Source organism: Hemitrygon akajei, chromosome 2 (assembly GCF_048418815.1).
Source record: "Hemitrygon akajei chromosome 2, sHemAka1.3, whole genome shotgun sequence".
NCBI lineage: Eukaryota > Metazoa > Chordata > Chondrichthyes > Myliobatiformes > Dasyatidae > Hemitrygon > Hemitrygon akajei.
This window is the reverse complement of record NC_133125.1, coordinates 32,928,238-33,037,068: the sequence shown is the minus strand read 5'-3', so window position 1 is coordinate 33,037,068 and position 108,831 is coordinate 32,928,238. Positions and strand designations below refer to the sequence as shown.

Sequence of the window (108,831 nt, the reverse complement as noted above, 5' to 3'; positions counted from 1 at the left end):
ACTAAATAGGCTGAAAGGCCTAATTCTGCTCTCATGTGATAATGTCTACTATCCGCTCCTTCTTCAGCCCTTTACCCCTTCCACATCATCTCCCAGCTTCTCACATCATTCCCTTTCATCCCCCCCTTCCCCCGCCCACCTACCTTCTACCTCACCTGGACTCATCAAGCACCTACCAGTTTGTATTCCTCCTTCCCCACCCCACCCCTCCCCCCCACCATCTTCTGCCCAATTCTTGGCCAGTCCTGAGGAAGACCGAAACATCAATTGCTTATTTCCCTTCATAGATACATCCTATAGATAGATACATGCTGAGTTCCTCCAGCATTTTGTGTGTGCTGCTCAATATTTCTATCTGCAGAATCTTGTGCATCTCTGTATGACAAAATGTAACATCTAATTTAGGCAATAATCAGTTGTCAGTTTCCCAATTTGAGATAAGTAATATCGTATATAATTGAATCTTGGTTATCTAAACAGCACACTTAAATCTTAAAAGCATTCAGTCAACATTTTACAGTTTCAGGATTAAGTACTTCTAAACCTATAGCATACTTGATGTAAATACTAGATCACAATAATTTAAAGACCACAAGTTCACACCCAGTTCTCAATATAGCAAATTCTGAGACTCAGGGCATTTGGGAAAAAAAATCAAGGACTGCATTTGTCTGGTTGATTTCGTGGTTAAGGTGGCACAGTAGCAGGGTGATTAGCACAATACTTTACAGTACAGAAGAATGGGGTCAATTCTCACCGGTCCCTGTTTGTACACAGAGTTTGTACGTTCTCCCCATGACCAGGTGGGTTTCCTCTGGGTGCTCCAGTTTCCTCCCACAGTCCAAAGATATACCAGTTGGTGGATTAATTGGTCATTGTAAATTGTCCCGTGATTAGGCTAGTATTAAATCAGGGCATTGCTGGGCAGCATAGCTCGAAGAGCCAGAAGGACCTATTTTGTCCCGTATCTCAATTTTTAAAAAAGGATAATTCTCTTTAACATAGTTAGCATATGGTTTAGGAACAATTGGGATCTGACAACTGATTTTAGCCTTTCCTCCTTTGGAAGAGGGAATTAAGGGAACTTATTGGAAATGGTAATGAGAGCAAGATAGTAAACAAATTGCAAACCAGAAATATCTTTCCTATGAAAGAGGGAGGAGAATCAGGAAATATCAATTACTTAACCAGGACAGTATGTACTGAATGGTTCCTTAAAGTTATCATAGCCCATAGCTTGGAGGAGTGGGGTAGTGAGGAAAAGCTCCCACTACCTATTAATTGCTCCCAATAGCATGCATCTCAAATAACCTCTGACAACTAAGTCCAGCTCCTGGCCTTAATGTGTGGCTTAGCTATTAAGCCCAACGGAAACATTTCTATTGACAGGAGAAGGGGCAAAGCAGGATGCCTTAAAATCATTTGCTTCCGGCAGATGGGACTCATGAGCTGCAGCTGACAGCTCATCTATGAGAACAAAAAATCTGCTCTCAAACCTCTGCTACCTTGCAACTATACCCACTCGTGCAGAATGCTTTGGGAGTAAACATCGAGAAAAAAAAACCACATCTGGGGTCTCTAAGACGTCCTACGTTGAGTTCAATGTTGACTGGCAACTCTTGTGACACGGCTGGTACCAAATTGTATCGGTCTTGCTGTGTGGCGAGGGGGAGACTGCTGCATGGGCAACAGCTGGCTCATCATTTCATACTGCCCTGGCTTGCATATTGACTTCGGCAGCAAGGACGCAACATCCATGGTTGGACCAACCAACAGGGTGGTGAGTATCTTCTACTACTTGCTTACCACAATGTGCATACTTCAATTATAATAACTGTCGAATGAACAGATCAAAATAGACTAAATTCAAAGTTTGTTATATGTAAATATGCAACAAAAACCTACCAGCAGCACTACAGGCACATATGAAGTCTTTTCATTACCAATGTGGTTATGATAAACAAACCTCTCGATCTGTTATGTTAGTTGACAAAGTGTTGACAAATTGAATTACTGTAGCTTATAACAAATGATTTAGAATAAAAAATTTTAACTGGCAATGTATGCATTAGAACAAAGATTCAAGTACAATTATTAGCTAAGCATTAGTTTGGAGATCATGTCTAATTATATGCAACACTAATGCTACCTGTGTGGTACGTGGCCAAGTGGTTAAGGCGTTGGACTAGCAATCTGAAGATCATGAGTTCAAGCCCCAGCCAAGGCAGCGTGTTGCCTTGAGGAAAGCACTTAACCACTCATTGCTCCACCCAGCTGAAAATGGGTACCAGCGAGATGCTGGCGTCCTCTCTCCAGGGGAGAGTCTCGTTGCTTTGCACCACAGAAACCAGCCTGATGAGCCTATAAGGCTTGGGACAGACTTTCACTTTCTGATGCTGGAATTTGTTTATTGAGATTAAAGTGTGAACAGTTAGAGATTTGCAGGGTATGATGTTGTGGGTATCTCTGAATCGTGACTGAAAGAAAGTCATAGTTGGGAGCTTAACATCTAGCGATACACGTTGTATTGAACCTGTATCAGGTGGGTTGGTGTGGTTGTATTGGTAAAAAATGAAATCAAATCCTTAGAAGAAGGTGACATAGGATAAGAAGATGTAGAATCCTTGTGGGTAGGGTTAAGAAACTTTAAGGGTAAAAAGACCCTGTTATATACAGGACTCCGAACAGTCGACAGAATGTTGGCCACAAATTACAATGGGAGATAGAAAAGGCATATAAAAAGGGCAATATTGCAATAAATATGTGGGATTTCAATTGGGAAAATTGGGTTGGTGCTGGATCCCAAAAACAGGAATCTGCGGAATGGCTATGAGATGGTTTTTTAGGGCAGCTTGTGGTTGAACCAACTAAGGGAGTGACAATTCTGGGTTGGGTGTTATGTAATGTCTCAGATTTTATGAGGGAGCTTATAGTAAAGGAATCCTTAGGAGGCAGTGATCATAATATGATAGCCCATGTCATTTGAATGAGTTCAGATAAGACTCTCAAACTAAAAGCTAAATGGATGTTTTTATTTAAATAGAGGACTGGGACTTTATGGATGTACAAAACTAACAACTTGGCTGGTATCTAAAATTACAGGCAGATCTTGATCAGTCTGGTAAGTAATCATGCAATGGTAAATAGAGCTCAATTCCAGGGTTGCATTTTCATGGTGAACAGTAAGAGCGTGCACAGTGTCTTAGAGCAGAGGGACTAAGGAAGACCTGAAACTTGTATAACAGGTCAACAGAGTGGTGAAAAAGGTGTGTTATTCACAGGTTTTCGTCAGTCGGGTCAATAAGTATGGGGGTTGGGAGGTTATGATGCAGATCAGGGGCTGCTTTCTCCCAGTAGGGATTAGTTTTTAGTTCCAAGTGCTCCTGTCACTTTTTGTCACCCTGTAACCTTATCCTTCAATCTCTCTGAATTATGGAGGACAGCATGTGTATAAATGTCTCTCTCCAGCAGACTTCATCATGACTCCAGTATTTCTACTATTTTTTAATGTTTCTTAATTTAACATGTGATTTTTTTAATGTTCTATCGCTGAGTAGCAGTGAACCGTCTGATTGGCCTATCAGAGTTCTCCTTGGGAACTAGTTGACTTGATCAGCATTTCTGATCTGGCTGTTGTTCACGATTGCACCTGATAAAAAAAAATGTCAAGACATTGGTGAGGCTGAATCTGGGGTAGTAGGTACAGTTTTGGTTATCCTGTTATAAGAAAAATGCCACTGTTGGAAGGAGTGCAAGGAAGATGTATGAAGATGTTGCCAGGACTTGAGGGTCTCAGTTGAAGGGAAGAACTTTATTTTCCTGAAGTATGAAAACTGAGTAGTGACCTTGTAGAAGGTCATAAGGGGCACAGTTAGAGTGAATAGGGAAAGTGAATCAACAACAAGGTTGAGGTGAGAGAGAAAACATTTAAAAGGGACTTGAGGGACAACGTCATGGTGTGCATATGGAATGAGCTGCTAGATAAAAAGCTTAAAATTTTAAAATTTGCATAGAGACATGGATGGGAAAGGTTCAGAGATGGGGTTCCCAACCTTATCTTATTGCCTGGACCCCTACCACTTACCAAGGGGTCCATGGACCCATTTGTGGGGAACACCTGGTTTAGAGGGATGTACTGAATGAAAACACATAGACCTAGTTTTGATGGGCATCTTTGTGGGTATGGCCAAATTGAGCCAAAAGGCCTCAATTAACTCCCAACAAAGACAAGATTGGAGAAACTTTGCTGTGGAGCAGCAAACCATAAACAGAAGAGCTTCTGCAGATGCTGGAAATCTTAAACAAGACACACAGGAGGCTGGAGGAACTCAGGATGTGTTTTGCCAAAGGGTCCACTGTGCTGTACTACTCTGACTCTAAAGTGTTAAATTGCCTTATTACTGTCACGTGTTGAGGTACAGTAGGAAAATCTTGTCTTGCATACCATCTTCACCAACAGCACTAATTCCTCAAGAGGATAAAGGAAGTTGGTGCGGCCCCATCGACCCTTACCAATTTTCATCATGCATCCGATCTGGATGGGAAAGGGCTCGGTAGATCAATTGCTCGTGGCGTGACATGGTACAGCCCAGCACACCATGGAAAACAGCATCCCCTATGTAGACTCGATACTTCTCGCTGTCTCCCTAAAGCAACCAGCTTCGGCCCGAAACGTCGTCACTCCCTCCTCCCATAGATGCTGTCTGGCCTGCTGAGTTCTGCCAGCATTTTGTGTTTTTATTTATTTCCAGCATCTGCAGATTCACTCGTGTTGCCAGCTAATGAAAGTCGCCACTCTCCCAGGACATTCTCTCTTCTCCCGGGCTTCCTCTGGTTCACTTCAACCTTACTCGGATATATCTAAAAACCTCTCCATTCTCAGCCAATTTCCCTTCTATCTCTATTTGTTTCTCAGAGAGAATTCATTAAAATACACGTTGAAAATACACGAAGTAAATTCTGCTGCGCATTTTTTGCTGCTTTAAGATCCACCCTAACTTGTTTATCGATCTCGGGCAGCTTATATCGCCACGTTAGTTCTAAATTTGTGTTTAATACACGTTTTTCTCCATCGTGAGTGTTGAACCCTCTAAGATCATGGGCAGAAAATAACAATTAAAGAAATATTTTACAAGCTGGGACATCTTGGCACACAATCCGCACGTTTCGATTGCAGAATTGAAATGTAACTCCAGATTTAAAACATAATGACGCAACTAAAGTGGAGAGAACAGGGTTTTAACCATTTTATTTTTAATGCCAAGTTTTGTTTAAGATGTAATTTTAGATAGGAGACAATTACTAAGTGAAGTGAAAATTTGAAGATCGGTCAATCTAGAGTGAAAAATCAAAGGATTTTAAACGTAGCAGTATGGCATTAACATTGAAAATATGTAGTAGCTCAAACACGAAAAATAATCTGCAGATGCTGGAAATCCAAGCAACGCACGAAAATTGCTGGCGGGATTTTGTGTGTGCGTTTTTAAAATATGTATGACAGACAACACTCGTATAAATTCGATTAAATTCAAACCCTCTAATTCTAATAATCAGAAAGCTGTTGAGATACTATCATCGTCGTCTATTTATTACAATGCAAGCCAAGAAGCAGGAAATAGCGTTTACATGAAATATAGTTAAGAAGATAGGAGGTGCATTTTCCTTGTACGTTTAAAGACAGCCAAAATTTGATACATTTAGCAGGAGATTTTCAGCAAGGCATATAATATCTACGCATGTTCATGTGACAGAAATATTAAGGTACCCCTGGGCTGGTAATAATTGTCCATAAAGCAATCATTACCTTCGCTCGCTTCTTTGGAACACTGACACTGGGAGGCGCGGTCTGCTTTGTGTCTGAGGTGTTTCAGTGCGAGGTTGCCTTCAATAGGAGCGTGTAGTCGGGCGTCGCTGCCGCGAGTGGCTGAGCCGGCGGTCAGTCACACCGAGGGGCGGGGGTTGCGGACCTTTCGGCTACCGGAGGGTTGGTTCAGGGAGCGGCGTTGGGCACGTTGGTTTCGCGGGCGGAACCGTTGATTTTATTTCTTTCTGAACTCCGCCAATGCAAGCTATTTGTTATCAGCTTGTTATTGCGAGCATTTCCTCTCTCAACCTTACAACTGGAAACGACGGATAGAGAAATCTGCTGGTGCAACCGAAGTAAAAAAAAAGTGCGAGTGTCTCGGTGAGTTTCATTTTCTTATGACGTTTGCGGTTTTGAGTGATTAACCCGAGTCCAGCTGCAGCATTTATTGAGGGCTGTGTGACAGGAACACTGAAAGTTGGGATTAGGAAATCCTGGTGGATGGAAACTTGGTTGTCATGGTTCAAATATAGAATTCGGCGTGTGTCACCGTGAAGGGGTAATGATGGTAGTGATCTTGAACTTCTTCCTGTGTCTGTCGGGCCGTGAACTTTACGAACTGTGCGTTTACGGAGAGGGATTCTCCCCGTCCTTCAGAAGGGCACAATGAAAAGAACCCATATCTTGTGTGTTGTCTCTTTGCTCACGCATTCTAGTGCAGTTTCCATCTAACCGTGCTCCAGCCAGCTGCGTTAGGGTTAATCGCGAGTAATTCGGGCGGAATTTCTGCAGATGGCAACAGTTTGGTGGATTTTTAAATATCACTTTACAAACAATTTCTAACAAATGTTTAATTTACAATCTCGGTGGGGGTGTCGGTAAATGCACGCACACTGCATTTTCAAAATTGCTGTTTTGTGTCTCTTTACAAACATTCTTAAATGCTTTAATATATCTAAATGGTTAAGTGCACGCACACTACATGTTTATGTTACTCTACAAACATTTCTTGACAAACATTTCTTGACAAACATTTCTTGACAAATTAGGGAACTGGAGCTGCAGCTCGATGACCTTCGCCTGGTCAGGGAGAGTGAGGAGGTGATAGAGAGGAGTTACAGGCAGGTGGTCACTCCGGGGCCACGGGAGGCAGATAGGTGGGTCACGATCAGGAAGGGGAAGGGGCAGGTACTAGAGAGTACCCCAGTGGCTGTACCCCTTGACAATAAGTACTCATGTTTGAGTACTGTTGGGGGGGACAGCCTACCTGGAGGAAGTGACAGTGGCCGGGCCTCCGGCACAGAGGACGGCCCTGTAGCTCAGAAGGGTAGGGATAGAAGAAAGAGGACCATAGTAATAGGGGACTCGATAGTCAGGGGTTCAGACAGGCGGTTCTGTGGAGGTGATCGGGAGTCCCGGATGGTAGTTTGCCTCCCTGGTGCCAGGGTCCGGGACGTTTCTGATCGCGTCCAAGATATCCTGAAGTGGGAGGGTGAGGAGCCAGAGGTCGTGGTACATGTAGGTACCAATGACATAGGTAGGAAAGGGGAAGAGGTCCTGAAACGAGAGTATAGGGAGTTAGGAAGGCAGTTAAGAAGAAGGACCGCAAAGGTAGTAATCTCGGGATTACTGCCTGTACCACGCGACAGTGAGAGTAGGAATGGAATTAGGTGGAGGATGAATGCGTGGTTGAGGGATTGGAGCAGGGGGCAGGGATTCAGGTTTCTGGATCATTGGGACCTCTTCTGGGGCAGGCGTGACCTGTTCAAGAAGGACGGGTTACACTTGAATCCTGGGGGGACCAATATCCTAGCGGGGAGGTTTGCTAGGGCTACGGGGCAGACTTTAAACTAGTAAGATGGGGGGGGGGCGGAAATCAATTTGAGGAAACTATGGGAGAGGAGGTTAGTTCACCAGTAGAGCAAGTAAGTAGACCGTGTGTGAGGGAGGACAGGCAGGTGATGGAGGAGGGATGCGCTCAGCCCGAAGTTGTAGGGGAGAAGAAAGAAAAGGATAATAAATTTGAATGCATTGCTAGGGATGAAAAGAGAGGAGGAGGTGGAGAGTATCTTAAATGTATCTATTTTAATGCTAGGAGCATTGTAAGAAAGGTGGATGAGCTTAAAGTGTGGATTGATACATGGAATTATGATGTTGTAGCTATTAGTGAAACATGGTTGCAGGAAGGGTGTGATTGGCAACTAAATATTCCTGGATTTAGTTGCTTCAGGTGTGATAGAGTAGGAGGGGCCAGAGGAGGAGGTGTTGCATTGCTTGTCCGAGAAAATCTTATGGCGGTGCTTTGGAAGGATAGATTACAGAGCTCCTCTAGGGAGGCTATTTGGGTGGAATTGAGGAATGGGAAAGGTGTAGTAACACTGATAGGAGTGTATTATAGGCCACCTAATGGGGAGCGTGAGTTGGAAGAGCAAATGTGTAAGGAGATAGCAGATATTTGTAGTAAACACAAGGTGGTGATTGTGGGAGATTTTAATTTTCCACACATAGATTGGGAAGCTCATTCTGTAAAAGGGCTGGATGGTTTAGAGTTTGTGAAATGTGTGCAGGATAGCTTTTTGCAACAATACATAGAAGTACCGACTAGAGATGGGGCAGTGTTGGATCTCCTGTTAGGGAATGCGATAGGTCAGCTGACAGATGTATGTGTTGGGGAGCACTTCGGGTCCAGTGATCACAATAGCATTAGCTTCAATATAATTATGGAGAAGGACAGGACTGGACCTAGAGTTGAGATTTTTGATTGGAGAAAGGCTAACTTTGAGGAGATGCGCAGGGATTTAGAGAGAGTGGAATGGGTCAAGTTGTTTTATGGGAAGGATGTAATAGAGAAATGGAGGTCATTTAAGGGTGAAATTATGAGGGTACAGAATCTTTATGTTCCTGTTCGGTTGAAAGGAAAGATTAAAGGTTTGAAAGCGCCATGGTTTTCAAGGGATATTAGAAACTTGGTTCGAAAAAAGAGGGATGTCTACAATAGATATAGGCAGCATGGAGTAAAGGAATTGCTCGAGGAATATAAAGAATGTAAAAGGAAACTTAAGAAAGAGATTAGAAAAGCTAAAAGAAGTTACGAGTTTGGTTTGGCAAATAAGGTGGAAGTAAATCCGAAAGGCTTCTACAGTTATATTAAAAGCAAGAGGATAGTGAGGGATAAAATTGGTCCCTTAGAGAATCAGGGTGGTCAGCTATGTGTGGAGCCGAGGGAGATGGGAGAGATTTTGAACGATTTCTTCTCTTCGGTATTCACTAAGGAGAAGGATATCGAATGGTGTAAGGTGTGGGAAACAAGTAAGGAAGTTATGGAACCTATGACAATTAAAGAGGTGGAAGTACTGGCGCTTTTAAGAAATTTAAAAGTGGATAAATCTCCGGGTCCTGACCGGATATTCCCCAGGACCTTGAGGGAAGTTTGTGTAGAGATAGCAGGAGCTCTGACGGAGATCTTTCAGATGTCATTAGAAACAGGGATTGTGCCGGAGGATTGGCGTATTGCTCATGTGGTTCCATTGTTTAAAAAGGGTTCTAGAAGTAAGCCTGGCAATTATAGACCTGTCAGTTTGACATCAGTGGTGGGTAAATTAATGGAAAGTATTCTTAGAGATAGTATTTATAATTATCTGGATAGACAGGATCTGATTAGGAGTAGCCAGCATGGATTTGTGCGTGGAAGGTCATGTTTGACAAACCTTATTGAATTTTTTGAAGTAGTTACGAGGAATGTTGACGAGGGTAAGGCAGTGGATGTAGTCTATATGGACTTCAGCAAGGCCTTTGACAAGGTTCCACATGGAAGGTTAGTTAAGAAGGTTCAGTCGTTAGGTATTAGTGCTGGAGTAATAAAATGGATTCAACAGTGGCTAGATGGGAGATGCCAGAGAGTAGTGGTGGATAATTGTTTATCGGGATGGAGGCCGGTGACTAGCGGGGTGCCTCAGGGATCTGTTTTGGGCCCAATGTTGTTTGTAATATACATAAATGATCTGGATGATGGGGTGGTAAATTGGATTAGTAAGTATGCTGATGATACTAAGGTAGGAGGTGTTGTGGATAATGAGGTGGGTTTTCAAAGCTTGCAGGGAGATTTATGCCGGTTAGAAGAATGGGCTGAACGTTGGCAGATGGAGTTTAATGCTGAGAAGTGTGAGGTTCTACATTTTGGCAGGAATAATCCAAATAGAACATACAGGGTAAATGGTAGGGCATTGAGGAATGCAGTGGAACAGAGAGATCTAGGAATAACAGTGCATAGTTCCCTGAAGGTGGAGTCTCATGTAGATAGGGTGGTGAAGAAGGCTTTTGGAACGCTGGCCTTTATAAATCAGAGCATTGAGTACAGAAGTTGGGATGTAATGTTAAAATTGTACAAGGCATTGGTAAGGCCAAATTTGGAATATTGTGTACAGTTCTGGTCACCGAATTATAGGAAAGATATCAATAAATTAGAGAGAGTGCAGAGACGATTTACTAGGATGTTACCAGGGTTTCAGCACTTAAGTTACAGAGAAAGGTTGAACAAGTTAGGTCTCTATTCATTGGAGCGTAGAAGGTTGAGGGGGGATTTGATCGAGGTATTTAAAATGTTGAGAGGGATAGATAGAGTTGACGTGAATAGGCTGTTTCCATTGAGAGTAGGGGAGATTCAAACGAGAGGACATGATTTGAGAGTTAGGGGGCAAAAGTTTAAGGGAAACACGAGGGGGTATTTCTTTACTCAGAGAGTGATAGCTGTGTGGAATGAGCTTCCTGTAGAAGTAGTAGAGGCCAGATCAGTTGTGTCATTTAAGGTAAAATTGGATAGGTATATGGATAGGAAAGGAGTGGAGGGTTATGGGCTGAGTGCGGGTAGGTGGGACTAGGTGAGATTAAGAGTTCGGCACGGACTAGGAGGGCCGGAATGGCCTGTTTCCGTGCTGTGATTGTTATATGTTATATGTTATATGTTATATTAATTTATAATCTCGAAGGTTTGATAGCACGCAAGCTGCATTTTGACAATTGATAATAGAAACGAAAAATGATATTCTTAAAATCCTCGGTTGTACTGGTCAATAACTCGAGAGTTCAGAAACATTTGCAGGATGAAACTACCGTGAATATTCAATTTTTAAAAAATGAATAAAACCAGAACGCTGTCTCAGCAGGTCAGAGAGCATCTGTGAAGAGGGGTAGAGTTAACCTTTCCAATCCATGACTTTTCATCACAACACTAATTCTGTTTCTTTTTCTACTCTCTCTCTCTATCAATGCTGCCTTACCTTCTGATTATTTTCTTTCTGTATTTTGTCTGCTGTATTTTGCTGTTCAATGGGAACCTCGTTTGGAGTGTTGAGAAATAAGTTTTATGAAGACTGACATTTAACATGGAGAATTAGCAGTGGGCAGAAAAGTATAAATATTTTAGTACTGACATTTTGCAGAATTTATCCGTGCCAGGATTTTTTTTTTCCCATTTAGCAGTTTCAAAGGTGGGAATTGTTTCTATCATGCTGACAACCTTCAGGTACTTTGGTAGTATATGCAGTCCTCTGTGCTGTTAATCATTTTGGCTGTTGATATGGCAGCCTTCCTGATGCTATTTTCTCCTGAACTCTATGTTTCAACCCCCTCCCCTCTTCCCCCAATACTCATTCCAGCCTAAAAGAGTTGAGAACCTGGCTGAGACAAGCTCAGTCTTATCGATAATGGTTTGTTAATGCTTTATTTAAGCCATAATTATAACACCTGAGAGCAAATTTTGACTTTACAGTAACTAAGGATCATAGTTGTTCAACACTTGAATGATGTGGGACTTGGAAAGGAACTTGTAGGATGGCATTCTCTCAGCAGGCTGCTGTCCTTGGCATTTGAGATGGTAGCAGTTACACATTAATGTATAATGTCAGAAAGAAGATATGCATGTGGTTTACTTTGTATATGGTACCCACTTAAACCATTACAAATGGGTGGTGGAGGGGGTGATTGTTCAGAGCAATGAATTGGACGCCTGTCAAGTGGCCGTCTTTGGCCTGGATACTGTAATGCAAAGCTTCTATATAGCGGTTCTGCACTTTGCAGGCAAATGGACAGCTTCTTGATGTGCTTCTGATCTGACTGTTGTAGAATGTGGCAAGGTTTTGACAAGTCAGAAAGTGAAAATGCTTCTGCCACCATAGTCAAGTTTCTGGCTGATGTTGGGGTCTCAGTGATGTTAACAGACAGACAGACATACTTTATTGATCCCAAGGGAAATTGGGTTTCTGTTGACTATCAATGGCAGGTTGGTAGGTTCTTGATTTGTAAGGATTACAGGGAAAAGGCAGGAGAATGTGGTTGAGAGGGAAAATAAATCAGCCATGGTCGAATGGCAGAGCAAAATGGATGGGCTAAATTGGCTGAATTCTGATCCTATGCCTTATGGGAGGAGGTAAATTTCTGTTTTTTTTCAAAAAAAGATGATAATTTTCATAATATGCTGGCTGGGCTCTGCTGTTCACATCAGTGCATACCTAAGTGTTGTGAATGGCTTGCACCATGTAAACGTGAACTCATTGTTTGTAGTATGTCAGACAATCAGAGCTGAACACTCTCATCTATAACTAATCCTATTCAGATGTTATGATGAAGGGAAAGGCTTTTATGACATGGCTAAGAATGTTTGCTTCTAGGACATTGCCTGCGCTATGTTTCTGTAATGAATGTCATTCGGTTTTGCTGTTGAAAATACTACTTTTGTTCTGCCCCCACAGCTTAAATTAATGTAAAAATATTTTCACATTTCAAATGTGATCCAAAAGTAACTCGTCTATTATACTGAAAAAGCTGATGTGGGGATTAGTATCAATTACTGAAAATCCAGTAATTTGAGCTATTTATCACATGCTTTATTGTATCATTTATTGCTTTTTTTAAAAATTGCAGTTGTGAAACTTGCCATTAATCTTAAAGTGAAGGAAATTGTGTTCATTGTTTATCAAGTGAAAATATTGCAGACTGTGCTCAGTTTTTAAAAATATCAAGAAACACTCAAACAGATTAAAAATAAAATACTTAATAGAAAAATTAAAATAGATTACTTAAAAGAGTCATGAACACTCAAATTTTAAATGATCATATTTGCACAGTGGCATAGTGGTTAGCACGATGTTTTTACAGTACAGGCGACTTGAGTTAAATTCCTGCCACTGTCTACAAGGAGTTTGTACGTTCTCTCCGTGACCACGTGGGTTTCCTCTGGGAGCTCCTGTTTCCTCCCATAGTCCAAAGACGCGTTAGTTAGATCATTTGGTCATTGTAAATTGTCCTATGAATAGGACAGAATTAAATTTGGGGATTGCTGGGTGGCATGGCTCAAAGAGCTGGAATGGCCTATTCTGCACTGAATGTCCATAAATAAATAAGTTAATAAAATAACTTAAGGAAGAACTTGGACTATATGCTACTTATGGAATATGGCTCTAAGTTGTAGGAATTTGCCCTTATCATTTTTCAAATGACTTGTCTTTCTGCCTTGACCAAATGATAAATTAGTGTTAACATACAAAGCAAGAAGCAGTTGAACTTGTGATTATATTTAGATACCACTTCCAGAAATGAGATGTCTATAATCTGCATCTGATTCAACATGCTTGGATTAATTAGCGTATCTTGACAGGAAAAGCACATTGTACTGAAAGTTTTGGCACTGAGGGCCTAGGCTTCAAGCAGATACACCATTGTATATTGTTCTTCTTCATTCCCATAATTCAGTGCCACTCGAGATCTGTAAGTGATATGGTGGAGACTTAAAAAATATTTGTGTTGCGCGATGAAATCGTTGGGTAGAATTTTTAACATTACAACAATGAAGAGACATTTTCTCTATATGTCCTGCAATATCTGTCATGTAAAAGTAATTATTGAAATTAGTAATTGACATAAATGAGTTAACATGGAACCAAAAATGTGAATTTGTTCCTCCTTCAGGCTGTTAAAAAAACAAATACTTTTCCCATGATTCAGCGGAGAGAACCTAAAGCTAATCAGATATCAGGCCCCAAGAAAATTTGTTTCTGGCATTATCCATTGGAATTTGAGCTTCACAGCACCACGTTGGAAAGGAAAGCATTACAATTTCTCAGTCCTCTTGAGTCACATTTTGTAAGTTATTTACCTGGCCCTTCAAATAGCAAGACTTTGATTTCTGTTCTTTCTTGCTGAAGAAAGCACAGGGAGAACGAAAACTACATGAAGTAACACATAAACACAAGACATTCGGCAGATGCTGAAAATCCAAACCAGCACGCACAAAATGTTGCAGGAACTCAACAGGTCAGGCAGCATCTATGGAAAGGATTAAACAGTCGACATTTCAGACTGAGACACTTCAGGACTGGAAAGGAAGGAGAAAGATGTCAGAGTAAGAAGGTGGAGGATGGGGATGGAGGACTTGCTAGAAGGTGATAGGTGAAACCTAGTGGGAGGGAGAGGTAATGGGCTGGAGAAGAAGGAATCTGATAGGAGAGGAGGGTGGACCATAGGAGAAAGGAAAGGAGGAGGGGCACAGGGGGAGTTGATGCGCAGGTGAGGAGAAGAGATAAGAGGCCAGAGAGGGTAATAGAATAGTAGGGAAAGGGGAGAGAACCAAAAAATTACTGGAAGGTGAAATTGGTGTTGATGCCATCAGGTTGAAGGGTACCTAGATAGAGTATGAGGTGTTGCTCCTCCACCCTGAGAGCAGCCTCATTGTGGCATAAGGGAGGACATGAGTTAACATGTTGGAATGGGATAGGAATTAAAATGGTTGGCCACTGGGAATTCCAGTTTAGGCAGATGGAGCAGAGATGCTCAATGAAGTAGCCCACCAACATGTGTCAGGTCTCACCAATTTAGAAGAGGCCGCATCGAAAACACTGGATACAAAAAATGACACCGAGAGATTTGCAGGTGAAGTATTGCCTCCCTTAAAAGGACTGTTTTGGGCCCTGAGTGGGAGGAGATGAATGGGCAGGTGTAGAATGTCTATTGCTTGCAGAGATTAGTGCCAGATGGGAGATTAATGGGAAGGGATGAATGGACGAGGGAATCATGGAGGGAATGATCCTTGCAGAAAGCCGGGAATAGTGGATGGTAAAGATGTGTTTGATGGTACAATCCCATTGATGATGGCAGAAGTTGTGGAGAATAATTTGATGGATGCAGAGGCTTGTGGGATGGTAGGTGTGGACAAGTGGAAGTCTATTCCTGTTTAGATGACAGGAAGACGGGGTGAGAAGAAATGTCCAGGAAATGGAGGAGATGCAGTTGAGGGCAATATCAACAGTGGAGGAAGGGAAACCCCGTTCTTTAAAGGAGCAGTACATCGCCAATATCCTGGAAAGAAAGCCCTCATCCTGGGAACAGATGCAGCAGAGACAAAGGAACTGAGAAAAGAGAATAGCATTTTTACAGGAGACGAGGTGGGAAGAGATATAGTCAAGATAGCCATGGGAATCAGTTGGTTTATAAAATATGTAGGTAGACAGTTTATCTCCAGAAATGGTGACAGAGAGTTTGACAAAGGGAAGAGAGGTGTCAGAAATGGACCAAGTGAATTTAAAGTCAGGGTGGAAGTAGAAGTCAAAGTTGATTAAATTGACAAGCTCAGCTGGAGTGCATGAAGCTGCAGATGCAGACATCAGTGAAGTCCAGGAAGAGTTGGGGAGCATTACAAGGGAAGGATTGGAACAAGGATGTTCTACGTAGCCCGTAAAAAGGCAGGCATAGCTGATTCCCATGCTGGTGCTCATTGCTATCCCTTGAGTTTGGAGAAAGTGGGAGAAGCCAAAACAGATATTGTTGAGGGTGAAAAACAGTTCAGCCAGACGGAAAAGAGGTGGTGGTAGAGGTGAACAGATTATAGACACTAACCATCCGTGGTGAAGATAAGACGATCAGGTCCAGGGAATTGAAAGTTGTTGAGGAGATCGAGAGCACCTGAAGTGCCACGGATGTAGTTGGGAAGGGGGATAGAATGGAGTTGAGGTGTGCGGACTCAAGTTTAGTGGGGCAGGAACAGGCAAAGACAATGAGTTCGGTGACAGTTGATGGGAGTTCTCCAGAGTTGATGAGGTTAGTGTTGTGTTGGAGACAATTTTCTGATGTTCTTAAAAGGTTTCCTTTTGAGACCATATGATATTGGAGCAGAATTAGGCCATTTGGCCCATCGAGTCTGCTCTGCTATTTCATCATGGCTGATCCAATTTTCCTCTCAGCTCCAACCTCCTGTCTTCTCCCTGTATCCCTTCATGCACTGACCAATCAAGAATCTATATATATATAATGTCTTGGCCTCCAAAGCTTCTGTAACAAAGAATTCCACAGAATCACCACTACCTGGCTAAAGAAATTCCTCCTCATCTCCATTCTAAAATGAAGCCTCTCTATTCTGATGCTGTGTCCTCTAGGTTTTGACTTTCTATCATAGGAAACATCCTCTCCACATTCTCTAGCATGCCTCTCTATCAAGGCAATTCACCATTCATTGGGTTTCAATGAGGTCATTCCTCATTTTTCTGCATTCTAGTAAATACGAGCTTGGAGCCATCAAACGTTCTTCATATGACAAGCCATTCAATTCTGGAATCATTTTCATGAACCTCCTTTGAACTCTCTCCAGTTTTAGCACAACCTTTCTAAGATAAGAGGCCCAAAACTGCTCAGTACTCCAAGTGAAGCCTCAATGGTGCTTTATAAAGTCTCAACATTACATTCTTGCTTTTATATTCTAGTTCATTTGAAATGAATGTTAACATTGCATTTGCCTTCCTCACCACAGACTCAACCTGCAAATTAACCTTCAGGAAATCCAGCACAAGGATGCCCAAAACCCTTCTGTAGCTCAGTTTTTTTTTGTATTCTCTCTCCATTTAGAAAATAGTCAACCCTTTCATTTCTTCTAGGAAAGTACATGACCATACTCTTCTAGCCACTCCATTCCATCTGCCAATTCTTTACCCATTCTCTTAATCTGTCTAAGTCCTTTTGTGGCCTCTCTACTTCCTCAAAGCTACCTGCCCCTCCACCTATCTTCACATTGTCTGCAAACTTTGTAACAAATTCATCAATTACATCAAACAAGTAATCGAACTATAACACAAAAAGAACGGTCCCAACACAGACCCCGTGGAACACCACTAGTCACCAACAGCCAACCAGAAAAGTCTCCCTTTATTCCCATTCTTTGCCTCCTGCCAATCAGCCACTGCGTTCTCAGTGCTAGAATCTTTCCTGTAATACTATAAGCACATTGCTTGTTAAGCAGCGTCATTTGTGGCACCTTGTCAAAGGCTTTCTGACAATCCAAGTACACAACAAGAACCAATTCTCCTTTGTCTATTCTGCCTGTTACTACTTCAAAGAATTCCGTCAGGCAATATTTTCCCTTGAGGAAACCCTGCTGAATATGATAATATATCTCATCCTTAATAATCAACTCCAACATCTTCCCACCACTGAAGTCAGACTGACAAGCCTATAGTTTCCTTTCTTCTGCCTCTCTCCCTTCTTGAAGAGTGGAGTGACATTTGCAATTTTCCAGTCTTCTAGAACCATTCCAGAATTTAGTGATTCTTGAGAGATCATTATAAATGCCTCCACAATCTTTTTAGCCATCTCTTTCAGAATTCTGAGGTGTACATAATCTAGTCCAGATAACTTGTATATCTTCAGGCCTTTCAGTTTCCCAAGAATCATCTCTCCAATAATGGTAACTTCACAGACTTCATTCACCATACTGCTCAATGAAGACTGATGACTGATGCAGTGAAGACTAATTCAAAATAGTTATTCAGTTTGTCTGCCATTTCCTTGTCCCCACCACCCCGCCCCCCGCCATTATTACCTCCACAGCATCGTTTTCCAGCAGTCCTACATTTACTTGCACCTCTCTTTTACACTTGCGAATTTGAAGTAACTTTTGGTATCCTCTTTTATATTACTGGCTAGCTTTTGTGTTCCATCTTTACTGTAATGACGTTTCAAGTTGCCTTCTGTTGGTCTTTAAATCTTGCCAATCCTCTAACTTCCCACAAATCTTTGCTCTGTTATATGCCGTCGTTTTTGGCGTTTGTGTTGGTTTTGACTTCTCTTATTACTAACAGTTGTGTCATATTGCTTTTAGAATACTTTTTTCTCTTTGGGATATATACTGTGACTTCTGAATTACTTCCAGAAATTCCAGCCATCACTGCTCATCGCTGCCAGTGGGTTTTTTTTCCCAATCAATTCTGGCTAGCTCCTCTCTGATGCCTCTAATTCCCTTTATTCCACTGTAATACTGATACATCTGACTTTAGCTTCTCAAATTTCAGGGTGAATTCTATCATATTATGATCACTCGCCACTCAGGGTTCTTTTACCGTCAGCTTTCTAAATCAATTCTGGTTCACTATATAACACCCAATCAAGAATAGCTGATACTCTAGTGGACTCAGCCGCAAGCTGCTCCAAAAGACATCTCGTAGGCACACTAGAAACTTCTCCTCCTGGAATCCAGCACCATCCTGATCTTCCCTATCTACCTGAATATTGAACCCCCCCCCCCCCCCATGACTATTGTAACATTGCCCTTTTGGCATGCATTTCCTATCTCCAGTTGTAAATTGTAGATCACATCCTTACTATTGTTTGGGGACCTGTATACAACTCCCTTCAGGGTCTTTTTACCCTTGCAGTTCCTGTCTTTCCCCTTGCCTTTCAAGGGGTAAGCAGAAGGTATCTTAAGAGTTGTAGCCTGGCCTCAGGAAGGTAGAAGTCACTCCACCACACTACAACAGCATCCCCTTTGCCTGCTGGTTTGATGGTAAGGTGCCTAGCCACATTGTCATGAGTGTAGAAAGAGTAGTGCAGTGGGCTTAGCGCGCCTTCTTGACAGTGTTACTACTGATCTGCATTGACTGGTGTGACACCTTCACATTTCAACTTGGAGGGACTTAATGCTAGATACACTATGATCTGTTACATTGGTTTTGAGATCACTTAACCCTGTATATAGCTTGTTCTATTTTAGTTTTACCTTGTTGTTACTTGGTTCTTGGATATGCTTGGTGCTCCAACTAGCATACCCTTGCTCACTTAGCATTTTATAAGGGACGAGCAACTGACTTGAACATAATGGCTGAGTACGGGCCAGGAGGTTCCAGAATCCAACAGTGACAGTCTACATTTGTGTGGCTGGCCTCCTGTACATTACAGATCCCCAGGTTTGAGCTGCCAGATCTGTTCAGAGTCTATCCAGTTTTAGATCAGCACAGTACAAGGTAAGGGTAGTCTTGGTTTGAAGATGGTCTACGCAATGACTGTATAGCTATTAGGGACAAATGGTTCTGCCGGAGGTGAACTAGTGAGAACATCAAGTGGTTTTATTCCTCCCGTTGCTTCACACAGACTCAAGAACCTCAATCAGTGGCCTTGCCACCATATTAAAGACCAGTGTGCATTCTGTGCCCTTGCTGCATTTAGTACATCTTCCATGCATTAACATGAGGAGGAAAACACCAATTCATCAGCTGAGGGATTGTACAGATGGTAAGAGGATGTTTTCCTGCCCAGGTCTGACATGATTTAATGAGACTTCATAGGATTTGGAATCAATGTTTAAGATTCCCCAGCTGTATCCTTCTGCCTATATATCACCGCAACAACTGTCCCAATGGGTGTGTACAATGAGAGAGATGAACGAGCCTGGCACTAGGGAATCGTTAGGGGATGGTTCTGTAAGAATTACTGTATCATGCTTTTGCTGGAGAAATCTTCATTCTCTTAATGTAGACATTAGTTCCTGGATGCTCTTGAGGAGGATGAGTCAACCAAAGTATAATTCGATGTTTCAATTCAGTGACCAGTTTGATGCCAGGAGGTCTATATTGCTTAATACTTTCATTATTTCAACATGCACTCAGTGGCCACTTAATTGGGTACACCTTGTTAATGCAAATATTTAATTAACCAGTCATGGTGCAGCCACTAAATGCATAAAAGCATGCAGGCATGGTCAAGCGGTTCAGTTGTTGTTAAGACCAAACGTCAAAATGGGGGAGAAATGTGATCCAAGTGATTTTGACAATAGAATGAGTGGAGCTGGGGTGAATTACGGTAAGTATCTCAGAGAAGGGATTTTCACACACAGCAGTCTCTAGTGTTTACAGAGAATGGCGCAAAAACCAAAAAGAAAGAAAATCCAGTGAGCGGCAGTTCTGTGGGTGGAAATGCCCTGTTAGTGAAAGAGCTTAGAGGAGAATGGCCACATTGGTCAATGTGACAGGAAGACAAAAGTAAATCAAATAACTACGCGTTGCAATAGTAGTGTACAGAACATGCAGTACGTCAAACCTTGAAGTGGATGGGCTACAGCAGCAGCAGACAACAAACAGTCACTCAGTGGTCACTTTAATAGCTAATAAAGTGGCCACTGGGTGTAGTTGTTATGGTTGAATTGAGTTTGTTGGGTCTATCCAGGGCACCTAATAATCAACCACCTGAATGAGACAGGAGAGTCATGCTACCATGGCTGTCTAAGGATAGCAGATTGCCTGCTTTCTAAAGGATATTAATAAACGCGGTTTTCACAACATTCCATGGCTTTGTGATCAACATTATTAATGACCAAATTTCTGTTGTAAACTTCAGATTTTTACTGAGTTTAAATTCCACACTTAACCATGTCTCTGGACTGTAAGTCCAGAACTCTGGATCATTGGCTCAATACAGCCACTACACTAGCACTTTATCCTGACGCATTTCTTCTAAAAAAAAAATCCTCCTACAAGGCTGCCAGCAAAGCAATTCATGAATGGAAGAACTGATTTTTTTTTTAAACAACAAAAGTTTCTGTATTGCAAGCGGCAAACTGTATTTGACACACTGATTAAACCATAGTATTAGTCATGACAGAGGGCAACAGTTTTGTGAGATGCTATGACAAGGGAACAGCTAGCTACCACTGGGATCTTTTCACTTGTGCTCTATAATACAAAAATAGCCCCCTTTATACTGCAGCTCGAAACTAATTTTGCAGACACAGCAATAACAACTGTACACATTTCATCCAACATAGCTCTATTGTATTCTTTCTCCTGCCAACATGTTATCTGGCTTTAAATTCTGAGGACAAGGAACTTGAAAATGCATGAAAAAAGGAACTAGTCATGTTGACCATTCCATGGAAAAAACTGTAATTTGCAAATGTTAATTGTTTCCAATTGTGTAACAAGATGTATAAATTGTATTTTACCAGAACTAGTCCTATTAAAAGGAAATAATGCAGGCATATGTGTTTCCTCAATCACACAATTAGTGGAATAAAATAGAGTACAATTTGAAACAGTTGGCAATCATTTCTATAGTGTACAAATCTAAGAAAAATTACAACTAAAACAGATGGAGTTGACTTTGTGATTAATGCAACACATCCTGTAGAACAAATTTAAAATATGTTTTATTATTCCAAAAGCAGCTGTCTTTAAACTACTAAAGCAGCTTTCATTACACTCTGAACTGTTGAGAAAACACATACCATATCTGCACTGACGAGTTGTGATTTGCTCACATTACTCAAGAAGTATTCCAGCTATGTAACTGTCTCTGATAGCTTCACATCTTATAAGTCTTTGACTCAATGGCATTTTATGTAGTCTTTCTTTCTAACAGCTGAAGAAAACAGCTTCATGATCATAAATCAATTCTGCAATGGATCTTAAAGAACATTTATTGTTTAAAGTCACCCATTTTAATTGGCTCTACTTCATATTCCTGTTTAACTAAGAAATTTTATTTCTTTCTGCAAAAATACAGAATAATTGAATACAAAAAAACAGACTCTATAAGAACTGAAGAATGGAAATCCATCGGGGATATAGAGCTGCACCAGAAAATGTGATAGATTACTCTATCATGAATATTCACTAAGTCTATAGTATGGTCAAGAAGTCCCATGTTGAATGAATGGCTTAGTTCATGACATGATTTAGCCATTAGAATTAATAGTGAATCCACTACCGTATATGGAAGAGATGGCTGTTGAGTGTTTCTTGAAGTTTGGTTGCCTTTCAGGAAATAATCTATAAAATCTTAAATCTGTTCTGAACCAATTAAATTGGTAGTCAAGTTGCCAACTAAACTAATCCCCTCTGCCTACACAGTATCCATAAATTTCCATTGTCCTTACATTCATGTGCCTACCTAGACTTCCCTTAAAAGTCTCTGGTGTATCTGCCTCTCCTGCCCACGTCACTGGAAAAGAATGGCGCTTGTAAGAGAGGCTACTGTGTCGCCAACAGTCACTCTGAGTAAGCTGTAGAAGTCGGCGGCTGTAACTGGAGATGAAGTTCACAGCTCCACAATCTTTAAGGCCTTGCACAAAAAGGGTATTTATGGAAGTGTGGCAAGGAGGAAGCCCTGTCTAAACAAAAGCATATTCTTGCCCATAAATACTTTGCAAAAAGTGTCACTTGGAGACACTGTAAAGATGTGGAAGAAGGTCTTGAGGTCAGATGAGACTAAAGTGGAACTTTTTGGCCTGAAAACTAAGTGGTACATGTGGCATACATCTAATACTTCGCATCGGCCAGTGAGCACCATCACTACCATAATGTGTGCTGGACTTAGCATCATGATGTGGAAGTGCTTTTCAGCAGTAGGAACTGGAAATCCGGTCAGGATTGATAGGAAAATGAATGCTGCTAAATGCAGTGAGATCCTGGATAAAAACCTGCTGACCTCTGCTAGGAAACTTAAACTGGGGAGGAAGTTTGTCTTTCAACAGGACAGCAATCTAAAGTACCCTGCCAGAGTAACCATGGAGTGGCTTTAAACATGAAGAAAATTGATGTCATTGAGTGGCCCAGTCAGAGTCCTAACCTTAATCTGGTCGAACATCTCTGGCAAGTCCTCAAGACTGCAGTCCACCACTGCTCCCCAATCAACCTGAACAAGTTTGCAAGGAGGAATAGGCAAATGTTACTCCATCATGTTGTGCAAAGCCATTAGAAATTTACTCAAAGCCTACTGGCTGTGATAGCTGCAAAAGCTGGGGGGTGGGGAGTGCGGTTTAATACTTTTGAACTGCTGGCATTGCAGTTTTTGAATTTTTAGTTTGTCGTGCTTTACAATTTCCTCTGTTGGGCTTTGCTGTGGGGGCTGGGGAGGAACATGCAATTCACAAATAAAAATTCTCAGTTAAATCCATCAGAATCCTTGGTTGTAATAGTCATATGTGTAAACAAAGGGCTAAGGGCTGAATACTTTTACAAGGAAGGCACAGTAACTCAGAAGTGAGAGAGTATGGAGAAGGGTATACAAGTGAATTATAGACCACAGGGACTACAAAAACACTATGATTTAATAGATTGCAGATAGATTAAAACTGAAGTTTAAGATATTGCAAAAAGAAAATACAGAATGCTAACCATGCCAGGAGCAAGAGTTAAAAATGTAATGGCAAGATTGTGTAATACAGCAGAATGGCCTCAAAGACAAAGAACAATGTTTTTATAAGTAAGGATAAATTATATTAATAATCTAACATCTGCTTTAGGCATAGGTGCAAAATTTAATTCACTTTACAATTCTTGCTGTTCGCCAGGCAGCATTTCAGCAGCTGCAGTATGTGGGTTAGTTCATTTCCCTTTTGCAGCATGGAAAACCAGATACTAGGAGCTAAATCCCAGCCTGGTGCTTGATTGTGCATTGACACTGTGTGAGCTGAAGGGCCTGATACACATTCTACCTGAACTTCAACTTAATGCCAACCATGCAGGGTCACATTGTTCAAGACCATTCATCAGAAAAGGATGGCCAATCTTGACGGAAAATGTAAGTGAACTTTAACCTTAATATTTTAAAATTATTTTCTATATCAATCCATTTCATGTGTATGTTTTGAAATCATTTTAATGCCTAAAGTTTTAAAGTCAGTCGCAGTTCTAAAATGTCTGATCATTCAGGACTGTCCAAAAGATGGAGCCTCAGAATCTGCTCGTGGTACAGCCACACAGTGAGGCTTGGTGCTCAGCTGGACCTCTGAGGCTGCGAAAGAATAAATATCTCTGCGGTAACAGCAGGAGTGGGGTTTGTGAGGAGCAGGCCAAAATCGAGCAGAATCCAATGCATTAAGTTTTCCTTTTTATTTTTGGAACTACATTTACCAAGTAGAAGTGAGCTCTGCATTTCATTGACTCGGATTGTCAGAAGTTTTCTGGAAAACAATTTTATGCATAAAAATAAGATTCTAAATCACAATGAAAAGCATTTAAGTGGATAAACCTTGTCAAATATAGCAGTTAATTTGAGGACGTGAGATGTCAATCTTTTAGCTGGTGTTTGTCGAGTGCGTTGTTGCATGAATGAAGTCACTGGAGGAAAGTACTGGTAGGTATGAAGGAGTTTCTTTATTTGACAAAACAAGATACAGCAGGCATCATGTGGAGATGCTTTCAGTCGAAAAGTCTGGCTGGCCCAAAGTGAGGCTTGGTAGTTTGTGCTAAACACCAAAGGACAGTACCATATTTACAATGCTTTCTTCGAAACTACACACAAACTTCACACCTCCCAATTTGTACCAACACCACAGACGTCCAGATGAATTTTAATCAGCATTGTCTGGTGTGGGATTCGTGGCTTTTAGGAATCCGTTGTTCAGAGCTGCACTCCAAATTAAATCCACAGTTTGTACTCAGATCCAAAGACTGGTGCCCAAAGTCATTTGCTAAATATATATGTGCAAAACTCAAATATTGCTCTAACAAGTGTAAATGTTGGCAAGAGTTCTCAGTTTTTTTGTTGAGTAGTCCCATCAGATTTTATTATCTAAAACACAATAATTTCACAATAGGATATTCATAACACTGGACAAAAGTGCCAGACTTAAACTATGTCTTGGGTACGTACTCTGAAGTGTTGTATGAATCTGCATTTTATTGACTGTGCACAAAGCAGTGAACTGAGCCAAAATAAGACGGTTGCATAATGCCCTCGTTTTTAAAAAAAATGAGATCACCTTCAGTAAGGAGTCATTATCAACAGGATTGGTTGTATGAGCTTCCTTACAATAAATATTTATGCTTATATTGACATAACCATCAGTGTAAATAGCTACAGTTGAATCACCAATGGCACACAGCTCCTTGGCCAAACTTCCTCCTTATGTGTTCTATATTATAATGATTCCTATCACCCAAAGTGAAATAAAGGATATTTAAAATTTCAGATTTCACAATAACTGGCCTCTGCTGCACTGGGTCAGATCTTTCAATCTACTTCAGCTTGCTCGCATTCTAATTGCCTATATCTACTGTTATACCTATTGGTTGTCCAAGATTAAACTTGCATGCATCTGCAACCGATGCATCTTTAATCTCTCATTGCAGCAGATGGAGGCTCCCGCCTGCTTCTAAAGTGTGACAATCATATCAGTGTTCAAGAACAGGGTGAGCTGTCTCAACAACTATCGCCCAGTTGCACTCAGATATACTATGATGAAATGCTTTGACAGTTTGGTCACGGCTAAAATCAATTCCTGCCTAGGCAAGGATTTGGACCCACTTTAATTTGCCTACCTGCACAATAGATCTAGAGTGGATGTCACCTCACTGGCACTCCACTTGGCCTCGGTTCACCCAGACAAAAGTAATATCTATGTCAGGCTATTGTTTATTGACTACAGCTCAGTGTTCAACCCAATCATACTCTCAGTTCTAATCAACAAGCTCCAAAACTCAGGCCTCTACAAGTGGATCCTTGACTTGCTCATCAGGAGCCCAAAGTCTGTGCGAATTGGAAATAACATCTCCTCACCAACAAACACTGGCTCACCTTAAGAATGTGTGCTTAGCCCACTGCAGTATTCTCTCCACCCACAACTGTGTGGCTAAGGACAGCTGAAATGCCATCTATAAATTTGCTGGTGACACAACTATTGTTGGCAAAATTTCATGGGAGAGGACATACAGGAGCGAGATAGATCGGCTGGTTGAGTGGGGTTGCAACAACAACCATGCACACGATGTCGGTAAGACCAAGGAATTGATGGCAGATTTCAGAAAGTGGACGTCAAGAGAACACATGCCGGTCCTCATCAAGGGATCAAGTGGAAAGGGTGAGCAGTTTTAAGCTCCTGGGTGTCAACATCTCTGAAGGTCCATCCTGGGCCAAATATATTGATGCAATTACAAAGAAGGCACAGTAGTGCATATGTTTCATTTGGTGTTTGAAGAGACTTGATATGTTACCAAGGGCACGCAGATTTCTACAGATGTACCATGGGGAGCATTCTAACTGGTTGCATCACCGTCTGATAGAGCGGGGCCATCACACAGGATTGGAAAAAGCTGCGGAAAGTTGCAAACTCAGCCAGCTTCATCTTGGGCATTGGCTTCCCAAGCATTGAGAACACCTTCAAAAGGCAATTCCTCAAAAAGGCAGCATCCATCATTGAGGCTCCATCACCCCGTAGATGCTACCTTCTTATTGCTACCATCTGGGAAGAGGTAGAGGATTCTGAAGATACTCGCACAATATTTCAGGAACTGCTTCTATCCCTCCAGCAGATTTCTGACTGGACAGTGAATACATGAACACTATCTCACTTTTTTTTTTGCTCCTTTTTGCACTACTTATTTAAATTCCATTTTTTTTACATTAATGGGGTTATATTACAGACCACCCAACATTCCTAGGGATTTGGAGGAACAAATTTGTAAAGAGATTGCAGACTGTTGCAAGAAACATAGGGTTGCTATAGTAGGTGATTTTAACTCTCCACATTGTTGGGTTATCCCATACTGTAAAAGGACCAAATGGGATAGAGTTTGTCATGTGTGTTCAGGAAAGTTTCCTTCATCAGTACGTAGAAGTCCAAATGAGAGAGCATGCAATATCATATCTGATATTAGGGAATGAAACAAGCCAGGTGACAGAAGTTTGTGTATGGAACACTTTGCATCCAGTGACCATAATGCCATTAGTTTCAAAGTAAATATGCAAAAAGATAGGTCTAGTCTGCGGGTTGAGATTGTAAATTGGAGAAAGGCCAATTTTGATGGTATTAGAAATGACCTGGTGAGTGTGGATTAGGACAGTCTGTTTTCTGGCAAAGGTGTGCTTGCAAAGTGGGAGGCTTTCGATAACGAAACTTTGAGAATACAAAGCTTGTACGTGCCTGTAAGAATAAAAGGTAAAGATAACAAGTGTAGGGAACCTTGGTCTCAATGAGATAATGAGGCCCTGATTAAGAGGAAAAAGGAGGTGCGTAGCTGGTATAGGCAAGTGGGAACAAATGAGGTGCTTGTGGATTGCTCCATTAAGAAATGCAAGAAATCAGGAAGGCTTAAAAAAGGGATAAAGTTGCCCTAGCAGACAAGGTGAAGGAGAATTCAGAGGGAATTCAAAGAGCAAAATGATTGCAAGGGACAACATTGCTCCTCTAAAAGACCAGAATGGTAATCAATTTATGGGGCCAAAACAGATGGGGGAAGTCAAAGCGCATTCTTTGCATCAGTACCTTCTCAGGAGATGGATACAGAGTCTATAGAACTGAGGCAAAGTGGCATCAACTTCATGAACCTGATACAGGTTACAGAAGAGGTGTTTGCAACCCTGAAGCAAATCAGGGTGGATAAATCCCCAGGGCCTGACAAGGAGTTCCCTCTGACCCTACAGGATGCTGGGGTCCTAGCAGAGATATTTAAACCATTCTTAGTGACAGGAGAGGTACCACAGGAATGGAGGATAGTGAAGAAGGTTCAGTTGCTCAACGTTCAGGATGAGGTAGTAAATTGGATTAGTCATTGGCCTTGTGGGAGAAGCCAGAGAGTGGGTTGCCTCTCTGATTGGAGGCCTGTGACTAGTGGAGTGCTACAGGGATCAGTGCTGGGTCCTTTGTTGTTTGTCATCTATATCAGTCCTCTGGATGGTAATGTGGATGGTAATGGTAATTTGTAGATGACACCAAGATTAGGAGTGCACGTGAGCTCGATTTCAACTTTTAAGAGAAGTTTGGATAGGTACATGGATTGCAGGGATATGGGGGCGCTATGGTCCCAGTGCAGGTCGATGGGAGTAGGCAGTTTAAGTGATTTGGGCATGGACCAGATGAGTGAAGGGCCTGTTTCTGTGCTGTATTTCTATATAACTACATATACTTATTGAAATTTAGTTTTTCATTTTTATGTATTGCACTGCAGCTGTAAAACAGTAAATTTCATGACGCATGCCAGCAATATTATCCTGATTCTGATTTGGACCCCAGTCGCCATTCTCTCTGATCAGACAAGTGAACTACAATATGTAGAAGAACTTAGGAGAAAACTGTCTTACCAAGTAAACAATTCCAGAAACATGATCTAATGGCATAAATAGGTTTTTTTTTTTAAGTACAGAATGCTTATGTAACATAGCTGTGTCATCTCACTCCAAAACAATATACAAAGTGAATCTTGCAAAATTACTGCTGAAAGTAAATGTTACACTTTTCCCCCTGCAGTTTTGCCTATATTGTCCTCTTTTTTTTCCAATATAGGCAGGTTTCACTAGTTCAGTAGTGGACCCTCTCACCTGAAGGTTATCTGTGACTCTATATGGATATAGGTATAGATAGAGATATCTAATAACAAATGAAAAGTCATTCTGTAAGCTTTTAAGCAAAAAAAAATGAGTTGAGCTGGTCCCAGGACTAAAAGAGTATGAACATGTTTAAATTTTTGCACATTAATTCTTAAATTAATTGCCTGTACATGCCTTATAATTTATTGTTATCAGCTTGTAGCTTAGTTTAATAAACATATTTTTGTGATGAATAGAAGGAAGTATGTTAATAGTGAAGAGCTTCTCCAGCTGCTTTTCCAGAATTGTCCAGGGCCTCCTATTTATCAGGGGGGTTAAGTTGTTGAATGAACTTGTAAGCTAATGGAAACTCTAGCTTCACAACACTACAATACTCTTTCCTTTCACAGAGGCCCACTAAATGATCTACTTATTTCACAAGGGATCAATTAATGCTCAGCATGCAGAATATTAACAGGAAGCATGAGTGGGAAATGGATTTATGATTTGCTCTAGTTTACTTCACTGCCACCAGATTAAACTAATCTATTGTCAAAAAAAGGCAACATCAACATTTTTACAATAGCATTTATTACTCATTCTAATGCATACTTTCATGTAAAGTAGAATCGTAACTATTATGCAAATCCAAGCCATTTTAAAATCTGATGCTTTTCCTGATAATATACCACAAGTGGTATGTTACACCACAAACTTAAAATACATTTTATTTTACGTAAATGAAGTTTCCAAAGAAAAACAAATCACTAGAAATTCTACCGTGCTTGAAAACACATGTCAAAAGAGTCAAGATTTTTAAATGTCATTTCCAGCACACACATAAAGGAGAATGAAATAATTGTTACTACAGATCTAATGCAGCACAAAAAAACATAAGTTAAACAACACAATAATAACAAAAGTACAACAAAGTAAAAGCATAATATGGCTTGTATCCAAAGTGATGCAAAGTACAGGAGTGTTTGACAATAAGGTGACTGATAAGAAATGATAAAGTCGTGATGGTGGGTGGAAGTGTTGATCAGCCTTGCTGATTGGGGAAAGTAATGTTTTTCGAGGCTGGTGGTCCTGGCATGGGTACTATGGAGAATCCTCCCTGGTGGGAGTGTGGCAAACAGTCCGTGGGCAGGGTGTGAAGGTAGGGGCTGTCCCTGTAACATTCAAGTAGACACTATCAATACTCAGACAGTCATCATGCAGAGCTGAAGAGAATTGTCCTTACTGGACCATAATACAATTTGCCTTGGTGCACCCTGCAGTCATAGAACAGCCCAATAGCTTTGGGAACTCAATTTCATAACCTTAAAGCACTGGATAGCACAAAAATCTTGTGCTTCACAATATAATTTCTAGGCCAAAATCTTTATAAGTGAATCAAACATGAACAACAAGTTCCCAGCACAAAATGTATACAACCCAAGTACTGTACCTGGAACTTCCTACTAAGCAGGAATATTCACTAAGAGTATATATTTCAGCTCTAAAGGCATGCAGGTGCCTAAACAGGAAAAAACCAGAAACACAAACTCTACCCTACTGAGTCAATTAATGGAAGGAATATGGTGTACTGACAAATGAAAAAGCAGAAGATCCCCACACCCAAGGTCAATGTGAATGCAAAATTGAGTTGTTTTTGTGCCAACATTAAAAATTAATTTTAAATTAACAATGTACTAAATTAATTTGAGTTGGAATTGAAATGTCAGGTTGAATTCAATTTGGACTTTATTGTGCACTGAAATCACCATAAATGTAATCTAAACAGATCACAATTTCCACATAATCACTTTTACAAATTACATACATTGTAATCTCTTCAGATCAGGTTATGTACAGTATTGTTAATTCATAAACCCACAAAATGAGTGCAGAGTAAATTTAGATTTGAAAACAATTCCCCCTTCAATTCCCCTTATTCATCAACTTCTGTAGAAAGCACTTTAGTTTGAACTGTAAGTGCACTTTGCCTTTGCATCTGTCTGTGCAGCAGCAAAATTTAGTCTCCCTGAATCACATGCTCCTCAACAGCTTATTGTATATTCTGCTGTTTTCCACACCCTGGTGATTAGCTCTTTGGACAGTCCATTCGGTGTAGTCCTCGGCTTCTGTGGTAAACACGTTAATACGCGCATTTCCTTTCCTGCCAGTCCAGTGGGAGGGCCTCATTGAAATTGTTCTTAGTACTGCTGCAGATTTCAGAGAAAGATCCCTAGCACAGAGTAAGCCTTCTAAAATAGAAATTCCATCATGAGTGGGAAGGAAGTTCAGAGCATGCAAGACTAATTCTGGAGAGGCCCAGGAAGCTCTACAATTCTGGCCCCATGTACTAATTCAGAAGCTGACATTGCTCTAACGTTTCCCTGTCAAGTTAAAATTGCAGCTTTTGTCCTGATAACTTCAATGTAGGCTAGCCCAGAATTTTAAATAGGACCCCATTAGCTTGTGGTGAATATAGTTGCTAATGGCTGTCTACTCGGTTAACACAGGGATAAACTAGATGTTCCCCTGCTCCACTTGATTGTATTTCGTGTAAAGTAGGTAGGACAATGAATAAATATAGAATTTGGGGGTGGGTGGGGGAAGGAACGTGGCATCTTCAATTCTAGAATATGACATTTTCAAGTAAATTACCAAGACCTCGAAACTGAAGAAGATGGCTAAATTTTCTCCCTTACATATATGACTCCATTGCCCTAGGCAAATCGTTTCTCCTTCACTAAAATGCTCATTGCAGATAGTTATGACAACAAGTAGAGTGGCATATACCTTTGCAGAAATCATCACTGGCATTATACCAACCTTTCATTACCATCTGTGCTCTCACCATCCAGTAATGTTAATTATCTGGTCTGCAATTTTACTACTGTTAGATATTTTGCAGTTAGAAACATAGAAAACATACAGCACAATACAGGCCCTTCAGCCCACAAAGCTGTACCGAACATGTCCTTACCTGAGAAATTACCGAGGGTTACCCATAGCCCTCTATTTGTCTGAGCTCCATATACCTGTCCAGGAACCTCTTAAAAGACTCTATCGTATCTGCCTCCACCACCGTCGCCGGCTGCCCATTCCACATGCTCACCACTATCTGCGTTTTTTTAAAAAAAAACAACTTACCCCTGATATCTCCTCTGTGCCTACTTCCAAGCACCTTAAAACTGTGCCCTCTCGTGCTAGCCATTACAGCCCTGAGAAAAAGCCTCTGACTATCCACACAATCGATGCCTCTCATCATCAGATATCATTGGTGATTTAATGAAGTTAAATATTATTTAACTTTGATGAACCATGTGTTAATTTAATGAAGCTTGAGTAAAAGAAAACAGATATTGGTTCATAAATATATTTGATAGAATTGTGCCCTGCCTACTGGGGAGTACAAGAAAGAGAATAATCTTAATTCATTTGGAGAAAGTTTAAAACGAGTTGTCTTGTATTCCTCAAGACTGTGTACTGTCTATTTGTTGGAGATGTGTTTTTTAAAAAAAATGATCCTGAGATAAATGATGTTATCACTGCAGCTGGTAAGATTAACCTGATTGCTAAAGTGTTTCTGGAACATTGTGGTTAATGTTTACAACAGATCTTCAGCTGTGAAGGATGGCCCATGACACTGGTAAATTGTGAATAGCACTTATTTTTATTTTATTGCCAATGATCTGATTTATATTCTTGTTTATTTCCTTTCTTTCAATCATCTTAAACCTCATCCAATATTGATGAACTTACCTTTGCATTTCATTTTAAGCTTTTTAATTGAAATAGTCACACCACTTTTTATATGAATTTAAATTCAGATTTAGAACACTGGCTCTATCGCTAGCTTCAAATGACTTGAAGAACAGTATTTTCTAAGTCTCAATGTCATGTCACATTGACAGGACTAGCTTTGCAATTATTCCTTTAAACTTAAATAAAGAAAGAAGCCTTCAAAACTTCAGAATGAATCCAAAGTACTTTCCAGCCGATTAAATACCGTAGATGTCGGATTATAAGCCGCTACTTTTTTCCCACATTTTGAACAGCTTTGAATACTGCGGCCTTTACTACGGTGCGGCTAATGCATGATTTTTTTTCATGCCGCCAAAAACATTTTGCCTCGTAACAGTAGACCAATAAAATTGATGAGTAGTTCACAGAGGTCCAATGAAATTGTACGATAAATCAAGCGCACTTTCACAATTAAATTATTGTAAATCAGTCATTTGTACTCACCCTCATCAACATGGAAAACACTCGAAGAAAAGCATTGTGCTGCCTTTATGGCAGTTATTTAGTTTATAATATTTTCACTTAGTAATTCATTTGTTAGTAATTTCTAAGTTAGAAGTGTTTTAACTATATTTGTTTTCTGTACTACATCCCGGGATGCTATGACGTCACACCCAGTTTCGCCGCGTCTTGTGGGAAATACCGGTTTGCGATAAACGGGAAGGTGGGGGCGAGCGAACGCTGCTTTTAAGTTAAAGGCGATCAATAACTTTTCCTGGTAGGCTGCAGTATATATATTTTTTACCAGTCGTTAGGAGATATTGGAATGTTGTTCAGTAAAAAAGTATACGCAACGTAATTTGTGTTACCGATACGTATGTATATTTAAAAGTAGCTGCGTTACAGGCACGGTTCGAAAAAAAGCATTTGCAATATGTATTTGTTTATGTTACCATATGGATTTAATTAAAAGTTAAAAAATCCTCACGTGTAATATCTTTCTGTGTAAATATCTCATATTACAACGTGGGACACCTGCGGCCGAAAATCCGGTGCGGCCTAAAATCCAGTGCGGCCTGTTCAAGTACAAAATTGATTTTCTTTCTAAAATTAGAGCCAGCGGCTTTTAATCAGGTGCGCTCTGTAGTGCGAAATCTACGGTACATTTTAAAAATATAGCTATCAGTCTAATTGAGGACATTTTGCCAGTTTTAAATTTACTTTGTAAGCTTCCCTCTATCCTACTTATTGAAATCTAACACATCCAAAATATAAATAGATTTACAAAGTTCTTTTACCAAAAACACGGGAAATACTTTTTTTGTTTAATCGCAAGAGAAATTATTGATTGCTCATTGTAATGGTCTTAGGACATAATTAAAATACCCATATAACTCAATTATAGATATTAAAACTACAAACATAAAAGCTTATCATTCAAATGAGAAGAATCTGACAAACTAAATACCCATCTCAACCTGTCACTGCCGACAACAATTATGCAAATATAGACTTGTGCTCTGTAATATATAAAAGAAATTCCAAAAATGCCCACTCATTGTGATATGCATTTCGCAATAGCTGAAAATGTTTTTGCTTTGCTACAACACCAGATTAGGTTCAGAACCTTAAATCCAGGGAGATAATCTCATATAGTTCAGTGGGGAGGAGGAAATCATAACCTATGGAATTCAACTTCATTGATATGCCAGTCCCTCAAAATAAATTTCCAGCACTGTTTAAAACCAAGCTGTAAAAACATTTAAAATTTTATGAGAGAGAGGCGAGCAATATGTATACTTGTACGGAAGGGCAGACCTCCCTCCTGAATAGGACATTTCTAATTGGAGCCAAGTAATATAAATGAGGCATTGCCGGCTGGAAGCAATGATATAGCTTCTGGCTTGAGACATAGGAAATGGTAAACAGACCTTCCTTCACTCAATATTTGCAAATATTCTTCAAAGTTTTATTGCTTTGTATGATTTACATTATTTTAAGTTATTTAGGAAACTTCAGATCATTCTGGGTAAAAATGTGACATATGATGAATTAGATCATAAATAAAGGCTTTCTTCAAACCCATTTATTTATATTGATGCTCTTTTGATCTACAAAATGTAGTACTCTGGCCAAACATCTAAACCTCTGCCTGGATCTACACCATTTATATTGGCCTGTTTAGCTAATTCCATAGCAATCCAGGTATGTTACTTCAGGAAAGAGTTCTGCTGGTTGAGTGATGATGCAACAACAGCTTCACTCTCAACATCAGCGAGACCAAGGAATTGATTGTGGACTTCAAGAAGGGGAAGTTAGGAGAATACAGTCCAGTCCTCATTGAGGGGTGAGCAGTTTCAGGTTCTAGGACCCAGCACATTGATACAGTCATGAAGAAGGCACTCCAGTGGCTCTACTACACTAAGAGCTGGCAGAGATTAGGCTTGTCACCAATGACAAATGTCTACAGGTGTAAGTTGAAAAGCAGTCTGACTGGTTGCATCACAGTAGTATGGAGCCTCAGATGCACAGGGTTACAGGAGGCTGCAGAGAGTTATAGACTCCCTCAGTTCTATCATGGGCACAACCCTCCCCGCTATGGAAGAAATCTTCAAGAGGTAATACCTCAAGAAGGTGGTGTATGTCATTAAAGGCCGTCACCATCCAGGACATGCCCTTTTCTAATACTGCCATTGGAGAGAAGGATGTTGACTCCATCAACGTTTTACAAACAGCTTCTTCACTTCTGCCATCAGATTTCTAAATGGTCCATGAGCATTACCTCATTATTCAAATCAAATCAAGTAAGTTTAATTATCATTCAAAGCATGCATAGATACAGCTGAATGAGACAGCGTTCCTCTGGGGCCAAGGTGCAAGACATTCAAAAGTAGTGAGTAATATAATTCAAAATAGTAAGCAGAGAAGCTTATTCACTGGGGGGGGATAAAAACCATATGCATGGTCCAAGACTGAATGACATTGTCCTGCGATCAATGGTTAGAGATTCAGGTCAGAGGAAGATAAATCACCCATGAAGCAGACTTGATGAGCTGAGTTGCCTAAGTCTACTCTTATGTTTTATGGTCTAAAACTTCAAATTCTGACACTCCTATTCCCGACTTTATATTGAGGAATGAAAGTTGCCTGTGCTTTGTGGTGTGGCTATTGTACAGCAGTTACCACATGGACTTGACACAGTTAATCCTTAATACAATGACAGGGAGGCCCAAAATGGCACCTTCTTGACTCTGCTGAAACTTGAGCCTATTAAAAGCCATTCAGCCTGTGTCAAAGCACGCGTATACATGCACTCACAAAGGCATGTGATCGGGTAATTTGAGTGTTATGGGGAAATGGCCCAGAGGTGAAGATGCTGCCTGGTGTAGGGTGGCCATGATCATATAAATGATTAGGACAGGCTTGAGGGGCCATCTGACATAATGCTGCTCCTGCTTTCTTGTGTTCACTGTACTTTTTATTATTCACTAAGCAGACTATTATAAGTGCATATTAAAAAGTGCGAGTGGTCTAAACACATTCATTTTTCATCCATGGGATATAACAAAAACTTCAAGATGTATGTGTAGTTTGTCACCAAATCAGTTGTTCCTTTATAACTTGCTCAGATTTGATTTATTTGTTGAATTACTGATGTTTAATTTCTTCATTAGCTTGAATTGTAACAATAGTGAGAACAAATGACAATTTCACTCTACTGTGAATCTGGCACCAACTTCTGGACTATATGAATATGCAGTTGAACATGGAAGTACAAAAGTTGTTGTCAGCAATTCTTTCCAAAGGGTGCACTGATTACAGCCGCCTCTTTCTAATCTTAATAAGTGCATGCTACACAATACTGTAAACATAACAATTTTTGAAAGTGGCATTATTTTAAATGGCATGCTAAATTATTATTGGTTATAAATCTTTTGTTAATAGTCATTATGTGTGTGAATCGTAACTACATAATGAACAATGCTTGTCATAGCTACAAGTATATACTGCTCTCTCACAATCTAGCCTTTCATTTGAATTTTCACACATTAAATACAAGGTGGAATCAAAGTGTCAGAGGGATGCAGGTAGATGTGTTATAGAACTAAACAAATCTGTCAAACAGTTTTCCCTATGTAACTAAAAGGTACCGTAATTTGTCATTCCTTTATATTAAAAAAAGTTATGAATAGAAGAGAATTTAGTTAGTGCATTAGAATTTAGTTATAAGTAAAATGCATTTGGTTATTTTTGGTATTTGCAAACCCATTGACTTGTCTGTTTTTAGAGAAATGTGTAAGTAAGAATATATTTTACAATGGACCAAATATTTCAATTTTTCAGAATTTGCGTTTAAAATGATTTGATTAAATTAGCAGTGTAAAACAGAATGGTTCAACAGTTGAATATGCCAAGACAGTATAAATCACTCCCAAGCATGGGTACATTCTTGATAATTAGCAACTTTAGGCCTGGTTGATTATGACTCCAAAATTTTAAACTGGAAGCAGTATGTCGTTTATGATTTCTTGCATCAGTACATTTGTCCTGATGTGCGCCTGAACGGCTGGACAGGGACGAAGAATGGGAGACAGTTCCTGCCCCAGGAGTGAAAGCCATGTGCCATTTTTCAGTCACAGTGAAAGCAGAGGGAAGGCAGGGGCAGGATTGAGTGGTAGACCACACAGGCTGACTCTCTGGTTAAGAAGGTGCATGGTGCATTGTCCTTCATCACCCGTGGGATTGAGTTTAAGGGCTGAGAAGTAATGTTACTGCTATATAAGACCCTGGTCAGACACCACTTGGAGTACTGTGCACAGCTCTGGTCATCTCACTACAAGAAGGATGTGGAAACTGTAGAAAGGGTGCAAAGGAGACTTAAAAGGATGTTGCCTGGATTGGGGAGCATGCCTTATGAGCAAAGGTTGAATGAACTAGGCCTTGGGAGCGGCGGAGGATGAGAGACGACCTGATAAGCCGTATAAGATGACGAGAGGCATTAATCTTGTGGATAGTCAGAGGCTTTTTCCCAGAGCTGAAATGGCTAACACAAGAGGGCACAGTTTTAAGGTGCTTGGAAGTAGGTACAGAGGAGATGTCAAGGTAAGTGTTTTTTTTACACAGTGGTGAGTGTGTGGAATGGGCTGCTAATGATTTGTGGTGGAGGTGGATACGATAGGGTCTTTTAAGAGACTCCTGGATAGGTATATGAAGCTATGGGTATGGGTAAACCTAGGTAATTTCTAAAGTAAGTACATATTTGGCACAGCATTGTGGGCCAAAGGGCCTGTTTTGTGCTGCAGGTTTTCGATGTTCTGTTATAAGTCCATAACATATAGGAGCAGAATTAGGCCATTTGGTCCTCAAGTCTGCTCCACCATTACACTGCTGACATATTTTCTCTCATAGCCTAAATCTCCTGCCTTCTCCCATATCCCTTCACGCCCTGTCTAATCAAGAACCTACCAACCTTTGTCGATTATACATCACAAGTAAACTTGGGCTACAGTGAACAAGGAAATCTGTACTACATCCTTCACAAAATGACATTGATTCTAGTTTTTTCAGTGCACCAATGTAAATATCATTTGCACTCAGTGGCTACTTTATTAAGTGCCTCTTGTACCTAATAAAATAGCCACTGAGGATGTTTATGGTCTTCTGTTGCTGTAGCCCATCCACTTTAAGGTACAGTATGTTATGCATTCAAAGATGCTCTTCTGCACACCACTGTTGTAACACCTAGTTGTGTTACTCTCGTCTTCCCTGTAAACTCTAGAAATTCTTGTGTGTTAGAATTTCAGGAGATCAGCAGTTTCTGAGATACTCAAACCTTCCTATCTGCACCAACAGTCATTCCATGGTCAAAGTCACTTAGTTCACATTTCTGATATTTGATCTGAGCAACAACTGAACCTCTTGACCGTGTCTGCATGCTTTTATTCATTAAGTTGCTGCCACGTGATTGGCTGATTTGTTATTTGTATTAACAAGTAAGTGTACATAATACAATTACCACACAGTGTACATTGCAAAGAGTTCGAATTTAATATTCCTGGTAAATTGTTTTCTTTCTCCTTCATTTGTCTGAAGAAACTGATGGAGGGTTTTGACTCTAAATGTTGACAATTCCTTTTCTGCACACAGATGCTGCTCAATCTGTTGAGTCCCTCCAGCAGATTGTTTATTGCTCTAGGTTCCAGCAGCTGCAGACTCGTGTTCGTGTTCGTGTGTGTGTGTGTGTGTGTGTGTGTGTATGTACACACACACACGTACCAATCTGCTTTCCGTCATTCTTTCAGCTACATTTTTAGGCCTGTAAATTCTCTGTTAAAGAGTATGACTCAAAAGAATTTAACCAGAAAACAGATTGTGGGACTTACTGCATCAATCTTGGAAGTTTACAGTTCTGCTTCCATGTCTTTATTTATTTTATTTAGAGATACAGCGCAGAACGGGCCCCTCCGGTCCAACGAGCCACCCCACCCAATAACTCATCTATTTAACCCTAGCCTAACCACAGAACAGTTTACAATGACCAATTAACTTAACAACTGGTACATATTTGGAATATGGGAGGAAGCTGGAACAGCCAGAGGAAACCCACACATTCATGGGAGGGTGTCTTCAGGTTGTATAAAGCTGCCAGTCCTTGCACAGTGGTATGCAGTATATTTGTGTGCAGCATTTTGTGTGATTCACTCACAGAAGTTTGACCTATGGGAAAACTCCAGCAGAAACAGGCCTTCACGAGTGCAATGTTTATTTCACCAACATGCAAAGGAAGTCAGAGTAAATAAGTTCCTTGCTCTGCTGCAGTTCAAGCTGCGTACAGTATACAGGCAAATGCCTTTAAGTTTTAATCTTGCGCAATGCTAGCAATTTCCTGCTTCTGTTCCTCTACCATTATCACATCATCAGTACTGATGCAGTGTCTGTTTCTCCCTTCCACTCAACAATTCATCATGATCCCAGTCTTCACCCAGTGTCAATCCAGTCCTCTTCAAAAGCTATTATAATTCCAGCATAATGTCACACTTCTACAGCAGCTGACCCACTAGCCCGAAACTTCTTCCTTCCTGACCTGGTCCTGGGGAGACCCAATTTTCTAAGTTCTTTTTCTCCCTGTGTACATATTGCCTTTGTTCTCCCTAGCTCCATCTTTCCATTCCATGGCATTCTCTTAGTACCATATCCTGATTGCAGTGCAGATAGAGGAAAGGCCCTTGAGCATAACAATCATGTCTATTGCAGTGAGACTGTGGTGAACGACATATACCTGTCTGGACACGCCCCCCCGCTGACTGCTCATGTGGCTCCTCCCACTGACTGTGGCTCCTCCCACAGACCCCGGTATAAAGGCGATTGGGGCCTGAGCCCAGCCCTCAGTCTCCAGGATGTAGTATGGTGGTCAATTGCTTGCTTGTCCTTTCTTCCAGTCAATAAAAGCCGATATCTCGCCTCACGTCTCAGAGAGTTATTGATGGTGCATCAGGGACTCTTGCACAAAATATGCTGACTGTCTTTACACTGTTTCATTTGCTTTGGCTGACACCAGAGAATTTCTCAGGTCATGTCTTTAGAAAAATGTAAACACTAGAAGAGCTAGAAAACTAACATAAATGCAGAATGTGCTGAAAAAGCAGCAAGCTGTATCTGAGTGGACACAAACAGAGTTAGCATTTCAAGTCATTGAGTTATCAACAAAGGGGAAAATAAGTGTGTGTAATATTTTTTTTTCTTAAAAGTATTGAATCGGTAAAAGAAAGGATGGAAGGAAAGAAGTCCATAAAAAGGCTGATATAATTGATGGAAGCATTCTGCAGAAGGTAAAATAAATGTGAACTTGGTGCAAGGCCAGAAAGCTGTAAAGAAACTAATTGAATAGAGTAGGCAGGGAAATAAAAATGGCAAGTAAGTGACTTGACGCTTTGATTCATACACTGGTAAACTGAATACGATCAGCTAATTGGATCCACGTTCATAGCTGGCAAAGGTGTTCAATTGGATGCCGGTACCCTTGAGAGTGACAACAATTTTCTTAATATTGATTGTCCTGTTGAGCAAGTTGCATTCATCCACAGATCTTTTTCACTTGATTTGTTATTTATCTAGGGAATTGGGCAAATGCAATGTCATTTGTAAAGTGGCAGACTTGTGTAACACAGCAGAAATTTCATCAGTGGTTTCGTCCCTTCTGTGCTATTTTGCAGAAGATTTAAATCTAAAGGAAGTTCAGTTATTATAGTGTGGTTTGGTGTCAAAAGATATGCAGGAAACCTTGTGTGGTGTTTACATTGCAAATCGTAGTTTTTATGTTTGGCAAATATGTTGATGAAATTCTTGCATATAGATAAAACATTCGATGGGCTGTAATCATCGCAAGAGGTCATTCGTTGGTGAAGCTGCACGATGCTTATAGAGAGCTCGGGATCTTTCAGAACTTTGCAGCAAGCTGCAATCATCGCAAACTTTTGAGCACTCAGCAGGAGCCAATGAAAAGAAGCGTACTGTAAGCAAGGTGGCTGGGTTTAGGCGAGAAAAGGCGCAGGCTAAGCTCAAGAGGTTAGAGGTATAACGAGTGTAGACAGAACGGTAGTTCAGGCAGTGGAATGCTCTACCTGTGAGATATGGGATTTCAGGGTTCCCTGATGACTACATCTACAGGAAGTACACCCAACTTCAGATCCTGACTGACAGGGGCAAGGAGCTGGAGCTGGAGCTGGATACACTCAAGACCAGATTAGCAGCAGCAAACCTCAGATGAAATGTTTACTGCGGTGGTAACAGTCAGAGTGCAGGCGTGGGATAGTTGATGGGTGACCACCAGGAGAAGTGAGGGGAGTAAACAGTCAGTGCAGGGTTCCCCTGTTGCCATTCCCCTCAGCAGCAAGTGTACAGTATCCCTTTGGGATTAGCTATTGGAGCTCAGCAACAGCAGCCAGGCCGTGACAGCGATAGTGCTCGGAGACTCGGTAGTTAGGGGGACTGACAGTAGATTCTATGGCTGTGAAAGAGAAGCCAGGATGGTGGTGTTGCTCCAAGGTGCAAGAGTCCAGGATATCTCAGAGTAGCTGCAGAAGATTCTCAAGAGGGAGGGTGAGCAGCCTGAAGTCGTGGTGCACAATTTGCACTAACAGCAAGGGTAGAGAGATGAAGAGGTCCTGCGCAGCGTGTATAGGGAGTTGGGGAAGTGGCATTCGAGTAGTAATCTCTGGTTACTCTCATGCTAGTCAGGGCAGGAATAGGATGATAATACAGACAATGTGGTGCGGGGGGGCAGGGTCTCAGATTTCTGGATCACTGGGATCTCTTCTGGGGAAGGTATGATCTGCACAAAATGGACGAGTTACACCTGAACACAAGGGGGAACCAATATCCTTGCGGGCAGGTTTGCTAGAGCTGTTGGGAAGGGTTTGAACTAAATGGGAATTGAAGTGCTCGAGCTAAGGATGGGGCAATTGGTATATAAGTTGATGCATTGTGTAGTGAGACTGTGAGGAAGGACAGGTAGATGAAAGGGTAAAGCTGCAGTCAGTGGATGAGTTGGAGTGTATCATATGATCAACATTGAAAAGGGTGATGAACAGAGGACCAGAAATGTTAATAGAATGCATAGAATATACGGAACAAGGCAGATGATCTTGTAACACATTTAGAGATCAGCAGGTATGATATTGTGGGCATCACTGGGTTGTGGCTGAAAGAAGATCATAGTTGGGAGCTTAACACCCAAGGATACACATTGTATCGGAAGGACAGACAGGTGGGCAGAGGAGGTGGGGTGGCTCTGTTGGTAAAAAATGAAATCAAATCATTAGAAAGAGGTTACATAGGTTCAGAAGATGTAGGGTCCTTGTGGGTAGAGTTAAAAAAACTGAAAGGGTAAAAAGATGCTGATGGGAGTTATACAGGTTTCCCCCGCTATCCGGAGGTGGAGCGTTCCTGTGAAACGGTTCGTAAACTGGAATGTTGTAAAGTGAATAAGCAATTACCATTTATATGGGAAAAATTTGTGAGCGTTCCCAGACCCAAAAAATAACCTACGAAATCATGCCAAATAACACATAAAACCTAAAATAACAGTAACATATAGCAAAAGCAGGAATGATGTGATAAATACACAGCATATATAAAGTAGAAATACTTTTCTGCAATTATTGCAGCACTGTTTAGCGTAGCGTATGATCTCACTACATAGCGGAAGCACTCTCTCCAGTAACCTTTAAGGTATGAAGCTGTCAAATCATACCAAATAACACATAAAAATACACAGCCTATATAAAGTAGAAATAATGTATGTACAGTGTAGTTTCACTTACCAGAATGGGGAAGACAGCAAGCACACTGGTGTGTTAGGCTGAGTCGTTGGAGGTTGGGGTGCTTGGCAATTTTTTCCAATAAATTGCAGTTTCGCTACAGTTAAACACATATGAATAACCACCTTCTGTAGTTATTTTCTTCAGTTCTGCTGGGAATGTTTCGGCAGCTTCAGTATCAGCTGAAGCACTCTCTCTGGTAAACGTTAAGCTATGAAGCTGACCTCACCTCAGAAACTGATCAAACCACCCATGACTACCTTTAAATTCCACTTTCACAACACTTTCATCACCATCATCCAGTGATTTCTGTTTCAGCTTATTAAAAACACGGACTGATTTCTCCTTAAGTATAAGATAACTTAATGGAACACCGCTCTTTGTACACCCATCAATCCTCTCAAGCAATAGACTTTCTATTTTATCCATGACTGGATGCCGACTAAGAGAGACCACTTTGCTACGAGCAGAACGAACAGTAACATCGGCAGCTTTCAAGATTCACTCTCTCTCTCCGTATAAATAGTGCGAAATGTTTCAGTGCGTGGACAATGTCTTTACTTCATTCACCACGATCGAAACACTTAATTGTGTCTAGTTTTACGCTGTGTAACACCCTTATGAGCTCTTTTTAGGCTTTTCCGATACCTTTAGAACTCATCTTGCTAACGGATGCACAAAATAAACCGACATAAAGCACAGATGCTCAGAGGCACGTGTTTAAGCAATGCCGGCTAGAATGCAGTTCTGGGGGAGGATCTTGGCTGCTTTTTTCGCGCGCTGCCTTTTCTTGTAACAGTGAAAACACCTTCTGTTAGCGAAAACAGGTAACTAATGTAGGTCTTTCGTAACAGCGAGGCGCCGTAAAGTGAACGTTCGAAAAACGGGGGCCACCTGTATACAGGCCTCCAAACAGCAGCCAGGATGTGGGATATAAATTACAATTGTAGATAGAAAAGGCATGTAAAACAGGCAATATTATGATAGTCATGGGGGATTTCAATATGGCAGGTAGATTGGGGATAATCAATTTGGTGCTGGATCCCAAGAACAGGAATTTGTAGAATGCCTGTGAGATGGCTTTTCAGAGTAGCTTGTGGTTGAGCCCACTTGGGGAAAGGCAATTCTGGATTGGGTGTTGTGTAATGAACCAGATTTGACTAAGAAGCTGCAAGTAAAATAACCCTTAGGAGGCAATGATTATAATATGATAGAATGCACCCTGCAGTTTGAGAGGGAGAAGGTAAAGTCAGATATAGCAGGATTACAGTGGGGTAAAGGTAATTACAGAGGTATGAGGTGGAGCTGGCCAAAGTTGATTGGACTGGGAAACTAGAAGGGATGACGGCAGAACAGCAATGGCTGGAGTTTCTGAGGGGAATTTGGAAGGCACTTAGAATCATACCAAAGAGGAAGAAGTATTCTAATGGAAAGATGAGGCAATCAGGGCAAACTAGGGAAGTCAAAAACAGCATAAAAGCAAAAGCAAGGGCATATAATACAGCAGAAATTGGTGGGAAGTTAGAGGATTGGAAAGCTTTTAAAAACCAACAGAAGACAACTAAAAAAGCCAGAAGGAGGCAAGATGAAATATGAAGGTAAAACTTGCCAATAATATAAGAGGATACTAGAGTGTTTTTCGGATATACAAAGTGAACGAGAAGCAAAAGTGGATATTGGACTGCACTTTTGTAGAAGGAATAAAGCTGCAGATTATTTTCTAAATGGGGAGAAAATTCAGAAATCAGACAGATAAAGTGACTTGGGAGTCCTTGCATAAGATTCTCTAAAGGTTAACTTGCAGGTTGAGTCATGAATTAGCATTAATTTCAAGAGGACTAGAATATAAGAGTAAGGATATAATGCTGGGGCTTTAGACGGCATTGATCATATTGTACTTGTATATTTGTGAGCAGTTTTGGGCCCCTTATCTAAGAGATGTGCTGGCATTAGAGAGGTTCCAGAGGTGGTTCACGAGAATGATTCTAGCAATGAAAGGGTTAGTTAATGTATGAGGAGCAATTGATGGCTCTGGGCCTGTACTCACTGGAGTTTAGAAGAATGAGGGGGGATCTCATCGAAACCTATCGAATATTGAAAGGCCTAGGTAGAGTGGATGTTTCCTTTAGTGGGTGAGACCAGGATAGCCTCAGAATAGTGTGACGTCCATTCAGAACACAGCAAAGGACGAATTTCTTTAGCCAGAGGGTAGTGAATCTTTGACATGCATTAACACAGACAGCTGTAGAGGCTAAATAATTTATATTCAAAAACCAGACATATGCATCTTTAAAATATGTATATTTAAAATGGAGGTTAATAGGTTCTTGACTGGTCAAGTCATCAAAGGTTATGGGGAGAAGGCAGGAGAATGGGGTTGAGATGGATAATAAATCAGCCATGATGGAATGCTGGAACAAACTCAATGGGCCGAATGGACTAACTGCTTCTGTGTCTTACGGTCTGAATGGTTGGAGCAGGTGTAATAACAATGTCACTGCAATCGTGCAAAGCTCCTATTACATGTGATCTTGCCCTTTTTAAACGTTTAAAATTGGATATGCATTAAATTTAATTTCAATACAATGGGTGGTAGCACAACATTCTCGTAATTCTGAGCACTGAAGGAAATGTGTTTCTTTGCATAGTTTTGTATGACTAGAAAATTAAGTAGAGGTTACTTACGTGCACTTGCAAGATGCCTGGAACCTTGCAGTCGTGTCTACTGCAAATGCCCAGTTTTATTTCTTTATTAAAAGCTATTGATTATTAAAATTTACATGTCGCATAGTATTTTCTATACTATGCAGAAATATATCTGCATTGCATTTGCCATGGCCTCCATATCTGCTGCAGATTTTTACAGCTGAAGCATTCCTAAAATATAATCACTCATAAAACCGGAAAACAAACAAATTGAACACAATAAAGGTGTGACCAACAGTGAATTAAATGATACAGCATAAACTCGAGAAATTCTGAAGATGCTGGAAATCTGAAGCCACGTCCAAAATGCTGGACCATCTCAGCAGGTCAGACAGCCTTACCTTTACCTTTTCCACCCACCTGGCTTCACCCATCACGACCTAGCTATTCTTTCCCTTCCCTCGACATTTTTATCTGGCATCTTCCCCCTTTCTTTCCAGTGCTGAAGAAGGGTCTCGGCCTGAAACAACTGTTTGTTCATTTTCCTAGATGCTGCTTGACCATCTGAGTTCATCCAGCATTTTGTGTGTGTTGCTGAATGATATAGCATCTGTTTTGAGCGTGTGCTGAGTGATAAATTTTGACCATATGGTTGAAATGCCTCTTTGACCATCTTTTGAACTGGGCCTTGGTATTATGTGCAGAACCTGGCATCTCATTCAAGCAGCTTCAATAGTACATCCTTTCCTCAATGCTGCACTCAAATTTCAGTAAGTACCGCAATTACCTTGACTATGTTTTCAGGTCTCTGTGGTAGATAGGCTTCTATCAGACTCCAAAGTGATGACTACTATCACTGAGCCAGGATCGGCACGGAACTCCTGCTATAGTTGCTCTGCTTCCATTCAAAAATCTTTTGAGTGCAAGTTTATTAACTTAGGCATACAAAATTTTTGGAGAGGAGTCATTTCAACGGGGGTTGCTGGTTGCGTTGATCTGGAGGAGAAGGATTAGGAGAGGGAATTGGAGTTCAATGCCTGCAAAGCTAAGAAGTCAGCTGTCCTTGTTAGAACAATTAATATGAAAGAGTCTCAGCAAACCAGAATTATGGAATGGAGGAGAGAGTTATTGAGGATGCAGAAATGAAAGTGTTTCAGAATAAGCAAGAACTGTTGCCCAACTGGGATATGCTGTATTGCACTGCTCTGTTGCCATAAAGAAAAAACAAATTTCATGACTTATGGGAGTGATGATGAACCTGTTGCTGATAAGGGTCTCTATCGTGGACTGAGAGTGGGAAGGTTGCAAGCAAGGAAAGGGGAATTTTGGCTGGAAACAGGGGAAGGAAGAGGGGAGGGAGTGGGAAGCACCAGAGAGACAGTCTGTTAAACCAATTATTTGGAATCAAAAAACTTTGCCTGGTATCTCAGTGCCCTGTCCCGGCACTCCTCCTCTGCCACCTGTCCCACAACACAGCACTCCACCCTTGCCATTCCCAACACCCTTTGCTCTCACCAGATTTACAAACTCTGTGTGTGTGTGTATATATAAACTTTTGCACAGTACTGTATTTATGACGAACAAATGGAAGACAAAGATTGCTTGCTGGTAGCACATAAATTCAGATTCAGAGATGATGGTGATCCCAAGCTACCTCATTATACATTCTGAAATCGGAAACACTTCCCACCATAAGCATGTTGGATAAATAAAAAGTTGTATTACAAAAGTAAAAACAGGCAGTTTTATTCAAGGCACAAATGCAAAAACTCACTTTTCGATGGGGCACAGACACGTCATTAAAATCTCATCAACACGATATAAAATCTGTTAAGTACACTTGATTTCATTATTATTGATGTGGATTTGGCCATTAGAAACCAAATGTCTTCTCTGACATTGGTTACCAAGGATATGTCAAAATGTAGAATTCTGCACTGACTTCAAAAGGCTTCTGTCAAAATTTTAAAACATGTATAGTTAAAAGAAGAATGAAATTTTCTTTCAGCAGCACCCACTGCTGTTATACCATAATATGTTTAAAAAAAAAGACAGTTTCATAAAACCATATGCCTACCCTGCAGAACTTGTCACACTAGGATTGTTGAAGCATCCCCTTTGCCATGAGATTTCTGAGCTGTCCATGAACACTCCTCATTAGTCCTTTTGCTTTTGCACCACTTATTTTGTAATTTAGAGTGTTTTTATTTCTTTGCACTGTACAGCAAAACACATTTCATTTCATGGATGACGATGATAACCTGATTCTACATTCAGTCAAGTTTCCAGTGCAATTTTATACTTCAGGACATGGCCCCTCTGATTGTCCTGGCTGCATTAAGTCAGTTTGAAAATTGGTGATTGTTTCTAACCTTTATAAAACATTATTTGTATTTATTAGTGCACAATGTAACTTTGAGGATGACCATTTTAATTGCATTATTGTCTTTTATGCAGTAATTGATCCCCATTGTTCCAGCACTTGTCACTTTTCCTCTTTCACCCTTTCACTCTCAGCACTTACCTTTCTCCACAATTACTCAGACTAATGCCTAGACAATGTTAGTTATATAGGCACCCGTTGGTTCATGGCCCGAAGAACGAAAGTAGGGAGCATAAGTTAGCTGTAGAAATATATCTGCATTAGAAACCTCTTCTGAATTTGGAAGGAAACTAATTGAAAGAAGAAGTGTAAGATAATATATGATGTGAGGAAATAATACCATCTGAATATATAACTGACTAAATGGTGTCTTTCCCATGATGAAAGTAAAGCTATAGTATTCTCGCTTAATCAGTGTTATTCATGCAGTATATTAGATTTCTCCCACATGCATCTGGTATCCTTTTGTGTACTTCTCTAGCTGAAAGAAGGAGGTAATTGGCATTTTCCTCGAAGTAACTTGCTATAATATTGAGATACATTGATTGCTTTCTTTAATCAGCAGATTTTGTCCAACTAGAGAAATTGATGTACAAAGTCCTGGCTGATCATCCAGTGCCGTACTGTGGGGATATTTATCTGAGATTCTGTTTATAGATTAGAAATATAGACAAGTTGAGTCATAGAAAATTACAGCACAGAAATGGGCCTTTAGGCCCATCTAGTCCCTGCTGAACTATATAAACTCCCTACTCCCATCAACCTGTACCAGGACCATAGCCCTCCATATCCTGACCATCCAGTGTACTTATCCAAACTTCTCGTGTTGAAATCTAGCTCACAGGCAGCACTTGTGCTGGCAGCTCGTTCGACACTCTCACAACCCTCTGTCATGTTCATGTTCCCCTTAAACTTTTCACCTTTTTCCACCCTTAACCCATGACTCCTGGTTGTAGTCCCACCCAACCTCAGCGGGAAGAGCCTGCTTGAATTTCTCCTGTCTGTACCTTCATAATTTTGTGAATGTGGTGAACTACATATACCTGTCTGGACACGCCCCCCCCCCCCCCCATTGACTGCTCCTGTGGCTCCTCCCACGGACCCCGGTATAAAGGCGATTGGAGCCTGAGCCCTGGCCTCAGTCTCCAGGATGTAGTGTGGTGGTCAATTGCTGCTTGTTCTTTCTTCCAGCCAATCAAAGCCTATATCTCGCCTCATGTCTCCAAGAGTTATTGATGGTGCTTCAATGCATCTCTATTAAATCTCCCTTCAGTCTTCTCTGCTCCATGGAATAAAGTCTTAACCTATTCAATCTTTCCTTGTAACTCTGAACCTCCAGTCCCGGCAATATCCTTGTAAATTTTCCCTGTATTCTTTCAACCTCATTTGCATAGGAATAGGCCCTTTGGCCTACACGTGCCGAACAAAATACCAAATTACACTAATCGCATCTGTTGGTACAAGGCCTGTATCCCTCTACTTTTAACCTCTTCATGTGTGTGTCTCAATGCCTCTTACGCGTTGCTGTTGTATTTGCTTCTACCGCCTCCCCAAGCAGCACGATCCATGCACCCACCACTCTGTAATGCAGATAAAATCAGTTTCCTACGTTACAGTAAATCCATTCCAAATCAGCCCTTTGTGGTTTGGGCAGTGTGAACCTCTAAAGGGTGTTACATAATTACTGTATACCCTTTAAAATATAAAATCTCAATAATTTTTTGTATGTTATGGAAATGGATGTATATTTGTTTGATAAATGTACTGCTGAGAAGAGATCACTTGGGGTCTTAGTGAATGGTAGAACAGGTGCAAAGGTCTAGTACTGCTAGATTTAGCACCTCTGCATATAAAGACTATACAGATAGAACAATATATCAAACATCTGAATATTGGCATTCTTCATTTAGACCTGCATATTCCAGTTAATCATTTTTGTTTATCAGACTAATGATATAATAGCAAAACTACCTGTCATGGGTAGTTTCCTGTGCCTTGCACAAAAATATTTGGCATGTATTATTCTTTTATTAAAAAAGGGCAAAGATCCAACAGAGTGTTCCTCGTACAGGCCGATTTCTTTGCTTAATGTTGATGTTAAAATTTTGGCCAAAGTTTTGGCTCATAGATTAGAAACTGTTATTCCCTCTATTATTTCTGATGATCAAACTGGTTTTATTAAAAATCGTCTTTTTTTTTGATATACGGCGTTTATTTAATATTTTATATTCACCTTCAACTGGGACTCCTGAACGCGTTATCTCTCTCGATGCGGAGAAAGCATTTGATCGTATAGAGTGGAACTACCTCTTTGCGGTTTTAGAAAAATTTAACCTCGGTCAAAGTTTTATCTCTTGGATCAAATTGCTATATTTATGTCCTACCGCCTCTGTTCTGACTAATTCTCAGCAATCCCAGTTATTTAACCTTAAACGTGGCACCCATCAAGGATGCCCCTTAAGTCCCTTTCTTTTTGATTTGGCTGTAAGAGCCTCTGGTGATTGCATTTCGAAGCTGTCCTGAATTGACAGGGATCTGGAGGGGGGGTGTTGAGCATAAAGTTTCTCTTTATGCTGATGATCTATTACTTTTTCTTTCAAATCCGTCCACATCCTTACCTCCAATGTTTTCACTTCTTGATCAATTTAGCCAATTTTCTGGTTATAAACTTAATTTAAATAAGAGTGAACTTTTCCCAATTAATAAAGAAGCACAAGTATTAGCATTTTGTGACCTCCCCTTTAAAGTAGTTGATGATCAATTTACCTACTTTGGTATTACAGTTACAAGGAAGTTTAAAGATCTTTTTCGTGAAAATTTTGCCAATCTTTTGTACTCTACAAAACAGAATTTGTCACAATGGTCACCTCTATCTATGTCCTTGGTAGGTTGTATTAATGTTATTAAAATGTATGTTCTCCCTAAATTTTTATATTTATTTCAATCTATTCCAATTTTCATTTCTAAAACCTTTTTTGATTCCTTAGACTATTATTTTGTCCAATCTGTGGAAGAGTAAGCGTTCTAGAATTAATAAAGTTTATCTTCAAAAATCTAAAAAACAGGATGGCATGGCCTTACCTAATTTTCGTTTATACTACTGGGCAGCTAACATTCGTTGTCTTATCTTCTGGGTTTTTTTTCATAGCCAGTCTGATCGCCCTAATTGGGTAGCAATGGAGCTGAATTCCACTAAAGATCTATTTCTGCACTTCTTGGTTCTGCATTCCCTAGTAGTTTGTCTAGACTAATTGTTAATCCTCTTGTTAGACACACTTTGTGAATATGGGCCCAGTTTAGGAAATTTTATGGTTTTTATGGTTTTTCCCTTTCTAGTCCTATTTTACATAACCATCTTTTTCTACCTACTATGTATGATTCAACATTTTATGATTGGTATAGAAAGGGCATTAGGTATTTTGAAGATCTTTTTATCGATAATCGCTTCGCATCCTTTCAACAGCTCTCTGCTAAGTTCAATCTACCTAATGCCCATTTCTTTAGATATCTCCAAATTAGACATTTTATCAATCCTTTGTTTCCCAACTTCCCTGAAATGCCCGAGAAAAATGCTATGGACTTATTTCTTTCTATTAGTCCATTAAGCAAAGGCTTAATATCCTTTATTCGTAGTAAATTAGTATCCTTATGGTGTGCCCCTGTGGATAAAATCAGAATTGCTTGGGAGCATGACTTAAATATCCCTTTATCTGATGAGGTTTGGGACTCGATTCTCAAATCGGTTAATTCAACTTCTCTTTGTACTCGCCACTGTCTTTTACAGTTTAAGATTGCTCATAGGGCCCATATGTCCAAATTTAAACTATCTCGATTTTATCCTAATATCAGTCCTCTTTGTGATAAATGCAAAAGTGGCGAGGCTTCTCTTATTCATATGTATTGGACCTGTCCTAGTCTAGAGAAATTTTGGAGAAATGTTTTTATAACCTTATCCTATATTCTGAATCGCCACTTAGAACCTAACCCTTTAATTGCTCTGTTTGGTTTCTTGGGTGAGACAGATATACGCTTGAGTTCAACTAAATGTCGAATATTATCTTTTGCTTCTCTCCTGGCTAGACATCTAATTCTTCTTAGATGGAGAGATGTTGCCCCACCCAAGCATGCTCAATGGCTTAGCGATATCATGTCCTGTTTAGACCTTGAAAAAAATTCATTATTCAACTCTTAATTCGGATATAAAGTTTCATAAGGTCTGGGGACCTTTTATTGAGTATTTTCATAACTTTCCTTTTAATTAAGTTTTTTTTCAGTCCCTTGCTTTCAGCTTTTTTTTGGTAATAGGCATTATTATCTTCTGTTTTCAATTGTATTTACAGTTTTGGGGGTTTGAATGTTCTGATTTATATTTTCTACATTTTATTTTGGTTGGTCTGGAGTTTTTTTGTGGGGTTGGGGGTGGACACTAACTTTACACGACTTCAACTTGGGTGCTTTTTCAATTATTTTATTTTGTATTATATTACTATTGTATGTTTATCTTGCACTGTACTAATCTCCTATTTTGTTTTGGGTTTTTTTTTTGTTTGTAATGTTGTAGAAAATGCATTAAAAAATCAATAAAAAAAATATATGGAATCAGTAGGATGTTAATTCAACTGTGGGAGATGATTTATCCTTTTTCATTGACCAACAGACAATTTATAGGAGACCCATGTGTTTAATGCCACCACTTCTTTAAGGAAAGGATGTGGCCATGTTGCAGTTCTTGTGTGATGGTATTAAAATTTCCCTAAAAATATTTGTCATTTTTAATGGGAATACAGTGCTAAAGTCAAAATATTATAAACATTTTGCCTTTGCAACTGGATTCCTGTTAAATGCAATAAAACAAGCTGAGTCACTTCCCTGTTGACATTAATAACTAAACTTTGACTAAAGCTCCACACATTCTGTGCCCTTTCATGGGTATGTGACATATATCGGTTTGCCCTTTCAGAAATCACATAGAATATATATGAATTTATAGAGAAGATGGAGATGGATTTGCTCACTGGCTGTTAAGCTGCAGGCATCTTAACATTTGTGGGTGGGAATGGGACACTCCACATGTCTCCTCTTCCCCCAGAGCTGGAAAAATCTGGGTGGATTGATCATGAAGGTGAAGTTTGCCTTCAATAGGTTTCAATAAATATATTTAATGTCAGAAATCTATACATCCTGAAATTCTTTTTCTACACAAATATCCATGAATGTAGAGGAGTGCCCCAAAGATTGAATTACAGTTAAATGTTAGAACCCCAAAGCTCCCCCCAACTCCCCCTCCCACGCATAAGCAGCAGCAAAGCACAGGCCCCCTTCACCAACAGCAGAAAAGCATCTTCACCCTCCACCAATCACTCAAGCGTGTAGCAAAGCATCAATAAAGACACAGACTTGCAGTACCCCAAAAACTACTCGTTCACCCGGTAATTCAACATACCACAGGCTCTCTCTGTCTCGCTAATAAGGGAAAAAGTAGTGTCTCTGCTTCACTTACATTTTTAAGAATATTGATGACATTTCTCATTTGAATGGGGGTCTGCTCATACACGGGCACTGATAATGACATTCAGTGGCCACTTTATTATGCCACTTCTATAGCTAATAAAGTGGCCACAGAGTACATGTTTGTAGTCTTCTACTGTAGCCATTCCTCTTCAAGGTTTGATGTGTTATGCGTTCACAGATGCTCTTCTGCATGCCGCTGTTGTAATGCATGGTTATTTCAGTTACTGTCATCTTCCAGGCAGCCTGAACCAGTATGGCCATTCTCATCTGACCGCTCTCATTAACAATGCATTTTCACCCTCAGAACTGCCGCTCACTGGATATTTTTCTTTCTTGTACCATTCTCTGTACACCCTAGGGTCTTGTGCATCAAAATCCCAGGAGACACTCAAATCAGAATATATGCCACCAAGTCATTCCATGGCCAAAGTCACTTTGATCACATTTCTCCCTCATTCTGATGTTTGATCTGAACAACAATTGAATCTCTTGGTGGTATCTGCATGCTTTTTAATACATTGAGTTGCTGCTACATGACTGGCTGATTGGATATTTGCATTAACAAGCAGGTATAGACGTGTATCTAATAAAGTGGCCAACAAGTGTACAGCAGATTGATGTGCTAAGCAACAAGCCACTGTTTCTCTATGGAACCAACAGCAGAGCAGTCTGATCCAATTTTGTTTCGCAAACATCATGTTTTGTGAACAATATGTTGTTCTGATTCTGAATCCAAGATTTAAAGATGCACAGTTATCAACCAACTGGTTTATTTGGCTTTAATTTCAAAATTATTTTAATGCTGCTATACATTGGGCAAAATGATCAGGAAGTTGCAAGTGTTTTTATTATAAACAGGTATGAGGGGCAAAGCTGGCTAAGGCATTGGCCTTTCAACATACTTCAAAAGTACTTGTCATTCTACTATTATAACTAGATGTTAGAATTTTATAATTCTTTATAACTTGAGATTATGCTGCTTCAAGAAATATATTGCTGAAGACTATATTTCGTGGAAAATGTCACTAGTTAGTAAAATAATAGCATACCAAGTATTTTGAGAGATTCTGTATAGCATTCTTATTTTCAAAGAAGATAGCCCTTGAGAATTGTAGGTAAAGCATTGTTCACTTCAACCATATCTAAATCTTTATCTATAATCCCTGAATAATGAACAGTGTTCAAAGGTTAAAAAGAACTTCAAAGAGAAAGGACAAAGCCCTATTCATGATTGCAAGCTAGGCATTCAATCTTATGCTATCATAAGTTAAAGCAAAAGAACTTTTGATATGCAAGTCTGATTAGACTATTTTATTTTTAAGAAGTAAGATTATCTGAAATGTTTATTGAAGGTTAGTCAAGATAGCATTTGGTTGAGACAACACCAATGTAAAATTATACTGGGTTATATGCTACATATGATATTAACTGATTAATGTGAACATTATTTGTATTTATAATGCTAATGGTCACTTAAATCAGCCTTCTCATTTAGTTTGTATTTCCTTTGTTTTCTATTTAATTCATCTCCGAGGCAACATTCACTTTGCTATATTGCATTTTCACAAAGGTGGACACACGTGAAGATTTAGATTTAGCAAGTTTAATCTCTTTTGTATCTACCAATTGTCCTATAATAATTATTCTTTTTTGAGGAATTGCAGCAAGGTAACATATCCGACCTATGATTTAAGTTCATTGTAATGTTTTCTATGTGGTGATAACACAATCAATATCATAACATAATGGTTTATTAACAAAGCTGTGTACATGTTATTGCTATTTGTCCAAGCTATACAGTCTATTCCAATTAGTTCATCTACTAAGAGTGTGGTATTCATGGAAACATTTATCACTGATCTCCCTTTCTATAAGTCAATTTATATTTTGTTTTCTAAATAAAACACTTTATGAAGCAATAATATATCATTTTACAATTAACAAACATCACATCATTCTTGCTGTAAGTTTAACAGAGTTAATCTCTTCCTCCCACTCATTGTTTTCAAAAGGAATAATTCTTCCAAACATCTGAATAACTGGCCAGGAAACATATTTATTTAAGACAGTTGTTTTCTGCAGCTTGAATGAACATTGCTGTGGGTTTTTGTGTTGTAAATTAATCGGCTGTTGTCACTGAACATTAATCATGTGACATCAAGGAAACCCTTACAGACACTAGAGCACAGTATGACTCATAATCTAAGTGCAACTGCATATTGACGTATTCATATTGTTACGAAAACCCCGTAACCAGGTAACTTACCAGCAAAGATAGAGGGATCAGCTGAGTCGGATGCTACTATTTTCAAACGTTTTATTAATAAAGGGGCACAAAAATTAAGGTTAATACAAACATTCAGATAACATGCGTCAATACTCAATCTAAACCGCAGGTACATTAATAATCACTCAGAAATAAGCTCTTTCGTTGTCTAGGGTATATAATACTGAGTCCAATTGGAAATATAAAGAGTCACTCTGAAGTCTGCAGGCTTTTCTCTTTTGGTTTCACGTGTTGGAGAGAGAGAGAGATAAAACGGAAAAAAACTTGCCGTTTACATCCGTGGAATCAGGGGAGCGATCTTCCCCGTTGTTAGTTAAAAGCGATCTTCCGTTGGTTCCAGCCACAAACCCCGCATTCGGAATTTAACGCACGTGGCTTATTTCAAAATGGCTTCCCGTTCCCACGGGAAGCGTTATCGTGCTTCTTGGTGTCTCCTTGGTGCGTCTGAGGGTCGTCCTCTTTCAGACCCTTCTTTATACTGCCTCACGGGATCTCAGGTGTCAATCAGGTTGCAGGTGATGCAACCTCTCTCTCTCAACCAGCCCACTTTGCCCGAGGGCTTTACAATGTCCCTGCGAGTTGGCACGTCTGCAGTTCCCAGGTGTCTCCTGAGAACAATGCCACAGTCTCCAGCTTTTGTCCCAGTGGAATGTCTTTCCATTTCCTGTGTCCATTCAGCCTGTCTCTCTCTCTCTCTTTTGGGTCATTGACCCCCCTTTTCTAGGGCTCTTGCAATTCTCACAAAGGAGGGGGCTGGTATCATAACACCTCCCCTCTTAAAAAGGTTTTTACCAGCGGTTAAAACCCAGAGTGGTACAGTCTTACAGAAATTTTTGAATCTAATACAGAGTAATACAGTTATACATTCAAGTCAGCATCTAAACAGTTAACAAGTACAGTGCCCCTTTAGTTAATATCTTAACATCTTAATATCTTAAAGTCTTGTAGCATCAGACTTCAATTCAATAACCACCTATTTATTTATTGTTTTCAGCAACAAAACTGCGGAGGTGTGATCTTAGCTTAGGTTCATCTACAAAAGTTTATGCGAATACTAATCGTTTCGGTCGGTTTACTTCGCCGGCAGGTCTCCAAAGGTCTGTCTTTATTATTCACAGGCTTTGGCGCAACCCGTAAAACCTGCTTTGCTGTTTAAAAAAAATGGCATCCCCATTAACCGTCACCTCTTTTCTGGCGAGTCCCCCCGTTGGGACTTTGAGTAATTTGGCGTGGTGAACTCCCGCCCGCCTCGTTCATCGGGGCTATTTTTTCAACACCATGCCCCAAACTGTCAAGACCCTTCAGGCTATTTGTTTTTAATTCCAACTCCTCTTTCAGGTAGCATTTCGAATGCAACCTCTTCACACCCCACCCTGGCGTAACAATAGAGTGGGGGGCCCCGCTATTTTCCGACTCACTCTGTGAGCGATCTGCCAGGTTTAAAATTTCTTCCTTCGACTTGGGAACTACAGACTTTCCGTTTCCTTCAATAACAATCCTCATTCCCCCCTTAAATTCGGCATTAACCTTGGCCCCACTCTCGAATACAAACACCGTGGAACTCACACTTCCCACGGTTACCAAGGTTAACCCTTTTCCTACTGAACCAACCCTATCTGATCCACAAAGACGGCCGCCCCGTCCCCCTGAATCAAACACCTCAGACTTCCTCTGAGCTCTGTTACCAGGTTCAGCACCACGTGCGCCCCCATCTTGGACACACTCAAACGGGACATTGGCCCCTTCCAGGCTTTCAATACCCGTACCTTTTTCAAATTCTAACGTCCCCCGATCCTTCCAGCTACTCTCTAGGCAGCCCCCCGTTGGGGAAGGCGCAACCCTGCGAGCTGAAACAACCTCCTCGGCCATTTCAGCTGACTTCTCCACAGCAAGGATACCCTTCCTCTCTAAGACTGCCCTCATTTCACTCTCGGGACAATCGAGAACACCTTTAGAACTCTGAACTTCTTCAAACAATTCTGCCAAACCAGACAGATTAACCATGTCCAACTCTGGACATTTTAACAACTTTATCCGTTTCTCAACTTTAGTTCCTACCTCTAGGACCTTTCTCTTCACTAAGGGCAGGGCTATTTCCTCTCCCTTACCCCCTTTCACTATACTGCTTTCTGTTTTACCACCCTCGGAACCCTCATGGTACAGGGTCGGTAAAAACATCTTGGCCAGATCACCGCTGGCTTCATTTAAACTGTCCTCTTTCTCAGCCGCTTTTTCCGACAGGCTGCGAGTGACCGCGCATGCGCGATAGCTTTGGGACTCTAGGGGCGGGGCCACCGCACTCGCCGGTCGGCGGGTCGGCATCATGGCTGCCCAAATCCTCCCTCCTGCTAACACACTTTGTAACAACGCGACCCACTGCTCTTGTGGCCACTTCTGGTTCACTGCCACCGTTTCAAAAAACAAGAAATAACTATCAACATCCGTCTCTTCGAACGGAGGTACTACTCTCAGCTCCCGACTAACATTAAACCGCTCTCTCCTTAGCTCCTCCCTCTCTCTTTCTCTCCCCGCTGCCGCTCTCTTGGCTGCTGCTAACTCTCTGATCCGAATTTCATGCTGTCTTTGCCTCTCAGCTTGATTCTGCTCGTTTTCCCTCTCTAACCCCTTCGCCAAATTTAACAAGTCTGATTTGGTGCTCATAAATTCACACACGTCCATCTTTGCTGGTTTTTCTGTCTGGCTACCTGCGTACCAGATCCAAATTATTTTGTTTTGACTTACAATCCCGATTGACTGACCTCCCCCTTTTTGGTGTCAAATCCCGAGACGAGAACCCCACTTGTTACGAAAACCCCGTAACCAGGTAACTTACCAGCAAAGATAGAGGGATCAGCTGAGTCGGATGCTACTATTTTCAAACGTTTTATTAATAAAGGGGCACAAAAATTAAGGTTAATACAAACATTCAGATAACATGCGTCAATACTCAATCTAAACCGCAGGTACATTAATAATCACTCAGAAATAAGCTCTTTCGTTGTCTAGGGTATATAATACTGAGTCCAATTGGAAATATAAAGAGTCACTCTGAAGTCTGCAGGCTTTTCTCTTTTGGTTTCACGTGTTGGAGAGAGAGAGAGATAAAACGGAAAAAAACTTGCCGTTTACATCCGTGGAATCAGGGGAGCGATCTTCCCCGTTGTTAGTTAAAAGCGATCTTCCGTTGGTTCCAGCCACAAACCCCGCATTCGGAATTTAACGCACGTGGCTTATTTCAAAATGGCTTCCCGTTCCCACGGGAAGCGTTATCGTGCTTCTTGGTGTCTCCTTGGTGCGTCTGAGGGTCGTCCTCTTTCAGACCCTTCTTTATACTGCCTCACGGGATCTCAGGTGTCAATCAGGTTGCAGGTGATGCAACCTCTCTCTCTCAACCAGCCCACTTTGCCCGAGGGCTTTACAATGTCCCTGCGAGTTGGCACGTCTGCAGTTCCCAGGTGTCTCCTGAGAACAATGCCACAGTCTCCAGCTTTTGTCCCAGTGGAATGTCTTTCCATTTCCTGTGTCCATTCAGCCTGTCTCTCTCTCTCTCTTTTGGGTCATTGACCCCCCTTTTCTAGGGCTCTTGCAATTCTCACAAAGGAGGGGGCTGGTATCATAACAATATGCATTTCTCAATGGCATAATCTCCTGATCTCGCTGCTGTCTGAACAAGTTTCCATTTGGAAGTACAAGGAGGAACAATGGTTCTATCTTCCTATTCAACTACAACCACTGTTAGGAGGATTCAAAATCTTGAACAGAAATCTTCCCTTTATAACCTGACCTGAAGTAGTATTCCAGACAACTTGGTTTCTATACTCATCTCCCAGAAAGATTCAATTCCACTGAGATTATTCCTATTCACAGTTGCCTTTTTGTGTTGTGGTCATATTCTATGTAGAGTAGTTCTACATTGTTATAGAAAACTTGCTAAATATTATCATGTGGTGAAGCAAGATGGGAGATATTAAGATATGTTTGAAACTATTCTCACAGGATCTTCCACTGCTGCTAGTTACTACCACATGCTTGGCTGATTAGATATTTGCATTAATGAGCTGGTTTACCTAATAAAGTAGCCACTGATTGTATAATTGACAGTTTATATGTAGCATTTTAAAATCAAGAGAACCTATTTGTATTCAAACTTTTCATGACCTCTTTGGGCTAATTTATTCCACCAATTCTTAAATTAATTTAAAATGTAATTATAATTTAGGAACCTCTGCAACGTGCAAACTGCCTGCCATGTCCGACAAACACAATGAGCTACAAATGCTAACACACCCAGGAACTGGGAATTGCAGTGGGGTACAACACTGAATCCTGAGAAATTTCAGCTGGATGCCATTTTGCAATTAAACAAGTGTCATATATTTGGGGTCAAGAATGCTTGTCCTGGTGGTTTTATTCTTGGGTGGGCTTAGTTCTGTTGGATAATGACCCTAACCCCATTGGGCCTGAGCTGTAGTTGTGATTGTTGGGAGTGGGGTGGGAAAGAAAGAAAGGGATCAGAGACTTTGCTTTGGGTGAGGGACCAAGAGATTATGGAGCCTGTGCCTTGGTATGCTACGTGTAAGGTACAATTATAGAATAAGGGAAGAACCAGAGTCTAAACCCTGGGCCAGATAACTGGGTGAAGGAAGAATCAGTGAGGAGAGGGAGGGAGAGGGGGAGGAGGAGAGGGAGAGGGAGATCTTGAGTCTATAGTTGGGAACAAGAGAGTGAAGGATTGGAAACATTGCTCTTGATTAGTGACAGAAGGAGTTATATTGAAGTGATCATATTTACTCCTCACATCTTTTGTGCTAGGATATGCCCACTATCATGTTCAAACGTTCTATCCAGAAGTGACAGAAACATGTCCACAAGCTGATCAGAGATGGAACATCCTAAAGTTCACATGGTATTACGTGTTTCTAGTGCCGGAGCTTCACTTAAATATAATGGCATTGGCCATGTGACATGAAATTAAAGCTGTATAAATGTGCAGCAATTCGGATCACTTTTTGCAGTGTTTTAATGCTCCCTTACAGCTCTCTTGTCATTCTTTTTTAACTCTTACCAATATAACATTCTGTTCCATTCTCCTTCATACTTAGTTTTCACTTAAGAGCAACAATGCTGTTCCTCTCTACCACTCCTTAGCAAGGAACTGAGACCCCACCCCGGTCCCATTTAGGTAAAGCTGTTGCTAATGAATCCCCAATTTCATGTTTTGGTGAACATTATGCACTGATGTCTCCAATTTTTATGTTTGTTATAAGTGTAAATGTTTTCTCTTTTTCTACTTTATTGAAACTTCTTGATTTACTCTTGGTTGGAGATGTGTACGTAATTTCTAATAGGGTAATTTGCCTTTGATTGCACCTAAGCAAACCATTTTGTATCCTTTCTAGAGCTTCAATATGTTTTTGCAATTCAGTGAGTAGATTGTACACAATAGTCAGAGATCTTGGCTCGGATAAATAATGATTGTACTTTTCAATTCTCTTTATCCAGAACTGACCTTATTAGCCAGATTTGTTGTTTATGATTTGTTTCTCTGAGAACCTTTTGTTTCTCACAAGTTACAAGTAATAAGTGATTTTTTTTCTTAACTAAAGTTACCACATGTTGGTCTATGTTGAAATGAATTTGTCATTTAGCCATTGTGCATGCTGATTAATGTCTTGCAATTTACTGAAATTCTCCTCTGGGTTGGCTGACCTGCCCCTTCCCCTTTCCACAAGTTTATAAAATTTATTCTGATTACTTAATTCACATGAATTTAAAATCTGTACATTGGGGTTTCCAAAAAAAAATTTTGTCTTCTGCTTCTATGACTAATAACTCTTCGCCTATACTCTTGATGTTCTGTCCACTAGCTATCCATTCTACCACATGCCCCTAATTTTGAATACTCATAATATTCCTATTTTCTTATGTGGTACCTTAATATCAGAGCAGTTCTTGGAATCTAAACAAAAATCTGTACTTCTAACTGATCTTGCTCAAGCAAGATATGTGATATCAGCTCTGACAAGTAATTAATTTTTGATAATGTTGAATGTTACTAAGTTGTAAAATCAGTCAGCTCCATCCTGGGTGCTAGCCTCTGTAGTGTCCAAGAGATCTTCGAGGAGTAGTGCCTCAAAAGATGGTGTCCATACTAAGGATCCCCACCACCCAGGACATGCCCTCTTCTCATTGTCACCATCAGGAAGGAGGTATAGAAGCCTGAAGGCACAGCTTCTTTCCCTCTGCATTCTGTTTTTGAATGGACATTGAAACCATGAACATCACCCCACTTCTTTTATTTCTGTTTTTGCACTACTTTAACTATTTGATATATATATAAGTTTTTAAACATAATAACATGTATTGCATTGTACTGCTGCCACAAAGAACAAATTTCACGACGTCTGCCAGTGATATTAATTCTGATTCTATTTTTACCTTTCTGAGGAGATTCCATTATTTACTTGCTGTCAATGTAAATTAACAGTTCTGTGGTTCTCAGGGCATTCTCTATTTTAAATGTAAATCTTAACGTTGGCCCTCCAGCATTTAAATAGCGGGAAATTTACAATTAAGCTCATGAATAGGGCATTTCATAATGTTTTTTTCATAATCTAATGATTGCTTCATGTGATGTTTTGTATCCAGCATAGGTTTTAATTCCTGGTATAACATGACTAATCAACTTTAAGAGGACCATTGGAGAAACCTTGGGCATTATTAGAGGGTGTAGCTTATTATTGAGAGTCGTAGTGATGTTAGAATTCTTAAGGCTAAACAAAACTTGGGAGGAAGAGAAATGTTGCTTTCCAATACTAGCTAAAGCTGGTTTCAGATAGGGCCAAAATTGCTCTGGTTTGAGTTGACCTTCAGATGCGTCCGAAATTTGGAAAGATCTCCTGAGGAACTGGGTTTGCTGTTGAGCATATCAGATGTTCATCTTGCTGGCAGCTTCTGAAAGTTGAGTATACAAGGGAAAACATTCACTTTACTCAAGAGTGTTATAGGGGATGTCTTTGTGTATGGTTTGGTTACACATTATTGCAGTTCAAGCATACATTAAAATTATTTCTGAAGTGACCTAGTGTTATGCGGTATCAATGTTTGCAATTCAGTGATTTCGCTGAAAACGTTTGCAAGCAAGTATTTTTGTTTTGAAGGAAATAAAATTGGAAGCAATGAATCTGATGTGCTGCAAGAATCATAGTCGTAGAAAAGTACAGCACAGAAAAGGGCTCTTTGGCCCACCTAGTCCATGCTGAAACCATTTAAACTACCTACTCCCGTCAATCTGCACTGGGACCATAGCCCTCATACCCCTGCCATCTATGACTGAAGTTCTGCACATTAGTTCTGTGATCAATCCATGCATCGGAAGTGACTACAATTATTTCAAACCGTGTGAGTCAAAAGCCTTTCAACCTGGATCTGAGAATTTATGAAATATTTCTTGCCAGCTAATACTGTGGTCTGGTTTCCAATTAAAGAGGGTGAAAGGAGGTCAGTTCCCTTTCAACTGGAAGAGTATAACCACAGCATCAGCTGACCATGATTTTTTTAAAAATTCATTTCACTGAAAGTACAGTATCTTTTGAATTAACAGCTCAAATATGTACTTTCAGTATTTTAACTGTTTATTGTCTGCCTTTGATTAACTATACTGTGTATCAAGTTAAATATTGAAGATAATTGTATCACACCTACAGCTCCATTTATTTATAGTTTGTATTACAAGTTATGCTCTAATCAAGGGCATTGATATTGTCCCTGACTTTACATTTTTGTTTGAATATTCTACATACATTCAGGTTTTTGTTTCTCCCAGGGCAACTCGTTTTTGAATACTAGTGCAAGGAAATCAATTTGTATAGGCAATCATGAGTTGTCATTTGGTTTTAATTGCAAAATATCCTTTGATCATCCTTTGGCTGGTATGTTAAATTTTAAAACATTTCTTCTGGAACTCTTTACTTCTCTTCTGTGAGGGTTTTTTTTATTGTGTAGCTGCTTTATATTATTATGTATTGGAAAAATACACCAAAATACACATTTTTTTTGTTTAACTTCATTCCATTAAGCGTCTTAACTCTGGAGTGAATTTATACATTCCATTTTCCTCAATACAGTCGGCCCTCCTTACCCACAGGTTCCGCATGTACGGATTCAACCAACTGTGGATCGGGGAAAAAACGGAAGTTCTCTCTCCAGCACTCGTTGTTTGAGCATGTAATCTCAAGCAATGAGTGCTATAATCTAGAGATGATTGAAAGTACAGGCAGTCTTTAAGTCGGATTTGTACCTAAGTTGGAACAGGTACATCTGATATATTTAGCGTCAGTTTAACGTTTGTCTTAGTATATAGTACTAGTATAGTATATAGCATAGTATATATTTTACCTTTCTATGCATATAAAACACTTAAGAAACGTATATATTTCAATAATTAAACCACTGAGTTGCTTAGTAATAATTGTAGCTTTCATCAGGGCAGGGCCTTTCACATGTTGCATTATTTTCACATTATCCTTTGAAATTGTTCCGATGGTTGACCGACTGTAGCCTAATGCTTTTCCAATGACCGATGGCGTTTCACCTCTTTCCAATTGCTGTATTATTTCCACTTTATTTTCGATCGTGATCATTTTCCGTCAACAGAACAGAAACACTGCGGATTCAGCAGAGGCCACGGGCGGCAGGTCCGGAGCTCCCCCAGGTCCTAAAGACCACCCGCACTGAGACAGGTTAAATAAGAACCTTGAGCATCCACATTTTTTGGTGTCCATGGGGGGTCCCAGAACCAATTCCCTGTGGATAAGGCGGGCTGACTGTATTGTAAGTCAGTCTTATGTACAGGTGGCCCCTATTTTTCAAACATTCGCTTTACAACAGCCCGCTGTTACGAAAGACCTACATTAGTACCTGTTTTTGCTAACCAAAGAGGCTTTTCACTCTTACGAAAAAAAGACACCCGCTTTATACGTGTGTTTACCCTGAGAAAGACTGCCATGATCATGAAGCCTTGTGCGGGCAGTTGTGTGCGCATGCGTGTATGTGCCGATTTTTTCTCTCTCTCCAAATTGATTTTGTCTGGCTGGCTCTCTTCCCGATTTTGATAAGTGAAACTACACTGTACATACAATATTTCTACTTTATATAGGGTGTATATTTATCATATCATTCCTGCTTTTACTATACGTTTGTGTTATTTTAAGTTTTATGTGTTATTTGGTATGATTTGGTAGGTTATTTTTTGGGTCTGGGAACGCTCAAACATTTTTCCCAAATAAGTTAATGGTAATTGCTCCTTCACTTTATGACATATCGGCTTACAAAGAGTTTCATAGGAACGCTCGACCTTCGGATAGCGGGAAAACCTGTACTACTAAAACTCTCATGCTCTGTCTGTTTGTGACCTCCAATTAGCGCAAGCAGTGCATTACAGCGGCACTTTTTTTGGCGAAATTGACGTAAAATGCGCTAACTTACAGAATGCAGGCGAAGTTCAGGGTTGTATATTTGTATAAAATTGCTCGTTCACCAAAATCAACAGGCTTGCTTTCACCCGAGAGCCGATCCGCCATCATGGACATTGGGACGCGCCACCATGACACATGCACACGGCCAGCCTCAGCAGCAACACCAACCGGAGCAAAAGGGCAGGGCAGCTCCATTTCAAGTGGTCACATATCACCATCAGCATGTGCAGGATTGGGACAGATCTAACTGCTACCCATCAATAAGAGATCGTTAAATCTTATTGTAATGACGTACTTTGAGACACCCATAAAACCCTTTGCTGCAGTCAAAGGAGAGTGGTGACTATATCACGTCCATTTAGGAGAATGCCAACCACATCATTAAGAATAATCAGCATCCTTTGGTATTACTGCTTCGTAACTTTCATCTAGTATCAGGGTAAAAGAAATATGGTCAGCCGTGTGGAAAAAGAAGTGGGTCAAGAGATGACACCAAACGTCATCGGGAAGCGGCAAGGAGAGGGAGAGAACAAGAATCGGATGAGGCCAAGGCCTCACGACTTCAGGATCAAAGAGTCAGGACAAAAAAGATGAGAAAAGAAGAGACAGAGGAGGAGAGGCGTACATGTCTCCAGAATGACAACAACTGACACAGGAGGAGGCGAGAGGAAGAGACAAAGGAGCTGAGAAATGCACATCTCCAAGATCAGAGACAAGGAACAAACAGCAGAAGAGATGAAGAGACGGTGCATGAAAGGACTGCACGTCTCCAGAATGACAATGAAAAAAGCACAAGGGTGGCAGATCAACCAGAAATGTTGCCATCAGAAGTGTCCTTCGTTAAACGAGGAGGAGCTATATTTGCCTTGCTACGCATCTTTCTTCTTTAATAAACTGATTTTTCTTCAATTTCCAAAGCAAAGCAATACCAATAGCATTCAGGAAAGTTTCATGTTCATTCTGGTCACCTCAAACTGCACTGCCTTTCTCTCAACAGGTGCCCCAATGGGTCACCCTGTTGTCTAGTATTTATTTAAAGTGTCATCAAAAATACCTCAAAATGGAAAAGGTCCTGAACTAGTGCATCTGAATTAAATAGCTCTTCAAGAAGCAGTGTCTCTCCTCATTATATCTGCATACCTTGACTCTGTTTTATCCCCTTAGTTCATCCCTTCCCCACCTACATCCATGACACTTGACAATCTTGTGAACTTTTCAATGATTTCAAGTTCCCTGACTCCAATCATCTTATTTCACTATGTATGTCCAGTCCCTATAAACCTCCAACCCCCATCAGGAAGGCCTCAAAGCCCCCCATTTCTTTCTGGATACCAGACCCAACCTGTTCCCCATCACCACCACTCTCCTCCATCTGGCAGAAGTAGTCCTCACTCTCAATAATTTCTCCTTCAGCTCTTCCCACTTCCTCCAAACAAAAGATGCAGCCATGGGCACTTGCTTGGATCCCAGCTATGCCTGCCTTTTTGTCAGCCATGTGGAACAGTCTACGCTCCAAGCCTACACTGGTATCACACCCCAACTTTTCCTACATTACATTGGTGCTGCTTCCTGCAATTTTGTGGAGCTCGTCAACTTAATCAACATTGCCTCCATCTTCCACCCTGCCCACAAATTTACCTGGTCTTTTTCTGACACCTCCCTCCCCTTTCTTGATAACTCTTTCTCTGTTTCCGGAGACAGCTTATCTACTGATGTCTATTGTAAAACCACTGATTTTCACAACTACGTGGACTATGCCTCTTCCCACCCTGTTACTTGTGAAAAATGTCATCCCCTTCTTTCAATTCCCCCATCTCCGCCACATCTACACTCAGGATCGGGTTTTCATTTCAGAACTAAGGAGGTGTTTTCCTCCTTCAAAGAAAGGGGCTTCCCTTCCTCCACCATCAACGCTGCCCTTATCCCCATCTGTTCCATTTTGCACTCGTCTGCCCTCACCCCATCCTCCTCTTACCCCACCAGGAAGAGTGTTTCTCTTGTCCTCACCTACTATCATACCAGCCTCCACACTTAGCACATAATTCTCCATAACTTCAGCCATCCCCAACAGGATTTCACCTCCAAACACATATTTCCCTTCTCCCCCCCCACTCCCATTTCTTCTTTCCACAGGATCTACGCACCTCCATTGTACATTCGTCACTCCCCACTGATCTCTCTCTTAGCACTTGTCCTTGCAAGCAGAACAAGCACTACATCTGTCCCTACACCTCCTCCCTCGCTACCATTCAGGGGCCCAAACAGTCCTTCCAGGTGAGGCAACTCTTCACTTGTGTGTCTGTTGGGGTCACCTACTGTATCTGGTGCTCCCAGTGTGGCCTCCTATATATCAGTGAGACCCAATATAGATTGGGAGACTGCTTCACTGAGCATCTACAGTCCGTCCACCAGAAAAAGCGAGATCTCCCAGTGGCCACCCATTTTAATTCTACTTCCATTTCCCATTCTGACATGTCAGTCCATGGCTTTCTCTACTGCTGCAATGAGGCCACACACAGGTTGGAGGTGAAACACCTTGTATTTCATATGGGTGGCCTCCAACTTGATGGCATGAACTTTGATTTCTCTAGCTTCCAGTAATTGCCCCCTCCCCTCTCCTTCACTGTTCCCCATTCCCACTTCCCTCTCTTATCTCCTTACCCGCCCGTCACCTCCTTCTGGGGCTCCTCCCCCTTCCTTCCATGGTCTGTCCTCTCCTATCAGATTCCCCCTTCTTCAGCCCTTTATTACTTTCACCAATTGACTTCCCAGCTTTTTACTTCACCCCCCCCCCCCTTTCCCGGTTTCATCTATCACCTCCTACCTTGTATTCCTTCTGCCCCTCCCCCACCTTACTCTAACTTCTCATCTTCTTTTTCTCCAGTCCTGATGAAAGGTCTTGGCCCAAAACTTCGACTGTTAGCTCTTTTCCATTGCTGCCGTCTGGCCTACTGACTTTCTTCAGCATCTTGTGTGTGTATCTTCATTGACATAGTTGCTGTTAAACTTTAAACTAGTTCTATATGTTTTGTTTTGTGTATCCATGAACCTACCTTCAGGCAGGAAAATTATTTTTCCTCTGGTTTTAATTACTATTGCCTATCTTTTTAAGCCATATGTGCCCTAAGTATATATTCAAATGTAATTCATAAAAGTTTTAATTTATGTACACGGTCCTCAAAGCAAAACTCATTATTTTAATCATTTGCTTTCTGAGATTTTCAAGTAATAAGAATATGATTACAGCTGTGAAATCTGCTTTGTATATTATATATCAGTGAGTTTGTGTTTAAGAAAGCTTCTCAGAAAATTCTGACAATAACTTCACTGAATCTCACAGCAGTATTCTTTGATACTATACATCAGTGTAAGTTGAATTGGATATCATTTAATGTAGTTCTACTTGCACTCCTTTGTTTTAGCAGCCATACAGACTTTAACACAGAATTAAAAATAGCACAAAGCAGCTGTATTTCCTTTTTTTAAAGTGAGTAATGCCAGATCTGGGACTTGAAGCTGTGTATCTTCCTCTCCACCCTTCTGCAGTTTAACCTCATTTCCCTGAAGATAAATGTTAATCAGTTAATCTTTCAAGTTTCAAATGAACAAGACTTTTTTTTAAAATTGGCAACAAAATCTTTTTTGCACCTTAAACCAGTGTGATAATTTTTTAAATAAAATATGAAAAAAATTAAACCAGCCAGAAAATCCCAGTACCACTAATCTATTTAATCTTATTTTATTCTTTGGTCTTTATTTCAAGAAATACTGACTTCAACTACACAGGCAAGTCTTTTGTAGAATAAAAAGATATTAAATTAATATTCTAGTCCTTTAAGTAACAAATGTTTTGTTTCAAATATATGAGATAAATAGGATTATGTGGTGAATTTTTAGTTCTCAGCCAGTCGTAATTTGTTTTTTGACTCAAGATAACTACATATACAATGTAGCAGCATTTTATTAAGAAAGCTTGTAATGAAGAAATAGCATTCAGTCATGTCCTTATAAGGCCAAGATATTGAAATTATGAGCTTACAAATGTGTTTGATAAATTAAAATGCTAATCAACTTGTTTATTAATTAAACTGAGGTTATTAGATGGGCCCATTCCAATCTGCAGAACATGTATGATTGCCAGGTTCAGCTTTACTGCACAATGGCTTCTACTTTGCTGCAGAATAGATCTTGTAAGTCTCGAATCTGTACGACAGTGGGTGTGTAACGTGACTGCAGTTCAGAGGTAGTAAAGGGTAGAAGCTGACTTGAAAGCATTTTGTCTGGTGATTCAACGGGCACATTGTATATCTTGTGTGTTTAAAATGGTTTGAGAGTGGGGAACTTCCATGTTGTATTCACCATATCAGAGTTTTAGTAAATAAGAAAGACCTCAGAATTTATGTAATTACCTGTGTGTGCTGAACTCTTCCATAACAAAAATAACTGGAAATTTTGCAGTAGAAACTAAATAGGTTTTTACAAAACTGGGTAGTCCCTGTCTGTAACAATACCATTTGTTGGAATATTGATTACCTTTATTACCTATAAAATTACTAACAGAATAGCACAAGCTCCCCTAGAAAGATCAGTAATAAGTGATATTCCACTCCTTTCCTTGTGCCCAACCCATTTCTTCCATGTGTATAAGTATGTATATGTAATCCCCAACTATGGCTAGAAGCTTTAAATTTTAGTACTCACTGAAAAGCTCCAAATATAGACAGCAATGAATAGCAGAATTGGGTAGAGAGGAATAAACTGTGTCTTGGCCATTTTTGAGCAAGTTGAATGGAGAGTTGAGCATTTTAAGTTTGATTACACTTTAGCATATTAACTTAAAATTTCTACCACTGACCACAATGCTTTACAATATTGAACTCCTTATATTTCTTTGACAATAGAAGGTAATGTTCTCAATTATAAACTAAGGGAGTCCTTTATAATTGGAACTTCTATTTTTGAAATGAGGTATTAACTCATATCTTGTATATTTGAACAGTGCCCAACAATCATCTTTTGTCATATAAGTAGAAGGAAGTTAAGGGTCATGCACGAAATATTTTTTTGAGCATATATAACTTAATATTTACATTTTTCGTCATATACAGAATATATAAGAAGAAACAAATGCTGGAGTGTATTAACAAGCTTTGTTTCTGTTAAGGTTGCTACCAGTCAAACAATGAGGCAATAATAGTTTTACTTAAAAAAAATACATGAATTATGACTGGTACTTTTATGAGTTTACCAGCATTCCTTGCTTGAAGCCATTTTAAAGCCTGTAACAACCAACATCTCATTTTTCATTTTAAGATACTAACACCTTTCCAAATTAAGCATTTCTTTGCAAAGCATGTTTATGGGCAAATTTATGATTATAAATTGAGAAAACTGATATTCTGTAATGTCTGTAAATCTTTAAAAACTTGTGAATAATTTGCTTTCATTATTTTGCTTTATTCTCCAATCCTATATGCAAGTCATGTTGTTCAGGAATCATCAGTTAAGAAAATGTTTGCTTTTGTATATAAATTATAAAGGTCAGTTATAAAACTTTGCATTCAAACCACTCAATTTTCATTTGCATCTGTTTATGTAAAGTAATACGGTTTCTCACAGGACAAGTTTATTTCTGCTTCTGTGCTTAGAATGCGCCAGTATTCCACAATGCCTCCACCCCTGCAACAAACCCTTATCTCACAGCTTTCAGTATTTGTTCTCCAGTTAATAAAGCATGTGATTCAATAAACAATAATAAACTATTATTCAAACTTAAGAGAAGTTTTTGTAGCTCCAGCAGGACCGACATATTCTATGTCACTAATGTACAGAACCTTGTCATTGGTGGTGTTAGAGTGATTTTTGGGTAGGACATATACATTTAGCAATTGACTTTGGCTGCCAGTCTTCACATCTGAAAATGTATTGTGGATTTAATTTTGAGTGTAGCTCTGAACAATGGATCCCTAAAAGCTGTGATCCCAGTCCAGACAATGCTGATTAAAATTCATTTGGATGTCTGTGGTGTGCATGTGAATCAGAAGGTGTAAAGGTTATATGTAGTTTCAAAGAAAGCGTTGTCAACGTATTGTAAATATGGAGTTGTCCTTTAATGTTTGGCACATAAAGTACTGAGCCCCATGTTGGGCCAGCAAAACTTTTGGACTGTTAGTGTCTCCATATGATACCTGCTGTACCTTGTTTTGTAGAATAAAGAAGCTGCTTTGTTTCTACTAGTCATTTTGTCCGGTGACTTCATTCACGCAACAACAGGTGTGGCAGAGTTGAACATAATCTTTAATGAGGAGTTGGTGGGCTGTGGACATTTGACAAAGAGAAGCAGAGAAAACTTGTGACTGTAAGGTATCAACTTTAAAAAAAATCAGCTTGACATGGTCAAGTGGTTCAGTTGTTGTTAAGACCAAACATCAGAATGGGGAAGAAATGTGATCTAAGTAACTTTGAATGTGGATCTCAGAAACTGCTGATTTTCATGCACAACAGCTTCCAGCAGGGGTTCCCATCACGGAGTCTACAGACACATTACTTTTATGTTATTGATCCATTTAAAAAAAAAAAAAATTGGGAACCCCTGCTCTAGACTTTACAGGAAATGGTTCAAAAACCAAAAAAAAAAGTCCCAGTAAGTGGCAAATACAAGAATTTAGTCTGTGGCTGAAAATGAGAGGGGTTAGAGATGAATGTCCAGACTGATTCAAGCTGACATCCAAATAGCCACGTGTTACAACTGTGATGTGCAGAATGCAGAGCAAGTCAAGCCTTGATGTGGATGGGCTACAGCTGCAGGGACTACACCGGTTTCCACTCCTGTACCTAATAAAGAGGCCACTGAGTATAAGTTGAAGGGTTATGATTTTATTAAAAATCTGCATGTGAAAATCTTGTGAGAATGGAGCCAGGAAGGATAATGAGATTTGGGTGCAAAGGAGTGAGTTCAATTTCAAGCTCTTTCTAGATGTGCAGTTTAAACGTACTCCTCCTTGGGAATCATCATTTTTGGTCATTTCTTTTCAAATGAAGTGTTGCCAGTTGTATTTTTTGCCTTTCCTTTTTCATTGCTGTAATCAATTTCAACTACAACTTGGAAGCTCTGGGAGAAATAGGTGTCAACTACTGGCAATTGATGGCCACATTAGAAGGTCTGGAGCTGGCCAGACTAAAGTATTGCTGTCCTAAGGTGGTATATATTGTACAATAAAAATCATTTTAATTCTACATTTCAATTCTACTTTCACTACATGCTGGAGTAAAAAACTTGTCAATTCTGGCTTTATTTACCCATCAGTGAAATCAAATGCTGAGATTATTAACATACAATACTTAAGAATGAGTGTATGTACTTAGTGGTTGAATTATTTGGTAACGCATCTCTAAATTGTTCGTGGTGTAAAAGAAGATAACTTGATGCTATGTACCATCAAAGTTTAATACAATTATCAGGCTTCACAATTATCTTTTAGTTAATAAAATTAGGAGTACTTTGATCAATAAGGAAGCCATTAACTTGAAAGGTCATTTTATTAGGACAGAGATTTGTCAGTTACTAAATTATAATATATAGATCTTAATGGGAGTGAGAAAATCTTATGGAATTAGGGTTGAGTGTTCTGGCTATTGTAATGAAATCATGCAACTAGGAGGTAACTTCATTAATCAAATTGACTTCTATTACTGGTCTGAGTCTTTCTATGGTGGCCTATTGTAATTCTAATTTCTCCACAATATGCTACCTTGATGCTTAAGAGCATTTTGGTACTCTGAATGTTTCTGTGGAGGACAGTGACAGTATAAATCAACTGCATCAAATCTATATTGTATTTTCTAGGTTTAAATTGCCTGTAAAGTCATTCAAAGTTTTTCTTTTAAAACCATGGTATTATATAGGATTTTCTAAGACAGTTCTTGTTGAAAACAGCTGAAATTCTTAGCAGATTTACTGCAGCATTGTTTAAGTAATAAGTTAAATTTGGTGACCCTTTTAAAAATGAGAACAAGATATTTCCCACATTATTTTAAAAAAAATCTTCCTTGAATATTTCTTCAATGGTGTAGATAAAATGCAGAATATTCTTCATTACTTCCCAAAGTGCCAACACCACATTTGTACATGGCACAAAGTACATTATTTTTTCAATGTAGGTATTGGCTATTTCTGTGTAGTTTCCATGTAATATGATTGAAGAAACTGATAGAGTAAACTGAGTATGAAAATGTTGTATTTTGTATTTTTGTACAGCAAAATTTGATTATTTCATCTGACATATAATTACGTATTTTAGGTTATGAAATTTGTTCAGTTTACTTATTCACGTTTCTACCACATTGTCCAAACTTCTGTAAACTGAGCTCTGCCTTCTCCAGATTTAAATTATGTTCTCAATTTCATATTAAGCAAGACCTAGCCTATGACTTGCATATATCACTCAATAAAGGGAATATTGACTTATCTTTTAGCCCTCTTTTCAATTTGCCAAGTATGGAACTTCTGTAAAGCTCATCGGATTTTTGGGAGTTTGTAACATTTCATGTGCCCCGTAGCCAGGAATTATTCCTCCCAATTGCCAGGTTTGGGTGCAAGACAAAGACCAATCTTTAAAATCCACATCATAATACCCCCCCCCCCCCAGTATGCCTTTCAATGAATGGCTCATATTTCCAATTCCAGTTGTTCATTGAGTAAATACACTGAACTGAATGGCACTGGAAGAGGCTTTTCAGTCTGTTATATCAGTAGGGTTCTTTGAAGGTCCACTATATCCATATATTTTCTTTCAAATATTCATTCCTTTCTCCTCTTAAAATTTATGAATTCTGCTTGTATTCTAAAATTATTTACTCTCTGACTTTTAAAGATTTGCACACTGCACATTTCTTTTTATATTTACTCCATAAATTGCTTTTTCTCTTTACATTATTTGCTAACATCTCTGTCAGAATTCCTTAAGTTTTCTCTGCTCTAATTAAATAAAATCAGTTTAACTAGACTTTCTATTTACCTCTGGCAAACATCATTTTCTTGAATGGTTTCTGTATCTGCTCTGTGCCTTTATTATCCATTCTGAAGTTAAACCTCCAAAACTACTTTCAGTATTCCACTGCAGCTAAATTACCGAGTGCTGTCAATTTGTTATTACCTTTTGCAACGTTCAAGCCAACAATACTAACTGGAGCAAGACTAGCCCAGTCATCTCCTTGAACTGCTCTGCCATCAGTAAGATTATTCATGAGCCACTGGGCCTCAACACCACTTTCTCACTCTCCTTAGACTGTACCATAGTTCAAATCTCTGTCAAATCTCCACTTCAAGTATAGTCATCTTCACATCTCTCTGGAGTGGAGGTTGCCAAGGAGTCATGACCCTTAGAGAAAACGTTCCTCTTCATGTTCATCTTAAATGAGCAAACCCTTGTTCAGAACTGTGTATTGTCTATTTAATATTCCACTAATATTTGAGTAATATTGTAAATATATTGTTTGTTTAAGCATTCTTTGTTTACATAATGCATTGCCAGATCTGTAAATGGCATACGTCAATCATGACACCATGTGATACATGAGCGCCTTACTTTAAAATAAAAACTTAACGTACGACTTATCTCCCAGCCTCTCTTCTTTTTTCTTTTAATTTTTATCTTTTGGAGTTACAAAACATAACAGTAGAGACAAAGAAGTTTGAAAATGAACCCAAGGCAACTACCTACCTGTTGAAGTACAGTGAGATGTTTGCATTTTTTTAAAGAAAGGCAGAAAACAGAAACATTCACAGCAAGTACCAGATGATAATAATCATTTAAAAAAAAGAACAGAAATGGCTGGGTGCATCAGAAAGATTGACATGTTTGATTACACAAAAGATAACTGGAATATGTATATTGAATGGATTGAACAGTATTTTAAAGGAAATGGAATAGAGAATGAGAAACTAGTGCCAGTTTTGCTGAATGCATCGTGTGGAAAAGTATACAGTTTGCTTAGGACATATATGTCAAACTCAAGGCCCGCGGGCCAAATCCAGCCCGCGGTGGAATTATCTTTGGCCCGCGAGATAATATCTAATTACTATTAAAGCTGGCCCCAGTAATCGAAGCGCCAATGGCGTATGATATGGCTAATGCTGAGTTTATTCAGGTACCAGGTTTTCAGGGATTTTAGTGTTTATTCGGCAGTCTTGCTTGGCAGTCTTCTTCATAAGAAACGGAATTTGTAAAGTGAAACACTTTGTAGTTATAGCAGAGACTGAGACACATGAGAGCAGGCTGAAAAAACGGAGGCAACGAAAGCTGATTTCGCACGCGTCCGACTGATCCGGCCCGCATGAAGCTGCATTTTGCTCAATCCGGCCCGTGACCTAAAATGAGTTTGACACCCCTGGCTTAGGAGTTTGATTAATCCAACCAAGCCACCTGACAGCTGAAATAAACTTTGTTGATATCGTCAAAGTAATGCAGGCACATTTAGAATCAAAACCATTGTTGACTGCCAAATGATTTGGGTTTTATATGTGGAATCAAAAGGAAGAGGGGTTCAATTCAGCAAACGTGGCTGAATTGAGGATGCTGTCTGAGCATTGTCAGCTTAATAATGCACTGAGAGATCATTTAGTTTGTGGAATCTGGCAAGAAAACATTCAAAAACGACTCCTAACTGAAGCATATCTTATATTTAAAAGAGCAGTTGAAATAGCTGTGTCAATAGAAACCTTGACAGAGATGTAATTAAGTTGCAGTCAGGAAAGAAAGTGAGCAGAAACAAATTTGGAGTATCTAGACGGAGGCCAGTCTGGGCAAATAGATTGTGTTACCGTTGTGCTAGGGATTCACATACACCAGAACAATACAGGTTCAAAGGTGAAGCTTGCAGAAAATGAAATAAACAGGACACATAAAGAGCATGTCAGACAGACAAAAACAAATGGGCAGCCCAGAGAATAGAAATAGATAAAAAGTCAAGATGCAGTTTCAGAAAGAATCCTAATCTGCATGCTATTGATGACAAATCTGATTATGATAGTGACACAGTGAGTAGCCTTGAGCCTTACAATGCAAAACTATCAATAAAGAACAATATGGCTTACACCAGAAATGAGCAGCAAATTAACTAAAATGGAATTTGACACTGGCTTGGCTGTTTCAGCTATTCCACAAAATGAGTTTGAATGGCATTTCAATACTAAACTGAAGCCTGCAGATATCCAACTAAGAACTTGTACTGGGGAAAACATAACTCCTGTGGGAATGACATTTTTTACATGTATGCCACATCCCCAGCAATAAAACCAAATGAACACAAATCAATAAAGGTACTAGATAACACCATAGCAGTGTTCAGGATGGCATTGGAATACTCAAACATATCAAGGGTAAGTAGTGTTAAATGAAAATGCTGCACCCAAGTTTTGCAAAGCCTTTCCAGTTCCTGGGAGCTTGGAGGCTGAAGGAATTCTTTCCAAGCTTGAGAGGAGCCCCTGGACAATGCCAGTGGTCCTAGTAGCCAAGAAGAATGGGTCCATCAAGATTTGTAATGATTTTAAGGTCACCATCAATCCAGTACTGAAAGTAGATCAATACTCTCCGCCCAGGATAGTTTATATTTGCAAACATTTCTGGAGGGCAACACTTCAGCAAAGTGGACATAGCTGAGACCTATCTACAAATGGATGTGGAAGAAGAGTCAAAAGTTTTCCTCATCTCAAACACTCATAAAGGTTTTTATCACTATAATGGGTGTATTTTTGGAGTAGCATCAGCACCTGCACTCGTGTCAGAAAGCTATCGACTAGGTGCTGCAAGACTGTCCAGGAACTCCGTGTTACCTGGAGATTGTTACTGGTAAGAATGTCGAGGAGCATTTCCAAAATCTCAAGACAGTGTCAAAATAATTTGAAGATTATAGGCTCAAAGCACAATGCAATGTGTGAATTCTATAGATGAAGTGTTGCTTACTGTGATCACGTAATCAAGATGACAAGAGTGTTACATAAGTGTGCTGAGAGAAAATTCAAGCAGTGGTGGATGCCCAAGGCCAAAGGACATGTCACAGCTATGGTCCTTTTTAGCACACAAAAATACAACTGCCGATGCTGTGGATCAAAGAATACGTACACAACGCTGGAAGAACTTGGCAGGTCAGGCAGCATCCGTGAGAAAAGAGTAGCCAACGTTTCGGGCTGAGACCCTTCATCAGGAAGACCTTCATCAATTCCTGATTCCTGAAATTCCTGCTGAGTTCTTCCAGCGTTGTGTACGTATTCTATGGTCCTTTTTAGGATTGTCAATTATTATAACAGTCCTGCCAAACCTGGTTACCGTGCTCCACCCCTTGAACTCATTATTACAGATCGGGAAGAAATGACAATGGACAAAACAGTGTAAGGTTGCTTTCAAAAAGGTAAAGGAAATGTTGATGTCAGACACTGTAGTCACACATTAGGATCCACGTCATCCGGTGAAGCTTGCTATGCACTTTTTGGGATGTCAACACCTCCAGACACCAGACTGTCAGAACCACTTCCTGTAGTCCCAGAGTCAACTCCTATAGCTACCAGAGAGGAGGCCCCAGAACCTGATGCTACCTCCACACTAGACCGGATAATTTTGAAAAAGCCGGTTATGCGTAAAAACGATAGGCATCCACACTATGCATTTTTGAAAATATCTCTATCCACCTTGAAACGGAGATTTTGGCTAATCTCCTCCTACTGGGCATGCGCAGGCCACATCTACCGAAAACAAGCAACATGTTTGGTGTTGAATCTCGCCGTAAAAGTGCGCGTTTGTGTAGTTACAGACTAGAAAAACTTAAAACAATGGACAGCTGTTGGCTCTCGCGCAAGAGAACTTAAAAGTAAAAAAAAAACACAAATACTGGAGCGAACGGAGGCAACGGAGGCAACATTCAAGGACAAATTGACTCAGCTGACGATGAACGTTGAAAAACTGACTAACTCTTGTTGCACTAATAAAGCACTTTGTTAAATGTATAAACATGTCTGCATCAGTGTTATCTTGTATTTCCATACAATGTTACATTATGCTGTTACACATCTATTGTCAGAGAAGTACTTGCATAAATAGGTAAACCACCTTCATACGAGCAAGGACAGAAAACAGGGCAAAATGAGTATACTTATTTATTCAGTAAGTTATGGGTCAAAGAATTTGGTGAGTACATTTCTAACTTTTTTGGCTTCAGTCCCGTTGCCATCTGTTCTGAAATTGTTAGGTTGCGTTCAAGAAAACAATGAAATAGCGCGCTGCCGTCTGACAGCATTTTCAGACGTCTCCAGTTACCCCGTCCACACTGATCTGCCCGAGCAGCGTTTTCAAAAATACCCACCCTGGAAAGTGTTTCTGAAAAGCTCCGGTTTCGGGGGACAAAAACACCATTTTAGTGTGGACGGAGGGTAAAAACGAAGAGAAAAAGCTTCGGTTACGGATTTATCTGGTGTAGTGTGGATGTAGCCTGAGATTGTTTCACAGCCCCAACTCTCACCTGCCAAGCAGAGTGATTCCCCTTGTCAGGAAAGATATCCCAAGATTCCCCACAGCAATTAAATCTTTAGGCCTGAATGGGACAACTTAAACTTTAATATGCTGCAAATGTCTCTTTGGTCATTGTATTATATAGTATACTATGTATATAGTAGTTAAGATGCAGTTTATATTGAGTTGGAGTTTATAGTTAAGCAGGAAAAAGTGTTGTGTATTTCATATTTTAGTAATATTTGAGTAGTATTGTAAATATGTTGATTAAGCGTTCTGTTGTTTACATAATGCATTGCCAGTTATATGTAAAAGTGCGTAAGTGGCAAACATCATGCCACCACATTAGACGTGCATGTCTCACTTGAAGTAAAAAACTTAATGTATACATGTTACCGCCCAGCTCTCTTGATTTTCTTTTAATTAGATTTTATGTTTTAGAGTTACAAAACATAACATTATGACAATCTTATTTCACATACCCTCACTGGAGGTTCTTCCTGTCATTCCCCCTCAGAATATTGTCTGTTACAACTTAAGACCATAAGATATAGGAGCAGAAATAGGCCATTCGGCCCATTGAGTCTGTTCCGCCATTTAATCATGGGCTGATCCAAATCCTCCGGTCATCTCCATTCCCCTGCTTTCTCTCCATACCCTTTGATGCCCTGGTTAATCAAGAACCTATCTCGCTGCCTTAAATGCACCCAATAACTTGGCCTCGAAAGCCATTTGTGGCAATAAATTCCACAGATTTACCACCCTCTGACTAAAGTAATTTCTCCACAACATATATATAAGAATACAGTGTCTTGCCCTACCCCTTGGTATTCATTTATTTGTCTATATTTATCTTGAAATATTCAAAACTCCATCTTCACAGCTTTTTGAGGTGGGCCAGTACCACAGCTAGTTGAGCTGTTTTCCCACAGCTCCAGAGGGCTAGCTTCAATCCTTTTCTCCAATGCTGTCTTTATGGAGTTTGCATGGACTCCCTGTGACTGCTTGGGTTTTGTCCAGTTTCTTATTGCATCCCAACATCATGCAAGACACTGGGCTAAATGGCTTGTAGGTAAGTGGGTAAAATATGAAAGGGGTGGGTGGTAGCAAATGAGACTGTGCAGAGCAATAAATGGGTCCGGTTAGGATGGGTGCGTTGCTTGATGTTTAGTGCAGAATTTTGAATTGTGTATTTTCTTTCCATTTAGAAAATAGTCTACCCTTTCAATTCTCCTACTAAAATGCATCACCATAAACATCCTGACACTGTACTCCAATCGGCCACTTCTTTGCCCATTCTCCTAACCTGCCTAACCTTCTAGAACCTCCCTACTTCCTCAAAACTACCTGCCCCTCCACCTATCTTCATATTGTCTGGAAGCTTTGCAGCAAAGTCATCAATTCTGTCATCCAAGTCATTGACATGTAATATAAAAAGAAGCAGTCCCAACATGTACCCCTGTGGAACACCTCTAGTCACCAGCAGCCAACCAGAAAAGGGCCCCTTTATTCCCACTCCTGCCAATCAGCCACTGCTTTATCCATGCTAGTATCTTCCCTGTAATACCATGGGCTCTTGTTAAACAGGTACATGTGCGGCACCTTGTCAAAGGCCTTTGAAAATCCATGTAAACAATATCCACTGACTCTTTGTTTCTCCTGTTGGTTATTTCCTCAAAGGATTCCAATAGATTTGTCAGGCAAGATTTTCCCTTGAGGGCCTATTTTATCAAGTGCCTCCAAGTACCCTGAAACTAAATCCTCAAGATCGGTTACTCCTGATCTCCCGTGTATCACAGGCATACCCTTACTTAAGCAATAAATATCTTCTCTTCGTTCCTCCCACTTTTTTCTGCAAGTTAGATTTGTTATGGTTTTGAGGAACAGCAGGCCATTCAGCTATTTAAATTTGCAATGCTTTTATTTATCTATTGAGATACAGCATGGAGTAGGCCCTTCCGGCCTTTGAGTCATGCTGTCCGGCAATCCCTCAATTTGATCTTCATTTAACCAATTAACCAATTAACCTACCAACTGGTGTCTTTTTGGACTGTGGGATCAAAGTTATGGCTGAATCTTCACTTCAGCATCATTTATCACCAGCTTCCACATAACCCTTGATTTCCATAAATGCCCATAAATCTATGGATCTCTGCTTTGAATGAGTATAACAACTGAGCTTTTATGTCCATCCAGTAAGGGGAGGCCCTCCACTGGTCAGGATCAACCATTGATGTCGCTTCCTTGAGGCCTACATCCATATGCAAGCCAGCCAAGGCAGTACAATATGGAGAGCAAGATGTTGCCAATGTAGCAGGCTTCCCCTCTCCTCCCAGCTGATGAGTCCAAAGGAATGGCATAAACCAAAACAGTTTGGCACCTGTGGCATCGCAGGAGTTGTCAGTCAGTGTTGAACTCAATAGAGGACTGCCTTAGGGACTCCAGCTCAGAGTTTACTTCCGAAGCCTACCCCATGAGTGGGCAAGGCAGCAGGGGTTTGAGATCAGAGTTTTCCTTCTCCTAGATAAGCTGCCAACCACAGCTGATGAGCCCCATCTGCCCGAAGCAACTGGGCTTAAGGTGCCAGTTTCCCACTTGTACCCCTTCTGTGTCAATAGAAATGGTTCTTTCAGGCTTAGTTGCTAAGCCACTTGTGGAGCTGAATTTGGTTGTCAGAGGCCAGTGGGAGCGATCCACTCTACCCCTCTGGCTATGACAAACTTGAGGAATCCTGGTGTGGGGAATTCTAAAGATTCACCCATTCCTGAATGAATTTTTTCTCCCTTAGCTCAGTTAGGAGTTCACTAAACTCTTTAGTCAGGGAAACATTATCCCTGGATCTTGTCTGCCAATCATTTAAGAATTTAGTAAGCTTCCATGAGATTCATCTAAGCTGTTTAAAAAAAAAACGCATTCCTAGTTTACTCTATCTCCCTTGCATGACAAATCCACCAACCATGGAACCATTCCAGAGGATCTTCATTGCATTCCCTTCAAGTACATCCCTTCTTAGATAGGGAGACTGAAACTACACAATATCTCAAGTGTGGTCGCAAAAATTCTACACTTTTGCAATAGAATGACAGATGAAACCTGAAACATTATCTATGTTTCAACCTGATACATTATCTCTTTATCTCTCTTGGCAGATGCTGCATTTCTTGTTGAGTAGTTTCAGAATTTAGTTCTTAATTTAAGATTTCATCTCCATGAAACAGTATGTCCTAGAGTTTAATAATTAAAATATATTTCCCCCCTTTTTTCCAGATGGAAATATGAATGTTTTTCACACTATCTGAGGGATTAATTACCTGTTACCATGACAACCAACCATCATACTCATCTGCCTGATGTCCTTCCAGACTGCACTGGCTTAGTTCCTTTGGTGAAAACGGTGGATGACTCTGCTGCTGCAGTGAATGGGCAGCCACAGTTCGTGATGCAGGTTTCTGCGAAAGACAGGCAGCTGCTGTCAACAACTGTGGTCAAAACGCTAAATACGCACGGGTACAAAGATGTTTTCAATTATTTTCAGCATTGCTAAAAGGAAGTAAAAATGCATTTTGACATAGAATAGTTTATTCCAGTGTGTATTCCTTATCTGTGTTATCGGATTAGACAGACTATGCCATTGACTTGTGGTGTAATTAATACAGTGCCTTGAAAAAGAATTCAGCCCTCACAACTATTTTCATATTTTACTGACCCACGTTCTAAATTTAAATAAATATCTAAGTAGAACTTTTTGAGCAAATCTGCAAAACATCGTGCAATATGGCAAATCAAAAGAAACATTCCAAAGCCTGTCAACGTTAACTGAAAAATTATAAACCAAAATTGTGAGTCTGCAGAAGTATTCATCCCCTTTGTAATTACTTTCTGAACTTTCTTCAGGTGTAACATACAGTATTATCTTACCGACACATCCAATTTATTGATGCAGAAAATTGGAGGATCACCTGTTTTCAATGAATTTGTGTAAGGTCCAACAATACGGTAGATTTTCAGCAGACCAAAGCAAAATGAAGACAAAAGAGCACTCAAGACAAGTCAGGGAAATTATAGCAGAGAAGCACAAGTCTGGGGAAGAGTATATGACCATCTCAAAAGCACTGAACATACCTCGGAGCTGGGTGCTCATCATGAAACCACAACCACACTGGTCAAGCCGCCACTCTAAACTTAGTTGCCAGAGAAGAATGGCACTTGTTAGACTACTGTGATGCCAACAGTCACTCTCAGTGGCTGCAACTGGAGATGAAGTTCATGGCTCCACAGTCTCTAAGGCTTTGAACAAAAAAAGGGATCAGACTCGATCCCATTTTCCTGCCTTTTCCCCATAACCTTTGATGTCCTAAATAATCAAGATTTTATCAACCTCCGCTTTAAATGTACTCATTGACTTGGCCCACACAGCCATCTGTAGCAATGAGATTCACCATCAGCTGGCTAAGGGAATTCCTCATCATTTCTGTTCTAACTCTACTGCCATCTATTCTGAGACTGTGCCCTTTCATCCTGGATTCACCCACTCTAGCAAACATCCTCTCCACACCCGCTGTATCTGGGCCTTTCAATATTCAATAGGTTTCAATGAAGTTCCCCCCACCCCCACCATCCTAAATTCCAGTGAGTACAGGCCCAGGGCTATCAAACACTCCTCATTTCCCTTTCATTCCCAGAATCATTTTCGTGAATCTCCTCTGGACCCTTTCCAATGCCAGCACATCTTTTCATGGGTAACATGCCCAACATGTCTCTCAATATGCCAAGTGAGGTCTGAGGGATGCTTTATAAAGCCTCAGCACTACATCCTTGCATTTATATTCTAGTCCTCTTGAAATGAATGCTAACATTGCATTTGCCTTCCTTACCACTGACGCAACCTGCAAGTTAACCTTTAGGGGGAATCTTGCACAAGGACTCCCAAGTCACTTTGCACTTCGGATTTTTGAATTTTCTCCCTGTTTAGAAATAGTCTACACCTTAATTCCTTCTACCAATGTGCATGACCATACATTTCCCTACACTATATTCCATCTGCCACTTTTTTTTGCTCATTCTCCCAATCAGTCCCAAGTCTTTCTGCAAGCACCCTGCTTCCTCAACACTAGCTGCCCGTCCACTTATCTTCGTTCCAGCAACAAGCTTGGCCACAAAGCCATCAATTCCAAATTATTGACATACAGTATAATGATTGTGAAAGGAGCTGTCTCAATACCAGCCCCTACAGTACAACTGTAGTCCCTAACTAGAAAAACCCTCTTTATTCCCACTCTTTGCCTCCTGCCAGTTAGCCAATCTTCTAACCATGCCAGTTTCCGTGGGCTCTTATTTTGCTAAGCAGCCTCATGTGTGGCACCTTGTCAAAGGCCTTCTGAAAATCTATGTAAGCAATATTAACTGACTCTCCTTTGTCTATGTTATTTCCCCAAAGAATTCCAGCAGATTTATCAGGCAAGATTTCCCATTAAGGAAACTATGCTGACTTAGGCCTATTTTATCATGTCCCTTCAAGTACCCCAAAACATCATCCTTAATAATGGACTGCAACATCCCCAAACCACTGAAGTCAAGCTAACTGGCCTATAATTTCCTTTCTTCTGCTCTCCTCCCTCCTTAAAGAATGGAGTGATATTGCAATTGTCTTTGGCTAGTGACTTCCACAATGACTTTCCACATAGTGACTTTGGAGCATAGAAGGTTGAGGGGGGGACTTGATAGAAGTATTTAAAATTATGAGGGGAATAGAATTGACGTGGATAGGCTTTTTCCATTGAGAGTAGGGGAGATTCAAATAAGAGGACATGAGTTGAGAATTAAGGGGCAAAAGTTTAGGGGTAACACGAGAGGGAACTTCTTTACTCAGAGAGTGATAGCTGTGTGGAACGAGCTTCCAGTAGAAGTGGTAGAGGCAGGTTCAATTTTGTCATTTAAAAAAAAATTGGATAGGTATATGGACAGGAAAGGAATGGAGGGTTATGGGCTGAGTGCAGGTAGGTGGGACTAGGTGAGAGTAAGCGTTCGGCACAGACTAGAAGGGCCGAGATGGCCTGTTTCTTTGCTGTAATTGTTATATGATTATATGAAGACTGATGCAAAATACTTGTTCACCTTCTATTTCTTTGTCCCCCATTACTACCTCCCCAACTTCATTTTCCAGCAGCCTGATATCCACCTTCAGCTTTTTTTTTAATTTTATCTGAGAAATTATCTGAGAAAACTTTTGGTATCCTCTTTTATATTATTGGGTAGCTTGCTTTCATAGAACAGAATAGCACAGCACCAGGCCATTCCGCCCATGGTGCTGTGCTAAACCAAAAATACCCAAATTCTAATCCCTCCATCTTCCTTGCATCCATCCAAAGCCTGTAATGTATTTGCCTCTACCACCATACCAGGCATCCACAACTTTGAGTTTAAAAAAAACTTAACCCTCACATCCCCCTGAACCCACCCCTCTCACCTTCAATGCATGCCCTCTGGTATTAGACATTTCAACCCTGGGAAACAGATACTGTATTCTCTGTCCACTCTGTCTATGCCATTCATAATCTATCAGATCTCCCCTCAGCCTCTGACGCCCCAGAGAAAACCATAGCACATGCCCTCTAAGCTAGTCAGCATCCTGGTAAACCTCTTTTGTGCCCTCTCCAAAGCTTCAAAATCCTTCCTATAGTGGGGTGACCAGAACTGTATGCAATACTCCAGAATTTTATAAAGTTGCAGCGTGACGTCCTGACTTTGGAACTCAGTGCCTCAACAAATAAAAGCAAGCATTCCATAAGCCTCCTTACCCACCTTATCGACCTGTGTAGCCATTTTCAAGGAACTATGAACTTGGATCCCAAGGTCTCTCTGCTCAGCAACACTATTAAGAATCTTGCCCTTAACACAGTACTGTCTCCTTCTGAGGTGCAACACCTCATATTTATCTGGGCTAAACTCCATCTGTCATTTCTCTGCCCATATCTGCCACTGATCTATGTTGTGCTGTATTCTTTGCCAGTCTTCTAGACCATCTACAAATCCACCAATCTTGATATCATCCACAAATTCACTAACTCACCCATCTACATTTTCATCCAGGTCATTTGTATACTTCACAAACAGTAGAGGTCCCAGCACAGATCCCTGGGGTACTCCACTAATTACAGGCTTCCAGCTCGAATATGTTTTAACCACTATATTTATTGCTTATGCAAGCTTGTCCTATAGCAGTGGTATATTGTGCAGTGCCTATATTCCAATCCATTCCCTCTGCAAATTTGCCATGCTGCAAGCTGGATTTGGAAGCAACATTATAGAGTGTGATTTCAGACCCCATAAACTCTGCTATTTATTTATTTGTTGAAATAATTTTTTTAAAAATCATTATTATTTAATTAATAAATCTTTGAAGGTGTCGTGAGAACTGCTGTATATTCTTAACATGACTGTGAAGGCTTATTCGACCAATCCTGTTATTGTAGCTCCATTGTATTTTAGCTTCAGACATTGACGATGAACCGATTTCCTTTGCAGTGCATTCAATGACCGGCCTATGTGTAGGATCTGTCATGAAGGCAGCAATCAGGAAGATCTACTCTCTCCTTGTGAGTGTACTGGGACTCTAGGAACTATTCATAGGAGTTGCTTAGAACACTGGCTTTCTTCTTCAAACACCAATTACTGTGAACTCTGCCACTTCAAGTTTTCAGTGGAACAAAAACCTCGACCATTAATAGAGGTCTGTATTTCATTTATGTTCAAAGGAATCATTGTGCAGCAATTGGTTTACAAAATTTATTTTTTAAAACAAAAAATGTGGTGGAGGTTAACTGAGGGAACCTTTAGTTCCAACTGCATGAACTGCTATCTATAGAGTCACTTATAAAGAAAAGCTTTTCATCTTGAGCTGAGGTCCATCTTTGGAAAGATGTGTTTATTGGGTAATCCGTGCTTTATTTGAAATGGAGCATGCTTCCATTGAGTATTAATAGCCTTTGAAATTGTTACACGTTACACTTATTAGTTTCAATATAATTATGGAGAAGGATAGGACTGGACCCAGGGTTCAGATTTTTGATTGGAGAAAGGCTAACTTTGAGGAGATGCAAAAGGATTTGGAAGGAGTGGATCGGGACAATTTATTTTATGGCAAGGATGTAATAGAGAAATGGAGGTCATTTAAAGGTGAAATTTTGAGTGTACAGAATCTTTATGTTCCTGCTAGGTTGAAAGGAAAGGTTAGAAGTTTGAGAAGAGCCATGGTTTTCAAGAGATATTGGAAACTTGATTAGGAAAAAGAGAGATATCTACAATAAATATAGGCAGCATGGACTAAATGAGGTGCTCAAGGAATATAAAGAATGTAAGAAGAATCTTAAGAAAGAAATTAGAAAAGCTAAAAGAAGATACGAGGTTGCTTTGGTAAGTAAGGTGAAAATAAATCCGAAGGGTTTCTACAGTTATATTAATAGCAAAAGGATAGTCAGGGATAAAATTGGTCCCTTAGAGAATCAGAGTGGGCAGCTATGTGTGGAGCCGAAAGAGATGGGGGAGATTTTGAACAATTTCTTTTCTTCGGTATTCACTAAGGAGAAGGATATTGAATTGTGTAAGGTAAGGGAAACAAGTAAGGAAGTTATGGAAACTATGACGATTAAAGAGGAGGAAGTACTGACGCTTTTAAGGAACATTGAAGTGGATAAATCTCCGGATCCTGACAGGATATTCCCTAGGACCTTGAGGGAAGTTAGTGTGAAAATAGCAGGGGCTCTGACAGAAGTATTTCAAACATCATTAAAAACAGGGATGGTGCCGGAGGATTGGCGTATTGCTCATGTGGTTCCATTGTTTAAAAAGGGTTCTAAGAGTAAACCTAGCAATTATAGGCCTGTCAGTTTGATGTCAGTGGTGGGTAAATTAATGGAAAGTATTCTTAGAGATAGTATATATAATTATCTGGATAGATGGGGTCTGATTAGGAACAGTCAACATGGATTTGTGCATGGAAGGTCATGTTTGACAAATCTTATTGAATTTTTTGAAGAGGTTACAAGGAAAGTTGACGAGGGTAAAGCAGTGGATGTTGTCTATATGGACTTCAGTAAGGCCTTTGACAAGGTTCCACACGGAAGGTTAGTTAGGAAGGTTCAATCGTTAGGTATTAATATTTAAGTAGTAAAATGGATTCAACAGTGGCTGGATGGGAGATGCCAGAGAGTAGTGGTGGATAACTGTTTGTCAGGTTGGAGGCTGGTGACTAGTGGTGTGCCTCAGGGATCTATACTGGGTCCAGTGTTGTTTGTCATATACATTAATGATCTGGATGATGGGGTGGTAAATTGGATTAGTAAGTATGCAGATGATACTAAGGTAGGTGGCGTTGTGGATAATGAAGTAGGTTTTCAAAGCTTGCAGAGAGATTTAGGCCAGTTAGAAGAGTGGGCTGAACGATGGCAGATGGAGTTTAATGCTGATAAGTGTGAGGTGCTACATTTTGGTAGGAATAATCAAAATAGGACATACATGGTAAATGGTAGGCCATTGAAGAATGCAGTAGAACAAGAGTGATCTAGGAGTAATGGTGCATAGTTCCCTGAAGGTGGAATCTCATGTGGATAGTGTGGTGAAGAAAGCTTTTGGTATGTTGGCCTATATAAATCAGAGCATTGAGTATAGGAGTTGGGATATAATGTTAAAATTGTACAAGGCCGAATTTGGAGTATTGTGTACAGTTCTGGTCACCGAATTATAGGACAGATGTCAATAAAATAGAGAGGGTACAGAGAAGATTTACTAGAATGTTACCTGAGTTTCAGCACCTAAGTTACAGGGAAAGGTTGAACAAGTTAGGTCTTTATTCTTTGGAGCGTAGAAGGTTGAGGGGGGCTTGATAGGGCTATTTATAATTATGAGGGGGATAGATAGAGTTGACATGGATAGGCTTTTTCCATTGAGAGTAGGAGAGATTCAAACAAGAGGACATGAGTTGAGAGGGGGCAAAAGTTTAGGGGTAACATGAGGGAATTTCTTTACTCAGAGAGTGGTAGCTGTGTGGAACGAGCTTCCAGTAGAAGTGGTAGAGGCAGGTTCGGTATTGTCATTTAAAGTAAAATTGGATAGGTATATGGACAGGAAAGGAATGGAGGGTTATGGGCTGAGGGCAGGTCGGTGGGACTAGGTGAGAGTAAGTGTTCGGCATGGACTAGAAGGGCCAAGATGGCCTGTTTCCATGCTGTAATTGTTATATGGTTATTTATATTGACATCAAGATGCTTTCTCATCTAAAGTTACTTCTTTCTTGTTTCCCCAAAATTTAACACTTACTACCTGTGATTTTACATATATGTATTCTCTAGTTCCATATTTTTAACTGAATCATTTCTTCCTGTTCTTGCCATTTTTTTCAGATATGGTTCTCTGCCAGTATCAGTTATGCTATGGGATTGTACAAGGTGTTAAGGAGAATCCTCTGATGAATATTTTGCATTATAGTCTTAAACCTCTCTCCTTTTCACATAATTTTTGTTGGGTATATACTTATGCAAATTTATAATCATAAAATATTTATAAACAGGGCTTGGCTTTCCTGGTTGGAAATGGGTAAAGCATTTCAATATTATAATCATAAAATATTTATAAACAGGTCTTGGCTTTCCTGGTTGGAAATGGGTAAAGCATTTCAATATTATAATCATAAAATATTTATAAACAGGTCTTGGCTTTCCTGGTTGGAAATGGGTAAAGCATTTCAATAATATAATCATAAAATATTTATAAACAGGTCTTGGCTTTCCTGGTTGGGAATGGGTAAAGCATTTCAATAATATAATCATAAAATATTTATAAACAGGTCTTGGCTTTCCTGGTTGGAAATGGGTAAAGCATTTCAATAATGTGAAGAAGAAAAGCATTTTGTTAATCATCTTGGAAGGAGAAATGTGAAACCAAAGATGAAATATTTTGAAATCAGTTTGGAAGGTCTTGATCCAAATGTACACAATTCTTGTCTGAGTTGTCCTGTGACCCAATCCAATTGCCTTCAGAGAGTTTTTGGGCAACTTCCAGGGCTAACGGGAATAGTGTTCCACAGTCTTACACAAAAAAGAATCTTAGTCTTTTAATATTACTTCATTATTCATTACAAAATAATGCTACCATTTTATTACTTCATACCCATAATCTGCTAACTTCTCTGGATTGTTTATGGGATACCCATGTGATTATTATTTTGCCGCACAGCAACACTGCCACCTCACATCTTCAATGATGCTGGTTCATTCCTGATTAGAGCTGCTGTCTGTGTGACATTTTGACATCTCTGTGACTGCAGTGGATTTCTTCTTAGATTTCAAATATGTACTTGGGGTGAATTGATTGTAAATTGCCCTTAGAGTAGGTAATGGCAAAAAGAATCCATGAAGAATTCGGGGGAGTATGTATGAGAGAGAATGAGATACAAGGGTGCAGAAAATGATGAGAGGGATAATGGTTTTAATGGGATTATCCACTGGAAGCTGGCATGATCATAAATTGGTGAAAGGCTCCTGTGTGTCATAGGGAATATCAATTTTAAAGGTGGCAATGCTCAATTTTTTCCTCTTTATTTTGCTTTTCTCGTTTTTCTAAATGAACTTTAAGCATTAGGGAAGCTACAAATTCTAATCACAGAAAAGGAACTGTATTAGCACTTGGGGTTAAAATGAAAACTGTATATGTAAAACTTAGTATGTAAAGTGTACTTTGCTTAGTGTCTGTATTCCAAAAGAGTATTCTGATTTAATTAATGTAAATGTCTGGCTGCTCCATTTGGTGATGCTAATGTTGCCTGGTGTGAATTGATAAACTATTTCTAATATCAGGAGCAAATACAATAGAGGCAGACACAAGACTAGAAGTAGTTTATATCTAATTCTTACAGATGCATGATGGCAAGTTCTCTTTTGACTGAGTCTCAACTTACAAGTGAACTGAAGGAAGGAATTGATCACAAGATAATACCAGTAAATTGTGAAAGTGTTCTGGATACTTGCGGCAGTTTTCTGCAGGTTTCATGTTAAAAAGTTTTACATTTTGCATGTGGAGTGACAACATTTGCAGTGAATACAAGTTGAGGCAAATGTGGAGCTCTACTTAGACCTTTACTTAAAGATGAACTTCGCAGTAAATTGTGCAGGGTTCAATATGGACTGAATGCATTTCCATATGCTGTAGGAAGTTGTAAGTCTATTGCTTAAAGACCACACAGGAAAAATTAAGCTTGGATTGTTGTAGGCTTGCGTAATGACATGTCATAGTTAAATGCTGCTCATTATTGATGGATTGGGGTAGCGATGTTTCTGTGTCGGGTTTTTTGGTTTCCCACTACCAACTAGATCTTTCTGTTATATGGAAATTTTTTACCTTTATGATAGCATTAAATTTTTGAACTAATTGCAAGTAATTGGCTGAATAGTTAACTCTTCATTACAGCTCTACCTGGTAATGGCTGCGCTCATTTAGACCTTTGAAGCCCTGAGTTTCATGCCACGGATATCCGCGGCAGAAGCAAAAGCAGATTTATTATCACTGATATATGGTGCGAAATGTGTTGGTTCTGTAGCAGCAGCACAGTACCAGACAGAAATAAATAGTTCCATCGAGGAATAGTGAAGTAGTATTCATGGGTAGTGGAGGGGAAGAAGCTGTTCCTAAAATGCCGAGTGTGGGTCTTCAGGCTTTTGTACTTGGATTTAGTCACAACAAAACAAAAATGCAGAGAGAAGGTGGGAACTAGTCTTAGACAATGAGAGGTTTGAGGGAAAAGCGATATCTATGGAAAGGCACAAAAAACATGCGGTTGTTGTAATTGGATCTGTTCCTGTGTTCTCCAACTCAACATTTATAACAAAAGGCCACATGGCCCAACATTTTAATGCCAGTTGAAAACATTACCCAGCACAATCCCATCTTCCATCATTAGGTCTATATCCAGCACATTATGCTTATCCAAGTTCTTTTTAAATTGAGGTCAGATTTATTTATCACATGTGCATACATTGCAACAAACTCTGCTTTGTTTGCATTAACCACCAGCACATCCAAGGAAGTGTTGGAACCAACCTGCAAGTGTCACCACGTATTCTGGTGCCAACATACCATGCCCACAATTTTCCACAGAACACCACTAGCAGCAACTGAAACAAAAATGAAACAAGACAGCAAAATGAAAAAAAAAATTCTACAAATGCTGATTATCCAGGGTAGCATGCACAAAATTCTGGAGGAACTCATCACAGCAGGCTGTATCTATGGACAGGAATAAAGAGCTGGCGCTTTGGGTCAAGACCCTTTCTGAGGTCCTGATTAAGGATCTTGGCCCAAAATGTTGGCTCTTTATTCTTCCCCATAGATCCTGCCTATCTGCTGAGGTCATCCAGCAAATTGTGTCTGTAACAACAAAACAAGCCCCTTTCCTGTCCCACCCACTCACACAACCAGACAGGCCTCCAAACCCAGGACAGGCTGCTTCCAGGCCTACAGTCCTCATTCTCAGACTTGCAGAGGTCCGACCTCCAACTTTGACTTCATCCCAGAATGCTGATCAAGGGTTTGACCTTCTGAACTCTCAAAAACCTCCAACACCAATGACCCTGGTCTTCATGACTCTTTCAGGCCCTTATGACTCCATCAAGGCTCTGCCTCTGGCCTTCAACCTTCAGGCTTCTACCTCTGGACTCATTCTCTAGGGTTCAACCTTCAGCTTTGCCTACCAGACTTCACTGGGTTTGACCTTTGGGCCTCTACTTCTGGACTTGTATGGACTTTGACATTCTAACTCGCACAGACTTCCAACCACGGTGACGTGGGGTGGTCCCAACCTTTGTGACTCCCATACGTACTTGGGACCTGGACATCCAACCTGAATTCAACCCCATTTTCCTGCTTTTCTGCCCAGCTGCCCAATCCATCACATTCCTCCTCACTGTCTAGCACAGCCAATTTTCTGTATCATCTGCAAACTTCTTAATTTTTGTCCCTATATTTAAGTCCAAATATTTACTACAACAGCAAGGGGCCCATACTGAGACCCATGCAGCCCAACAGGAAACTGTTTTTCAGGTGCAAAGGCACCTGTCAGATGTTCCATTTACCTTCAAAAGGGACTATAGATAAATGTTCTCTCAGTAATGTAAGGATTAAAAGTAGTGCTTTTGTTGATTAGGGTGAAGATTCAGCAGTTCCCAGTATGGATTTGGTAAGAGTTTAGAATTTTTTTTAAATGTAAAGATTTAGCCTGAATTCTTCTGTATAGAAAATGTTTCAAATGCTTGTTTTCCATGGGAAATCCATTTAAATGAAATCACAGATACAGCGAGCCAAATATCTGCTTAAAATCAAGAATGAAAATAAGCCATGTTACATATTTACAAAAAAAAATTGTACAGTTAAAATTGAGATGTTGCGCAGTGAGAATTCGACTTTGACCATTTTTGTTTGAAGGAATGTGAAGAACTTCACTAAGTCACAACGTGTTTTTGTTTCTTTTTCGTCCAATACAGTGGCTGAGAAATCCGGGCCCACAACACGAGAAGCGGACCTTGTTCGGAGACATGGTGTGCTTTCTGTTTATAACCCCTCTGGCCACAATCTCGGGCTGGTTATGTTTACGAGGCGCAGTTGACCATCTACACTTCAGCAGCCGCTTGGAAGCGATTGGACTCATTGCCTTAACTGTTGCACTCTTTACTATTTATCTCTTTTGGACACTAGTGAGTATAATTTATCTCTTACTCATAATATACTAATCATAATTTCACTCTGATATGGCAGAGATATTGTCAGCCATTATATTCATTAATTAAACATGTAGAGCAGCTCTCTAATAAATGAAATGACTTATCCACATATTTTCCTTGAGTCTGCCCCTAATTTGTTGCAGTTAGTGCATGTAAACAAGTAGCTCTTGTTCAGTAGTAATTTTAATCAGTGTTCATATCTACTGATTAACTACTTGTATTTGTCTCTGATATTTAAGTTGGGTTGACAAGAACTAGAGGTCATAGGTTAAGGGTGAAAGGTGAAATGTTTAAGGGGAACTTCACTGAGATGGGTGGTGAGAGCGTGGAACAAGCTGCCAGCATAAGTGGTAGGCTTAGGTTCAATTTCTACATTCAAGAGAAGTTTAGATAAATACATGGATAGGTGTGTGGAGGGCTATGGTTCAGATGCTGGTTGATGGGACTAGGCAGAATAATGGTTCAGCGTGGACTAAATGCACATTGGAGCCTTTTTCTGTGCTGTAGTTTTCTATGACTCTACAAGATATTCTGCACTTCCTCTCTGAGTTCCATCTATGTCTCAATCCAGTGATTTCATCATTACGAACGGAAACGTTTGAGTGTTTAATTAAGAACATAAATTTTCCAACGACCCTAATGGGATCTGAACTCATGCCCGTGGAGGGCTAGTTACATAATGTGGGATGGCAGCAGGGCAGTTCTCTGTTCTGGGTTAGCAATGGTTTCCCTGTTGTTGAGCTGTGAAAATATGGGGATAATTTGCTAACTGAGTTTTCTTTTGAATCAGGTTTCATTCCGTTACCACTGCCGGTTGTATAATGAGTGGCGTCGAACTAATCAAAGAGTAATATTGCTTATCCCAAAGACATCAGATGCATCATCTACTCAACAATTGCTTCTTGGTCAGCATCCAGTAAAAAGGAACTCAAAAGAGACAATTGTGTAACCTTATCCAATGTCACAATTCTGGATTTAAAATTGAGTTTTAACCATATAGTCATTTAGGATGTAACCTTTCTTCAGAATATAGCCTAACTTCTGTGTTTTATCATTTTATCATTGTAAATATGAAAAAATAATTTTGTTCATGTGAAGTGGAACACAAGTGCAACAGTTTCTAGGTCAAATCACATAATTGCAGTTATTTTACAGGAAAAGACAGCCATGCATTAGGCTTGTGCTATGGAAGCATTTTCTGTGCTGCAAGATGTTATTTCACATTTCCGAAACCCACAAGTCCTTGAGCATCCTCACCTCAACTAAGTTTTAATAATGGGTAGCCATTTAATACTAAAATGAGGAAAAAATTCTCAATTAGTGTTGGCGAATCTGAAATTCTTTTCTCTCGAGGGGTGTCGAGGCTGTTATTTTCATTTAAAATAGCTGTCAATGTCTTTCTGAATGCTAAGGGAAAATTGAGTGACATGGATCCAGTGCAAGAAAACGTTATTAAGGAGATGATCAGCCACAATCTTCATGATTCTTCGACTGGGTGGGGGGGGGGGGGGGGGGGGGGGAAGATCCCTTCTTACTACCTTCTCCCCCCCCCACCTCTAAACTGAGACCAGCTGTTGTAACTTCACAGGTGACCTTCACACCCAGCCCAGGACTTAGCCGTGCATAGTGTACTGCCATTGTGCAGCTCTGAAGCCATGGTCTCACACTACAGTATTTAAACTGTGGGTCCACAACCAAAACTTTCACTGCCATATTGCACGGTGATGATTTAATGCTGAAACTTTTTAATAACTTATGAAATACAGGTGACTTACCAAAAAAAAGTGTAATCTTTGTCACAACTATGAACATAAATTTCACCAAGAATGAATTGGTGGTAAATATTAAATATTTATTTGCTACATTAAAATGAAAGTTCTTAATTGGATTCTTTTTATTCTCATTGATCTTTATACTTGATTTTGCTGTGAATTTGATGTCATATTCCAGAAGTTGTAACTTTACTCTAATTTTTTTCTATAAAAGATTTGGAAATGTTTTCTGAACATAGAATCTTGCTGTCCAATTTAAATTTAAATTGAGTAAATTTGTTTAAACGTGCTGTTCACAGTATCACCATGAATTAGACATTTAAGTAATTTCTTTAATCCTGACCTTCAGTTAGCAACTGCATTCCCTTTTAGTTTGCTTACTAAATGTTTAGCTGATGTAATAATTTTAATGTTGGAAATTTATTTTATGTACATACACACAAATGGTGAAGATCTCAGAACTGATGTTCCTAATTAGTTCAAAAATTCTGATAAACCTTGTGTTGGTTCCTATTATATGTGTAATTATACTGAAATGCAATTTTTCTTAGTATTTATTCTACTACTACAAAATTAACCCAAATGCATTTGGTTTAGCATAAGCTCCCCTGTTATGCCTTTGTGCTTATACATCATTCATTATTTTATCCATGTAACTAATTCAGTGTTCAGTTTTTTTCCCACTAGAGGTATGTCATTTTTAAAAGAGCATCATAGCCTGAACTGAAAGCAGATTTTCATAGTTTGAGATAAAAATTGGTAGATATTGGTACTCAATTTCCAAATTTGTGAACTTCACAATTACTTTATGGAATGATGAATTGTCCATAATCAAAGTAATAAAAAGGTGGAACAAACATTCAGGACAGGTAGTTCAGACACATTGATTTCACATTATATCTAATTAATTGTCTACCTACAAGTAGCTAAATTTGATACCTACCTAATATAGAGATTAAAAGTTAAATTTGCAAAACAAGGGATAACAGCAAGAAGGAAAGGAGTTAATTTCCCTTGTAAGTACAAGTGTTGACTCGCAACACTGAACTGCTACCTCCAGGAAAGTATTAGTAAAAAAAAGTGATACTCTTAAATCAGATAAGAGTTTAAGAATATTTCCACTTTAATGTTTTAAAATAAACACTGTTTTGGGGTGCTAAGGTGGAGGAGGTGAAGAGGAAGAACAGAACTTTCACGGTAATTTTCCAAAAGTGTGGATCAAACATATGGTCATAACTTAAATACCTGTATACCCTTGAATGAAGTTGTTGTGGAGAAAACTAGTTTTCTCTTTCCTTGTGGTTTACTTGTACAAATGTAATATTATATCTTTTTATTAACCAGAAATTAAAATTAAGTATAATTTGTATTAATCATCAAGAGTCATCAGAAAACAGGAAGCAATTTATTGTTTGGAACAATATTTGTTGGAACCATTGAATGAGAAGACCATGAGATATTACAATATTTACAAAATAAAGAGCATGAGGAATTGTTTACTCTTGCTCATCTTGATGAACTGCATCAGCCCTGAAATGTTAACTGTCTCTTTTCACAAGTTTTTTCAGAATTGTTTTTGCTGTCATGCAAAAGGTTAACCCTTTTGTTTTCTTTTAAATGATATTGCCCCACCCATGCCAGTGTTATCACACAGCCTCATGTGATAAGGTGCCGGAAGTTTCCTGATCAATTTCTGGAAGTTCAAATCCACTGTGTCTATTCATCTATTACCTTACTGGATCCTCAAGAGAAAAACTAAGATATTTGTCAAGATTTCCTTTTCATAAGACCACATTGATTAAGATTGACTGCCTTAATTGTCTAAATGTCTCCTTGTTTAGTTCCTTAACACTGATTCCAGCATTTTCCCAATGATATGTTTGACTTACAGTTCTAAATACAAGTTTTCCAACAAATACCCAGATTTAAAGGTGGCCCAGAATTTAAGAATTCAGTCACGTTAATGTATTCTTTTAATGTTAAACCTTCAGTGGGAGGAATCAGATGCAATTTAAATCCTGAAGTCAAGTGCTGCAAAATTTGCATATGAAATAAATTGCAATGAGTATCTTTAGTATCTAAAATGCATTTTAGTTTTATGCAACCATTCCCAGAGCTCCCACCGACTTTCCTTGTCTTTAGATGAATGTTCATCACACTCTTTCAAATAAATGGCCCTGTTCCATTTATGCTAGCTTGAAGTTGAAGGGTCAGTAACAAATTATTACCAGCAGTTAAGTGACCATGCCCCTGCACTCTACCCCTCAAGATGCTGGTATGCCCCATAATTCCACTTTGTAGTGCAGGGGCAGTATATTGCAACATGACCTGTGCTTTTATTGAACCTGCATCTATTACATCAACAATGCGTTGTAGGTTATTTCTGATTGCCCTATCTTGCTAATGGAAGATTTGTATTAAAATGATTTTAGATGTATTTTCCCCTTTCCATCCCTGGATTCATGGAACAACTGCTGCAGCAGCAGCTTCTCACTAGATACTTCCTACTGCAGCACCTGTCCCCTTCAATTACTGCAGTAATTCTTAGACTGTAACTACGGAAGTGGTCCTGTGATTTCTGGGTGGGGGGTTTTACTAATGTTCTTTTTGTCTCTTCTCCCTTTACCAAACAGTTCACCCTACATTCTTTATTCTCTCCTATCTTCCACGCTTTCTGATCAGCCATTTCTCATCTCCATTTGTGCCAGAATGTTATTGCAGGTAACTTTTCCAATTCTGACAAAAAGTCAGTCTAAAAATGTTTTTCTTTATACACTCTTTTTCTCGGTAATTCTGCTGTAGCTTCTCTCGGACTATTCATTACCACCTTAAGAATTCCTTTTAGATCTGCCTCTGAACTCCCTCTCTCGTCCACTTACTGCCTTTCTTTGATGCAATTCGAAAATAATCAGGTTCTATGTACCAACTCTACCTCACCAGCATGTTCTTTAGGTGTCACTAGTTGCCACATAATTTGTATTAAATACGCTCATTAGTTTTCTGTATTTGACAACCTACCATTCCACCACGCCAAGTTGTCAAAAATGCACCATATCCCCTTTGGCACTCACTAATTTATCTGGATGCATCATATCCTGGAATGGTATCTGCTCTGCCCATGGACACAGCTGAGCACGGAGAAACCAGCCTCCACTTCCCAGGCTCTGTCTCTCTGTCTACACTCGCTGCCTCAGCAAAACTGTTAGAATGATTAAAGACCCCACCCACAGCAGACATTCACCCCTATCTATCAGGCAGAAGATGTATGTACCACCAGGCTCACAGAAAGCTTTTATCCTGCTGATATAAGAACTAAATAGCCCCGGCTCTTGAATTTACAGTCTACCTCATTATGGTGTCGCATCTTATTGTTTGAATGCACTGCACTTTCTGTAACAGTTTTCCCTTGTGCACTGGTGTAATGAAAAGATGGATGTACGTAAGTACATGAAACAATAGTAATCCAATTTCTATATTGGGAACAATCTCCACACCCACAGTAATTGAATTGAACAGGTTTGTGGTTCCATGAAAAGGTTAAGAGTGCGGCCGTGAGGCATGCGGGGATCTGAACTTGATACGGGTGCGTTACCGAACTAGTCCAGTTAACAGAAGGCCAGCAGCCAAAACCCACAGAGCGGAATAAGATGTGATCTTTGGAGAAGAGAGCCTATCGTTCCACCCTTTCAAGTTGCAATGAAGGCATTGTCAGAGGTGCAAAGATTTTAAAAATATATAGTCAATGATACCGGAAAAATAACTAAAATTCAAGACAAACAGGTCTCACAGTGACATCTAGTGGCTACTGAAATAAATTGATTTTAAACTGTAGAAGAGTAATGAATGGGTGTTATCAAAATCAGTAAGAACTTTAAATGCTTCATCTGTTAAATAACAGGTGTTGAATTGCTTGGAATTTTCTATTACATTTACAGCCCAACAATCAACAGGATCCTTTAAGTTTGCATTACCTGTTGGAGCCCCAAACCATGACAATGGCAAAAAAGAAAAAAGCTGCTGAAATGAATATGGTTGTGAACTTCACACTAAGAGATGCTGTATTCTGAAAGGAACCTGCAACATCCATGCTTTCTGCAGCCAGTAGATAGAGAATGGAAAGTTGCATTCAATTCCCCAGAGCAGGTGTGGGGGAAATTTGCATAGGTTTTCCATGGATTCAAGAGCAGAAACATCGGCTGCCCGTTACCCATGTGCGCCCATGACAGCTATCAGCAGAAAGCAAAAGCAATTGCACAGGCTATTTTCTCAGGCACAAAGAGCTAGCCAATGAAGAGGCCACTAAGCCTCAACAAATTCACAGTATAATCAACACTACTAGGAGGTATGTAGTCTTCCCCAAAACTATAAGCAGCCCATTAAGAAATGCAGAAATGGCAACTCGCCAGACCTGCCGTTCACATTCCAAACCTTCCAGCTATCTGCATTCCTATGAACAGTCCTGTTCTAAACATGATTAATAACTGCCAACACAAGAAATTCTGCAGATACTAGAGATCTAAAGCAGCACACACAAAATGCTGGAGTAACTCAGTAGGTCAGGCAACACCCATGGAAATGAACAAAGTTGACGTTTCAGGCCGAGACCCTTACATGTTACTCCACAACACAATGACTAGTTTTTCACTACAGCCAAACTACCACCCTGACAAATGGTGTGTGTGGCCATACAAATGGATCCTCAATATTTGCAGCTAGGAAGATCAAGAAGTATGAAATATTCATCCAGGATCCTTCAAGTGGCAACAAAGGATAACAAGCCACTATAAAATAGATAACAAGCCATCTATAAGTTTGCTGATGATACAACCATTGTTGGTAGAATCGCAAGTGGTGACGAGAGGGCGTACGGGAGTGAGATATGCCAACTAGAGGAATGATACCCCAGCAACAACCTGGCACTCAACGTCAGTAAGACAAAAGAGCTGATTGTGGACTTCAGGAAGGGTAAGACAAAGGAACACATACCAATCCTCATCGAGGGATCAGAGGTGGAGAGAGTGAGCAGCTTCAAGTTCCTAGGTGTCAAGATCTCCGAGGATCTAATCTGGTCCCAACCTATCGATGTATTTATAAAGGAAAGACAGCAGCTATACTTCATTAGGAGTTTGAAGAGATTTGGCATGTCAACAAATACACTCAAAAACTTCTATAGTTGTACCATGGTGAGCATTCCGACAGGCAGTATCACTGTCTGGTATGGAAGGGCTTACTGCACAGGACCAAAAGAAGTTGCAGAGGGTTGTAAATCTAATCAGCTCCATCTTGGGCACTAGCCTACAAAGTACCCATGACATCATCAAGGAGCAGTGTCTCAGAAAGGCAGCGCCCATTAATAAGGACCTCCAGCACCCGGGACATGCCCTTTTCTCAATGTTACCATCAGGTAGGAGGTACAGAAGCCTGAAGGCACACACTCAGCGATTCAGGAACAGCTTCTTCCCCTCTGCCATCCGATTCCTAAATGGACATGGAACCCTTGAACACTATCTCACTGTTTTTAAATATACAGTATTTCTGTTTCTTGCACATTTTTTAATCTATTCAACATACATAATTGATTTACTTACTTATTTTTTCCTTCTGTATTACATATTGCATTGAACTGCTGCTGCTAAGTTAACAAATTTCACGTCACATGCTGGTACTAATAAACCCGATTCTGATTCTGATTCTAAACACTTCAGGACTGACTCCAGATTTCAGTCCAGCTGGTTTATATCACACACTGAACAAGAACAGTAGCTTCTTCCCTCATACTGCCAGTAACATTTATTTTGTATTTAGAAGCAAATAAATTTTTTAATACTTGATACTTAACAGGACATCTGTTTCATCCTTACCCCTAATTAATTGGGTTCAATATCAAGCAGCACTGTCTAGTAGCTTCCTACAAAAGCTGATCCATAAGACCTTAAGAAATAGCAGCAAAATTAAGCCATTCGGACCATCGAGTTTGCTCCAATTCCCATCCTGGCTGACTCGTTAACCCTCTCAACCCCATTCCCCAGTCTTCTCCCTGAAATGTTTGCTATCTTTACTAATCAAGAGCCCATCTACCTCCACATTAAATGTACCCAATTACTTGGCCTCCACAACTGTCCGTGGCAATAGATTCCACTAATTCTGCAACCTCTGGCTAAAAAAATGCCTCTTCATCTGTTCTAAAGGAACATCCTTGTAGTACGAAGCAGATCCCTGTAGACACAGACTCCCCTAACATAAAAAATATATACTCTCCATATTCACTATACTTAATGCCTTTCAATATTCCATAGGTTTCAATGAGATCCCCTTTCCCCCATTCTTCTAAACAAGATTCTTGGTATAGATAGTCCAATATACTTGGGCTATCTGTACAAACAACATCTTTCTAACTTGGCACATTGTACCAAATTCTTGAAACTGTAACAAAAGAATGAAACAAGGAATAATTTGTAAAATGTAGAATGTATTGCTGTTATGGAAGTGCATGTACCTAGCTTCTTGCTGAAAATGGGCGGGGTGGGTGAGGGGAGGTTGATGAGTTGATGCTGCTGCTTGCGTGGGGGAGGATGAGGGGGATTTTTGAGTTCTAATGTTTTTCTGTCATTCATTCTTTTGGGGTTCTGTTTTTCATGGATGTCTGTTAAGTATAAGAATTTCAGGTTGTATTATACATTCTCTGATTGTAAACGGAACCATTTGAAACTAGAAGCCAACCCCTACCTTATACAGGCTTATTTCTCAATGTCAGACATGGAGTAAAGTTTTGTAAATTGCCTGCTCACCTTCAAGTTTCATTAGTCAGAATAGTCATTCCATTTTCTTAGAGTGCTGCAGAAAGCACAAATACCACTCTAATCCAAAACAAATTACATAACATTTTCTGAGAGCAGGAGAACTACTTTTAAAGGAATTCAAGGCTGTAGACTACCCCATAGCAAACTGAGTCTCCTACCTTCACATAGGCAGAGGCTAAAAAGCAGAGCTCTGGAAATTAGGACAACAAGGAGGTGGTTGCGGAAGGCAGAGGAGCAATTATGAGTTGGTGGATGGGGCTGTGCTCAGGGACTCATCTGTGGATCCCAATGAATACACCGTGGTTGTCATGGACTTTATTAAAACAGTTGTAGACAAGTGTGTCCCCACTAAATGTTTCAGAGTCTTTCTCCACCAAAAGCCGTGGATGAACCATGAGATCTGCAGTCTGCTGGGGGCCAGTAAAGAGGCATCCAAATCCGGTGACCAGGAAAGTTACAAGAGGTCTAGGTACAATCTCTGGAATATCACCTCACAGGTGAAATGGCATTTCCAGACTAAACTTGAGCCAACAATGGATGCTTGACGGTTGTGGGTGGGCTTAAATACTATCACCTCTTATAAAGCAAAATCAAGCAATATAGGAGACAACAGGGCTTTGTATCCAGATAAGCTCAATGCCTTCTATGCTTGCTTTGACCACCAAAACATGGAGCAAACATTACATACTCATGAAAGCCCGATGATCCTGTGATTTTAGTCTCTGATGCTAACATGTGAGCAGCCTTCAGCAGGGTGAACCCACGGCCTGGACAGGGTACCTGGCCAAGTACTAAAGCCCTGTAACACTCACAACATGCTAGAGGAACTCCACAGGCCAGGCAGCATCTACGGAAAAGAGCACAGTTGATGTTTTGGGGCCAAGACCCTTCTGCAGATCCTTGATTTCTTTACTTTCAGACCCTAGTCAGTTTGGATTGGCAACAACATCTCCTTCATGATCTTCATCAGCACAGGTACATCACGAGACTGTGTGCTTAGCCCCCCACCCCTGCTCTACTCACTTTACACGGATGACTGTGTGGCTAAGCACAGCTCCAGTACCATATTCAAATTTACTGATTGCATCACCATTGTTGGCTGAATCAAAGGTGGTGACGAATCAGCATAAAGGAGGGAGATTGAAAATCTGGCTGAGTGGTGTCACAACAACTTCTTACTCAACATCAGCAAGACCAGGAACTATGGAGTGACTTTAGGAGGTGGAAACCAGAGGTCCATGGACCAGTTCTCACAAGAGAATCAGAAGTGGAGAGGGTGAATAACTTTAAATTCCTTGGTGTTATTTAGAGGACCTGTCCTGGGCCTAGCATGCAAGTGCAATTAGGAGTTTGTGAAGATTCAGCATGGCATCTAAAATGTTGACAAACTTCTATAGATGTGCGGTAGAGAGTATATTGACTGGCTGCATCACAACCGGGTATGGAAACACCAATACCCTTGCCTGGAAAATCCTACGAACTGTAGTGGATAAAGTCCAGTCCATCATGAGTTAAGCCCTCCCCACCATTGAGCCATCTACAGGAAGTGTTGTTGCAGGAAAACAGTATCAATTATCAGGGACCCCACCACCCAGGTTATGCCCTCTTCTCACTGCTGCCATCAGGAAGAAGGCACAGGAGTCTCAGGATTCACACCACCTGGTTTATAAACAGTTATTACCCCTCAACCATCGAGGTCTTGAACCAAAGGGTATAATTTCACTTGCCCCATCATTGCAATGTTTCCACAACCCATGGACTCACTTTCAAGGACTGTTCATTTCATGTTCTTGATATTTATTGCTTATTTATTCATTAGTATTACTAGAACACTAGAATACTACAGCACAGTACAGGCCCTTCAACCCTCGATACTGTGCCCACCCATATATTCCTTAAAAAAAAATACTAAACCAACACTACCCCGTATCCCTCTATTTTTCTTTCATCCATGTACCTGTCCAAAAGGCTCTTAAATACCCCTAATGTTTTAGACTCCACCACCATCCCTGGCAAGTCATTCCAGGCACCCACAACCCTCTGCATAAAAAAACTTACCCCGATGTCTCCCCTAAACTTCCCTCCCTTAACTTTGTACATATGCCCTGTGATGTTTGCTATTTGTGCCCTGGGAAACAGGTACTGGCTATCCACCCTATCTATGCCTCTCATAATCTCGTAGACCTCTATCAAGTCCCCTCTCATCCTTCTACGCTCCAAAGAGAAAAGTCCCAGCTCTGCTACCTTGCCTCATAAGACTTGTTTTCCAATCCGGGCAACATCCTCGTAAATCTCCTCTGCACCCTCTCCATAGCTTCCACATCCTTCCTATAATGAGGTGTCCAGAACTGAACACAATATTCTAAGTGCGGTCTCACCAGAGATTTGTAGAGTTGCAACATGACCTCTCTACTCTTGAACTCAATCCCCCTGTTAATGAAGCCTAGCATCCCATAGGCCTTCTTAACTATCCTATCAACCTGTGCAGTGACCTTGAGGGATGTATAGATTTGAACCCCAAGGTCCCTCTGTTCATCCACACTCTTAAGTAACCGACCATTAACCCTGTACTCAGCCTTCTGGTTTGTCCTTCCAAAATGCATCACCTCACACTTATCCGAATTGAACTCCATCTGCCACTTTTTTGCCCAACTCTGCATCCTGTCTATATCCTCTTGTAACCTTCAACAACCTACAGCTCCATCCAGAACTCCTCCAATCTCCGTGTCATCCACAAACTTACTCACCCATCCTTCCGCCTCTTCATCCAGGTCATTTATAAAAATCACAAAGAGCAAGGGTCCCAGGACAGATCTTTGCAGCGCTCCACTAGTCATTGACCTCCAGACAGCATACTTTCCTTCCACTACTACCTTCCACTTCCTTCCTGTAAGCCAATTTTTTTACCCAAACAGCCAAGGTTCCACTGATCCTATGCCTCATGACTTTCTGGATAAGTCTCTCGTGGGGGACCTTGTCAAATGCCTTGCTAAAACCCATGTAGACCACATCTACTGCCCTATCAATTTCTTCTGTTAACTCTTCAAAAAACTCAATTAGGCATCCATGGCATGACCTTCCTTTCACAAAGCCACATTGTCTATCCATGAGTAGATTGTACTGCTCCAAATGCTTGTAGATCCTATCCTTAAGAATCCTTTCCAATAGTTTGCAGACCACCAACGTAAGACTCACCGGTCTATGGCTCCCAGGATTCTCCCTATTACCTTTTTTTAAACATGGGAACTACATTTACCATTCTCCAATCCTCCGGCACCTCCCTTGCAGCCAAAGAGGATTCAAAGATCATAGCTACTGCTCCAGTGATCTCTTCTCTCACTTCCCACAGCAACCTGGGGTATATTACATCCGGCCCTGAGAACTTATCAATCTTGATGTTTTTAGGAAGATCCAACACTTCTTCTTCCTTAATCTCCACATTGTCCAGCACACAGACCTGTTCTATTTCAACCTTACCCTGATGAAGGTTCTTTTCACTTGTTACTACTGTAGCAAGGTATTCATTTAGGACCTCCCAAACGTCCTCTGCCTCCAGGCACATGTTGCCTTCTTTATCCTTTAGCAGCCCCACCTTCATTCTTGTCATCCTTCTGTTCTTCACATACGCATAGAAAGCCTTGGGGTTCTCCTTAATCCTACATGCCAAGGCCTTCTCATGCCCCCTTCAAGCTCTCCTAAGTCCTTTCTTAAGCTCCTTCCTGGCTACCCTACATTTCTCATGAGCCTCTCCTGCTTCCTGCTTCTTATATCTAACATATGCTTCCTTCTTCCACAGTTCCCTTTTTCTACCATTTTTTCCTTGTCTCAGTGGAACAAACCTATCCTGAACCCAGCACAAGTGGTCCCTAAACTTCTTCCACATTACTTCTGTGCTTTCACCCTTGAACATCTGTTTCCAATTTACTCTTGTTAATTCCTGCCTCATCCCTTCATAGTTAGCCCTCCCCCAGTTAAGAACTTTCCCATTTTGTCTGCTTTCATGCTTTTCCATAGCTATGCTTAAGCTAAGGGAGTTGTGGTCACTCTTACCAAATGCTCCCCCACCAAGAGGTCTGCCACCTGACCAGGTTCATTACCCAGAACTAGATCCAGTATAGCCTCTCCTCTCATCGGCCGGTCCATATACTGTGTCAGGAATCCTTCTTGAACACACCTGACAAATTCAGCCCCATCTATCCCCCTTGCACTCAGGAGGTGCCAGTCAATGAGGGAAGTTGAAATCACCCATAACTACTACCCTGTATTTCCTGCACCATTCTAAAATTTGCCTGCTTATCTGCTCCTCGGTGTCCTGAGGGCTATTTGAGGGCCTATAGGCTACCCCCAGCACAGTGATTGATCCCTTCCTATTTCTGACTTCCACCCACACCTACTCAGTGGACACTCCCTCTGCAGTGTCCACCCTTTCAAAAGCAATGATACTATCCCTGACCAGTAATGCTACTCCCCCCCCCCCCCCTTTCTACCTCCCATCCTATTCCTTTTTAACACCTAAACCCCGGTATCTGCATCAGCCAATCCTGCCCTTCCTCCAGCCAAGTTTCAGTAATGGCCACATCGTAGTTCCACGTACTGATCCATGCTCTAAGTTCATCCCCTTTATTCCTAATACTGCTAGTGCTGAAATAGACACATTTCAACCCCTCTAACTGGCTACATTTATGTTTTGTCCCCTGCCTGTCCTTCCTCACCAACTCAGAACACATAGCATCATGCCCTTGTCCTTCTACCCTAATCTTTGTACTCACATTCTGATTCCCATCCCCCACCAAACTAGTTTAAACCCTCCCCAACAGCTCTAGCAAACCTGCCTGCCAGGATATTGGTTCCTTTCCAGTTCAGGTGTCAGCCCTTCCCCAGAAGAGATCGCAATGATCCAGAAATCTGAACCCCTGCCCCCTGCACCAACTCTTCAGCCACGCATTCATCTGCCATAACTTCCCGTTCCTACCCTCTCTGTCTCATTGCACAGAAAGCAATCCCCAGATTACCACCCTTGAGGTCCTGCTTTTTAACTTAACTCCCTATATTCCTTCTTCAGGATCTCATCCCCCTATCTATGTCATTGGCCCCCACGTGGACCATGACATCTGGTTGTTCACCCTCTCTCCTGAGAATACCGAGAACTGGATCCGAGATGTCACAGACCCTGGCACCAGGGAGGCAACAGACCATCCGGGATTCTCAATCTCTCTCACAGAACCCCTGTCCCCCTATCAAATCCCCTATCACTACTGTTCTCCTCTTTTCCCTCCTTCCTTTCTGAGGGTCCAGTCTCGGTGCCAGAGAAACGACCACTACAACTTGTCCCTGGTAGGTCGTCCCCACCAACAGTATCCAAAACGGTATACTTATTGTTGATGGGAATGGCCACAGGGGTGCTCTGCTCTTTCTGTCTATTCCCTTTCCCTCTCCTGACAGTCACCCAGCTACCTGTCTCCTGACTTTTAGGGGTGACTGTCTCCCTGAAACTCCAATCTATTACTGCTTCTGCCTCCCAAATGATCCAAAGTTCATCCAGCTCCTTTTGCAGGTGTAGTCATCAGAGACAATTGTGCTGTCCGACTTCCCACATCCTACAATCGGAGCACTGGACTGCCCTATCTACTGCCTCCATTACCAACTCCCAAGTTAATTAAATTAAAGAACCTTACCCAGCCTTACCTCACTGGGAGCAAGCTCGTCCTCCGCCTCTTCTCGCCAAAGCCTCAAAGTTCCACTCCTTCAATGGCCGCTCTCCATTTTTACTTTGTTCCGTTTGTATTTGCATTTTGTTATCTTTTGCACACTGGTTGAATACCCAATTTTGTGCGACCCAATTGATACTATTAGGGTTAGTTTTCTATTATGAAATTACTGAGTATGCCCACAAGAAAAATGAATCTTATGTTTGTATATGATGACTCTGACTCAGAGTGGAAGGGGGAGAAGAGGTAAACTGTGGTGATAGGAGATGGGTCAGTTAGGGGAGCAGAAAACAAGATTCCTAGATGGTATGTTGCCTTCCGGGTGCCAGGATCCATGACATCTCAGATCAAGTCCTCAGTGTTCTTAAGTGGGAGGGTGAACAGCCAGAGTTCATGGTCCAAATTAGTACCAATGACTTGGATAGGAAGACTGGCAAAGTGAATTCGGGGAGTTAAGGGCAGGCCCTCCAGGATTGTGATCTCCGGATTGCTAACTATGCACATGCTAGTGAGGCCAGAAATAGAAAGATTATACAGTTTGACACATGGCAAAGTAGTTTGTGTAGAGAGGGCATAAGAATTTTGGATTATCAGGCTCTCTTCCAGAGAAGATGGGACCTGTACAGAAGAAAGAGTTTGTACCTGAACAGGAGAACGACGTGGGGACTAATATCCTAACATTAACATTTGCTAGTGCTACACAGGAGATGGGGGATGTGGTTAAACAAGAGTTATAATGGGATGGGAACCAGAATGCCAGAAGAGACTGGAGATAGATGTTGTTCAGACAACAAAGTCAGGAATCTAAAGTTAATCATGGTGCAACTTATGTCCGAAGTAGTGTATATTTCAATGCAAGAAGTATCATAGGAAAGGCAGATGAACTCAGGATAGGGAACAAATGGAATTACAATATTGTAGCCATTTCTGAGCCACAGTTGCAGGAGGGGCAGGACTGGCATTTCAATATTCCGGAGTTGTAGACAGATCACAACCTGCCACAAGAAACACAAGATTTTTATAGTAGCTGGTTTAAACTTCCAACGTATTGACTGGGACTCTCATACAGTACAAGGATTAGATGGGATAGTGCTTGCCAAATGTGTTTAGGGAAGTTTCCTTATCAATACATAAAAGTCCCAATGAAAGAGTGTGCAATACTTGATCTGCTATTAGAGAATGAGGCAGGGCAAGTGACAGAAGTTTGAGTAGTGGATACTTTACATTTTGTGATTATAATGCCATTAGTTTCAAAATAAATATGGGAAAAGATAGTTCTGGTCTGTGAGTTGAGATTCTAAGTTGGAGGAAGGCCAATTTTGATTGTATCAGAAGTGATCTGCAAGTGTTGATTGGGACGGGCAGTTTCCTGGCAAAGATGTAAGTGGGAGGCCTACAGAAGCAAAGTTCTCAGGAGACAAAGTCTATAGAAACGAGGCAAAGCTTGTATATGCCTGTCAGAATAAAAGGTAAAGGTAATTTTAAACAAATCTTGGTTTCAAGAGATATTGAATCCCTTGTTTGGGGGTGGGGGGGGAGAGATAGAGGTGCACAGCAGTTATAGGCAAGTAGG

The 108,831-nt window shown here is 40.3% G+C and overlaps 1 protein-coding gene across 1 annotated transcript; it reads left to right on the top strand.

Moving 5' to 3' along the window:
• The first annotated feature begins 5,956 nt into the window (after positions 1–5,956).
• On the top strand, positions 5,957–96,269 carry LOC140740547 (E3 ubiquitin-protein ligase MARCHF3-like). The gene is made up of 5 exons (XM_073069799.1): positions 5,957–6,184; positions 81,481–81,720; positions 85,738–85,942; positions 92,742–92,951; positions 93,769–96,269. The coding sequence occupies exons 2-5, from the start codon at positions 81,533–81,535 to the stop codon at positions 93,925–93,927; spliced, it is 762 nt and encodes a 253-aa protein (XP_072925900.1). The 5' UTR covers positions 5,957–6,184; positions 81,481–81,532; the 3' UTR covers positions 93,928–96,269.
• The last annotated feature ends 12,562 nt before the right edge of the window (positions 96,270–108,831 follow it).

What these genes read in the sequence shown, in the direction of transcription:
- LOC140740547 (XM_073069799.1), top strand. Translation starts at nt 81,533, where the DNA reads ATGACAACCAACCATCATACTCATCTGCCTGATGTCCTTCCAGACTGC. An exon ending in AAAACGCTAAATACGCACGG is followed by an intron (nt 81,721 to 85,737) that starts GTACAAAGATGT and finishes TTTCCTTTGCAG; the next exon opens with TGCATTCAATGACCGGCCTA. An exon ending in AACCTCGACCATTAATAGAG is followed by an intron (nt 85,943 to 92,741) that starts GTCTGTATTTCA and finishes CGTCCAATACAG; the next exon opens with TGGCTGAGAAATCCGGGCCC.